Raw genomic sequence first — 121,896 nt, 5'->3', positions numbered from 1 at the left:
CTCTCTTCTAATCAAAGAAAGGACAGTTGTGGGGGACACTGGCATTCTCAGTGGAAACTATTATGTCTCGGGAGGAAAAAAAAATATCCATTTATTTTAATCAGCTGAGAAATATGTCTATAAATCCTTCTGCCTTGGAGAGGCCCTGACAGAGCAATGCTAGCTGGACTCTTTGTGTGACACCAGTGTCACCACCTCTACAGAGGAGAGGACTTTGCTAACAAACTCAGGTTAAAAAGGGGGACTAGGAGAAGGAGGAAAAAAAGAATAATCTCTGTGGCCTAATTGTGCCTCCACAGAAGCTAATGTTGGTCTAGAAAATCCCGGTGGCAGAGTGGTTTCCCAGCGTGAAGTGAGGTGCCCAGCAGATCTCAGGTGGACCCTGTGCCATTCGACATAGTCAGAAGTTCTTCCAGAGCATGAAAAGTAGGTGGACAGGCATTTACAGGGAATATTTTTTTTCTGGGGGGGGGGAGGAGGGGGTAGATGAATGCAAAGAGCAACAGAGGGCTCATGGTGTGGAGTGAGCAGGCCACAGGATGGCAGAGGAAACTCAGGGTTGGTAGACGACAAGCGCTGAATGTGGAAAATGATGGCACCGCAGTGATTTGGGTGGTACGGACGGAGTCTGACAGGTAACGCCAAACGTCGACAGTGGCTGAAAACAGATATTCAGGACTTGGATTTTGGATGTGGACACCTAAAATGGGATTCAGCTGCCTGATTTGGCAGCGGCTCATCCAAGAGCTACCCTAGTTGCCCTAAGCGTGGCCCCTGTAATGCCAGCTCGGTAACTCAGGCCCCTGCATCTGTTGGTGCATGTTGCCCTTGCCCTGGTCAAGCCTGAACTACATCCTGAAGCCCACCAAGGTTCCTGCTTGCAATACTTTTAAAGTAAAAGCTTGCAGGTCTTGCTTTCCTTCCTTGGAGAAGCAAGGAAAGCACAAGCCTGTTCCCCCTCCTTGCCTGTCCTGCCTCCAATTTGCAGGTCAGCATTCACCCAGCAGTTGAATTTTCAGCTGTCACAGAGGCAGAGAGGAGGGAAAAGAAGTCTTGATAACTAAAAAGCCACCTGTGGATCATTCGCAACCAGACAGCCAGAGAGGGAGGCTGCTGGGTGAGTAATTTTCACTGGCAGAAGTGACCAAACAGTAGGCAGCCTTTTCCCTTGCCTGGTGTTGAGAGTTGTCAGACAGGCAGTGAGCTGGTCTCTAGGTTGTGCTGGAAACTTCTGGGACGGGAGAGAGAATTTGTCTTCAGCTTCTCTTGTTGTCTTGGCTTTGGCCTTGAAACTCATCTTCTGTGGATGGGAAGACTTAAAACACCCGGACAGTGGCTCCTGTCCTGGTGAAGCAGGCAAAGGTTTAGCATGTGTCAGGGCCTGAACACCAAACTCTTCTAACTGTGCCTCTCCCAGATCTGCTAACCCCATGCTTGCCGTTCATCTTCCCTTCTCCTTCCCTGCCTTCAGTGTTTTTAAATCCTAGAATCATGGAATTGCCTAGGTTAGAAGGGACCTTTCAGATCATCAAGTCCAACCTAACACTGACAAAAACCAGCACTAGATCATGTCTCTCAGCACCACGTCTACCCGTCTTTTAAATACCTCCAGGGATGGGGACTCCACCATTTCCCTGGGCAGCCTGTTCCAACGCTTAATAACCCTTCCAGTGTAAAATATTTTTCCTAATATCCAGTCTAAACCTCCCCTGGTGCAACTTGAGGCCATTTCCTCTTGTCCTACCTCCTGTTACTTGGGCGAAGAGACCGACCTCACCTCTCTACGTCCTCCTTTCAGGAGTAAATCCCATTTACTCTAGCTTTAAAACCCAATAATTACCCTCTCCTTGGCTACAAGAACAGACAAAACTGGGTTATGTTGGTTAGAAAATGGTAGATCACAACTTTTTGAGCAGGCTGGGAGATGTGGAAACCTGAGGTAGGTCTGGGCAGCAGCGTTTGACGTAACCACGCTCCCGTAGGCTCCAGGCTAGCGCTGGAGCCAGGCAGCAAGGTCTGCACCCTGCCTGCAGCCAGGGAGGGATCAGGTTGGAGAGCATGGGAAGGTATGGATCATGGTAGGCAAAAAGGTGGTGGGGGAAAAAAAAAATAAAAAAAATCTCTGTTTGCCTTGTCTCAGCAGACTGTGGTTTACACGGAAGCTTCAGGCTAGCGGTAGGATGAGCGTGCCAGCCAGCCATGAGATTAGCCTTTTGGTGCAGGGGGGACATTCCCCGGGAGGGGTTGGCCATAAGAGGCATCACACCACATGCACACCTCTTGAGTCACCACTCCCTGGGGTTATGTCTTTTTTTTTTTTCTTCCCCAAGCCTGAAATAATTTACTAGTCCTGTTCTGGCACATGCGACTCGGACTCATGTGCTCCTTAGCAAAGCTTAAACCAGTTTCTCCCCCATCGCTGCCTCTTTCTGCCCGCTCAGCCATGGAGTAGGTCCACAAAGGCTTCCGCTTGCTCGCATCCATCTGAAGATTTCCAAGCTCATGTAGGGGAGAGGGTAAGGGCTGAGCCCACCCGTGCTGTAGGACTGCACTGGGTGAGGGGCGCAGAGCTGCAGTCCCCGCCACCAATGGCCAACAAGGTGGCCGCATCACGCTGCACGACATCTTCTCTGGCAGGCTGCAATAAAACCCTAAAGTTATTGCAGGCACTGAGAGAAACAAACAAACAAAAAAATATTATGAGTTACAATTTTGCTGTATGGCAACAGGAACTTCATATTTACTCACAGCCAAGTGTGTAATTTTGGTTCAGCCATTTTCCACAGCTTGGACTCAGGGTCAAAAAAAAAAAAAAATGGTCCAAGTCCAGCCAGGTCATATGAACTTTGGGTCCATTTTAAGATATGCCTTGATTCCTCTCTTCCTGCTGACTCCAGAACTGAGTCTAAACTTGCACCCAAGCATAAGCAAGCTCAGTCTTGTTCTTAACCTCTAGCAGAGCATCTCCGAGCTCTTATCATGTTGTGTTGGTCCTCAGCTGGATTTCCCATGTGCTTCCTCACTACAACTGCTTTAACAGTGTCTCTGGAGTAAGCATTAGAACAGACTTTGGGGTGTCCATCAGAAAGGTGGCTGAGTAGAGCCTCTACCACAAGCCATCCGTGGCCGTCTGCTTCAATACTGAGTGCCCACCTGGAACTCTCTGGAGTAACCAAGATGCTAAATTCACAAGCCAAGGTCTGGTATGGAAGCAGTTGGGGTTACAGTAGCACCAGGCTGAACAGTTGGTTGTTTGTTTCTTTCCCAACACTGAAAACTAAAAAGAGAGACCAAGTTTGTTTTCGATCAACCAAGAGAAGCGATATTTAAAATTCAATGGTCAAAATCATTGCAATTTAAAGTAATGCTCCAATGAAAGTTAATGAAAGATAAACCTCTTCTGAATGACACAAAGGAAAAAAGGGAGTAATTACTTAGTTCAGCTATAATTTCATTCATTGTTATTAGGTGGATTTAGATTACTTGCTTACTCGAGATTAGAGATTTGAGGTACACAGCTGAAATCCTCTTTCTAATCCAGAATTGCTAAATCCTTGGTTATTTCTCCATTATCGTGCTTTGATTTGCATCTCTGCTCATGTTCAGGACATAATTCCAGTTCTCTGCCAAATATTTGTTCCTTTCTTCTCCCTTAAAAACAGCCCCCTATTTTCCTGATAGCAAACGCCGTAGACAAACCAACAGCACCGATTCCACCCAGGTTCCCCACGGCTTCCAACACTTCGTACCTCAGCAGGGTGCTGTAATTATAAACTTCAAAGCAAACGATAATTAATTTCAATGAAACAAAAGACATCAACAACATGAAACCACTTGAAAAAGAGGATTTTTTTTTTTTAAAATCCTTTTTAAACTTTAACAACCTTGTACTTGACCCTCCTTGTTTGGGTTGCTGCTAATAGAAGTGAAATCGAACCCCTGTGCCCTGTTGCTCGGTCCCTTTGGACGTGCCTGGCCAAGAGCTGTTGCAGGGTGTGTGGATGTGGCAAAGGAAGGAGGGAGCAGACGGCCCTGGTGCTCCAAGAAATAGGAGCTAAGCCTCAGCTGGTCAACTGGAGTGGCCCTGAGGGCGTCAGCAGAGTTATGGTAGGGCAGGACTTGGTCCTTCACGTTTTGGAAGAGGATTTCCTACCAGTTCTCAAATAAACCCCTTTCCCTTGGTGGTACGGGCACTTGGGGAACTCCATGAGGTGCTGCTTGGCTGTCCTCACCCTCGTTAGGGGAAGATGTGAATTATCTCTGGGTAAGCACTAGAGAAGATGGAGTAGCTGGTGACTTCAGTTTGCACAGTCAAGGGACAAGCATCACGTCCGCCAATTCTGCTCAGTGCCCTTCAACCCACAGACTACTTTGAGATGGCAAGATGTCATTTCGTGTTTGTTGCTACATCTTAGCAACCGAATCTCACATCAAGAAAGGGAGCAAGGAGCTAACGAAGTCTTGCGCTCAGAGACCAGCTGTGGGGGGACGCTATTTAGGCAGCTCTTGAACTGTGGCACTTACTAACCCCCCCCGTCGGTGTTGCTGGAAAAGGCATCCGTGTTTTCCTACGTAAAGGAAAAAGAAAATCAAGAATTGTATGGAAAACATCCTATGTTTCATCTGCCACAACAACAAAAAGTCCAGTGGAGGTTTAGCTCCAGCCCTTTTGTTTTTTCATCTCTTTGAACGGTTGGGGTGCAAAGGGAGTGGTTGGGTGCTGCCCGGAGTCGTAACCACACTGGTTAATGTTTCAGTGCTCAGTCACGTCTGGTTTCTAGCTGTTACCTGCTCTCACTCAACTGATTTTTAACTCGCTTGGCGTTTTCCGTGCGTGCGAGATGTTTGGTTAGATCCCTTATGCTGTGTGTGTGGAAATAAAAGGCCAGCTAAGAACAGACAAGCGATTAGGCATTAGGTGAGGTATAATCCTCCCTAATCACATTTCTAAACCTGGTAGTTGGAGGTAGGATTAGAGTTATTACCATGCGGACACTAAAGCATATAATTTATTGAACAATTACTGGCTCTTTGTGAAGGGGGGGGTATCCACAAGCTGCAACCGCACGCCGGCTCCTCCATCTCGTGCAGGATGAAGCTGCTGGCGGTGACAAAGCTCGCAGATACGGCTTGCTGGCCGCTGGCGCAAATGGCAGCAAAACACGGGTTACCTTGGGTATGAGCAGAAGCAAATCTGAAATCCCCTCGCAGAACCCCTGTACAGTCCTGCAGGAGCCTACCCGACACGTAGATATCAAGCTGCATAAATATAAACAAATAAAATACCATAGGGTGAAAAAATGTGGCCAGTGTTTCTTGTCTTCCTCAACGCACTGTCATAAAAACGTTCAACAGGTTAAAAAGCTGGAGCTTGTAGGATGAAGAGCAGGAGGCCAAGGCAACAACTGGCAAGCAGTGATGTTGTGCAAGAGCAGCGGGGAAAGGAATTCCAGAGCTCCTGGACCAAACCCTGTCCCGAGCATGCCACACAGTTTTCCCAGCTCAGTTGGGCACTACAGTGTTACACCAGAGATTTACGTGCCAGATAGACATCCCGGTAGTCAACAGATTTGTATTTTAATTCTTCAGCCTATCATATCCCTGTACCTGTCTGCTTTTGGAGAATTGAGGTTTGACCTTGTGATTCTGCTGAGGACGTTTGGAACAGCGAGGGTTTTTGTGGGGTTTTTTTTTCCCCACCCAATTTGTAAAAGAAAAATTAAAAATAAAAATCTGTGTCCCAGCCCCTTGCCTGGTACGCATCAACCTACTGAAAGATAGTTCCTGGTTGCTCTCAGCAGGATGTGAGGAGGCAAAGGCAACAACTGGCAAGCAGTGATGTTGCGCAGAAGACGAGGATGCCGAAGGCTGGGGGCAGCTCCGTCCGATCCCAGGACCACGCAGGTGGCAAGTCCCAGGGAAAGCCCAACACACAGCTCCCTTTTCTGTGCTCTTTGGCTGCCGCAGTCGCTGGCAAAGGCTTGGCCCTGGGCCAGTTGTACTCTTCCAGACAAGTCTTGGGCATGGTTGAGGATTTAGGTCAGGCCAGGGACCATTTGCAACAACATTTTTCATGTGCCCGCCCTGTTTTGAAAGCCGAAAGTCTAGTACTCTGGGCGTTGCTCATTCCACGCCAGTTGGTGTCTCTGGCTGCGGCCAGTTGGCGTGGTACGTACACCGTGCACTGCTCCACACTCCAGATGCGCTCAGGATGCTGAACGAAAGAGAAAACCACGCCGCTATGGTCAGGTTTAGACCCTGCATGCTCTGCTGGGTGCCTACGGCCCGGCTTGCAGATCTGAAGCATCCTGGGATATCTGAAAATTAAGAGCCTCCCTTTATAGGCGCTGCAGAATAGGAACTTCAGGGGGTTATTCATCTCTAAAACATCTATTCGTACCCTAAAACAAGCTCGAAAATAGGCCAGATGAACTGCCCTCTAGAGACACCTCTTTTCCTGATGACTGTAGAAAGTTTAGGGTGACTGACTGAGGCTTTGACATCTAACATCTGGTGAAGTGCATCCAAACATCTATCTGCAGGGATAAGGGGATGGTGTTGGAGGTAGCCTCAAGGCACCCCTCAAAAGGCACTACGGATCTAGCCTGGAAATCCCACATGTTCTTCTGTACATTAGAGAGCAAAATCACATTCCAAATATCATTTTTTGGGACTGTAAGCGCGACGGCATGGCCAGAGAGGTTGGCCCTGTTTCTTTGATCTCGCTCCTCTAGGCTTTGTTCTTGCCCCAGACAGTGGCCATGCGATGGAGCTCCTGGCTCAGAGCACGGAGATCTTTGAGGTAATGCCTTTTACGAGCAACCTGACGGCCTCGCCAACGTTTCCAGCTGAGACTGTAATCGGGCCAGGTCAGGGATTTGAGTCATATCAGCCACTGTTAGGTCATCGTGCTCAAAAAAGGCCAAAAAGTCAGGAGAGGTGAATGGCAGGATCCCTTCATGGCGACAACCTTATCTGTCTGGAATTGTAAACGGTGCTGGGCTGGTTCTCTTGCTCCTCTCCACTCCTCACTCTTTTGCCAAGAAGCAACTTAAGAAGAGAAACTGATGATCTGTTTCAAAATAGCTGTTTTTTCCAAGCCACTAGCCCTCATTTTTAAATTTATGCCAAGCGTAAAATGTCATGGCTTTTCTTCTGGCTTTATCTGGCAGCAGGAGACCATTATCTACTGACATTACCTGTTAAATAAGCGCAAACTACCTGTAACTGCAGCATTGCTTGTGCCTGGGGAATTTAAGTAAAGCCTGAACTGATATGGGGGATGGACTTCGGGGGAAAAAAAAAAAACCTAGGACATCTTAAAGAGGCAGAGTTGATTAATCAACTCATGTCTTCGTCTGAAAACGTCGTACCTGCCACCGACACAAATAACCTCCGAGAGGATGACTGAAAGAGGATTCACGGGGGAAATATTCTCCCCTATCATTTTGTTAACTTTGTGCGTTTGACAGCGCGTCACTGCGTCTAGACAGTTTCACGGGTAGGCTGACAATCAGCTGTCTGGCGCTGACGCGTGGTAGGTGAGACGCTACGTAGGCTTTTCCTCCGGATCAACTAGAGGAGAAATAACAGGAACGTCAGCTGAAGGATGAGAAGATAGCAGCCAGGAACGGATAATCAGGAAGAAGCCCAAGCACACTGGCTGTCATTTCTCCAAGCGTTTCCAGGAGAGGACATGGAGCACCGTAGCTGCCAGTGCCCATCAGCAGAGTCATTGGGGTTTGTGCTGGGCACTTTTCTTGGGCAGAATGTCTCCTGGACTCAAAGGCTGCTCGAGGCATGTCTCCGCTGTGTTTCTTCAGGGTGGACAGAGTTCAGACCGACATTCCCCGACTCTCTTCCCTCCCCAGACAGCGTAGTCACCTGTAAGGCCAAGTTTGGCGCGTTGCAAAATCCACCCAGGTCCTGGGTAAGCAGCCAGCCCTGAACTCGGTGTTGCTCTGGTTACAGCACTCGCAAACCCTGAGCTATTGAGTTCAATCAAGAGGTTTTCAACTCTGATTAAATGACAGACACGTCCTGGAAAGGGCTTTCCAGATGATTCTTCTGTTTCCTTTAACTTCAACAGGGCTTTTCTCTCCCTGGTGGGCCAGTAAGGCAAGCTGGGCTTCATACACAAAATTTAACAGTAATAATTGCACCCAATTCAAGGTCCTTCAAGGCTTTGCGTTATGACGAAGTCGGCCATCAGGACCACCTGGGGCTTCACAGGGTGAAAACTGACAGTCTCTGTTCTGCAAAACCACAAGCATCTATCACCTGTGTTAGCTAAGGAGAAGCCTATGGTTACACTCAACACAGTTAAGGTCAAAAGTACACACAGAGGGCAGCTGGGTCCTTGAGTCCAAAAATAACTGCCAAAACTTGCCTTAAATCCTTACCATTAGATTTAGCTTTTAAGTTGGTGCAAGATACTTGCATTAAATCTACAAATGAAGACACAACGTCCTTGGAGCTTCTCTAATATCATCTCTTGCCAGTGCTTGAGGTGCAAATGCCTTCTTTTTTTTTTTTGCTTTGATCTTCAGGCCAGTGGATGGGGAACAAGACACTGCTTCTGAGGGATGTTACTGTTTGTCTTCAGTCGCTGTAGATTACAAATTGCTGCAGATTACTGTTTGTATAGACTTGGAAAGTGATTTATCTTGGAATGAACGCATACAACACTATTATTGGACATGGAGTGCTGCCTCCAGCTCTGGGGCACCAACAGCAGAAGGACACGGAGCTGTTGGAGCGGGGCCAGAGGAGGCCCCGGAGATGCTGGGAGGGCTGGAGCCCCTCTGCTGGGAGGACAGGCTGAGAGAGCTGGGGGGGTTCAGACTGGAGAAGGCTCCGGGGAGACCTTGGAGCCCCTTCCAGTCCCTAAAGGGGCTCCAGGAAAGCTGGGGAGGGACTCTGGATCAGGGAGGGGACCCAAACCATTCTAGGATTCTATGAGCCTCTTTCATTTGTTTCTTGCTCTTTGCAGAACACTGCTTCTATTTCATCTGCTGCTTCTATTTATTTGTGCATGGTGTGCATCTTCCAGGCTTTCTAAGGCTTTCTTGCCCTGTTCCTTGCTGCGACATCTATCAACAGGCTGATTAAGTTCTGAATCTGACTTTTGCAGCCCACGTGCTCTGCTTTCCTTATCTCTGCTGCTTAAAACTATATGATCTGTAATATGTTTGCCTGCAGTTGTGTCAAACTCGCATGAAGAAGCTAACTCAGATAGACTGCCGTTTCAGATTTTGTTTGGTTGCATCTATCAGGAGACATACCTCTCTATTCCCATTTTCACTGACAGTATTACTCTAAAGCATTTAAGATCTCATTGTTGTCTGACCTTTCTTCACCTGTAAATGCGAAGGTCTGAAAAAACAGAAGCCGTCCTGGCCCTGTGGCTGTAAGCTGGGAGTCTTTTCCTACTGCCATGTTTCATAAATATTGACAAATGACTTTTATGGAGGGATCCACACAGTGCAGTAAAATGCAGTCACTCAGATTGGTGGTTTTAAGACAGCTGTCTCAAGGAATCAAGGCTGCACATCTCAACTTTAAGAGCGGGGATTGCATTTTGGAAAGCAGTGACTTTAAAAAGGATTGAGAGACCACTGTTGAAAACAGTGTGAGCATATATTCCCCGTTTTACATAGCAGAGCCTTTGACTCCATAAGCAGAAGACAACTAAATAAAGGCAGAGAAGTGTTATAACACTGTAAATGTATTAAAGGACTGCTCAAGGTTTCAGTAAAGGGAATTTGTAAAGGCAAAGAGGATTTGGGATAAACATGGAAGTCTGGAAACCCTCCTTGCAGTGAAAGACCAAAGAAACCCAGTTTAGTTTTTTTCTTTAAGAAAAACACTGAGGTGCAACTCACTCCCCGTCACCAAATACTTATATGCAATAAAGATTTCTATGTAAAGACATCAGTCTAGCAAAACAAAACCAACAAAGAGGTGTAATGAGATGTAATGGCATGAAGTTGAAGATAAAAGATCCCTTGCAGATAAAAGAGAAAGGCTCTCATTTGTAGGACACCGATTTATCAGGCAGTTGGTGGATCCCTCCCACCACAGGTCCGTAATCGGAGTTGAGCTGCCTTTTCCATGGCTGATACGCAATAGAGGCAAAGGTTATGGACTCAAAAAAGGGTTCTGGGGGGAGAAATTATTTGGCCTTTAAGAGCAGATGGTTGCAATGGTCCATCTTAGTCATAAATTTGGAGACTTCTGGTAAAATGTTGATTTTGAACCACTTGGTGACTCAAATCCTGCAGCCAGAACATGGCATCAGGACAATATCCTCCCACATATTGGTGAGAAGCTGCTCTGTGTTGCCAGAAGGGCATTTCCAAAATACAACAAGGCAAAACTTAACTTTTGCAGAGAGTAGATTTCGCTGTGCTGAGAGAAGACATATGTCCAGCACCAGCTCGATCCCAAGCTGGGGGAGGACAAAACCAGCTGACTCTTAACACCAAACGGCAGAGACAGGGATGACTCCTTGAGTTCTCCCCAACGTCCTCTCTAAGTCGGATGGCTGTCACGGTGTCATGCCAGGGCTATCCAAAGAGCTCCTTCTTCTGTCACCCCAGTCGAAGAAATCAGCCGGCCTCCCTGGTAACGCGGAGTGCCAGGGATGGAGGCTCTAACACAGCCTTCCCTGCGGATTACACAGAAAAAGTTATCGGTTGGCTTCAAGCATTGTTCGAAGGATAGAGATTTTTTCTTTTTTTTCCTTGCATCCGTTATTCATCGTGATAAATGCCAGGAGCTGAATGAAACAACGTGATAAAGTCCCAGTATATTTTTAAGGCCAAATTTTTTATCATGGCAACATTTCTATTTGGTGATAGCTTCACCTGCGTAACGGTAATACATGTTTTATATCTCTAAATAAAACTAAGCAAGAAAGGATTTTTCAGGTTCTTTGAATTCCTGCTTGATCTATTCTGCCCATCAGAATAACAGTAACTTTTAAAACGATACTGTCGTAAATCACCGGTTTTTTGACAGCAGAAGGAGAATGTTCAAAATCGGTAACTAAAGCTTTGCAAGGCCGATAATAACATAAAGAAAACTTCTACCTCCGAGGATTCTAAACATTTCATCAACTAATATAGACAATATATACAGAGATCACTTCCAACTCGGCTACCAATCTTGCACAGATGGTGTAGAAAACTGGGGTAAATCTCATTGAGACTAATCTATACAAACATATGCTTAATTAGCATAGTGCACCTTACACAGGGTAAAACAGAAACAGACTGTATTGCAATAACTGATCACAGCATAAATTGGTTTATTTTGATCCTTCCTAGGGAGGGACCAACTATTTTTTTTTTTTTTTTTTTTTTTTTTTTTATTTTGCAGATTTCACCGTAATGAATTAATTTCAGCTTGCTGGGAAAAGCAAACAGAAACAGGAAATAAGGACGATGATAGAAAAATTAATCACAGCAAGGTTTGCATTTATGCTGAATTTTGTTCCTGTGACTGATCCCACCGCTTTCAGCCGGCTTATTTGCTGCATAGATTTAAATATGTACAAAAATCCTTGCTGGACCAGGGCCTACCATTAATTCAGAAACAAAGCTATTGTCCCCCAGGCCTACTCACAAATTACACTTGTTTATTTAAGTCAATAAAGATAAACTTGTGTAAATCTCTCTGTAAACAAGGCGATTTCACTTTAATGATGGCTTATTTGGGGTTCGCATAAATGTGTTTCTAATCAACTTCAACTAATCCAAAATAAAGGATGGAGGCAGATGAAAGGTGCAGGATTTGGAATAATAAGAAAGGACGGAGGCATAAGCCGAGAAAAAACAGAAATGTTGACAACATGAAGCATTTCTAATCTATAAAAACCAGGAAAACAGAGGAAAGAAAAGCCAGTTTCAGGGGCTATTGGTGACTGAGAGTGGACATCCCCTAGCTGGCAGTCAGTGGAGGGTGTAGGTCCAGATCGTTCCTCAGGGAGGTCGCGGGGGGAGCCCCCGCCCCTCCTTATCTTGGGAGGGAGCAGTGACGCGCTGCCAGACCTGAGGAAGGTCATAGAATCATGGAATGGTTTGGGTTGGAAGGGGCCTTAAAGACCATCTAGTTCCAACCCCCTGCCCTGGGCAGGGACACCTCCCACCAGCCCAGGTTGCTCCAAGCCCCGGCCAACCTGGCCTTGAACCCCTCCAGGGATGGGGCAGCCACAGCTTCTCTGGGCAACCTGGGCCAGGGGCTCACCACCCTCACAGCAAAGAATTTCTTCCTCAGATCCCATCTAAATCTCCCCTCTTCCAGTTTAAAGCCGTTCCCCCTCGTCCCATGGCTCCCCTCCCTGATCCAGAGTCCCTCCCCAGCTTTCCTGCAGCCCCTTGAGGGACTGGAAGGGGCTGGAAGGTCTCCGCGGAGCCTTCTCTTCTCCAGGCTGAACCCCCCCAGCTCTCTCAGCCTGTCCTCCCAGCAAAGGGGCTCCAGCCCTCCCAGCATCTCCGGGGCCTCCTCTGGCCCCGCTCCAACAGGTCCATGTCCTTCCTGTGCTGCTCCTGCGAAACCATCTCGGAGGCTCCGCAGTCTGCTTAACTGCAACCTCCCCTGCCAGCCAAGCATAATTAAAAACTGTTTTGAGTTCAAGCAGTGTAGGACGTTACCGTTCCTTGGCGGGGGCTGACCACACCTAATGTTAGGCGTAAAACCGGGGCTTTGAAGCCCGGAGGCTGGTACGACATTGAGTTCACCGAGCTTACGTATAACATCCGTGATTGCATCTTGAGCTACCAAGCTCCCTAGATGGATCCGGGCCTCTGCCCGACTGCATGACAGTTTCCGATCCATTTCAGCACGAAGTCAAGGCAGCAAAAGAATTCAAAATTCAAGTGTTTGACTACGCCAAAGTTGTCCCTCTCTCTCAACTCACTCTGCTTTCGGTTCCTCAGAGCGACTGGGTTTACGTGCAAACAGGCGATGGGAATTAAGGTAGGTTAAGGCAGTTAAATCATTTACTCATCAGAATTATACAGCGTAAATGAGGAATGTGAGCAGATATATAGATCTTCGCATTGCACTGTGAATTTGTTACAGGAGATGTCACTTCTAAGGATTACTGCCTCTCTCCATTCCATCTGATAAATGGAAAGTACTTTGTAACGTAAATACCAACCAGTTTGTGCTATGATGGGTCAGAAAGGCACATCTTTGCTTTTAAGCACGTTATTTTGAATACTAGTTATTTCTTAAGTCCACTTTGACAAGGGTATAAGACAGACACAGCAGGCTTACATCAGGGACTGTCTTTTTTTTTTGCACTGTGGGACTGTTTCCTTATTTTATTTTTTTTTTTTTGCTTTGCTTTGAAATCTCCAAACAGCCCGGTCTTGAAAGGACAGTGATTTATGTAATATTGGAAACACACTTCTGCATTTCAGAAGAGGTAGGGAACAGATTTGAGTTTCAACATTTCAGAGCAATTTCATTACCGAAAAGATAAACAGAAGAGCAGAAACATGAAATGCCTTTTTATGTATTTCACTGTTAACTCCCAGCCTTAAGTCGCGGCTTTTTTTTTTTTTTTTTTTTTTTAAAGTTTGAGGAGTGCTTGGCCCTTTGCACGTATTTAATCTACTATATGCCGGTGTGACTGAGTAGAAGTTCCTATTAATTTTGGAGATTTTTATGCCTCGTGCCATAGCTTCCTTTTCGTTGACGATGTCAAAGCTCTTCTCTGGTCACTTTAATGTAATGCCTGTTGGGCCAGTAGTTAGTTGTCTTGAAAATCAACAGGCTCTTCGTTATCTGATGGGAACAGCATAGTGTGGTGTCCTCTTTAACCCTCTTCCTGCCGCCACAAGAAGCGATAGAGTGTCAAGCTGCTTACAAACTCCATGTCATATAACGAGAAGCGGTTTAAGCCCGTATTTAACCTTCTGAGGCCGAGGGAGACACAATCTCGATCCTAGAGGAGTTGTTTCATGCTGTTACCTCCACGGGGGAAGTTTTTGCACGTGCTGCGGCGTTCCCCCCTGCAGCAGGCAGTCCTGCAATGCCAGGGAAAGGCTGCTTCCCTGCCATTTGGCTGTGAAGTAACGCGGCATGAAAGGGAATCTGTCCCCTCTCACAGTTTCCAGACCCGGCTCCTCTACGCGCCATTCTCTCTTTCATCATCTTTCGCAGATTTGTGGAAGATGAAAGCTACCTTCCTGTAAGTTTAGGGAGAAAATAACATGCTCAAATGGTATTTACAGTAAGCAGGGAAGCAGGACCGATGCAAGAGAAAGCACTTATGGAAGTATATGCTACTGCTTCAATAGAATGAGCTAAGAAATCTGGCAGCATTTAGCAGTGGGTCTCCATGGATTTATGGTCATTTTTGTCATATATTTTTTCCTGTCTTGAAGATGGTTGCTGATCTTTTTGTATCTCAACTCTGTTCAAAGCTCTTCCTTTTTTTTTTTTCTTTTTTTTTCGGTTTAACAGATCATTTTGACATACTGGCAATAATGACCTCAACACAAAAGCTATCTGCTCTGCCTCCAAGCCCTGCCTTCCTGGCATCGCACTTCACACTGGTCTCCACCTTCACACAGTGATATCTGATAGTGACGGGTCATTTAGAAATCCTGGGTGTCTTTGAAGTTATCTGATATTGGCGTTTATTTCTTTTACCTCCTAGGGGATTTGGTCACAGCCTTTGGGAAGTCAACACGTATTCTCTGTAGCGTAGTGCAGCCAGCTACCGTTTGTTTCATCATGTTTTCTTTAGATCTTAGATTATTTCCCCTGTTCTTTCTAGCAGACAGGTGACTCTGAAATACCACTGGGCTGTTTCTGTCTGTACCAGAACACCATTTGTGAGGATGTTGATTGCTCTGCCACACGTTAACGTACCTTGCGAGAGATGCTGATGCTCTTCCACTGCAGGTTCAAATCCAAATGGGACCGTCAACCATCTGTACCTCACCGCTAATGTCCAAAATATGCTGAGCTACACGGTTCAGTTAACAGTATCCAGCGTCGGAATCAGGGATTGAGTTTTGCTGTTCCTTTGTTTTTACCAAGCCAGGTACTATTTCTGCAGTTGCAGGTTTGTGGCTGGGAGCCCTTTCTGGAGCGGCGTTTAAGTTGCAGAAGCACATCTCGCCTGGTTTCTCCACGGTAACCACGCTTCTCAGGTAACTTCTGGGCTCTGTGATTTCCAGCCCCGATGCCACCTTCTTCCATTTGCTTTATTTCTCCTGCCGCTTGCCATTTCCTCTCCTAAACAAAGGAGGTTTATGCAAATATTAGGGTTTTTTGTCAGAGTCCGCCAGTATCAGCTTGTAGACCTTCTGACCTATTTCAACCAAACCTAACAGAGACGCAGAGCTTTTGGAAATCCAAGGTCTGTCAAGTTTCACGGCAAACAACGGCTGTATTAGAAAAGAAAAACCTTGTTAGTGCTCCGCCGAGGAGAAAGGCAGCGAAAGCTCAGCCCTTATCAGCACTGTTTGGCTTCCTTGGCAGCAGAGCATCGGTGGGCAGCTGGCCAGCCAGCACACGCATAGCCCTGAACCAGCCATAGCATGTGCTGCTCCGTGCCCAGACGGCAAGCCAATAAAAGTAGACTGGGGACATAGAAGGGAGCTTTGGATATATCAGGAGTCAGCCTCGGGGATAGAAGAGGAGAGGGGGCTGTGGATTTATTGCAGGTGAAGGTGAGGGGAATGTCTGACACCAATCCATAGAAGAACTGAGCTTAATTAACTCGCTGTTCATAGAAAAAAATAAAAATCTCCCTGAATGCGGTGAAACCTCCATAAAGCAAGTGCTGCGCTGGCTGAATAGCCTGTGTCTGTTTCCAGGTACAACATGCCTGGAACACCTCCTTATCTTTCAAAAACATGATGGTAATCTGTTAGCAGCTCTGCATTGTCTGCAGCGGGTATCTTCTCCGTTTTGCATTAGTGTTTATTTTGTGACCGGCTTCAATCTCAAATTGACGGAATTGGGGGAAAAAAAATATAAAAAAATAACCGAATAAGCTGCATGTCTGCTTCAAGCTGGGAAAATCCAAGGACAGACGAGGCAAGAGGGAGATTTCTGCGAGTCCACATCTATCATTCCGTCAGAAGGGCGAAATGATGGGAGAGGTGCCTCACCTGGCTCCTGAGAATACCGAGCCTGTTGAGATGGGATACGTGCCCAAGCCGCTGAATCACAACACCGACGTCACTGAGCGCAGAAACCGGCGTTTCAGTCTGGAAGAGGAGTGTGTCTCCGGAAAGCAAGCTGTCACGCTGGGGAGATGGGACCTCGGGTATAAGAGAAGTGGCCCGCGGTTGAGATATACGGGGATGGAATAAGGAAAAGTATCAAAAAGTGGAAGCAAAAAATGCCATAGCACCTCCGACAGACTTCCAGCAAAGCGGGAACAGACCTTTTCACCCCAAAAAAACCCAACCCATTAAACTCCCATCTTGTGGCTTCCCACTCGTGCTTCGGGGAACCTGCCGGGTTATCACCTCGAGGATCTCCACAGACAAAGTAGCGATGGGTTTCGCACGCTGATGGTTCCCCAGTCACACAGTGGCAGGCAACAGGCTCTAATTTACCTGTGGTGAGCCCAGGCATTTGCTTAAGCGCAGGAATTCAGTTATATTACATCATTACCACACCACAGGTGGTTAAAGCTGTGAAGAGTCTACCGAAGGCAGTGGCTAAAAGAAACAAAACCAAAAAACAAACCAAAAAACAACATGAGGGGAAAACCACTCTTTTAAGAGGCAGTGACGATAAGGGGGGGGGCCACTCTGGTGCCTTGAGGGGCCACCGGCAGCCCCAAGGCTGTTGCGGGCTTCAGGGAGGCTTTGTCTCGGAGTCACACCTGAGGGGACGGTGGGATGGCAGCCAGTCCCACGGCCTGAAGCTGTACGTGATGGCAGGAGACGAGGCCTCAGGCAGTTTAAATCTGTTTGGGGATGAGCAGAGGGGCCAGTGAGCAGGGCTGTGCCACCCCCGTGCCGTGACTATGGGGATCGAGGGGCGTCGTGCCCCTGAAGGGCCGCTATGGCTCCCCCTTCACACCACCCCTCTAAGAGGAGAGGTTTCACCCTCCCGTGTCCAAACAGCATTTAAACTTCCATTGAATTACGGCTTTGCTGGCCGTTTGAGGGCAGCCGGTTCCTGAGGGAATTTCTGGCGGGAAGGAGCGCACTACTTTTTCTCAGCTCCCACCCGCACCCGGCGCGGAAGGTTACGGGACGCCGGTCTCGGTGCGCGCCCACGCCGCCAGTGCGGCTGCGCGCCTACGGCTCACCCAAACCCCCGCTCCAATTCGCCCTCCCCGATCAACCGCCCCCAGCGGGCGCCTGGGGCGAGGAGTGACAGCCGACGCTGCCAATGAGCGGCGCCTCCCCGCCCCCGCCGCGCGCGGCACGCAGCCCCGCCCACCCTCCGCCGCGCGTCCCTCGCCTTATTTTTTATTTTTTTTTTCCGCCGCCGGCATCCGATTGGCGGCTCGATCCGCCAATCGGCGGCTGGGGCCGGGCCGCAGCGCCCACCGCCCAATCCTCGCTCGATCTTTCTCAACTGACGGGCGGCGCAGCCAATGAGATGCCCCCCTCCTCCCACCGGCGGGGGCGGGGGGCGGCGGCAGCCAATGGGTGCGGGGAGGGCGGGCGCGCAGGGGGGAAGGCAGCGCTGAGGGAGGAGGGCGGCCGCGCAGCTCGCCGAGGAAGAGGTTGGTCCCGGGGCGGTTTCGGCGGGCGGCCCGGCCGCGCCGCGGGGCAGCGGGGCCGGGGGAGGGGGGAACCGGGCGGCCGCTCGGCGGGAAGGGGGTGCCCCGCCGGGCCGTGTGCGGGGGGACACGGGGCCGGGCCTGGTGGCGGGGGCGCCTCCCCACGCCCTCCTCCCCCTTTGTTGTGGTGGGACGCTGCCGGCGATGAGGGCCCCGGCGGCGGGCCGGGGGTTGGGAAGGCCGCTCGCCCGGTCCCCGTGAGGGGAAGGTGAGGGGGGGGAAAGGTCGCTGTCACCCCTCCGTCGCCCACACGTCGGAATAGCCCCCCCCCAGGCGGGGCGGTGGAGTGTGGGAAGGGCTGGCTTGTGCCTCCCTGTGTGTGTCTGAGGTGGGGGGTGTGAGGGAAGGGGGAATAAAGTTCTGCTTCTCCTTCCTCGGCCCCATCCCTCTCTGCCCGGTCTTCTTTTCTTGCAGAGATCAGGTGTGCGAAACTCTGTGCCGGGGTGGTGGAGAAAGTTAGGAGCAAGTTGCAAAGCAGTTCCCCATCCCTGGAGGTGTTCAAGGCCAGGCTGGATGGGGCTTTGAGCAACCTGGTCTAGCGCGAGGTGTCCCTCCCGTCGCAGGGGGCTGGAACTGGGTGGTCTTGAAAGTCCCTTCCAACCCAGACCATTCTATGAAGCATTTAGGTTTGCAGACTTCACTTCAGCCAGTGCCCTTTTTTCTGTTCCTCTCCTAATCCAGAGCCTTGGATGTGAAATACACATTGGCTCCATGAGACACGTACATGTGAGATGAGTGTTTTTGTTCACATCATTTCTTTTAATGCTGTAGCTGTCTAGGCATTGTAAGATGTAAGATATAAACAAGCATAGTCTTTTAAGTGTTTCGTCTACCTAGGTAAGCACATCGGAGAAATTGTGTTGTGATAAATGGCAGTAGCTGGTGTTACTGCAGAGTTGTAGAGTTCCTATTTGTAATTTTTTGTGGGGAGTGGAGGGGAAGAGAAAAAGTGTGACACAGTATGGTCTTTTAGTCTTCACTCTGGGGAAATAAAAGAAGGAAAAAAAAAAAAAAGTGGGTGGGTAAAGAGCCCTTGTGATAGTCTTGGAGAGCTGTTGAATTGAACAGCTGGGATTCAGGCTGCAGCCTAGTCTCATGTCTTTTTGGTTGTCCGTTACAGTTTTTGACTACCAAAACAAACAATGCCTGTGTGTTGTGCTCTTTTCAAATACTTTACAAACAAGCGGATAGCATTAAGAAAAAGTTTTGCTCATTGTGTTTACCAAACAACTGTTTCTGAAAATGCTGCTAGTGAATTCTGCAACCTGTGTATGTTGTGTGTAGAGCTCCTGTTATCACCGTTCCTGGTTATAAACGAGTCAGATTCCATCTGTAGCAAGAAGTTTATAATGACAGCTTATTAGGAGACCGCACATAACAGCAGGTTTGTCTGTTCTTAAGTGTTCCTCTCTTAGCCTGGAGAGCTGTACTTTCAAACTGATTCATGACATTATTTCTGTGGGGGCTGGACTCTGTAGTGAGAGACTGATTAGTCTTTGCTCTGTTCTCCAGCCTGGAAAAAAAAAAAACAACTCTCCTGTTGTTAAGGCTTCTATTAGCAGAACGAGGTTGCTGTTTAGACTTTCTTATGCTTTATCGCAATGTTGGAGCTTGCATGGTGCATGAATAGATTTTTTTTTTTGGGATGTGTGTGTGTTTGTTCTGAGGCGTAGCTTTAAAACTTTAGCGTTTACAAACTGTAGTGAATTAGAGGGAAATGACGATATAAATAGAAGGGGGGTTTTTGAAGTCCCTTCCCCCCCCCATTTGTTTAGCACTATCATGATGAAAGATAGCAGTAGTTACAAATGCCTTTAAAAAGAGGAAGGGGAGGATCTCACTTAAGTTTAAACTTAACTCAAAGATGGATCTAAGCACATATTTAACAATATATTGGGCTGTTTAGTAGAGTAAGCTGGTATTTGATTGTTGTTCTACAGTTGTGTGGGGTAGACTCAGACTACACTGACAGTCACAGAAACAAAATTGTTTGAAGATCCATTTTTCTTTGTGGAAGAAGCTGTGTGTGTGTGTGTGTAATACAATTTTGGACAATAATTTGTCAACTTTCCTGAGGTTCTGTTTGGTGTTAAAAAGGAGAACACAATTCAAAAAATGAAGTTAAAAAAATTGGTTTCTTAACTGATCTCCTTTTCCTCCACCCAGAAGCTAGATTCACGAACGAAATCAAATCAGCTTGAATTACACAGTGAATCTCCAAATGAAAGGCCCTCCTGGGTCCTCCTCCATCTTCCTGTTCCACTTGATCTTTCAGAAGTGTTGAGCACCAGTTGATATAATTGAGTTTATTGGAGCTCAAAAAAAAAAAATCTCTGCTACTGAGAGCAGCTTTAAAAAACAGAACTTGTTTCCATCTCTCTAATCCCTTTCCCACAAAAGTACTGGGAGAACAGGCTTTGTAGTAGGTTCTGGATAACAATGAGTGTGAGCTCTGCTTGAGACTGAAGAGAATTCCTAAGTTTTGTTTGTATAAAGAACAGTACGCAAAGTTTTAATTATTATAAAAAGTATTCTAGAGTTTTCAAATGTATTCAACGCTGCCTTAATGATTGTGCATGTAAATGCCCTGTAATTGAAAGCATCCATTTATGGGCCTGACTTGCTAAGTGAGCTGTAAATTCTGCTTTTCAGATTGGATTTAATGACTTTTATCATAAAGCCACAAACTGGTTGTGAACTGTGCCGAGAGGCAAACAATGCCTAAGCTTACTTTGCCAAAATATTTGTAATTGTTGATTTGTTAAACTGAATTGCTGCAGGTCATGCGATGGGATTAGTTTTTTTGTAATGGAATGGAGAGTACAGGCAGCCCTGTGTTCAATACTCTCTGGGCTAGAAGAAATTGGCTACTGCAGAAAACCTTCCTAAACATTGCTCTCCACTTCCACTAGAGAAACTGTGTTGCAAACTGTAAGGCTTCATTCCAGATGACATTTTATTATGATTATATGTGTTTGACAGCCATAGTGTGAAGTAAGACCAAGAAGAGACTGTGAGAGAGCAGCTCCTGGGTCTCCTATCAGTTTAGTCTGGGCTGAAGCTTGATTTAATTACGCTGGAACAACACGAGCTTAACCTAAGACGCTCTTTGGTGCAGAGTGAACTCTGCTTATCAAGGGGGTGGACGGCTGGCCTGTTCGAAGAACACTTGCATTAGGGCTGTTTTGAAAGCGAACTTGCATTAGCTATTTGTTAAATGCAACTATTTATGGTTTAACAAAGTGGAGAAGCTGCTAAGTTATACAGTTAAAAAGTGAAACAGGTACTTGGGTAACTGATAATCAGTTCTGTGAATATTCTCGTCCGGTTCAGCCCAGGAGTATTTATTTTCTGAAATAATGAAACACTTGCCTGTTACACCTGGAAAATTGTTAGTCAAAACAAATGAGGTGAGAAGAGTTTAAACTGCTTTGGTTTGGAGTGCTTATTCTGTGCTTTTGCAGGGCTATTAAGGCCTTTTAGTTTTAAGGAGAAATACTGTGAGGTTGTTAATAATACTAAGTAGTAGAAGTTTGCAGCTCTTCAGAGACAGGTGGATTGGCTGACTGCAGGTTGTGGTAATTTTCCTCTCTTGTAATTTTAGGAGAGTTGCTAAAATACATCAGTCCTATTAGTAGTTTAATCAGAGGTCAGTAAAATTAACCTCTCCTCTTTCTCGTGTCTCCAGTTGCGTGCAGTTTTAGCATACTATGAATGCATGTGTTAATACAGTGTGCTAATTTTCTAATAGCAATATAGCTTTTCATTATTACATTTGTCTGTAATTTGCAGTAATCCTTAGTAACAGAAGAAGCATTGAGCTTCTGAAGCTTTCATAGCATCATGATCGTGCTTAGTTTAGCTCAGTGTATGAGAAACATGAGTTTTCTCATTTGATTCATAATCAAACTTCACGAAATGAGTGAGAGGAAGAAAGTCTACTTTCAAAGTAGGTGGGTAATTCTGTTTTCAATGAGCTATATAAAGATAATACAGTTATGCAGAGTTTCAAGATGCATTGCAATACTGGCATAATAAATATTAATGTGTAAATTGATTCTGTATATAGGCAGGTTACAAAATCCTCATTCTAAAGCTGACTCGGAGGAAGAATTTTCTCTGCTCCAGCCCTCCCAGATCAGAAGTAGCCTGCCTTGAACTTCATCGGCCTTCATCGGCTGGTATCAAAGCTGAACCGGGACCTTGGCTTTACTTCTCGGAGCTTTGGCCTGCGATCTGGCCAGATGGAGCCCCCTGGGAGGGAGCTCTTCAGAGCCACTCCCCACTGCTGGCCTAATTGGCTGGAAAGCTGAACTGGGGGGTGGATCTGAGGATGTTGCTCAGCAGGGCTGGATTCCCCTTCCCCCAGCTCTCCACCCCCACCTTCCCCAAAACAAAAAAAATCCAGGCACCCCAAAAACAGTGAGGGAGTACTCAAAGCTGTCCTACTCTGACCTGAATGTGAGGAAAGAAGGGTGGGCGCCATCTGAATTTCTCGTGTTCTTCAGAAAAGTATGTATGTGGCAGTAGGTTTGAGCCTCGCCAGTTATGTCAAAACTGGGCATCTTTAATACGTGTTTGTAGGGGAAGAAGAATGAATTGGTCCTTCTGGAATCTGAAATGGCAGTTTTTGGAGGGGTTGTGGGTGCAATAGAAGAAGTGAAATGTCTTGTCTTGTCTGTTCCACTGAGTGCGTTGACTAGAGCTTATTCTATCTGAAAGGGAAAAGACTGGCTTTGATTTTAGTTTGAACTTCATACGCAATTCAGGCTTCCTGCGAGTTGAGCTCATTAATACAGGGGAGAACTTTCTCAGATTCCGCTGAGAATAAACTGTCTCCTTGCTGTTTGCAATAACACAGCCTAAAGGATCCAGAAGCAGATCATAAATTAGTTTTGTTTTGCTTCTGTTCAATGAAAGATGAAATACTTGTTTTATCATTTCTGTGAGTCTTAATGACTTTGGGTAAATATGGGAGACATATGCGGTACTGCATAAGCTATGCCTTTTTAAACTTCAAGTCTCAATATTGTTTAGCCTAACAGTCTTGATACTGCCTTAAATAGACTGTGCTTCAATTAATGTTACTTTATTCTGAAGCCACTAATATTACAGGGATGCATGCAGAGGGAGAGGGTGGATATTCCCTCCTCTTCTAAAAGATGTGAAACATTGCGCCCTTGGTGAAATTGATACAGAATCTTGTCCAAATTCCGGGATTAATGGAAAAAAAAGCACCTTTTAAAAAAAAAAGATAATCACAAAAATGGGACTTAAAATATAGGGAGGAAATGAACTTGTAGATTGTCTCTCAAATGCCACAAATTATTTTCCTCGATCTTCTTTCCTCGGGAGCTTAACTTCTGTCCTCTTTATTCCAGAAGAGCTCTTGCAAATGAAATTCCTCTAAGCCAGAATACTTCTAGTAAAAGCAGGAGAGATCAGATTTCTTTATTTCAAGTTTAAGATGAATAAGCAGACTGATATGAAATATGTTGCATAAGGCTTTAGAATAAATTAGCCAGAAATCACTTGATATTTTTGGTAGCACCAGTGTGTTTATAGTATGTTCCAGACACTCAGGAAAGGAAAATTTCCCTTGAAGATTTTAGTCTGCTAGCATGATGCCCTTAAGGTTTTCTTCATCTTTTATGCTTAGTTATTGCTGGGATCATGGGCTTAATATTTAATACTTGTTCCAGAGAACCACAGTAGAATGGAATAATAGCAGACATGACTCAAACTGTGACTTCAAAAGTTGCCAACTATGACACTGTTTGACCAACTATAGAAACATGTGTGCATCAGGAGGCAGAGATACACTATGGGGGCAGAGATGAAACAAATACCACCAAAATTAGGCAATTTGTAAATTTTCCAGTATTAATCTGTTGGGAATAACAACACGTGCTCACTATGTTCCAGCAATCCAAAGCAACACTTGTACCTCTCTGGTAAAAAGAGTGAGTATACTCCTTGAGTGTTCAAAGCTGCAGTTTTAAGGCACAATCCAGGGAACGTGGAAAGGGATAAAACAGCGGAAGTTTTCAGCTCTGTATCTCACTGCTGCCTTGATGCCAGTAGTTCAACTATAGTTGAGCTCAGAAAGGGGTCTCGAAAATCTCCCTGTGGTTACTCACAGAGTCCCAAGATGTTGGTGTGTTGTAGTGGGAATGGTACACAGGAAGGTAAATGATCAGACTTGATGTTCTTGAGGTTGTGACGTTGGGCCTCAGTAGAAGACAGTGATCCGAGGAGAGGCAGCGCAAAGAGTAAGCGATGGCAAAGCACATTTAAAGTCCTGAAAAGCAAAGGCCGTAAATGAATACTTAGTTTTTAGAGGTGGTTGGCTGTAAGCTACAAGGAAATCACAAAAACTATATCGCAAGGAAGAAGGGATGTTACATATTTAACGTATTTGATCTGCAGCCATTTTAAGCTGTGTGGAAATGTTTCTTGCAGCGTTGGTGAAGACTGTGCGTTTGGGGAAAAAGCATTTTATGTGTTTTTATAGATGAAGAAAGTGAACAAGGAAAAAGACCAGAGGAATGTTTTTAGCAAGAGGCTGCTGTCAACAGTGACAGTGTATGAGAGGATGGTTCTCGAGGAACAAAGATCAAAACTCCTTATATTACTGTATCAGTTTGAAGGCAAAAGTTACAGCTGATGAATTGAAATGGGATTTGCTGGTGAAAAATGAGCTGCAGCACTGACTCCTAAACCCATTAGTATAAACATGGTGTCTGAGACTGTCTAGGTGGATACAGTTAGAACACAACACAAATTAGGGCTCCTCATTTTTATTTGAGCTTCTGCTAGATGTTCAGCTGCAGACATGTGCTGTTTGCCTCCTATCTCCAAATTCCTCCGGTGTAGATTTCTGGGTTTGTACTTTTAATGAAGATGTTGAGAGCTTTAGGATAGTATGACCAAAGAGATAAGTGAAAAGATAACCATAGACTGATACAATTTTTCTGTGGTCTCTAGATCAGTCCTTATGTAGTGTCTTCGAGTACTTGTAATTTAATTGAAGGAGTAAAGCTCTTTTAGGGCTTGGCATCTGTCCAAAGGAACTTCCCAAACCGTATGAGCTGTGTTCAGATACTTTGTTTGTGATAAAAGGCTGATAGGCTCTATTTGAGGGAGGGACGGGATTCAAGTGTACAGAATCATGAGGCTTGTGGACGAGATGAATGCAAACAGTTCTTAAGTGGAGCTTGCAGTGGTAGAACAAGGGCTGCTTTCTGATGGTAAGAAGAGATCAAATTAAAACAGCTAAAAGTACTTCTTTAGGCAGTGGGCAGTTAAACTCTGGTGCTGTCTGCCACAAGAGGTTGTGGAGGCAGGTTCAAAAAGTGGTTAGATGAGTTTTGTGGACAACAGGTCCATAAACGGCTCCTAAAAGGGAACAGGTAGGAATGTAGCCTTTAATTTCCTGCTGTAACAGTTTAAGATGCTGAAGGATTACGAGGAAAATGGGCTACATAAAACAGCCAGGCTCATGTGCTTTCCTTGAGTAGCGTATCCTTTTGCTACCTTTGGAGACAGAGCGCTAGCCTAGATGCACTGACCCAGTAGGGTATTTCGTATTAATTTCTCTATTGCTTTTTCCTTGCCTAGTTTGCGTTTATCAAAATTGCTCAGAATTCAGCTTTGCACTTTGCAGTGCCTCCTCTAGGCTTGGAGCAGAGTGCCACTTTTGCATAAATTAAACTGGCTGAAATATCCTCCTATGAGTACTCCTCGCAATCAGCTGAAACATTAAGCTGAATGAAGTCCTGTCCTACTTGTGTCACATTGTCTCTGCTCAGCCTTTGAAAGATCCGGGGCCGCTACTGGAATAACTTAATGAAATTCTTATTGATACTCCTGGCAAATCCCTGACATGGCAAAACAATGGGTAGAAGGAAGAAGTTTAAGCCTCCCAGACTCTTAGTCTGCAGCTGGGGTGCACGTTGTGTGGTTTTTTTAAATAGCTGCTAAGCTGTAATAATCGTTGTAATAAAGGGCTCTTTAAGCATGTTCCTTTGTGTGGTTTGGGTTTGTTTTTTGTTTTTTTACAGCTAATTTTCACAGGGGTAGCAGATCAACCTGTGCTACAGAAACTGTATGGGCAAACATCTTTAAGGGAACTGGTTAAAACGAAGTATAATATCTGGAAACTTCTCATTAGTTAGGTCTGAGCTGACAGTCTTTTGGAAATGGGAAAAGAAAGATTTATTTTTTTTTTTTTTGTTCTTGAGTATGTCAAAATAGTATGAGAGTTCAAATAAAAGGAATAACTGAAATGAATGGGGTTTCTAAATTCTTCCCTGCTGCAAGACTTAAATCGCTCAATGTGCATTTGAAGCAGAAAGGCAAATCTTAGTTTAAAAAAAACCCAAACAAACAACAAAGTACCAGAGCATACAGAAAATGATATATAGATCAGTGTTATGTCTTAAGGGAGAGAATAGTGCAAAATTGGACACCTCATCACGAGGGGTATTGTAAAGCTGAAAAATAAGATAAAAGCATGGAGAATGTTTAGAGGGCCTGGAAGAATAGGCAATTTACCTTCATGGTAAATGAGACCCTGCTGAAGTGTGTGTGTCTTATAAGGCTGACAATCAAAGGAGTATTCTGGGGCATAGAAAGGTGTCAAAATTGAAGCTAAAGAACAGGAAATACGTATATTATGTGTCAGTGAGCTCAGTAAACGGGAGAATTATTGGTGTGTGGATAAGCAACAATACTGGTACTTGGTTGCCTAAGTCTGTCAACGTTGAATTTAGTGTTCAGATATTACACCATCAATTGCTGGTGTTTAAAATGGGATCTTTGCAGCAAAATTGGCTATCTTTTTTGGTTGGTGAGTCTTTCTGAATTTTTTGCGTATGCCTCTGAAGCATCTAATGTTGGCCTTGCTCAAAACTTGAAGTCTTTTTTTTATAAAGCTCTGAGTGACTGCCATTCTCTGTTTCAGAAACCTAGTGTGAGCATTTCTTAAAACAGCAGAGGCTATGGAAGCCTCCTGTTTTATCCCTGGAGCTACTCACTCTACTGCATAAGGGGTCTAATGTTTTCACTCCTGAAATAAATTAACTAAATTGAAGTATGTGCCCGGGTATGTACTTTTGTATGATGTTGACATCAAGTACTTACAGTTCTGTGTGTGAGCCACTGCAACTGGTTAACCTGAAAGAGAACTAACTCGGCAAAGAAAAACCGTTGATCAGTTTTTATTTGGTTATCCAAATAAAGGATTGCTTTCTCTAAAGAATAATGCTCTGTGGAAAGGTATTAGTGGTGGTGCCACAGGAAAGAAAGGAAGGAGACCTGGGCTTCCTGTGGCAGGAAGCTGTTACATTGGCTTGGTTCCCTCTGAAACCGTACCCCAAGTGTCCTATTCAGTGTTTAATTTGAAAAAATGTTGGATATTGAGTTTATTTTTCTTGTGTTCACTGCAGCCAGTGTGCCAGTGCAATGCTTTTGCAGCCTGCAGAACCTGCAGCCTGAAATAGTGGGGACAATTCTGTAATAATTTAATATTACTGAAAGAATGAAAGTTCTTTTCACATTATAGTCTTGTGTGAAAATGAATGCTTTGACTTTTTACCGAGGCTTCTACTGACAGGACAAGGGGCAGTGGTTTTAAATTGAAAGATAGTAGATTTAGATTGGATATAAGGAAGAAATTTTATATGATGAGGGTGGTGAGACACTGGCACAGGTTGCCCAGAGAACTTGTAGATGGCCCATTGTTGGAAGTGTTGAAAGTCAGGTTGGATGGGGCTTTGAGCAACCTGGTCTAGTGGAAGGTGTCCCTGCCCATCGCCGGGGAACTGAAATTCGATGATCTTTAAGGTCCTTTCCAACGCAAACCATCCTATGATTCTCTGATTTAGGATACGTTATTTTGAATCACTTGCATAAAGTTACCAATGTTAAACTTGAGTCCTTGTTAATTGGAACTTCTGCCTCCTTGACCCCAGAAAACTACAATTCTTGTCATATTTTTAGGTGCTCGCAGAAGCTGCTTCATGGAGGTATAATTTAGTTGAAACTCAAATGTCATTCCTACTGAATGTTGTGTTTTGTGGAAGTTGAAAAGCTATGATTTAAAGTTACCTGTAGAATATAATTTAGTGTTTGTTGACTTGTTGGTCCTCACTGAAACCGCAAAGACATGACAAGGCATAAATTAGCCATGAATAGTGTAGCCTGAAGTATCCCAAATCAACCATGCTGTTTTGCAGATGGGAAATTTCAGTAAGATGAAGTTGATATATTTTGGATAGAAGTGAGGAGTGCGCCTGTACGGAATGGAGAGGCGTCTAAGCTGTCTTTGAAAGCTCAAATTGAGTAGCCTGAAGGTAATGTTAGCTCTTAGCTAAAACCAGGTATTTTCCATTGATTGAGCTAACTTGTACAGCTTGGAAATAAGGTGACTTTCTGCAGTTCAAATACCCATTTGCTGCCTGGAAATAAGGTGTGTTTTGACTTCAGTGCCACGCTTCTAGCCATAGGACCATTATGTCCTCAAGCAATTTCTAACAGCTGTCTGCCTGAAAAAACATGGTTGATTTGGGGCTTACGCTTTAATACCTAAAACTAGCCTAATAGAACTTGCAAAAACAAGGTGTTTTGTTTTTTTTTTTTCCTAAATGGCTATAATTTCTCTTTTAAATGATTTGAAGTGCAAATTGCAGTGAATGCTAAACATAGCCTAAGTTTCAGCATCACTTCTAATCTTTCATTTTTATATAAACATCCTGATCAGGTAGTTGACACTGAATGAAAGACTATCAAAATTGAAAGCAGACAGTTCTACTACTCAGGTGCCTGCAAACTAAGATTTTAATTATCCTTCCATGAAGTTTGAAAGACTTGATGATTTTAAGTACTGCCAGTTGAGAAGATTCCTTATCTGTAGGCCATTGAACTAGAAAGACGGGAATAAGCTTATTACCAAACTTATGACTGAATTTCAAATCTGTGCCCCCAGAGGAACAAAATTGGTAGTTATTAAAAACATGACAAACAAAATGAGAAAAGGCTTGTGAAATGGCTGGCTGTTGGAAGACTTCTGTCAAGCTGTAATGACTAAATGACATTCCAAACACAATTTTGCTTGCTAAATTAATTTGGAGACGGGCAGAATGTGTGTATATGTGTATGCAATTTGTCAATCACTTGTGGAAAATTTTAATAAATGACTAAAACCAGCCAGCCTAGGTGCAAAGCTAGGCTCGAGTTAACTTCTGTGTTTTCTGGAGTTGACTTGAGGAAAATTAAATGTCTGATCCAACAGTAACCTTAGTGCGTGCTATCTGTTGAAGGCTCTGCAGCAAACTTGCTTTTTAACTTTATGGATGAAGTAGCTAACCGTAATGGAGACTACTTCTGAACTATTATCTCTCTTATTTTGGGATGCGATGTCCTATGGCATTTGGTAATGAGAGATCCTAAGCAAAATTTTTGTTTCATGTGAAACCTCAGTGCTAATGTGTCTGTTTTGGTTTGTGTTTTTAGGGATCAGACGGGAATCTCTAATTTATTACTTGCTGAGTGTTCTGTCTGGTGAAAGTCATGTCATCCATATTGCCATTCACTCCACCAGTTGTGAAGAGACTTCTGGGGTGGAAAAAATCTGCTGGTGGCTCTGGAGGGGCTGGTGGTGGTGAGCAGAATGGTCAGGAGGAAAAGTGGTGTGAAAAAGCAGTGAAAAGCTTGGTCAAGAAGCTAAAGAAAACAGGACAGCTGGATGAGCTTGAGAAGGCAATTACCACTCAGAATTGCAATACAAAATGTGTGACGATACCAAGGTAAGTGCTGTTGTGTTTGAAATCGTTGCAACCACTTAAGAAATGACTAAATGGATGTTTAGGCTGTCCTGTGAACAAGTGACTAAAAAATATCAGTTGCATGCTTTTGATTCTTTAAAAATTCTTTAAAACCTGTTTTGGTTTTGTATGGTGCTTGCCTACAACTGAATCACATGCTTTAAGTCACAATTGCTAATAATAACTTCACATTTCAATTTTCATTACTACGTGGATTCCAATTTGTACATATTCCGGTGGTGCCTAGAGCAGCTCTTAGTTTGTAGCACTGCCTTATGCTTTTATTTAATAACCCTGTCTATAATTGGAGGGGCATACTTGAACCTACATTTCCACTTAAAAAACCAAAAAAGACTAGTTTTTCCTTGGTCAACACTTCAGTCATCTATTTGCAATTGTATACGGTAGTTTCATTTAAGTTGTGCAAGCTGCATCCAGTCTCCCTTTCAAAGGGGAATTTTATCTTTGGAGACAGGGTGTCTGAAGACCAGTTTATTTACTGTAATTATTATTTGTTAATGAAAGTGCTTTTTGTTTGATAAACTGGAGTACTTCTAGAACTGCTCTTCCGCTCCTGATGCGTATATACATTTAGGTGAACGACTTGCATTCTACCCCTTTGACTTTCTCAACTTAATTCATAGCAACTGCTGTGCGAGAGGCAAGGGTTATGTTTGTAAGTATAATGCAGTATGCTCTCAATTCGTGTCGTACGGAGTTCCCATTAAGGTGCATGTCTAAGCTCATTATGTGAGACATAAGTATCAAAATCAGTTCACAGGTGTGTTTTTTCTATGAAAAAGGTAGAGAATCTGATGGCACGGGAATATTCTGGGCACTTAGCCCCTCGTACTTAAAATAACTTCTAGGGGAGAGAAACCGCATCTGGTTTATGACCTTCATTTCTGTATTAGAGCGTTCATCCCAGCTACTTTTAAGCTTTGTATTAATCATAGCACAAACTAGTTTTGACTGGTGTCAGTAATGATTTCCACATATCAAATGTGTTATAGTTGTTATCTGATAATGGTTTTAGTATTCTCTTTTAGATTTGACACAGCTTTTTGGGAAAAGCATGAGTATGCTCTGAAAGAATGACTACTCTAATTCTGTTTTTTCTATTCACACTTTATTTCTAATGCTGCCCTCTGCTTGTGTTTTCTTCCCCAGAGCAGTCCCCAAATTCTCTGGGTTTCCCTTCTGCTTTCTCCCTTTTGCCAGATGGAAAACAATAAGAAATAAAATACTAGTACTTTCTTGTCTTTGTGTATTTTGGTAGACTAAGACTGGAACCTGCAGGGATAAGTATTTCTTGACTTGACGTGAGATGACTGTATGTGTTTAGGAAGCCTTCACCATGACAAAGACAAAATGCTTAATTGGAAGGCGTTTCATATGACAAAAGCGAAATATGCCACACACAGAGATTCACTTGGTATAAAACGAGTATCTAACTTTTAGAGCTCTTAGAGAGACTTTCTAAAGCTGTCCTGACAGGTTAAACATTGGTACTTCAGAAGAATAGCTGTTCAAATTTAATTTTGAAGATGATGTTAGAAGATACAAACAGTATGCGCGTTTATCATTGTTATCCTAGTCTACTAGTCATCTGTATTTGAGTATCTCCTCCTGCATGGGTGACCTTTTATGTTCAAGTAGGCATAGTAAATAACTCTTTACAACAGAATACGAAGCTCTGTCAGACTCTGTATAGCCTTTGTGTTGTGACCAGAGGTTCTTGCTGGGCTGTGATGTGCTGTTCTCATCCATCCTTCAGTCAGCTGTAAAAAGGATGGGACGCAGGTTTCACTGAACTACCTTAGGAGTAAGCTTGTAGCTAGAGAGCTCTTCGAGTAGCGTTGTCTATTACACAAGGTTTAAAATTAAACTAAGAAATGGCTTGCTGTTAAGGGGTGAGATGATATCAGGGTTGCCGGCAGTGCTACACAGAATTCTTGAGTTTCATAGTTGGCTTTTGGACTGTTGATATTATTTCACTTTGACAGCAGTAGTCTGGGTTCCCAAGAAAGAACAAATGTCAACTCAGTACTGTAATGACTTCTGGAGATTCTTGTTCTTGGATTTAGTAAGTTAATGAAAGCGCTGCTTGAGACCCACTTTAGTGAATGTCTTAAAGATCTGCAAATCAGCAGGGTTAAATAATAAAATGCTGAATTTGAAACTTTCTTTTTTCTTCGGAGTCAGCAGGAAGTTTGAGGTGCCAAGCTGCTGAGATGCAGTTCTGATGTGACAGCTGGGCCAACTTTCCAAATGTTCTTTTGTGTGCAGGGAGGGGTTTTGTGTTTGGGTTTCTGTAGTGTATTTTTCTTTTTTTTTTTTTAAACTATCTTTGGATTTAAATTCTTTTTAACTCGGTGTAGATATTTACGCGTGTTGTGGGATGCTTCTGTTGACAACTGTGGCCATTATTCCTTCAACAGAAGTTTCAGTCATGGCTCCACAAGTTTCTGGTCCCCTTGGAGATTTCCAGAGAGTTTGCTACTACTCCAGAGAGTGTATTTTTCACCGAAGCAACTAAACACCTACAAACTTTTCTCAAATCTGAGAGCAGCTTGGACAAAAGTCGAATTCAGTTGCCTCTTCAGAAATCTGCGTGTACTTCATGTCATTGATAATCCTGCCGCGATTAGGATTGCTCTGTTTCTGTGCTGTTTGTCAAGGTGACTACATACTGAGTGAGGCCGATACTGCGTGTGCTATGCAAAAGCTGCTCATGTGGTAATTAACAGAACTTCTTACGCAGACTTATAGAGGTTCCGAGAAAGCAGAAGCAAACAGATGGAGTGGGTGTTGGCATCGCACAGCAGGGATGCTTAGCTCTTCATAAGTGGGTCAGTAATCTAGAGCAGAGGCTAAATAAGTACAGAGGTCCTTTTGACACTAGCCCGCTAAGTAATTTGTAGTTATCTTGCTGAATCCTCCCAGCAAGCCAGTGGGATTCTAATCGCATAATCCCTGTGTATCCTGAAACTACATGTTGGCACGTGAGTTCACTTTTCTAAAATACGGACTGAATTCGGTAGAATTAAAGATCCTGTCTTTATGCTTTCCCTTGCAGTTCTGACGCAAAGGGAGCACAAGAAGCAGTCAGTGAAGAAAGAGAGCACGAGCATCCGTTTATATAAGTCATCTTCTAATGGAGCAGTTTCTTTCTTACTAGCATGGATCCTTCTGTTGAAATGAATACTTCATAACTAGTGATAGCTGAAACCCAAGCCTTTAACAAACCAAACCATGCCATGTAATGAATAGTCAACTGGCAAATTCATAGTCTCTCTTCATTATTTAAAAAAAAATCACTCTGGTGGTGACAGTACAGAATATTGGAATCCAAAGTAGGGAAACACAAATCAGTAGTTTCAGTGTTGCTCTGTTTGGTGTGATCAGCTGTGTGGTTTTTCTGTCTTAAAAGGCGTATAGATATGCTTCATGCTTTCCTCTTGCTTCTTTTAAATAAGACTCGCCAAAATGCATCTGCTTTTCTAAAATCCCTGATAATGTACAACTAATAACAGAGTTTAGTTGTGGCAGGTTTGGGATAATGTTGACCTGGACTGTTGTAGCTCCTATATTTTTAAAATTTAAAAAAAAAAAAAGGAGCATTGAGTTTAGACCTCGTCATGATATCTTATGTTCCTCTAGAGCATACATGTCTGAAAACCAATGCAGAACCATGTCCTTCATGAGCTGTAACTGGGTACATCTGTATCACGTGTGGAATTCTGCTTCCATGCCAACGCTTGGGTGACGTGACAACTGTAATAGGGTCTGGCCTTATATGAAGGATGAGTAGTATTGGAGATGACCTGCCTATAAGGAGTGCTCCCCAGGTACAGCTGTAGTCCTCATTTGTTGCATGTTGTAACCCATTTGCTCTTCCCCAGGAGATTCCATCTTGCAGCATGCCTGTTGCTGAACCCGCAGAGCACTGCTGTATCTCATCACCTTGCTGGCAGCTTCCCTGTTCCACTGCTGCCACAGTCTGCACAACGCAGTGCTGAGCTGAGCCATATCGCACAATGGTCAGGGTTGGAAGGGACCTCTGGAGATCATCTCGCCCAACTCCCTGCCAAAGCAGGGTCACCCAGAGCAGGCTGGACAGGAATGCATCCAGGAGGGTTTTCAATATAATATCTCTCGAGAAGAAGACTCCACAATCTCTCTGGGCAGCCTCTTCCAGGGCTCTGGCACTCTCAAAGGAAATAAATTTTTCCTCATGTTCAGATGGAATTTCCCGTGTTCCAGTTTGTGCCTGTTGCCCCTTGTCCTGTCCCTGGGCACCACTGAGAAGAGCCTGGCCCCAGCTTCTTGATGCCCACCCTTTAGATACTGATAAGCATTGGTGAGGTCCCCTCTCAGTCTTCTCTCAGCCTTTCCTCATCAGAGAGGTGCTCCAGTCCCTGGATCATCTTCGCAGCCCTCTGCTGGACTCTCTCCAGCAGTTCCCTGTCCTCCTTGAACTGGGGAGCCCAGAACTGGACCCAGTGCTCCAGCTGTGGCCTCCCCAGAGCAGAGGGGGAGGATGACCTCCCTCGACCTGCTGGCCATGCTCTTTTTAATGCCTCCCAGGAGACCGTTGGCCTTCTTGGCCACAAGGGCCATTGCTGGCTCCTGGGCAACTTCTTGTCCACCAGGACTCCCAGGTCCCTTTCTGCAGAGCTGCTTTCCAGCAGGTCAGCCTCTAGCTCAATGTATAGGTGCGTCTATTTTTTTCTTCCCCTAGATGCAGGAGGATAAAGAAGAGACAGGTGGCTCCCATCAGTCTCAGCATCTCTAGTTTGTGTTCATTTTATGTTTGCATAGCGAATATAGTTTTCGTGAGTGCCCTGACAAAGGCTATTCATAGCTGGGAGGAAGGGGGCAACTAAAAGATGCGTCCGTAACAGTATACCTCTATTGTCTCTTTCCAGTTGTTTGTGTACTCATCTTGGTACTGTAAAAGGGTTTGATACAGTGTCAAACAACTTCCTGATTGATAACTTAAACCTTTCATCTCGAACAGATAAAACTTTTCTTGACGTTAACAGTAGTGGTTATATTACAGTTATTACGTAAATTTGCATTTGATACTATGCGTGGAACAGTACTTAACGCTTGAGCCTTAGCTTTCATAGGTGTTCCTGAGTTTCTGCAGAGGAGGTAAATTTTATCACCGCTTTATAGCGGAGGAAACTACAGCGCAAAAGCAAAGCGGTGTTGCATGTTGATGAAAGGTGATCTGGCAGATTACTGGCTGAAGTAAGGTATTAAGACCAACTTCCTTAAATCCCAATTCAGAGATTCTTTGCGGGGTTGCTAGTACCGTGCAAGTGCTTTTGAGTCTTAAACGAAATGCAGCAGTTGCTTCCAGAGAGAGAAGGGTAATATTGCGGTCGAACCCTTCCTTTCCAGCCTGCTGTGCTGTTTGAGTTTCAGAAGGTACTATCTGAAAAATGGCTTTTCTTACTAAACAGTTCGATATGTATGTAGAAAATGTAGTCTTATTTGTGCCCTCTGCCCTTCTTGCTTAACACGAGCGTAGCATCCCCCTGCTGTGTTTCCTGGTTTCCAGAAGCTTATTTCTGCTTTGTTTTCGGCAGCCTCCAACTTCTGACTTAAGCAAGAGGGGCTCAAATCCTGCTGTTGTTTGATGAAGAGTGTAGCTGATTGGTGGAATTCGCAGTCAATAATTAGGCTTCTGAATCACCTGGCTTCTGCTTCAAATATGAGATGAATTCTGCATTTTTATTTTTATTTTTTTACCATCCAGAGGCAAAGCAGAAACCCTACAATGGGTTCCAGGGTTTGGGGAATACGGAGGATTGTGGGAGTGCTGGGAATGCAAAGCAGATAACTGTAAGTGAAGTAGTTGATTAACATTGAAATTAGGAGCGAGTTACTTACCAACTTCACGAACACTGGTGTCTCTTTGAGCTTATTAGGGTGCAACAGTAGTATTTTAAAGCCATACCTGTTGCATATCTTTCACATCAGCCAATAGTGAAGGTTGGAACCTGTTTAAACTGCTGTCATGGAACCAATCACACCTTCATTCTCCCAAGGAAATAGCACGGTGGTGATATTTAATCATTGCATTCAGAATACCTTTTTAATATTTTTTTTCCCCCCTTAAGAGCGTAAAAATGTAATAGTATTTATTGACTGCTTCTGAAGGCTGTACTGTTTTGGGAATTTTTTTCTGTATAGCAAAAATCTACATATCCCTGAGTTTGATGTTAAGGCTGCTTTTGATGTTAAAGTGACTAATGCTATTGACACTTGATTTATCGTCTTTTACGTGCTTAACAATGTACAGGAAATAAATCCAGCACATCTTAATTTTGTTGTCTTTCCCGCGTATTCTGCAAGGATTCAGATACTTAAAACTGCAGAATCTGGTGAAAGTTCGTCAAACAGGTGAAGGCGAGGCCATTCGACAAGGTTAAAATTCTCTAAAGAAACTCTGAATTTCTCTGTTATGCTGATGTTATTCCTTCTCTTCCTTTCCTGCAGCTCTTCATTCCCTGCAGTGAGTTAGCACTACAGATAAGATAAGCAGCCTAGGCATAGCTTATGGCACACTTTAAAATTGCGTTCTGAAGGCTGTCTCTCTTTATTAGTTAATACGTGCTTCCGTACTTGGAATTTATTAGTGCTGCTAGGAGTTAACAGCAGAAGTAAACTGGGCAAAGACAAGACCTGTATAAAGATGGGACAGCTGGCTTGGAACCGGTGTTTGAGAGGAAACAAATCTTTTAAAACGATGACATCTTCACGCCTCTTTCTTCATATAACTGAGTAAAAAGTGATTTCTAATTTAGGTGTAAAGGACACAGTTGTTCTTGAGTATAACCTGTGCTATGTTAGCATGTCTTTTTGAATTCTTTGGGAATATTTGTCAGAAAAGTGATTACATAGCTGCATGCAGTAACCTAGTTTTAGGGATGCTTTTGATCACCCCTAGAGCAGAGTTGTCAAGCTAATGTGGCTTCTGGAATAGATTGTTTTCAAGCTTTAAGATCTATCCCCAAAATAGGTTACTTACCAGAGGATGGTAATACAGAAATCCCTTTGTTCCTTCTCCGGTTAGAGCCATACGAGAAGGGTGACTTCAACAGTTACGCTGCAGGTGGAAGGTTCCTCTGGACACTGGTTTAGGAGAGTTCCCAACGTCTGCTGCTAAGCTACGAGTGAGGTAGCTCAGAGGATCACAGCAGGCAGTTGGATTGGCACACTAGGTCCTAAAATAACATTGTTATCCGGACAGAGGTGAAGTCTGTTTTCCCAGAAACGGAACTTGGCACTGTCTGTATAATTCACTATATAAGATAGGGATGGACATCGATTCTTAATCGTAGCTCACAAGTTGAGAACTGCTATGTATAAAGAACATCCTCAGACCATATACCATGTGTTTCAATCTGGATGTGTTCACTTAGATGTAAATTGGTTCTATAAATGTTTCAAGACTATCACTGAACGTCTTAAGCTTTCTAAAATAAGTATAGATATTTAAGACAGTACATCAGAATACACTAAAGCACTGTTTTTATTGCTGAGATTACAGGAAAAGCGTGCTTGTAAATTGTTTGTTGATAAGCTGAATCCTTTTCCTCATGACAGGATTATTGAGGATGAAGCAGAGCCCCCTCTGCTTTTCTCTTGTTGGAATTTCAATAAAAATAATGCTTTAGAACACAGCCAAAGAGATCTTTCCTGGAAGTATGGCAAGAGACGGCTGAGACTTTGGGGAGTATTGGCCAAGATTTGCTTCAAAATCCCCCTGATCTTCCTTGTGATAGCTGTGTGCTGTGAAGACTTTGGATGTGTTCACTGGAAAGGTGTAGCAGGAGCATCAAATTGCCCTTGCTCTTCTCAGGCCCGTAATTATGGTGGGACTTGAATGTTTCGTCTCTACATTCTCTGTAAAAGACTACAGGAAGTTTTTTGGCGCTTTCTAAAGCGTGTGGCACCAGGCTCTGGCGTCTGCGGGGCAGCGAGGGCAGAATGCTGCTGTGCTTTGCGGTGGCTTGCTGTCGTGTGTGCGACATCTCTTCATCTCAGAACTGGTCCCGTGCGTACGTGCTGCGTAGCTTCCTGGCTTCCTCTTAGTTAATGGTGGTGTGCAGTCTGAATATCAGGCACCTGTTTGCCAGGCGAATGGAGTCCACCTGCATAGCCTGAGCACAAAATGTGAAAGCGTGATCCTACAAGAGAAACAGCCTGGTTTTGCTGAAAGTGGCGAGTTCAAAGCAGTCGACTTTTGGGGTGTGTTTTCTAACACTTTGCACTGTCTTCTAATCTGCGTTGAGAGTTTCTTTCAATTTTATGATGACAGATATCAACTGGTCCCCATTCTGTGGTGCTGTATTGTACACAGAGAGAACGAGAGTCTTCTGAGAGATTGCACTAACTTCCTTGGGGTCTTTCTCAGAGCTGGGGTGGCAGAAACTGGCACCTGGTTTTCCAAGACCATCTCCTGCCCAAAAATAAACGGGTCCAGCCCTTCTTAGTTTCCAAATGTTGAGGACGGTGTCATTGTAGACAGAAGGATGCTGGCCCTAATTACATGTATGTAAAGTGACATGCTTAAATGCTAGGTTGCAGAACACTTGTAGATGCTGCGTGAACTTATAATGGGAAATAAAAATTTGTGTCAAGTTTGGCTTCAAGTCTCTATAGTTAGAAATTTAATTTCTAAACTTGAGGTAAGCAATCAGTAAGATAGTGTTGGTGACACTGCCTTCGTCCGTTTGAAACGTACTCTTACGCATTTCTGATCTGGTTGAAGGTGTCCCTGCTCATTGCAGGAGGGTTGGACTAGATGGACCTTTAAAAGTCCCTTCCAACCCAAATGATTCTATGATTTCCTTTAACTACAAAACTATCTTAAATTATAGCCTCCAGTTACATTTTGCTTGCTTTCTCCTGTTCGATTCATAGCATCAGTGTATTTGATATATAGGGTAGGATTCAGGATTAATATGAACCTAAGAGAGGGCTTTTTTTTTTTTCCTAACAGCATATTTTTCCTCTACCAGTACTCCTACTTGAGTGGCCACTTAGCAGCAAGACCTTATTCTTAATATCTGTATGCAGAAGAATATATATGCGTCAGTAGGGCACTCTGTATTACAGCAATCAGGGCCTTGCTGTAGCGTAGGTAAGTTATTCTTTAGAAGATTCATTTGAAAACTCAAGTTTTCAAGCCTTTTAACACAGTGTTAACTGAAAGTGGAGTAGTGTCTGCATTCAAGTAGAATTGAGTGAGGTTTTATTTAAAATACTGAAATGTAACTTGGTTCGTTGCACAGCTGTGGCTGATGTTGAGGACTGAATTGCTATAACTAAGATTAAGCTTTAGTGTAGCCATATAGTTCAGGTTGCAGCATCTTACAATATTGATGTCATCCCGAAGAAGGAAGTCTGAGAGTATTAAACAAAGAAACTTCGGGCTGCCAGTTTTAAGCTCGTGCAATTCAGGAAGCCACGTGACTTACCCACAGAACTTGTTACAGAGTTGGTATGCCAAGCAGAAAGTATTGGCATGTCATTTGAGGTAGGTCAACATGTAAAAATATAAGTGTGGAAGACGCTTAGCCAGAGCAAAGTGCTGTGTAGGTCAAAGGAGCTTGCCTCTTGAGTCAGGAGAAAAAACTGTTGAATTTTGGGGACTGTATTGTATACTAACTGGAACACTGGGAAAAAAGGCTTGGGGGATGTGGATTCTGGCCTTGGTTTTGCTGCATTTGCCAGGTAACCTTTAAGTTTTTAACTTGCTGTGATTTTTCAGTCTATAAACTGAGATGAATTTTGGTAAGATGTATGATAACGCCACCTCTTCACCTCTCTGGTGTAAGCTGAATTATTTGTTTAGGGAGTGGAAGTTTAAGGCATTGCTCCCATTGGAGCGTCAGTGATACGCAAAGCAAATTTAGGGGTGAATAGTTGTTGGAATTTGTGGAGGTTCTTTAGTTTCCAGATACTGTTGCTTCTCATTAGGATTGCCTTAATGGTAAGAAGCAGGAAGAGTCTGAATCAAAACTAAGGGTTACAGCTTGTTTGATTGTTATATGCCATTAATGGTTTGGCAGGTTAACAACTGATGCTGGGGCTGTTGAATTTTAAGGACATGAAAAATAGCTACTTGTGATTACTTTAGCGACATACCTGCCCTGGATCATGGTACGAAGCTCTAATTAGGAAGGAGAATATCTACATCTGACACATCATGCTATTGTTAAGACGCCATGTTAGTCACTCAAGAAAAATATGTTGACTGTGCTTTATTGTTGATATTGAGCCCCAAGTTATCTCATAGATAGTACTTATATTTCCCCAATAAAGGAATTGGGGCTTTACTCAGCCCAAGTCAATGCTAAACTACTCTCTGGTTTACTGTGGTAATTAGTGTCTTTAAATCAAGCCAGCTATTCAGTGTGGCAAAGATTCCTCTCGTTATATTCTTCTTTTTGTAGAAGTCAGCCAATTTAGTTTTCTTGGTACTGTAACAAAACACCCGAGCGCTGTTTTTACTAATGTGAATGTTTTATGACAACCAGAGCAATTTTACAGGGGGGAAAAAAAACTTCCCAATTGTGGAGCTCGGGCCGTTAGTCTAGGAAGAATTTATAGAGTAAACAACATACTGCTGTTCTTTTATTGCTGCACCTTTCAACGCAAATAGCTAGTTAACGGGTTCCCAACTGATTTAATCCTGCTTGTAATCTACACCTGCTAATTTAATAAAAGGAGTATCCCGTGTCTTGTTTACTACTTGTTTCTGTTCACTTACTCTGACTTGGTTGCAGTGCTGATTGGTGGAAAACTTCTAAAATTTACTATATACAATGCTGTAGTCTCATCACGACCAGCTTTCGTTGGCTTCTGTCATGCTGCATTGTTTGAAGCAGACCGGCAGGATAGCAGAGAACAATCGGGAGCTGGAGAAAATTCGCATCTCGCTGCATATGCTTCAAAATTGGCAGAAGAACAATGAGTTTGGGGAAATCCCCTTGGACAAGTGCTGCGCAGTAATCTGACTTCAGCCTTTGTTCAGAAAAGATCCCCCAAATTGCGGCTTTTTGTATTCCAGAACGTACAAGCAAGTTTCAGTAGGGCAAGAATTGAAAGTTTTCGTTTAGTCTTTGCCTATAGTTGTAGGTAAACTGACCATTTCTTCAGATGCTTGGGGTTTTTTTTCTTAAGTATTGGATAGAGAAAAACCTAATGGAAAAGAAGCAAACTCTGTGTTTTGCTTAAATACAGAATTTCAAAGTTACTGCTTAGTTGAATTGGTGAGTTACATCCCAGAACTGGTCTTCACTTCCTCTTAGTTTTGTGGGAGGCTTCGGGTCAAGTTCCTCTGCTGATACTTGAAATAATTTCGACTCGTGCTGTAGTTCTGAAATTTTGAGCGAAGGACGTGGAATCTTTCGGCTTCGTGGCATGGAAAATGGTGTTTGAAGTGATGTTTGACTCTCAGGTGCTTGGTTGAAAGTCTTTTTTTTTTCTTCAGTAGGTAACTCAAATGTTGATTTCATGGACTCCAACTGCAATTCCCAGAAACACCTTCTGAACTTTGCAGTGTTTGTGTAAGCCTACAGCAGTGCACCAGAGCTTATTGACAGGTCTTTACATCTTTTTTGTAATAAATCTCCTCTTCTGTTATGGTGGTGGTGGTGGGGGAACTCAGGAGTGTCCATTCGGATGAGTTCTGCAAAGCTAATAATGAAAATAGCTTTCTGGTTCATTTGTATCTAAATTTTGAGTGTCTGATGTTTTGCATATGTCCCATGTGCCTGTCTTGCAGACTGGTGCCTTGACTAAGCACAGTAAGGAACTAAAAATCAGTGTTTTTGCTGTCCCCTGTGCATTTCGATGAGATGAATGTAGTTGGAAGACAGCAGTGTTTGTGCCTGTTGCAAGCTGCATTGGTGGAGCTGTTTTAAAAATGCTGTAATAGTCTGCTCAATGACGGGAAGACGCTTTTACTGGAGTTCCATGTCGGTGTGTGCGTTCATCATTTCCATGTTTTGACCACAGACATTCCAAGGAGGATTTAAGTAGTTCTTCTTGCAGCGAGAAGCCACATAACTGTTTACTTGAATGCTGACTTTTCTTAAACTGAAAGAGGGTAGATTTAGATATTAGGAAGAAATTCTTGGCTGTGAGGGTGGTGAGCCCCTGGCCCGGGTTGTCCAGAGAAGCTGTGGCTGCCCCATCCCTGGTGGGGTTCAAGGCCAGGTTGGCCGGGGCTTGGAGCAACCTGGGCTGGTGGGAGGTGTCCCTGCCCAGGGCAGGGGGGTGGAACTGCATGATTTTGAGGTCCCTTCCAACCCAAACCATTCTATGATTCTGGTATTCTTCAAGCAATTGAAACTCTCATCTTTTTGGCTGCAGTAGGACGAAGAGAGCAGGGCAACTGCCACCTCACCAGAGGGCAGAAGGTGGTAGATCAGGGTTAGGTGGAGTGAGGAAAAGAAACTGTTGGGTGTCCTGGGAAAGTGCTTTAACTGTGAAGCAATTGCATGTGAGGCAAGAGCGGTTGTGGGCATCGGCTTCAGATGCGTGTTCTGGGTGTGGGTCGTGAGCAAGATGCCGAAGAGTTCAGGACTTGTCTGTGATCTTAATGCTTACTTTCTGTCTAGCTCTAGGCAGCAAAGCTCAGGAAATAGATTGTGATTCTTGTCGTAAGGGTGTCCCCTGCATACTCAGGTTTTTCTGTCAATAGTATGTAATATGGGGTCCCATATTGAGTTCTGGGCCTGAGGAGAGCAGAGGCTTGTAGTTAGGCTCCTCGGCTATTAAGTCGCTTTCTTGATTTTTGCCTTTGCTAGGCACGTAAGGCAATATAATATCTCAGCAAACACGCAAAGTTCATCTTAAAAATGAAATACTGGGTTTTTTTTTTTTTTGTATCTGAACACTGAAACTCTTCAAACTTTTCTATGGCTTCCTTGCTAATTGTGGGTTTTCTTCAGTGTTTCTCATAAAATGTGGGCATTGGTGTGATGGCAACGTCGTTGTCTGACTTAATTTTTGTATTTAATGATGTAACAGTCACAGCACAAGTACTACTCGCTCTCTTTCCCTATATGTTGTTTGGGGAAACTTCCTCTGTGGCTCAAACCTTAACTTGAAATATCTTTATAGGAAACACTGCATACCTTAGATATCCAATACTTGCTGCTGTTTCTTTGAATTTTCATATCCCTCATTTTTAGAGATAGTCTCTTGTTAGGATATAGATCAATTGTATTCTCCGTTTCACCGATATTTTTTTTTTTTTTTGCTAGGTATACGTGGCTTGGGCTGCAACGGGGGTCGTTCTAGGTGTAGTGGCATCCCTGCATTGAGCTCTTTACTTTATGTATCTTGTGTTCGTTTGTCTTCCTGCGTTTCTCGAGATTGGCGTGTAATTCATAGGGGAAGCTGCCCAGTTTGAAATGAGGTATTAAAAGATCCTGTAACTGTTGTTCTAAGAGTAATCTTTTTGCCAAGTTATCATATTTTTTCAAGGAACACGGACAAGATAAATGTCTTGCAGAGCTAATCCCTCCCCCTCACTACCCCAAATACCCACTAGTTTGAGAAGGTTAATCAAAATGTCACATCTCTTTTTCAGCTGTCCATCAGTTGCAAAACAGCCCACTCATGCGGTGGCATCAGCCGCTCACCCACTTGGAGGATGACAGACTACTTGAGAAAAAATTATTTGACTTAGCCCCTGGTAGCTGTACCTGTTAGCTTGTGGGAAAAGCTTTCACTGCACCTACTATGACTAATCGTGGTTACAGAACTGGAGATAAAGGTCATTTTTTAATGTCTGTCTGGTGCTAGTCCTGAAATGTGTATGGCGAGCTCTGTTTATGTCTATTTGAGAGTATGATCTTCTCTGAGATTACTATCTTCTGTTAACAAACCAATTTGTTGTGGATAGATCAGCCAGTATTGTGATGGATATGCCTTTATAGAAAGATACTTTGTCCTTTGATGCTCCTCATTCTGTTTAGGTCTGTCAGGGATGATACAGCATGTTAATCTGCGAAACTGCACTGGGCGTCATCTTAACCCACTGCATGGCATTACTTACTCATACAAAAAAGAAAAAAAGTAACCGCATGTGGTGTGAAATGAAATTAAGATGAATCCGTTATTCATTCCTTATGTAACTGGTAAGTAAGAGGAAGGTATTTAACAGCTTGACACTGCTCCCGGTCTGGAAGACCGTGCTAGTCATCTGTCTCTAGTTGCAGCATTTCAGTGGTAATTTAAATATTAGAAAGGAATTGCTTTGATCAACTGTTTTCATAGGCATGGCATAATGAGTGTGGAGGACAGACAGCGATTTCTCGGCTAGACGGAGTTGCTGAACATACTTGCTTCATAGCTGCACGCTACATGATGTGGTGCAACATCTCACTACCCAGAGCTCTGCTTCTTTCCCTAAATGGACGTTTTTGGAGTCTGCCTTCCTGGTTAGGCTTCCTTTCCTCTGATAATAGAGTTTTGATTCTTTATCAGAAGGTGGTGGTTTTGTGTTCTCTGGAAAGCTTTTGTCAGAAAGTCTGAAGATGTTTTCAGGCGTGGTGTTCTCAGATGAAATGCAGATAACTTATCTTTAATGTGAGTTCACTCAGACACGTAATGAACATGGTACTCTCGGCTATGGGAATGTCAAACTTGCAAATTTTTATCCCCGTTGAAGTGCTCTATTTATGTTTCTGAAGGTACTGTGATATAGTGCAAGATAATATAGCAATCAGAAAACCTTTATTGGGTATAATAGCTTAACAAATGAAAGCAGTGTAGGAATTCCAAGTTATCATTTCAAGAATGTCATGTTAAAGTACAAACACCCACGTCCTCCGAGCCTGTGGGTCCACATGGTACTCTCTTTTTTGTTTTTAATTTGTTGGGGTTTTTTGTGGTTTGTTTTATTTTTGCATTCTGCCTCGTTAGTCTCTGAGGAGCTGCTGTTGTGAATGCTGTTGAATACTTGTCGCCCTCACTGGATGCAGGGGCGTCTAGAAGTCACTGATTTTGATGGCTTTTTTTTGAGGGGAGTAAATCTGTGTTGTGGTTCATTTTATCTCCCGTAAGATTGCTTCAGAGTTTGTGAGATACAAACTGCAGCTGCTGAAAGCTGTGGTGTTATGTCGAGAGCGGGGAACTTCTAGGGCAAGTTTCCCAGCAAAAGCTGTTAGCTCATGATTTCCATAGGCTGCTTTTGCACGCTCCCTGTCTTCAGTCTCTTTAGCGTAAGACTTGTGGCCAACTCCCTGCTGACTCTTGAGTGAGGCCGAGCTTTATTTCGTGCCTTTTATTTCTCTGTCCTGAACACCATCTCGTCGCTGCTTGACCTTGCCATTTAGAAGCTTACAAGTTTGCAAGCTGCTCCCCCCCGACTTTGAACAGGGCGTAAAGACTCCTTGATAGGATCTGCATCTGAACAGACCATATGGACAACAAGAAAAGAAATAAATATTTTACTTCTGCTTGGTTTCCATGGCATCCCGGAAAAATTGCTCTTGAACTTTGAGGTGCTATCCTTCTGGCATCTCCTAGCATCGAGAGAAAAATAAAGGTAACGCTGATTGTTGTTGGCTGCTTTATTTTGTCTGACAGCACTGGGCTGGCATGTCAGGATTTGGGAGAAGGGAGGAGGGTGAAGTGCTTTGAAGAGGCCTGCCTTATATCTGTATTTTTGCCTTTGTAGGCAGTTTGTTGCACATGTGACCGGGAAGAAGTGTGCCTTTAGAAAAGGCAACAGAAGCATATACTGTTCATCACGATGACTTGCTGGCCTGGCACGCTGCAAAACTGGAAGAAACTAGCTACTGGCCCTGAAATGAGCAATGGGCAGCTCAGATGTTAGGCTATAACAGAGTATCTTTTGTACCTCACGTTCCACTTGTGCGTCCCCTGTGGACATCCTTAAAGTTTAAGCTGAAGTAAATAGGAGTTGTTCAATGACTTTTTTTTTTTTTTCTTTTCCCACAGTGTTAGAGAGGTTAATTGTATCCTGTGCCTCCTGCTTTTCTGGCTATTTTGATGGGTTAATTTTTTAGCATACATCCATTTATAAGGAAGGTTACTTAAGTAATTTTCTTCAGTTCAGATGCTGCATTTAGTATTTGATGTAATGATTCTGCATGTGTTGTATAAAATTCTATGTAAACTTTATTCGTAAAAGGGTTCTGATTATGAGAAGTTGTGTAATGGTTCCTGGTTTATATTCCACTAAATACGTACATACATAAACATTTCTTTCTTGGATGCAGTGTGGCCTGAATATGGTGGGGGGGCAGGGAGGGAGGGAGAGAAGGTAGAGCTACTGTTTTGAGCAAGTAATCTTCCTGTGTTGCATATGCTTGAAGGAAAAAAAGAAAAAGAAAAAAAAGCTTTTGGATTCTGGGGGAGAGGGAAAACCAAGCTCTCTCTGCTGTGTATATAAGACCGATTGCTTAAAGAAAAGTAGATTTAAGGGGTTGGAGATACTTGTGGAAGAACTGTGAGAGCTGAGTGCCCCACTTGCCGGTTTTACTGTTCTTTTGTTGAGTTTGTAAGGAGAGATAAACCTGTGCTTTCAGTTCTGTAAGAGCTTTCTTTTCTGGAGCCCAGGGCTCCTTTTAGACATGACTTAATATCTTTTTCTTAGACTTAACAGGTTCCGTTTCTCCTTTGAAGCATGGGAGAATCTGTTAGCAAACTAACTGCCCACCTGTACTTAATACTGTGCGAATATCCATTTATTCTGGTTGCTGATACTGCCCTTTAACAGGACTTTCCTAGGGGTCTGCTTTTCTACCCAAACGGTCTCCATGGAAGCCTCCTCCTAAGGATGAGTGCCACTGCGATCTGTGTAAATTGTTCTTTAAGAATTCACTCTTGTGCTTCGTATTTGGCATTGGTCAAGGTATTAGCTCATCCCTCTAGCAGGTGCCTAGGAGAAAAATCATTATTTCGTACTGAATTACTGAATCTTTACACTTCCTGATGCAAGAAAATGAGATCGGGACCTCTGTGTTGCTTCACATCACTCACAAGCAGGAATGAACTGCTGTAGCTTTGAGTCGTGCCATTTGATGAATGTGGATGCCTGGTTATATACATTTAAGCGAGTAGATGACATCTTGTCACCGTAATACGGGATGATGGAGGTGCAAGTAAAAAGATTGGTCAATTCTGCAGGGATGCAAAATGATGTAAGATTCAAAGAGGAGTAGGGTAGATAACTCATGAGAGTAACTTAACATTTGCATTGTTATTGCAGATCTCTCTAAAGTTTTCGAAGTGAGCAGAGGGCAAATAACCTTTTCCCTGCCACCCCCAGCATGGGGAAAAGAAACCACAAGCAGCGTTCATTTCAGTAGTTGAGACAACGAAGGCTGGCCAAACTACATTTTACAGTAAGCTTTTGTTCAGACAGCTGGCTATGCAGCTAGTTTGCAAAGACAGGCAATATAATTAGCATTGCTACTGCCTGGTACATAGACATTTTGGGCTGTAATAGGGAGAAATGCTAATTGCCTGTATATAGAAAGGACTGTCAGGTCAGAGCATAAAAGCAGCTGCACAGATTTTCATTTGAGACCCAGAATTGAGGAAATCACGACCAGGTAGACTTGGTAGCAACTGTTGTCTGTGCTGAATACCGTACTGTATGTAAGCCAATGAACTCTCTTAATTGCTGATTTTGATCCATCTATATTATCCCTACGCCTTTCAAATCAGTCTTTCCTGTGACTGTTGTCTTTGAGACCCTCTCTGAGCTAGTTCCAAAGATTTGGTAGATCTCCATCCCAGCTTTATGGCTTCTTGAACCCCAGTTGCATCAGGAAGAAGATAACTGGTATGAGAGGAAGGATTCTACTCTTTCATCCATCAGTTGATCCTTTTCTCAAAGCCACTATCAGTGGAGTGTAAGGGGCAGTGTCTTCATACGAGTGCAAGTTCAATCCAGCTACACCAGTGATGAACCAGAGCCTAAGTCGATGTAGCGGTGTTCCTGCCTTAGTTTCCTGCTCGGTATGTTGCTGCATAAAGTGTAGGATCTGAGAGCTTGCATAGCAAGATCTTAAAAATCAAAACAAAAAAAAAAATGCCCAAAAAGTTAATATGCAAGGTACAGATCTTCAGTCTCTATAGACTGTAACCTGTTTTCTCAGGCAGATTTTTACGAAAGCAGCCATGAGCAAAGTTAAAGCAATGGCGTTTGTCCGTTTGTTATGAGAAAATGAGATTCCATAAATCTAGTGACCACTTCTTACTGCTGTAACTCCATTTTGGATAGCCTGGTGTAGCTCTTCAAGCAAATTCTGCACCCTTTTCTGCCCCCTTGACAAAATATCTGTTGAGGTAGTAAGTCCTGTCAATTTTGGGCTCGTATAAAGCTGTGTGCCTGTGCTAAGTGACTTCTCTGGTTCTGATCTTTTCTCTTATTCCATTTTTCTTATTTAGTCTTTGAGTGAAAACGTGCTTGAGTGAAAGGCTTGTGATTATAAGATGCAGGAGCAAAACAAATGGAGAAGATTGCCTTGAACATGGACTTGCAAACTTGTTAGTGACTGGGGATTCTGAAAGATGTGAAAGATTCAAGAAAAAGGTCGGGGGTTCGGTGTAATACTTCACAAAGAAGCAAGTTTAAGTGGCCAAGGCCATTCTGTAATGATTCCTGTATAATATGGGCTTTGACTAGTGAGATGCAATTTGCATTTCAGGTTTCATTTGCCATCTTTCTAGTGCTACCACTTCAGGTAAAGAGGAGGCTGTCAGCTGAACTCTGTGCCCTTTTAGAGCTGTTCTACTTCTTTGCAAGACTTTGAAGAAGAAAGTGGAATTGTAGTTATGTATGAATTGTGACAGTATTTAACAGCTTCTGTATAGAGTTTCTGGTACTTTGTATGTAAATATTTTTGAAGTGGTTCTGCCTACTTTCGTCTGATGTCGTACTTTGTTGCAAGCACTTCATTTAGTACAAAAAGTACCTCGAGCGTGCAGCATTGCCAACACAGTAAATAGTGTTAGTGGTAGGAAAGTTGCTTTGTTCATTCTGTCTCTCTAAAAGTTGGTAATAAATTCATAGTAGCAGCAACCTGCAATATACAGACACCAGCCTAAGCATGCGTGTAACAGTTCTGGTGCATATAGGGTACTGCTTAAAACTCTGCTACCCTCAGGTTCTTTCAGCTATAGCCTCAAATAAAACAGCATCTCTATAAAGCAGAGTATTATTGATGAGACCTACCACCTTTATTCCTAGTTGTATCTTCTGTTTTGCAAATGCACTTGGGGGAAAAAATAGAGAGACATCCTGGAGTGTGTGCAGTGCCATGTGTAGGTAGCAGCTTGTTTGATGCTGTGGTCATGACTGCTTGGACAGTAATTGCACACGCTTGCGTGGATCTGTAAATCTGTGCTTCGTATTTGGCATTTTTGCTTTTAACTGTACATCTGGCTTTTAACTGGGCTGAGAAACTGAACCTAATTAAGCGGCCTGGGTTGAGTACCAACCTGAGGTGGCGTTATTAGTTGGCATCTGGATATCAGTGAGGGGGCTGCGGGTTGTTCTGTGTAGCTGCATCTCCAACTACTGAAGTTTCTAGTTCAGAATTACTGCCACCACAAGCCAGTATGTGAATGGCTTTCTGTGCTCACTAAGAAGAGACCTTACTGGTTGGCAATGATCATCTTCTCCTGTTCAGCCTTATCTTGTTCCTTTTTTCACCTAGATGGGTCAACATCCTTTGCTGCCTAGCCATATTGCAAAGTGAAGAATCTGGTTTTGGGCAGTGTGTTCTAGTTGAGATGATGTCCATCTATATTTTTTGGACTCTTGAATGTCGCTATAGTGTTTTACTTTAGACTGTTTCATCCCAGGCAATTTATATCTGGTTATTACGGATTTTGATACAGACTTCGATTCCTTCAATAGGGATATAATATATTAAAGCAAGCCATCATATTGCTTATGTGCATGGCACAAATCACGTCCATGTTCACCCTTCATGGCAGATCAATAATTCATCTGGATTTGAACTGGGACTTGATAGTCCACTTTTGTAGTAGACTTGCAGGTACTATTGTTCCACTAAGATAGTTTGCACTGTTGATGCTGATTGGGAACATCATCTGTGATATGGAGACTGGGCAATACAAATACTTTTTGATTATCTTTGATGCTTCGGTTTTTCCTGCGTCCACATTTTTCTTGTCTGTGTCAGTATTTTCTGTCTTGCTAAAGCAAGGCAGTTTTGGCACTTTGTCTCAAAATTGCGAAGCATTGCTACAGCTCTTTGCTGTTTAGGTAATTTCTTGCCCAGAGTAGGGTTTTTTTGGAACTCAGATTTTCCTGTTAAAGGAAATGATGAAATGGAAGAAGTGAAGGCATACTGTGTGCTGTTGCATGCTGATAGCCACATTAAAGATTCTTCTTGCCAGAATTGTACAATATCATCTGAGATGCTGTTCCTTATAAGCAGATGAAAAGACAGGTTCAAATGCCAACTCTTGCAACCCTTTGCACTTGGGGAGAGGCACCGACGGAGGTAGCTTTAATTCCATCCAGTAGTAACTTGTCTCCCCCTTTTTTCACCACATCAGTCCTCTGGCCAGTCCTGAGATAAGAATTGCGAGACTGAGTTGTCGCAGGTTTTGTGTGTAGCAGCTTAACCAGATGTCTGCAAGACTTTGACTTTTCCCTAAAAAATCCGTGGGTCTCAGATTAGTTGTTATTCCTTGCAAGTATCCTCTGAGCGTTTCTCCTTTCTCTAGGAAATGGTTTTCTTTTGTTAGAACTTCAGAACACCTGGGAATCTGAGCCCGTGTGATGCTTTATGTCCCTAAAGTCCCTTATAACAAATTCACTTATTTTGTGGGGTCTGCAAAAGCAGCAAAGCAGTACGCAAGCAAGCTTGCCCTGGGAGTACTAGAGGCCACGGAACATGGTGATTTGCTAATCTAAGCTAGCGTTGAAAAGATAAAAATATTAGCTTTTGTGTAGTTGACCTCGTTTCTGTCAACAGACAAATTGTTTTGAGAACAGCAGTGAAAATGCTCCTTGGAATGAAAGTGTCTGGTCTGGTGGGAGGAAGTATATTAGCTTTAAGCTTGTATTCTGGAGTGTATTTAAGTGCTGTCTACACAGGAAAGATTGAAGTACAGCTTGGATGCAGGAGCCAAATTATATTTGGGAAACAGTGATGGCTTACCAGCGCCGCAGTGTACAGCGAGTTCAAAACCAAAACCCCCTGTTTGGTAAAACATGAAGCTTCAAGCGTGCTTCTGGACTTCAGTTTGAGGGCAGTCTGCTTTCTAAAGGTGAAATGGTGATATGTCTTGGCTGCCTCCCTCCTAATAAATTAAACGTGCCTGGGAATGTTCCCAGGCACCGCGGCCAACTGGCTCAGGACTGCATTGTCCATACTCTTAAACTCTTAGCTACCAGGGCAGGGTGGCTACATCTGAGCTGCCCAGTACGAGTGGTCCCCGTGGTGTGACGACTCACAAACCTGGGAATTGTGTGGGAGATCGCTAACTGGCACGGCCCAGTGCTGGGGAATGTCCTAGCCGCTTTCTAGCGTACATGATCGTGTTCCAGGGCCTGGGAATGTTTCCAGACAAGACTTAATTTATGAGTACAGATGTTAGTTCTTGACTCTTGCAAATTCTTTATGGACTAAGGCATAGAAGGTCTCTTCACATCACAAGGGGTTTAGGATGCTTTGGAAAGGTAGGTTTAGGAGAGAATGCCTCCTATTTATTTTGGGGTAATAATTCTGTACTGCTAAAAAGTCTGTGCCTCCTCTCTCCCTTTTAGATGGTTTTACTGGTTGTTTAACTATCTTTTAGAACGCGGACACCTTCTTTCCAGCCACTACCACTGGTAGAGTAGACGTGTCTGCCCTCCGTCAGGCTTTCGCTTGTGTATGAATGAACATACTGTGGCCTTTCATGGAAGCGCTGTGTATGAATTATGCTCTTTATGGTTGTGAGGAGTTTCATTCTGATTTGGTGTGCGTGTGTGTGAATATTAAGAGCCGTAGTTTTTCTGTCTGGGTGAAGTGGCGGGGGGCCGGTCTTGCATCTTCTAGGCAGCGGGTCTTTTATGTGAGCAGGAGAGTGGGGAGACCGTTTTATTTCCTCAGATGTTTCTTCTCGTGAACAATAAAAGCTGTGTTGGGCTGACTTTATTGATCGTACAGGATGACTTCCTGCAGGCTCTTCAGTGCTTGATTGTGGATTATTGGAATTGGAGTATAGTCCTAGTGTAGATGAGCCAGTAAAATGTGGATATTAATCGTAACTCTAAGCAGACATCCATCCTGGAAGACAGCATATCATGTAAGCCGCTGAATATTGAAGCGCTTCTGCTCTAACTGAGGACTTTTTCTGTACCCCCTGGCCTGCCCTCCCTCCATGGTGTTTCATTGCAAACTGTGGCTCAGTCATACAGTCGCTTCAGGATGCTGTTTGTCTTTCTGTAGGTTATGGAATATGCTATCAGCTTTGGTAGTTTGAATATTTATAGAGAGAAGAGGTTAGCAATATAAAAGACCGTTCCTGTTCATTGGGCTTTGTCAAGGGCTATGAAATTTTACTTTTGCATGTGTTGTCTTAAAAGTCTTGTGAAGCAAATGCGTGGCGTGTCATGCTTACACCAGTGACGCGCCCCGCAATTTTGGGAACGTGTAATCTGTGTGACAGCATCGGCTTTGGAGCGCTGCTTTGTATGAAGGATCCATTGCTCAAAGGTAGTAAGCTGTCAGAGCTGACTCTGTCAATTAATATGCAGCAGGCTTTGTGTCTGTTGATTGTTCTTCTAATTTAATGTGCGTGATGATCTGTCTTACCAGCAGTAGTGGCGCATATTTAAGGACACAGTGCAGTGCAGGGAAGCTCCCTGGTGTCCCGCAGGCTGCCTGTGTGTCTTCAGGGCAGCTATTTCAGTCCTCACACAGCTTCTTGCAGCCCACCATCCAGAAGGCATCTTAGGAATATGAAAAAGAGAAGTTGCAGGCTCTACTGATGCAGTGATGGTCAGTATCCCTCTTTTGCCCACTCTGTTTCTGCGATGCTGCCTGTGTCCGAGACGGATGTAACTGGATGGACGGATGTTCAGGACAGTTGGCTTTTTTTGAAGAGCTGGGTATGTCAGAGGAGGGACCTTCACGTGTGGCTCCGCTGCTCCCTCCTAGACAAAAAGACATCTAGTACAAAGTTTTACTTGTGTCCATAATCAGTAAAATGTCAAAGGCTGTACTTTATTTAACGTTTTCGTTCGTGATAAATGCAGGCTGCTGCCAAAAATTGCGCTCTCCGTCCTCCTTTGTGTAGTGCTTGGGTGGCTCCACAGTGAATAGAAGAACTGATCTGGCTGAAAAGTAACTCTGAAAACATTAATTTTCATCCACGTGTTCTATGGTCAGATGGCCAGTTCATTGATTGGGGCTGTTGCTCAATCGCATGGACTTTTCAACCTCCCTGGGATGGCGTTAGAAATGAGGCATGTGGGACAGGCAAGAAGGGGACGAGGACTTTTCCTTCCTATTGCCAGTAGCCCACACTTACGTTTTCTTAAAATCACCGTGCAATTTAGGTGGTTGTCAGGCCTGAAAGTGGTTTTAAGTACGGTGCTGTGCTGTCTCCTCTCTTGTTTCATAACACTAATGACTTGTCTCTGTGTAGGGGCGAGAAATTAAAAATACCTGCCTCACTTTCCTTCCCTTGAACGCTTAAGCCAAACTTGTGAGTGTATCGGCTAAGTTTGGGAGCGTAAATTTATATAGCAAAGCCTATATTTAAAACCAGGAGTCTGGTGAGCTTGGATTCTTTTCTTTTTGTTACAACTGTTCAGAGGCTATTAACTTTAAAGGGGATATAGCAGCCAGTCAATCTTCAGGCTTCGTAATTAGGGGGTGGAGTTGTAAGTTGCTCACCAGCCACATTATCTTGATTTCTGAGGTGTGATGTCTGGTTGTGTGTTTCTTATGTAAAATAAACTGTCTTCAGTGGTGACCGAGCAAGTCTGCGATAGAGCTTGATTTATGCTTCTGAAAACGTGCTGCTCTTTTCTTGCTTTACTTAAATCTGCCGCTGCTTTTAGTTCGTGTCTACCACCGGACGGTCTTTTTTTCTTTACTGTTGCGCTCTTGTCATTGACCCAGTTTGGTAAAGAATTAGTTCTCTTTCCTTTCCTCCTGCTTCATTTAGCAATTAAAGTTTTGTTGTTCTATAGTTAAGTCTTAAAATACAATACTGTAAAACTGCATTTAACGTTCTGTGTTTTGTATATGGTGGAAAAGAGTATGTAGCGCTCTATTCAAGGAGAGTACAGAGAACAGTGAGAAGTGTCAGCTACAATGTGCTTTTTTTCGGAGTCTGAATTTTACCGGTTTGGGAAAAGCAGCAAATTAGTACGTGCGTGGAAAAGGAGATTAATGCTAAAGTGGTGGTACCTGAAAGTTAGATTGTGATGTTCGGTTTTAGATACACATGGGCTTTGTTTGAAGTCATAGGGAAGCTCATGTTTACAAGCAAACAAAAACAAAAAACCCAACCCAGAAACTACCCTGGAAAACTGAATTTTGTTAAGAGCTAGGCTGAGGAAGTTTTGCCTGTTTTAAGGAACATTGCAACTGTATTGACTACTTAAAACCAGAGAACTTGTTCACCTTTTAAGAACATTATCATTTACCTTGAATCACGTGTTCCATTTTGATAGCCTCCTTCATATAGAAAATATAGCATGAGATGTCAGTTTAAGTGCAAGTCTAACGGTGCTCTATCTTCTATGTGAAAGGAAGTATTCTGTACATTTTTCCATGTTTGACATCATGGTGTTTTGAATAACCATGTTCCATATTCATATCAATTTTTTGTTTTTGTTTTCAATTTATGCACAGCACTTGCTCTGAAATTTGGGGACTGAGTACACCAAACACGATAGATCAGTGGGATACAACAGGCCTTTACAGCTTCTCTGAACAAACCAGGTGAATATTCTGCCCTCTCTCGCATCATAGAAGTCTTGTGGGAGGGATTGGCTTTGGAGGGTCTGTAATGGGATGCTTTAGCTGTGAAATAGACTAAAATGCTTCCTAGGCCTCTCATGGTACAGCATTTTAAAAATATTTGCTTGCCAGTGTAGAAATCCGAGTGTTCTCAGCTGATGTTTTGACCAATGAAACTCTAATTCTGGAATATTCCTTTTTCACGCCAGTGCCACTGAAAGAATGGGAAGACTTGTTAAAAGCAAGCTCTAATGTGATCTGGTATTTATATTAACAAAGTTGGGATACTTAATTCTTTAGACCTAATCTTACAAAGTGTTTAACCTGCTTTGTATGCCACAAGCTTTCAGTTAAATCTTGCTAATTGGCTCGGGTAGGAGCTACTAAAGAATTGTTTGTAAATTCTTCAGTAGTTAACGGTGGGCAAATTCTAAACCAGGGTCTTTATTTTTTTTTTCATGTCACATTACTTGATTTGTGTATTGAGGTTTGTCTCCCATCCCATAACAATCACAAACATCTGCATTTGTGTAAGCATATGCAGTCTGTCTTAAAACTAGCAAAACGTTTTCAGCTGGTAGCGAGGCAGATGAAGGCGAGAAGATAAACTGTGCAGCCCTTACAAGATGTGCATTCATGCTTTTTTGCATTACAGTTATACTGCCATGTGGATCACTTGGGCAGCTGACTGCTTATAGGCTTATTTGCAGTCCTGTGGGAATTCTTATGCTTAAAGCCATAAAGCATCCATGCCACAGCAAAGCCTTGAGGTTTAGCAGCGGAAGGGACTATTAAGTGTGTGATTATTTTTTTTTCTCTTTATTTTTTTTTAACAACTGTCTTCTGCATTTAAAAAAAAAAGTGTATGAAGCAATCATCCTAAATACTTGGTTGGAGGTAAAGTGGCTTTTAATGAACTCTAAATTCACTGGCAATAATTTGAGCAGCTCAAAACTAAGTTAAGACACTGCTTGATACCATCCTTTTTATCACATTTGAAGCCTTTTAACAAGAGTATAAATGTCACTAACAGTGTCAGTCCACTGAATTCTGAGAATAAATACTCATCCCATGTGTGTACACTGTTGCTTGAGTGATTACGAGACAGTATTCAGTCTGTAAATACTTCTCAACGTCTTTCCCGTATAGATCTCTCGATGGCCGTCTACAGGTATCTCATCGTAAAGGATTACCGCATGTTATTTACTGTCGTTTGTGGCGCTGGCCAGATCTTCACAGTCACCATGAACTTAAAGCAATTGAAAACTGTGAATATGCTTTTAATCTTAAAAAGGATGAAGTATGTGTAAACCCTTACCACTACCAGAGAGTGGAGACACCAGGTAGGAAGACTGCTTCTGACTTTCTCTAGCAGCGTCTGTACGTACTTGTTCAGCATAATGTTTTAAGTGGAAAAATAAAAGAAAGATGATGCTTTGTCTTGCCAGGAGCACAAGATTTCTTAGAGATACAGCTTTTGAGAATAGCATCCCCTGGAAGTTTTTAATAATAAAGATACTGAAAAATCTTTACAAACGCGTTAAATACCCCCGATGAACACTTCCAGTACCGCTAGCAGTTTCCAGCTGGCTAAGTACGGTCCGGACTGAAAAGGAGAATAGGGATGATTTAACTTTGCTAATACGGAATAGTTTTACTCAAAAGATACCTCAGGAATCTGATTCCTCTAGTAACTAGTAGTACGATTGAATTGCAGTATTACCAGTAGTGAAGAGTCAGAAAACTTCAAAACACATTAAGAAATTGTTAGATGGTTTTGAGGCTCTTACTGATGCTTTGAATTTTGCTCTTCCAGTCTTGCCTCCTGTACTAGTGCCGCGGCACACCGAGATTCTAACGGAGCTTCCGCCTCTCGATGACTATACCCATTCCATTCCTGAAAACACTAACTTTCCAGCTGGAATTGAACCACAGAGCAATTACATACCAGGTATTTCCTTAACTCCCTCTGTAAACACTTAACGTTGTGCCACTGGAACAAAGATGGGAATTTCGTCCTGCTGAGGGATCGAATTAATTGAAAGATGCACCAATGAATTAAATCTAGTTGGTGTTGTGTATTAATTCCAGTGGAAATACCTGAACGCTGTTGTTTGCAGAACGCGGTCCTGTGTGAAACCACATTGCTGTGGTTTCACAGTAGCTTACTTGATTTTAATAACTTATTTAAGACTCATAATGCTAATGAGTACAAAGTAGACCTTTGCCTTATGCTTTGACTGTTTTACCGACACACAGATGTTGCCAAATGCTGTTTATTGGAGATCGAGTAGTAAACTGCGTCTCAGTCTCACCATGTGTAGTATGTGGAGAAAATTTTAAGTTGCGAAACAGTGACTTGAAAAGTATCTTGATTTGTAGTTTATAATTGATCAGGGTCTGCTTTGTGTATTTGTTAACTATTGTGTGCACACAGTTTTGCCTTTCTAGTGTGAAAGAAGAACCTAACGATACGGAGCGCTTCAAGAATTCCTCCTCCCCCTCTTTGCCTCTTCCCCACCCCAAAACAAATACCAAGACTAATCTGCTAGAGTGCACCCGAAAGCCGGTACCCTTATTGAAACATAAAATCGGTGACCTTTGTTTCCTGCCCCAGCTTCCTGTTTCCTGTCTCTTCAGGAAGTTGCCTGGAGTGTAAAACCAAGCAAAACTGAAGTTTTCTCATAAATGTTTAACGCGGCTATGTTACGAACAGGCTGAAAATTCAGAGCTGGGTTCTCCTGAAGAACAAGCTGCCTTGAAACTCAAATGTGTGCAACGTACAAATTGTATCTGCGTGCCTTAAACAGGATGTTACTTGTGTTTTCTTCAAATATATTTTAAGAACTGAAATGGCACCAAAAAAATTTCAGTGAATTCGATCTCATCTGTTTAATTTGTGCCACTTTTGTTGCCACCTAGGGACAACAGATCTTTAAAGAGCAATTTTAAGGTGCTAGAAGTTGGTGTTGCTTTCTTAACTTAATGTATACTTTTTTTGACTCAATCTGAGGGCTTTTGATAGCATTTGCAAAGAACTTGCTGGAAAAGCCACAATTTGAAAATCCAGTGCTAGGGAAAGGAGCTAAAGCGACTCTAGGTACTTATTTGCAGGAAGTCTTGTTCAAGGTGATTGTGGGTATTCACGTGATACTCAAATGTTTATACAGCTCACCAAACCTTGCCTCCTTGTCACTGCCACCCTTCTGTTGTCTTCATATCATGGCGTCTTACTTCACTTGACTTTGCCAACTTTATCTGGAATACTTAGCAAGGTCATAAGTCTTGTCTGTCTTGAGAACCTGCTTCAGAGAACAGTTTTGTTTAGCGGTAAACCAGACTAATAACCATGGTGGTTTTGCATCGCAGTGGTGTCTTGGTACTTGGTCTACAGAGAGCTTGGCTTCACCTACGGCTGGGAATCATAAAATCATAGAATTGTCTAGGTTGGAAGAGACCTTTCAGATCATTGAGTCCAACCATCAACCTGACACTGACAAAAACCATGTCCCTCAGCACCACGTCTGCCCGGCTTTTAAATACCTCCAAGGATGGTGACTTCACCACTGCCCTGGGCAGCCTCTTCCAATACTTGATAACGCTTTCAGTGAAGAAATTTTTCCTAATATCTAGTCTAAACTTCCCCTGGTGCAACTTGAGGCCCTTTCCTCTTGTCCTATCGCCTGTTCCTTGGGAGCAGAGACCAACCCCCCCTGGCTACCCCTTCCTTTCAGGGAGCTGCAGAGAGCGAGAAGGTCTCCCCTCAGCCTCCTTTTCTCCAGGCTGAACACCCCCAGCTCCCTCAGCCGCTCCTCACCAGACTTGTGCTCCAGACCCCTCACCAGCTCCGTTGCCCTTCTCTGGACACACTCCAGCACCTCAAGGTCTTTTTTTGTGGTGAGGGGCCCAAAACTGGACACAGCACTTGAGGGAAGAAGGTGATCATGAAGGTGCAGGTTGGCCTTTGGGGCTGTATCTTCCCTTTCAGGTTACGGATGCCCTGAGCTGCGTTGTCCAAACTTCTGGCCGCGTTCAAGCTCTGTTAAGAATTTTTAGTGCCACACTTGAGTATTTATTTCCAGCTGTGGTGGTGCTCAACCTCTGACCCTAAATCAGTATTAATAGTACTAGGTGGAGGAAATCTTCTCTCTTCAGAGACTAGATATGGAAAGTAATCTCTGCCAAAGAGCCCAGATTAGCAACTGGAAACAGGTGGTGTGTGTCGGATTTGAAGTGGTTACTGACCTTTTACCGTGGCTGTGGGTTTAGCTATAACAAATGATATTGGAGATGGGTGGAGTCCACTTTATGACAATGAATTCTATAAAAATGTTCAAAACAAGTATGACTTTTGTCGTCTTTACTTTGCTACTAAAGATTTCCCTGAACCTTGCTGTTAAATTCTCTCTTGAATTTTGTCCCGTCTATGTTTAACACACTAATTTTACAGAATGAACCAAAGATATAATTCTTTTTGGTTCATTTTTATTTAATCAGCTGACTCCAGTTTCCTCTCGCTGACGTCCTTCTGATCTTAGTATTTCGCTGTAAATCTCAGATGTGATATTGGATATAATTTGACTTTAATTCTTAAGCAAAAGGCTTTATCTTTAAATTTCTGCTGTTTGGTAATAATGTAATTAAATAAGTTTAATCTCTCAGATGTCTCGGAGACAATTCTAAGGCGATTGTAGAGATAGTTAGCTTCAAACACTTTCACTAAACAAATCCAGGTTTTGCCTTTAATATATAGGAAAAGACACTTGCCCAGTTCAAAGAAAAATTATTTCCTGAAAGGCAGTTGGTTAACTCATTATCTGGATTACAAAGTACGTTTTGAATGGAGGAAAGGAACAACCCTACTCTCCTGGGTTTTGAAGATATTTCTGTGGAATTAGACACAGTTTCTATTATCGGAATGCTTCAAACTTGTTACTTTGAGATGACTTCGGTCTGTGAAACTCCATCTTTAAAGAAAGCGAGTTACAAGAATAGCCGATTGTTTTAACAGGGCTTGGAGGTAATAATTATAATAGAGCTTGTGCAGTATAACTCGTTAGATAATATAGTTGTTGCATTAATGAGTAAAATCAACTGTTGGGTATTGGATTTGGGGACTGAACTGAAAAATAACCTTTAAATCTAGCAACTTCTGTAAGGCGTGGGAGGGCATCTGATCTGATGGTTATGCTACATAAAGACAGCTCACTTTTTTTTTAATCACCAGATGGTTTTTTTTATTTGTAATTCTACTAAACGTGAAAGCTGTTGATCACAATTGCAAAATTGTTACTCATTGTAGTGAAAGTATCTTGTATAAAATGGAACAAACAAGGATTATCTGTTAAATATGCAACGTATTTGAGCAATTGACCGCCGTACAAGAGATGATACGTTTTCACATAGACAATAAGGCAGGTAATGCCTTTGAAGTCCTACTGGAAGGAAAAAGGGACAGCAAAATGAAATTCCAATGCAGTATTGAGGTATCATTTGGAGCTTGTGAAGACTTGAGGACAAAAACCCCAAAATGCTAAATCTTATAAATTTCCCTAGTCATTGAATCCATTGAGGTGGATTTTTTTAATATTTTTTTTTGACAGAAACACCACCTCCGGGATATATTAGCGAAGATGGAGAAACGAGTGACCAGCAGTTGAACCAAAGCATGGATACAGGTAACGCTTATTTTTTTTTTTTTCCACTACTTTCAAGGACTTGGGATGACTAGTCATGATCCCTCTGCGTAGTGGCATCAATTCAGCCTGAACGACGATGGCAGGAACGCTCTGTACAACCTGGAGTTTTCTATTTAACATATCACGTGCAGTCTCTTGTGAAGAAAATAATTTTTTGCTAGAGGAATGCTTTTAAAACATTACAATAAGTACATTTCATTTGTTTTGTAACAAAAGCATACAGGTCTAATTAAGCCTTCATCAGAAAGCCTTAAAATACATCTTAATAGTTGGCTGGTTTCAACTTACCCCTAACTTTACCTTCTGGAAACAGGTTCATTAAAGCAAAATGTCTGTTGGCCTAAACAAGTTATAGAAACGCTGCTTTTTTTGAGAACCTGTCTCTTAACTCCGACAGCCTTATCACTTCTGCCACGTTTCAAATTAATTCTTGTATGGAAGGCTCTATTGAAAGAGTAGAAGAAACATTAAGCGTTTGTGCCTTCGTAGGAAAGGGTTTCTAGATAATCTGGTTGGCCTTAGGCTTGGACAAAGCACAGTGATTGCGCTGGATAAGAGCCTCCTGCTACGTGCTGGTGGACTTGAGTGTGTTTGGTTGGCTAACGATAGCAACCTTTTGCAGTTAAGTGGAATCGACTGCACTAGTTTCTGGAAGAACTGCAATATTTTTCTGCTGTGTGACAATAGGTACCTTTAATTAAAAAAGCCCGACATCGGTAGTCATTGTAGGAACGTTTCTGTGTAAAGCCTCTCTGTATTTTGGCCCTACCAGCGCACAAATTGTGTTGGAGAGGTCATGGTTTTCTCAGTTTTTGCCTTCCTCCTTCCGGGAAAGAATAATTTCCTCAAATGAGGAAATCCAGCTTGTTCTTTTCTAGAGATAAACCCTCTCCTTTGAGAATAGAGGGGTAATATCTTGATTATCTCATCCGCTTTTTCCTAGATTTTTTTTTCCACTGAATCTGAGAAGAAGTCACGTTCTCACTGGAGAAATGCGTAAATAAAGTTATGTTCGCAGAGCGTGCATGAAGTGAGAGCTCTGCCAAACGCAACGCTAAGATGTTAATCGAGTCTTTACGAGGAGGGGTAGGCTCCCAGGAGTCCGGAAAATTAAATGTAATCTTAATTCAGAATAAGCATGTGACATGCTGGAAAACCGGTTGTAGGATTTCTGAGCTTTCTTATTCCAAAGGATTTTAATGTAAAACTGTGTCTAGGTAATAGATACATCTGAAATGACAAGAATCGTTTGCAATGAAACAATCTGTGTTGCTTCCACAGGATCTCCAGCAGAGCTGTCTCCTAGTACTCTCTCCCCGGTTAATCATAGCCTGGGTAAGCTGGAAATACTTTTAATTGTTGCTCCGTGTGTGATGACTCTTCTTTATATATATATATATATATAATCACATTAAAAATGATGATGTAATTTAAGAAAATAAGAGCCGGTATTAGGAGGAGACTGTTGGGTTGGCTTCCTGATGATAAACATAATAGGGCTGGGTTAATAACTTGTTAATGACTACTCTGTTTCTGTATACTGTTGAGCTTCTAGCAAAGAGAAGGAACAATATGGCGGTGTGTGCAAGAATAGCATTTATAAAATAAATAGTTTAAAGGACGTTAGCGTATCCGTAGTGCTGCCCAGACTGGCTGTCTCCCGTGTGTGTGTGCGTGTGTGTTCTGCCGCTCTTCTCATGGACTCTGTCGCCTGTGACCGCAATTGTTGTTGCCGCATGAGTTGCCCACCTGCTTTGACGAGGTGCCGTCACTGTGTGTCTGTGTAAACGCCTCGGGAAGATCAGATTCCCTTGGGTTGGTTTGAGGCATGGTGACAGGATGTGACAGGAAAATGCTGTTCGGAACGCTGAGTAAGTAATTAGGGTAGGTAAAAAGGGGAAGCGGCGCAGGAAAAGCTGAAGATGCACAGGAAAGATCCTGAGCTCTAGTAGGGGAGAGTAAAAGGAGCTTAGAACTGCTTTTAGATGAAGAGACAGTAAAAGCTATAGTGTAATACAAGGGAACATCGTTTTCCTATTCTTTTTCTTTTGTGTGGTTCAGTGTTTGATAGTTTAATCTTTTCTTTAACGTTGCCAAAACGTCGGCAAGTTATAGAAAGGCAACAGAAATGTCTCAGCGTCTGGTACTCGCAGCAGCGTTACCTTAATCGTTTTACCGAGCGAAATGCAAGTACCAAACTACATGAGCTGTGGTCAGATTAGATCACCCCTTCTTCCACTCCTCCTTCCCTTGCGTGGAATATTGAATTCCATTCTGTTTACTGGGGTAGGTAAAAATGACAGTAAGCAAAATAAAATTTGAGTAGTTTGAGGAGACTACCGCTGTCGTTTCTGGAAGAGACGAATAGCAGGGCAGATAGATTTCTTTTCAGCCAAATTCTATCTTAAGCTTATTTTTTGACTTTTTTTTTTTTTTAGACTTGCAACCAGTTACTTACTCGGAGCCTGCGTTTTGGTGTTCAATAGCGTATTATGAATTGAATCAAAGAGTGGGAGAAACCTTCCATGCATCACAGCCTTCCCTGACCGTAGATGGCTTCACAGATCCATCAAATTCAGAACGATTTTGTCTAGGTCTGCTTTCCAATGTAAACAGAAATGCTACAGTGGAAATGACAAGGCGACACATAGGTAAAAATCTCCGATTTCTTTTTTTTTTTAAACTATTTAATTTCATTTTAGTCATTAAATTCTCTGGAATGATCCGGGTAGGCTGGGCAGATCTGTGTTGGGATCCTTCCATCCTTGTGCAGCCAGCCGTTGAACTTGTTATATTCAGAGTTGCTTACGACTGAAATTTAAGCTTTAATTACAGAATATTAATGTGTTGCTTAGTTTACCCTAATTTATAAAATGCAGAATGGACATTGGTAGTACTTCTTGAATTCTTTTCTGAGATGGGAAAAGCTACCATTGAGATAACACGCTGTTTCGACATGATCAAGATTTTTTTTTTTTAACGGTTAGTGAAGAATATTGTTTTCCACGATGCTGCATCTTGGATTTAAGTTTTTCATTAAACTACTTTTTTTTCCTTTTTTTCTGGATTCTTTTATTTAGCAACACTCGCAAGATTTTTTTTTTTTGGTTTTACTTTTATTAAAAAAGTTCCACCTCTTTAGTAGAACCTTCTGACTCCCTCTACTCCAAATCCAAATGTTTGTCTAATAAAATTGTAGATGTGCAGAAACCCAGGCAATGCCTGTGCTGACTGATCAAAATGGTCAATGATGAGGAAAAGCAAAAATGTAAGGATCTCTCCCCTTTTTTTTTTTTTTTTTGGAGAGCAGCTCGCTTTTTTTTTTTGAAAAATAATTTTAAGGAAAAAGGGGAAGAGAAACTATGTCCTTTAAAGGACCTGTTAATTATAAATAGTTTTCTTTGGGAGATCAGTTGTACATTATTTCTCTTGTGCTAGAAATAACCCAAACAGGTTGGGTTTTTTTCCTCACTCAGAGAATACAATCGTAATTTCAAAGTGAACAATAGGATTTCTTACGGGTATTTTTTTTTAATAGGGCTAAACAAAAGTCTCGTTGGTTTTGTCCGGATAGTACAGAGAAGGGGCATGCAGTGGGTTGTAAAATAGTGTGGGTGCATGTAAACAGATAGTGTTGAAGTTGTGTACTTGTGCTCTTTTTTTTTTTTTCCGCCATAGTGACCTATGCCACTTCACATACAACCCTTTAATATTAGCCCAAGTTTTAATTCTGTCGCATTTAATCTTTTTATTTCGATTTTGGTATTCCTTGAAGTGAAAACGTTATTTGGTAATGAACACAGCTGCCTTCCTTGGATTTGGTTACAAGCCGTTAACATGGCTAGAAAATTCTATCTCGCTCTTGACCAAAACTTATTCTGCTTCTCCATCGAATATTGTGTGTTCGTGGGAGAAAAATGCAAGTTAATTGTGTTCTGCTCCTGCCACAGCTGTCAGCTCAGCAGTGTGGTCCTGTAGATAATTGATTTCTGTTTTGTTGTAAAGAAAAACCTTGGCCTTTTCTAAAACAAAATACTCTCTTGTTTGTTAATCGGCTTGCATCATATCATAACTAGAGTTCCTTTGAATTTTGCTGCAGGAAGGGGAGTACGTCTCTATTACATCGGTGGAGAAGTTTTTGCTGAGTGCCTAAGCGATAGCGCGATTTTTGTTCAGAGCCCCAACTGTAATCAAAGATATGGCTGGCATCCTGCAACTGTGTGCAAAATTCCACCAGGTTAGTAGCTGACCAAAGGTCTCGTGCAAAAAATATCCAGTGAATGTATTCACTGGGTGACATTTGCGTTCCTTTTGAGAGTTTCTTCATAGTTTTGGGCTTTTGTGTAGCAAACACAACTATTCATTGTTTGTACCCTTTGGACTTTTTTTTTTTCTTTATAGGATGCAATCTAAAAATCTTTAATAACCAAGAATTTGCTGCTCTGCTGGCTCAATCTGTGAATCAGGGTTTTGAAGCAGTTTATCAGCTTACTAGAATGTGTACCATAAGAATGAGTTTTGTTAAAGGATGGGGAGCTGAATACAGGTAAGAAAAAAAAAAAAACAAACCCAAACAACTTTGCTTTTAAACTTAAAGGTTTATCATCTTCCACTAATACACTACTTGTGGCTTGAAAGCCATATGCACAGGCTTCTTACTGCTAGTGTCGATAATGCTGTCTGCAAGTTAAACCCATATTTTTTCCTTTTTCTCCCCCCCCCATCCCTCAGCTATGGAGCTCCTGTCCTAAAGAACAGTAAACCGATTTTAGTATCGCATTGAAGTCGGCTATTGAGCAAGGAACGTCCTCAAAGTTCCGTTTCCTCGCTCGGTCCTGCTTGCTTATTGTGGTGAAATCACTGACAGCATCTAGAAGCATCTCCGTTTGTGCTATGGGATTATTTGCTGCTTGTTCGACTTTCAGTCATTTTGGTCTCTGTCCCGTTCTATGCGGAATATGATGAGTTTGTTAGGTTGTGGTGCGGGATGCAGTTGATAGGACCCAACGGAAAGAATTGGAGTCACTTGGAGTGCATTCCGCAGACTAGAACAGCTGGAGAACACGCATTTAAGGGATGGCAAATATTTTTGGAACTTGTAGTGGAAAAAACTTTGCAGGAGTAAGATGACTGTGTTTATGTAGTGAAACTGCTAAAAACAGGTTTTTTTGAGTGGAAAAACCAGTCTTTTATCTGCTTTTGAATAGATGCCAATTGTATTTTGTATTCTCTATTAGCACAAACTACGAGCTATGGTTGAGGACAGTGCCTGTTTTTAATGTAGTATGGGAATTCTGGAAGAAAAGGAATTGACTTCTAACTGAGCGGTATTAAAGATTTAATTATTTTGGAGGGCTAGAGGTGTGGTTTAAAACAAACCCCTTAAATCTCTCTAGAAACGGTCCGCTGAAAGAGTGAAGTCTGACATATCAGTACCCTCTTGCAATACATAATGATTTTATGTTTTTTTTTTTTTTAAATCCATATCATTTCTAAAGTTGAGTAATCGCATGCAGGTTCCACTTTGAATCATGGGCTTTTGGTTCTTTTATCTGGTCTTGAAATATATACATGTAAATAGCAGTGCCAGTACGTGGGGGAGGCTTCTCGGCTAAATGAAGCCAATTTTGTGAAGGCCTAATTAGGTGAAATGAGAAATTTGAGTAATGGAATAAATTGGTGCCTCTTTGTTAGCAAGAGGTACACAAGAAAGAATCTGGCTCAAGTTTAAAGAACTGCTGGATTTCGCTCAAAAGGAATATGTATACACTTAAGCGTAATTAAACACAACATTCAAATCAGAACAGAAGAAAGGCTTAATCAGTCAGATTATATGGAGACAACTTGAAGTGAATGGAGTGGAAGCGCTGGGTTGGAGCAGTGGGGAGGCTTTTGGTAAAGTTATTTTTAAAGAGGGAGAATGTTGGTTGTTAGTAGTCTATAAACCCGTCAGAGATCATAGGGTTGAAAAAGCTCCGCTGGAAACGCTGCCAGAACAGCGCAGAAACTGATTCCTGACATAATGCTGAACTAGTTTCTTTGCGTCTCTCTCTAAGATGGTGCTAATAAATTACTGATGCACAAAACTTGTAAGTTATGCTGCAGTTGTGATTAGATCAAGAGGATGTTGCTCCTGCAAACACCATCTTGAATTTAAATGCGTAGTCTGAATTGTCAAAGTAGACCGGGAAGCACTGGAAAATCCATCATTCTTGTTAAAACTTCTGTGCTTCGTTATTATGTCAAAAACGTTTCTCATAGAACAGGCTTTGGCAAAGCCAAAGCATTACTTAATTTTAGGCATATGTGCATAAACGTGCCGAATACGGCAAGGTGGTAGATTTTAGAAGCTCGGTGGACAAAATAGCTTGTAGCTTTTTGCTCGATACGTGTTGGCTGGAATTGAGGATGGTGGTAGAAGGTCAGATCGGCGGTCGAGTGTTCGTGCTAGCACAGGAACTACCCAGGCCTAGGATTATCTTCGGAAGAAAGTTAAGTAGAGGTAATTACAGCAAAGAGACTTAGCGATATGTGAACTGGAAATCCATGGGTAGAAGAAGCTGAGTTTTTGCTTCGAGGTGGCTGCTAAGTCACTATTTTATCGACTTTTGCCAGTGGAGTGCAAAGCCAGGGCTGTCGAACAAAACCAGTTATAAAATTTTGAGGAAGCGTGTTGTGGAACACGTTGTAAGGGAGTTGACAGCGGTGGAATAATGAACTTCCTTCTTTGGGAGAGGATTGGAGACTAAATGGAATTATATTTCCTGTGGTTTAGATTGTTCTTTTATTGGATCACTTTGTTTTGGCATAGGCATTTGGGGCTGAGATAACGATGTTTTTTAGAGCGCTGAGAGAGCGCAGACCCCGCTGCTTTCTTCTCCTAGAAAATGCGAAACCACAGACAACTTTTGAAATCCATCCTCTGCCTGCCTTAATCTTCCTGCCTTTTCAGTTCCTCTGTTTATATAAACAGATTTCCTTTACAGCGAAGGGTTGCAGGGCCGGCAGTGAAAACGAAGGGGCTGGGTCTGTGTCTGACTAATCTGCTGCCTTTGAATCTTAATGCCTCCTTGCTTTGACTTTGGGATAGCTGGAATTACTAGGGAAAAACTGGCTTAGCAACGGTAGTCTTGCCAGTCTAGCTTGGGAAGACTCCCATGCCTGGAGTGGGTACAACGAAATAACAGGATTTCTCAGGCAGAGTGTGTCCAAGGCTGGCTTCTCTGCTTTGGAGATGAGAAGGAAGATTTTTGAATAACAGGTCTCTAAAACAAGGATATATGGGAGAGTAAATGAAGCTTCTATGGTTGTCAACCTTTCAGCTTTACCGAGTCTTTCTGTATGGTGTTTGAGGGCTTCCGTTGTGGAAAATTATAGGCAAGTTTATACAGAAGACAAGGGAAATGCAATTTTTACTTAAATAGTTTGTCTGAGGATGTTATAGTACAAATCACATGTAGAAGTGAAAGATTACAGGAAATCGGAGATAAAGTTCGGTGTTCCTTTGAGATAGCATCAGTTAGCACAGTACGAACACGCGCTGTATTTTGACGTAGTGTTTCTGACAACATCTAGCAATTTCCTTATACGCTTATCTTCTCGGTTGCTCCAAAAAGCCAGACTTTATGATCATTGTGGTACTGTGCTTTTGGCCATGCTGAGGGTGCAGGGCTGAGCGTTTCCATTCTGTATTTCTCAGTAGTTGTCTACAAAATTCAAACCCAGTTATGCAGGTGGACCCTCTGAAGGTTGAGATACAGCTGCACACAACTGTCTGTGAGGTGAACGTCACCTGGGTCGGACAATCTTCAGTTTTGAATTTCTTTTTAGAAGTAAGGCTCTTGGTGCAGCACTTGAAGTCAGTGCTGCAGCTCTTATCTCTCCAGAGCAGAATATTCTCAATGTGTTAGGGGCAAGCGTGTAATTATTGATGTGTCTTATAGATGTGAGGTGGTTTGGGTGGTTTTTCTTCAAAGACTGTCTGAAAAACCTTAGTAAAAGTTATGGTAATGGTTACAGATTTTTATTTTTTTTTTATGGAAACACATTTGATGGTACGATGGAGAATTTTATGTCAGCCCAATCTGCTTTCTGACTTCCTTTATCCTTTATTTTCTAGGCGGCAAACAGTAACAAGCACTCCTTGCTGGATTGAACTTCATCTGAACGGACCTCTACAATGGTTGGACAAAGTATTGACGCAGATGGGCTCCCCTTCAGTACGCTGCTCCAGCATGTCGTAAAACTCCTTCCTCCGTTACCAGTGGGCTAAATATCGAGTCCAATCAACAGACTTAATATAACAGCTCGTCTGTCGTAGTATTTGTGTGTGGTCCCCATGAACTGTTTACTATCCAAAAAGGTTTTTAAAAAAAAAAAAAAAAAAAAGAAAAACAGCACTTGAGGTCTCATCAATTAAAGCACCTTGTGGATTCTGTTTCCTATACTCTGATACTAGATGAAAATTTAGTGTATAGAAATACCTTCTTCAGAAAGAAGAAGGGACAGTTCTAAAGACTCTTAATGGTGTTTTTATTGGGTATATAATTGAGTGTCCTAATGGTTTATCAATAACATGAATAGCTAAGTATATGTACAGGTAACGTATCATGATCTCAAATATCACAGTATTGTGCTGTTCTCCATTTTAGTTCCCATAAACAATCGTTTGGTTTTTTGATTGGGGCAAATCTCTCATAAAATTCCAAGACTCTACTCCTTTATTCTTTTATATTTTTTTATATAAGCAGGTTTTCGAGTTGTCCTAAACATAAAAAGCAGACTTTCCTTGTAGAAAAGCTTAACTTTTTTGCTGCCTTCTTAAAGAAAAAGAAAATCCCTCCGTTGGAAGGGAAAGAAATGTCTTGAGATTCATCTGTGAAATCTTAAGACACTTTATATGCTTAATGGGGCCTAAAATGAATTCATATTATAAATTCCGAGTCTCCATCACACTAGGAGTCTACTTTTCCCTACCCATCTGAGTTGATGCATCTGTTGCCAGCAATATTGCTGGCACTGATGTAATTTGGGCCTTTTTTTGTACCTTGAATCCTTGAAATCAGTGGTTGTTTTGGTTTTTTGTTTTTTCTCATGGAATGAGAATTTACCGTAGCATTGGATACTGGATTAAGTACGCAGGGTTATTGGCTTATCCCTTATATCTGCGGGTTTTTGTTTTTTGTTTTTTGTTTTTTTTTTTTCGTTGAACAGATGTCACTAAAAATCATGGTTTTTAGTTTTTGGAGCCAAATACCTTGAAAAAGCTTTTTCCCAGGGTAAACTAGACTCTTTCGTATAGGTTTTAAATAGATGCAGCTTCTTAACATATTTCAGTAACAGAATTTAAATTTCTGATCTGAGTGGCTTTGTATAGCTTACTTACATACCAGATCATACGCGTTCATTATGTCATAACGGGCCTTGTTATTAAAAGTAGTTGCTTCTGCAAAACCTCTAGGATAGTGGTTGCTGAGGTATGACCAGCGAAGGAGGACTTCTAGGTTCTTCGTGACAGTGCATGTTATTGTGAACCCTTGGACACTACAGCTGCACCATATTAAAAACAAAAACAAAACAAAAAAAAAAAATAAAAAAAATATTCTGAAATATATTCTACAAATAAGTCTGGGTTGGGGAAGGGTTGGGAAACTGTATAGAAGGGTTATTCTGACTTGAAAAAATATACATCTTACTAACAATCTTGTGATCTTAGCTGTCTGTCATTCTTTTGTTATTGTGGCAGTAGCAGGATTGCCTTTTGTCTGTTTGGTTTGTTTTCCGCCCCCACCACCCCCCCCCCCACCCCCCGCATTGTTTCATCCATTTACACTAGTTACTGTACTTTGTAAGTACAGCTAGTGAGAACTTAGCTTTGAGAACAAAAATGTGGCCAGTGTTACAGCTTTTAATCAGTTGACCGAATTGATGATAGCGATGGATATTTTTTATGCCGTAATGACTAGGGCATAGAAGCAATACCAAAAATCAAGCCTTGAAAAAGCGGGCCAGACACCTTTTAAAAAAAAAAAAAAAAAAATTAAAAATAAAATAAAAAAAAAAATAATTGGCAAAGCAGTTACCAGTTTGTGATAGTTTTACCAGTAGACTAATGTATTGGTAGAACTTGTGAACCTAAGAAATAAGCTTCATGCGTGTTGCATTTGCCTAATATGTGAATACACTAATAAAAGTTTTAATTCTCATGATGGTGGCTTTATTTTTTCTTTATTAATCGCTGTGTATGTTTTCTGTTGAAGGCTAGGAATCATTCTAACCCTCCCCAAATAAACGGCACAAGCGTCCTGCATGTTGTGGCTGGAAAGGTACCGTTTAGATGTTGAAATCGCTGCTTCTACCGCCGTCGTAGAGGTTCTGGATCTGTGTGTGTTTAACGATAGAGACTTCTGCTCCAGATCAAGTTTATGAAAGCAGTCGCTTTTTCCCCGCCCACCCCCCCCACCCCTGTCACAATCAAATTACATCCTGCTAGCTCAGATGTTTACTTTCACCCCTGAAACAGTTAGATAAGAGCCGCTCGTCTGGGTGAAAGACTCCGTTGCATTTGTGAGCAGGTTGCGACTTGAATGGGTTGGGTGACCTCATTCTGTAGTCTCCTTACTCTGGATGTCGGTTCTTTCAGTTATGGCGATATTTCTCGCTTTGCCTTGAACACTGTAATAACCTTGAGTGTACCCTTTTTGTTTTTTGGTTTTTTTTTTTTTTTGTTTTGATGTGCACTTCCAACTTGGGTGCAAGGACACTGCAGCCCTTATCTGTTGGCCTGCGGTGCTGCTTGTGTGCAAGGCCATCTCATTCTGCGTAGAAGTCACTTTTTTTGCCTTCTGCTAGTACCACTTAAAATATTCTCTCCTGCCATTGCTGTTTCAGCCACAGCTGAGTGGAACGAGGGAAACTTATCTGCATTCAAAATATTTGCTTGCCTGTATTTCATTTAAATCCCTTTTTGGCAGTTCTTGAGTAACTTTAACCTACTCGTGTTTCTTAATCCAGTGCCTTTCTGACTTATCCCACTGCTGTTCTGCTCTTCCTCAAAGCCTGACCGGTGCCTGCTCAAGCATCTTAACGCGGAATGCCTGTGGTACGTAAGGAATGTGACTTCATCCCTCTTCTGCCAGTCAAAGTACTGATGTCCAAAGTACAACTGAAAAGTGAATTATTATTATTTTTTTTTTTCCATGAGGCCGTTCTGGTAAATAAATACTGGCCAAGCAGGGAGTAATCAACTGGAGATACTTTAATTATGGGCAGCCAGCTGCTTATCTGTATCGGGAATCTGGAAAAACTCTGTGTGTAACTGTTGCCTTAAGTTTGGAGTGGGATTCCGTGTGCCTGGGTTCTGATCTCTCTCTTGTCACTAGCCCTGCGTGGGCATGATTTTCGTAGTCCTGCCAAAGCCAAGCAATCAATCAAAAATCAGGTAGCCGGTGTAAAAACCCGAGCCTAAAAATTACTTTTGAGTTGCCTTTTAGCGGCTTGGATGCGCCGAGCTGTATTTCAAAACCCTCCCCGCTCCGAAGAAAAACCCCAGTTGCGTGTAGAAGTTCTTCCAGTTCCAGGGCTGGGGTTTGAGGATGATGTCGAATACTTGGGAGTCTTGCACCTTCGATCTGTGAAAATTGATAGTAGAGCATCATCTCTGTGTATTTCCCCCTTCCTTTTGTGCATGTTTCCCATCCAGGTGGGCAAGCTCTCTGCAACAGGAATTCTCCGCTGTTACTCGAGCGTCTTGCACGGACTCCTTTGGCTTCCAGGTGCTGTTATACAAATCTAGAACGTGGTGAGAGCTGTGGGGTGTGTGGTTTGTTTTTTTTTTTCTTGGTCTTATTCAGGATGTTGTGCTTAATCGGAACTTAATCTCCTTGAGAGTGATTGCAGGCAAACAGCATACGTGGTTTAGCTTCAGACTCTCCGGATAATCAGCAGGGAGAGGTAAAGTCTTGAATTGGAGGCTCTGAATTGCTCTCGGGTAGAGATCCTAGGCTGTTGGCTGAGCTGCCTGATATAAATGCATAAATTAAAGATGACTGTCTGCCTTAAAGTTCTTGGGTGCTATCAAAGAAGTCAGATGTTTAGGAATCATGGCTTTACGCTCATTTACACCGTAAAAACTAGAAATCGCAACCGCTCGACTTTACTGAGCTTTCCGTTTTCGTGTGTCCAACTTGACGTTTCGTGTTGAAGAAGGAGGGTGTGACGTTTTGGAGGGGGGATTGATAATCATCTGCAGCTCTGAATTGTTGGCACGGTGAAGTGTAAGTGTTTTTGTTCTAACCTTCAAACTTGTCACGCTTCGTTGTGGTTACGGCTTTTTTTAGCGTTGCAAAGTGAAATTTTCCTGCAGCTGGGTTTTGAGTTAAAATATTGTGAAATCCTGTATTTCACTAGACTCCACCCACACAGTGTTTTACTTGAGTATGAAGCAGTGTTCCTTTTCCCAAAACAAATTTGACTATAACCTGATTTTTGGGGATGCTGAAGCTTCAATCCTAGCTGTGAGCAGTCCAGGGAGGTACTGTCTTCGTTCGAAGAATTACACATATTGCAAGTAATGTGCTGGCTGTATTAGAAAGTGCTTCTAGAAGGATCCGCGTGGGGAATTGAATCGCAGCTGGTCTGAAAGTTTATTACTACTAAGAAAATATTAATGAAATGTGTGTTTTCCTGAGCGCTTAAGCTCGGCTGGTAAATAGCCATCATAAACTGGATTAAAGGAGGCCATTTAAAAATAGCCTTCAGTCATGTAGGATCCTCTTTTCCTTATCTCTTCTGTAAAAGGTTGCCGTTTCTTCTTTGGGAAAGCGCCGTTTGTGGGGTAAGTTTCTAGCACCAGATTGTCACAACTATGAAAACTAGAATCAAGGCTTCAAAGCCGAGAACGGCCTTTGATCTTACATTAGCTGTTGTTTCATTAATCAGGATTACATCTACTTGGCAGGAGAAAAAAAAAAAAATGGATGACAAATAATGGATATGTAAAGATGTCTCGATTCCGCCATGTAGAAAATCGAGTCAGAATGGATTCAGTAAAGCTGCTCCCCTGCCTTTTGGACTAGGATCCAAGGTGGCAATGGTCATACATGCTCCCGTCTTAATTTTCTTTTAATTGCCAACACTGAAGGTTGAAACAAAGCTGCTGTCACTCTTGAGTTTTCCGTTGACAGCATCTAGCTATTCGCTCATCTAAAGTGGTAGTAAGGTACTGTAAAAAAAAAAAAAATTATGTATGCCTCATGAATTAATTGAGCTTACGAGCAATGTGTCCCTGAGGCTGCAGATTGTGTTTGATTTTTTTTTTTTAAAACCTATCTTTGCTTTAAAGTCTTCCTTGCTCGCCTTTTCATTTTGAAGGAAAACTCCAAGAGCAACTGTTGTGGCACCAAGCATAGAAGATAATTAAAATGAGGTTGCCAGCAGTTGCAGTTTGTCTTTGGGTGAAGAGGTGGGTGCTTGGCCATTAGTTTCTCATTAATCTTGGAAAGGAGTTGCCTAGGAGGTTGGTCACCTTTGGAGGAGAAGTAAGAAGAGAGGGAGGCTGGAGCCTCAAGCACGCAGCCAGTTTACTGGGAAGCTGGAGTTGGAAGCAGGTCAAGCTGTAGAACCATAATCTGGACCAGGGAATTGCAGATTCCCAAGGGTTAATTGTCAGATGCTCCAATCGCTGCAGAGATACAAAACAGCTGGGCAGGGAATAGTACACAGATAAGCTTAGGTTGTCTAGATCCATGAATTACTTTGAAATAAAACTAATGCCTAATGAGTTTAGAAACACTTTAGAAGCCCCGTCTCTTCTGTCGGCATTGCATGTCCTTGAAGAGTTGATGTGTAGGGTTCACAAAGCGAAGCTGAGGAAAAAAGATGCGCTTAAGCTGTTGAGATTTGGGTGGGGGTTATTCAGCATGGACTCCCCAGGGCTTTTGCATCTGGGTGTTGGTGTTTTGGTTTGGGGTTTTTTTTCCTGTGGAATCGCTGGCGGAGCCCGTGGTTAAAAAAAGAGCCTCAGGCGGGAGAGGCAGGATCCTCAGGAGAGGAGCAAGGTTTGATCCTACTGAAGCTCTGAGAAGAGCAAGACTTACCTTGCCACGGAACAGCGGCAGGCAGTGCTGAGATTTGTGAGCTGGTGGAGATCCAAGTAATGCCATGTGTGGAGAAGGACTGTGTGATATCTGAGGGGATGTTAGCTCGGGTACGAGTCCTAGTGAAGCTTCTTATGGACCTGAGCCAAGCGGTGCTGTGTGTCTGTACTGTGTTTCTTCACATGCTTGGTTCCAAAGGCTGATGAAGCTTGGGCTTGTCTCCGCTGCCAGCATGGATGGGTAAAAGCTCAACAGAGTCACAGAATGGCAGGGGTTGGAAGGGACCTCTGGAGATCTAGTCCATTCCCCCTGCCAAAGCAGGGTGACCCAGAGCAGGTCGGACAGGAAAGCATCCAGGTGGGTCTTGGATGTCTGCAGAGAAGGAGACTCCACCGCCTCTCTGGGAAGCCTGTTCCAGTGCTTTGGCACCCTGAAAGGAAAGAAGTTGTTCCACATGTTCAGATGGAATTTTCCATGTTCCAGTTTGTGCCCGTTGCCCCTTCTGTTGCCAGGCACCACTGAGAAGAGCCTGGCCCCATCCTCTTGCCACCCACCCTTTAGGTATTGATGAGAATTGATGAGGTCCCCTCTCAGTCTGCTCTTCTCCAGGCTGAACAGCCCCAGGGCTCTCAGCCTTTCCTCATCAGAGAGGTGATCCAGTCCATTGATCAGCTTTGTAGCCTCCACTGGACTCTCTCCAGCAGTTCCCTGTCCTTCTTGAACTGGGGAGCCCAGAACCGGACCCAGTGCTCCAGCTGTGGCCTCCCCAGGGCAGAGCAGAGGGGGACGATGACCTCCCTCCACCTGCTGGCCACGCTCTTCTTAATGCCCCCCAGGAGACCATTAGCCTTCTTGGCCACAAGGGCAACAAGTAGTTGTCAAGGCCACAACAGGGTTCACTTGAGGGTTGAATGAATGGTCACTACCCGGACTCTAGTGTCGAATGGTGGAGAAAGGACTTCAGAATTAGTTGCCATGTAAGCAGTCTGCTGAATAGCAGAGAGCATTGAGTTTGGCAGAGAAGGATCTGGAAATAACAAATGAAATTGTCTTTCTGATGGGGACTGTCATGCCTCTGAGGAGCTAAGCAGTCTCAGGAGTATGGGAGGACTGTTGGGAAGGACTGCGGTTGCTCTGGAGAGCATCCGCCCTCCAGGCTGGCCATACCTAACAGGATCCTGCTTTGCGGAAGATGTGCACGTTCGTACACCAACATAAATCTTCTCTCCTCTTTTTTGTAGTTAAAGCCTTGGAAATGATAACGTTAATTTAGGAACAATAATCCCCTCCTAGACAAGGACGTTATCTTCTTCTTTTACAGCTTCAGAAGTCTTGAGGGCCCAATGGGAGGAAAAACCACAGCTATTAGCAACGCTGATGTTAGTACTGATGCGAGGGGGAAATATCTGCATAATGTACCCAGACTTTGAGGTTTGCGCGGCGTATGAAATTAAAATGGGCAAAGAGCCAGGGCTGAGAAACTCTGAGGTTTAGTAGAACAGGAAAAACGGTGGGGCTGGGGGGGAAAAAAAGAAAAAAAGGAACGAGCGGCTGATGCTGAGCTTTAGCCGCGATACGCAGTCACAAAAGCGCCCTTACCAGTTATCTGGACGCTCTGGGTACGTATCTGCTAGTTGAAGATCTTTGAAACCAGCTTGCCTTTTGTTGCGGCGCTGAGAGAGTTGTTGGAGCGCAGGAGAAAGTGGGAATTGGACTTGGGAGCACGGAGCTAGTTTTGTGTCTCGGTAGTTGACAAAGCTGAAGCTCGAAGTTGTCCCTTGAGAAGCAGCTTGAGGCTGGAGACTGAAGAACTGACCCAACTTGTCCTGCAGCCTGGCGCTGGATGGAAGAGACTGTTACCTGACCCACAAGGAGAAGCAGTTTGACAAATAAATAGTAATAAAAAGCCCACAGCCTCTGGGGGAAGAGGTTTTGCCGTAATAGCGACATGAATTTTGATATTTTTGGAGGCGAGAGTTTTGCTTTAGTGAAGACGACGCTCGGGAAAATCCTTGGGAGTGTTCAAGTGCTCCTCAGCAAATAGTACATCCCATCCTGTGGAGCGAAGGTGATTTGGGGTTTTTTTTTTTGGTGGCGTGCGTCTGGTGTTTTTTTTTTTTTAGGCACCGACTAGTGCGTCTGGCTTAATGAAGCTCTGCAAGACTTCGTTGTTTCCTGACTTCATTCGAAATCCAAAGTTAGTGCAAAGTTAGTGGTTTGTCGCATGACAAACAGCAGCCGTGCTTGTTAAATGTGGAGAAAACGCTGCGTTCGTCTGAGGCCCTGAGGAAGAGCGTTGAAGAGGATTTTTTTTTTTTTTCTCACCCCGAAATGCTTATTTGCCAACAGCAGGAAGTCACATTAGAAGGGAGGAGGGGAAAAAAAACCAGCTTCAAAGTTATCCACGTAAAAAAGGGGTGGAGGTTGGAAAGGAATTGGTGTGCAAATAACAGTCTGAATATTTTAATGGCGTTTGGTTTGAGAGCGCTGGGTTGAAACTGGCTGAGGGACCGAAGCCTAGTTGAAGTTAAGCTTGAAGAGGTTTAATTTCAAGTGTGGGACGCTTGATCACAAACGTGTATTATATTTTTAGTTTGCCGGGTCAACGGCCGCCGTTGTTGCGTGCCGTTTGGTTTGGCTGACAAACAGCATGGCAAAGGGGTTCTGTCCCCAGTGAAGACGCTTGAAAACGGGTCAACCATCAGTTGAATTTTTAATTTTGTGTGGTATAAGAATGAAATTGGTGTGTCTGGGCCAGGCAGTTCTGATCTTGGTGCCATCCCAAGGGCGCAAACTAAAGCTCAGTAGCCCCGTTTCTCATACCTTTCATAAGGTACCTTCTCAGGACCTTTTTTCTGGGGTAATGGCTTAAAACTGCAAGACGGGAGATTTAGATGAGATATTGGGAAGAAGTTCTTTGGCTGTGAGGGTGGTGAGCCCCTGGCCCAGGTTGCCCAGAGAAGCTGTGGCTGCCCCATCCCTGGAGGGGTTCAAGGCCAGGTTGGATGGGGCTTGGAGCAACCTGGGCTGGTGGGAGGTGTCCCTGCCCAGGGCAGGGGGTTGGAACGAGGTGGTCTTTAAGGTCCCTTCCAACCCGAACCATTCTATGGTTCTATTCTGATTCTGGTCATCCAGTTGAAATGAAGGAGGACTAACAGGAGGCTTTGCTGCTGCTGTAGCAATACCATAATAACATGATAACTACCATAATCTGTGTGTTCTCTCTGAGCTCTACCTGCTGTCAGTGGAGCTGTGGCCAGTTTACACATGAGCGGACACTACTTGGAGTCAAAACCCTTGAGTGTCGCCTTTGTTAGGGAACCAAAAGGCGACTGTGAAGTCATGGGGACCCGTTTGTACCCAGTCCTTCCCCTGGACGTGCTCTGAGAGCTGAGACACTTAAGTGAGCAGAAATAAGGATTTATCATGACATTGGGAGGATGAGCAGGACTTTGGGAAGTTGAATCTCTGACCTAGGGTTAGCAAACCCCCTGCCTTCCCTCAGTCCCCCATGTCCGGTGCTGTCAAAAGATCTGGAGAAGTTTAGAAGAACTAAGGGGCAGTAGGTAGCGCTGGCCACACAAGTTGCTAACGTTGGGACTGTTGCGGCCAACTGGTTGGCTAACAAAAATGAGACAGATGGCAATGGATTAACTGATTTATTTTGACTGTGATTCAGAGGCTGGCTTGAGGAGCTCCAGTCTGCTTCCAGAGGTTGCTGGCTAAATTGTCTAGGACCCTGTCAAAAGCCAGCTTAATGAGCTAGCTAGGTGTTGAAATGCATTTGTATTTCTTTAATATTGGACCAAATCATTGGAAGATATCTAGTTAAGATGGATTAAAACGACTGGGGGAGCAGGGAGGAATCGGTGGACTTCTTCCCATGTCATGGGATCTTTTAAGCGGTGGTTCCAGTTCAATTCCTCTATCAGATGCCAACATCGGTGTGTCTGCAGCCGTGGAGCTCTGGCTATGAGACTTTTCCCCTGCCATGACTGAGTTAATTCTGAAACTAATGATTCCTACGATGTGCCTTTTGAGGTGTACGGGAGCTGTTCCTCCTCTTTTGATGTTCCTGAGTGTCCTGTGCTCTAGCTGGCGTTGATGAAACCCAGCTTTCACTGAGCGGTCCGGGATCTTTTTTCTTTTTTTTTTTTTTTGTGTATCTTGTATTCTTGTTATCCACGTGGACAAGGCAGTGTCAGCTCTGTCACCAGCCAGAGAGCCTCTTCCCGACAGAAAAGAACTAATTAAGTGTGAAGATTGAAACGGGATGAAATACCGCTATCGTATTCAGTATCAGTAACACGGCCGTAATTTCAGAAGTTAAAAAATAAATAGTAGCAGGCCTCTTTCTCAGCCACGCTCCCTTAAAAGGTGCTCGCATGGGTGGTTTTATGCAGCAGAGGCATCAGGTTCTCTCGACGTGGGCGTCGAACCTCCACAACTATGGAGGAGCAGGGGGGAAGATGATCCGTTAAAAGTTTTGTGTGGAGGAGTGCCAAGGGCGGCAGAGGTAGAGCATGGTGAAGGGTATGTACGTAAAGATGGAAAGCCGATGGCTACGCTCCGTGGGTAGCGTTTCATCCCCTTGTTTCGGGCAGTCCTTGTGCGCGTCAACCTTTACGTACTTTCAAATAAGTTTAAACTCCTGGGGAATTCCTTGTTTGCTGCCGATGCAGCGGCAGAGCCAGCATCAAACCCCATGTTTTCCTGCCTTCCAGCCTCCGGCTGATTTTGCGAAGCCGCAGTATTTTTTTTTTTTTTGACAGGGCACCACCGTTGGCGCCCCATAGCTCTGAGTCATGGAAACTTTGAAGTGATTTGGTTTTTTGACGACAGAGATGTGTTTTGCTTTGTGTCCCCCTTCCTCTGGCTTGTGGAATTGGTCTGGTTTCCACCCAGTGAAGACCCATCAGGGTGGCTCTCTTGTCCTTAGTTAATGAGATGGTGGTGGAAGTACTGTCTCCAGACTGTAACTCAAGATGGGGTTGGCCTTCTGACCTGCTGAAATAGGAAAGTATCTTCTTCAAAGAGGCAAAATAATGAGAAACAGGTGTTGATATTTACGAAACTAGTTGTACATCAGTTGAGCGACTATTTTTGTTCTTAGTAGTCTTGGAATCTGCAGATGTGACACCACTACAAGCCGCCCTTGTTCATGGTAAGGGTAAAGCAGCTTTGGACAAGGCCTGAGGACCCTCATTGACCTTGATTCTTTACGTAAGACGGGCTCCTTTGACCGTAGGCATCAACCCAATGGCTGTTTCCAACGCCATCTGATAAACCATCTGTGCACTTCTCACCTCACCGAGAAGGTGGGTGAGAATGACCGGTGACACATGCTCTTTCACTGCTAGCAGGGGTTTAAATATAACCTGGTGCTTGGGAGAGTGAAGAAGTTTGAAAGAACAAAAGCAAATTAGCACCTTGGCTTTAGGGTTGCATGGAGAATAACCCAATCCTTTGATATGCTTTTTACTTTTTTTTTTTAAAAAGAAGAGAGGTACCTTTGTTGATTACAATGTTTTAAGGAACTTAAAATATCAAGAAAGCCTTTGTTGCACAGTGTTAGGGGGTGGTTTTCATCCCGTGTAAATAGGAGGTGACCAAATTTTGTTAGCTTTGGATTTTTTATTTATTTATTTTTTTAAAAAAGAGACAGGCGCTTTTGACAGAGTTGAAATCTTATGTGGAAAAGTTGCGATTACATGGGACTGTTGGGTAAAAGCAGACAAGTTCGTCCCCTGGTCAACTTTCCAGCCATTCAACCTCCCCAATCCTATGTCACCCCCTGTGTCTCCAGCTAATTAAAAATTAAATTTTTCTGACAAGTCTTCTACTGAATATTTCTCACTTTGAGTTTTCTGTTCCTGAATAATATGAAAATCATCTGACTCCCTTCACATAGGGTAGGCATTCAGGTCTAAAGTTCCTCCAGCCGTTGTCGTGTACAGCACAATAACTGCTGTTTGGATGTGAGCGTTTCTCTTTCTCAAAGCAGTTGTATGAATTCCAGCCACTTCTAAACCCTTTCATGATTTTTAATCTTCTCCCTACCTCCTAACAACAGAACTCCTGTCTTAGAATCACAGAATCATAGAATGGTTTGAGTTGGAAGGGACCTTAAAGACCATCTAGTTCCAGCCCCCTGCCCTGGGCAGGGACACCTCCCACCACACCAGGTTGCTCCAAGCCCCGGCCAACCTGGCCTTCAACCCCTCCAGGGATGGGGCAGCCACAGCTTCTCTGGGCAACCTGGGCCAGGGGCTCACCACCCTCACACCAAAGAGTTTCTTCCTCAGATCTCATCTCAATCTCCCCTCTTGCAGTTTAAAACCATTCCCCCTCGTCCCATGGCTCCCCTCCCTGATCCAGAGTCCCTCCCCAGCTTTCCTGGAGCCCCTTGAGGGACTGGAAGGGGCTGGAAGGTCTCCCCGGAGCCTTCTCTTCTCCAGGCTGAAGTCCCCCAGCTCTCTCAGCCTGTCCTCCCAGCAGAGGGGCTACAGCCCTCCCAGCATCTCCGGGGCATCCTCTGGCCCCGCTCCAACAGCTCCGTGTCCTTCTGCTGTTGGTGCCCCAGAGCTGGAGGCAGCGCTGCAGGGGGGTCTCCCCCGAGCGGAGCAGAGGGGCAGAATCCCCCCCCCTTGCCCTGCTGCCCACACTGCTGGGGATGCAGCCCAGGCTGCGGGGGGTTTCTGGGCTGCCAGCGCACATTGCTGGGGTGTGTTGAGCTTCTCATCCACCAGCACCCCCAAGTCTCTCCTCAGGGCTGCTCTCCACCCAATCTCCACCCAGCCTGGATTTGTGCTTGGGATTGTCATGACCCAGGTGCAGGACCTTGCACTTGGCCTGATTTAACTTCATGAGGTTCACATGGATCCACCTCTCAGCTTGTCCAGATCTCTCTGGATGGCACCCCTCCCCTCCAGCTTGTCGACCCGGCCACACAGCTTGGTGTCGTCAGCAAACTTGCTTCCTCGTCTTCCAAAAATTGTCTGTGCTATGCTGTTATTTAACTCTCCAGACTCATTATTTGACAACCTGGGGAAGCAATCTCTTGAGCTGTGTCACTGAGAAGTGTCATTTTCCCCTCTCAAGATGGTTTGTGCAAAACCTTGGGCCTCACAAAGGCTAGGACAGTTGGTATCTGGAAAAAGGCCACAAAACCGTGTTTCGAAGACACCCTACTGTGGTGGCAGGTAAGACCTTGTGGTCTCTGGTAGGTGCCCAGCTTGATTCGAATTGTGAGCGTGGAGTTTGTTTGAACATCTTGTGACTCCCTAGCAAGGCAACCTTGACTTCCGATGGGCAAGGTTTCCACTACGCTAAACTTGATTCTGCAGTTGACATCCCAGCCAACCACCGTGGTCAGATGGTGTCTGTCGCTCTTGGGCACACGGTCTTTGTTCTTCGCATGAGGTTTCATATATAAGCTTCGCTTCAGGTGTTCCCAGATGGAGCTGCACCCTCTTTACTCTCCTGCCAGGCTTTCCCACAACAACCTGGTCACCGTTCGTGCTGGCAAGACTCGTTCGGTGGTTGGGAACGAAAGCCCGTCTCTCCCCAGGTTAGTGTTGGCAAACACCATCTTTTCTGGTTGGAGTGGCTCATACAGGCAACTTCAGTAGTCTTAGGTAGACACAGAAATTTCACATTCATGCCCTAAAGCCCTGGGCTGTTTGAAAAAACGTTCATGCAAAGCTTTCTGGTCTGTCAACCGCCGTTCGCTATATCAAAAAGATTACCTTTTCCTCTGTCAGGCGTCCCGATTTCCCTCTGGGTTTGGTGTGAAGACAACAGGATTTGCTTGTCTCAGCAGCTCCCCTCCTGCTTGTCCTTGAACGCTCTAGGAGATGAATTGAATGGAGTTTTGCTTTTTTTTTTTTCTCCCCCCTCCACCCCCCCAGTAGGAGATCTATTTTGAAATTATTTCAAGGGCATGTGATGTGGGGTTAGCCCAATGTAAATAAACCCAGCCTTGCTTATTTCCCATGTGACCGGGAAACGCTGATGCTTCTGCTTTTGAGTAGGTCCACGCCCAGGGTCTTTTCTGAGATGTTACAGATTGTGTGGCTGAACTGTCCTGGGGTCGATCTATTTTTCTGTGAAGCTCTGAAGAAGCCAGGATGACGCTCTGATCATCACGGTCGGTGAAGGAGGTTGGGGGCGGTCTTCATATCGCAGTCTGGTAAAGACAGTTGAAGTCCCTGAAATCCATCTGGGATACTCCCTGACCTCCTGAGCCAACGATTTGCCCACTTGATTCATTCCAAACCTAAAACATGGTTCCTCACAGCTGGGATGTCCTACAAGTCTTCGTGCTTGCTAACTCCTCTTCCCCTGTAGTACTAGAGGTCAGAGATAGGGAAGGGAGGTCTCGTAGGAGCAGCTTTCTCCTTCCTCTGTTACAGTTTCAGACTGTTTGGGGGATGGAGCCGCTATTTTTTCGGTGGAGCCAGCAGCCTGGGTTTTCCCCCTTGGCTCTGTTAAGATGGAACTTGTCCCCGTTGCCTGGTTGTGGGTTGGGCGCCTGTTTTCCTTCATCTGCTTTCTTAGCCTGTGGTGGGAGGACAGGGGAAACCTGACTCCTCGTGGCTGACACAGCTTAGCGCTCAAGGGAAGAGCGTTCCTTCAGCGTCTACGCACATTTTTCTCTAAGACTGTATCTAATTCAGCCAAGAGAGAAATCTTGTTTCCTTCCCCAAGCCTTACACCTCTAAGGCGCTCTCTTCCACACCCTTCATGTCAGGGAAATTCTCCCATTTGAAGGTCTTTCTGGTGGGTCATTGGCAACTGTTGCCACAAAGTAAGAATTTGGCAATTCCAAGCAAAGGCAAGGAGAGCGCGTTGAGGCTTGCTGCCGTATTGCCAAGGTGCCTTCACCACCAGGCTCAGCTGGCAGGTCCTCGGGTTCAAGTTGAAGGAGGTGAGGGTGCTCCTTCAGGCATCATTTTTAGGATGAGGGGGAATGGTTTTAAACTGCAAGAAGGGAGATTTAGATGAGATCTGAGGAAGAAATTCTTTGCTGTGAGGGTGGTGAGCCCCTGGCCCAGGTTGCCCAGAGAAGCTGTGGCTGCCCCATCCCTGGAGGGGTTCAAGGCCAGGTTGGCCGGGGCTTGGGGCAACCTGGTCTGGTGGGAGGTGTCCCTGCCCAGGGCAGGGGGTTGGAACTAGGTTGTCTTTAAGGTCCCTTCCAACCTGAACCATTCTATGATTCTACGATCATGGGTCATCTTCCATATCTTCTCCAAGCAGCATCCCATCTCTGAAGCCTTGAGGGCAGATGCAACGTTGGGCTTTGGCGTTTGGGCAACCCTCTGCCCTTTGAATTAACGGTGTAAGGAAATGGCTGGGATTAGGTGGGGATTGTCCCTTGAAGACAAGATCCAGTGTGGGTGAAACAAGCGTACGCAGGGAACGTGCGTGCTGGTTAGCCTCTTCCCACCTGCTTGCACGGAGCCTTCTGGTGTATTTCTGTACAAGAGAGGAAAAGGAGAGGTGCGATGGGCCTTCATCCATCCACGCGTTGAGTCGGGGGTAGCTCTGGTGCTGGTCCAGGCTCTGCAGAAGTCACCGCACCATTTCCATATCGCCAGGGCTGTTGCAAGGAGGCGACGCAGAGCTTGTGGTGCAAACCCTCTGCACGGCCCATGAATGGATCTATAAAATATTGCCAAGCGTAACGGTACGAGGCGATTCAGCTCAACGATAACAAAGGGGGGGGAAACCCCAGGAAATAGTTTGTGAAAACACTTTCAAATTACAAAGTACTAAAGGCCACCACACACACCAGGAATTTATGGAAATGATGCACACCAAAAAAAAAAACCAACCCTCTATAAAAGGGATCTGGGTCACGTTTGGTTATTTTATTATGATTACGGCCAACAGTTCTTGATATTTAAATGGTATTTAATAGGGAGAAAAATTTGTGGTAGCCCCAAGCCATGACAATTCAGATTTTATTTCACTTTTAAAAAAAAAAAAAAAAAAAAAAAGCACACAGCAAAACTTGAAATGCAAAAGCTAATGCAACCCATATCCCGCGGAGCCCTTGCACTGAAACTTTATAAAACATGCAAGAAAATATTCCGAAGTAAGCTAATAAATACTCAGCGAGTGAGAAGGACCTTCTCTCATCCGCTCTGGTAGGGTTTGCACCACGCTGGATTTCAGGCAGTCGGGAAGTTAATGAGATTTTATTTATTTATTTATTTATTTATTTTATGTCAACCTATATTTTTCATGTGTGTTACTTAAAGCAATTCATTCCAGACGTGGAAAGGCCAGCTTCTTGGTCGGTGTTACGCTAGCTGTGGGGATCTGGCCTCCAAAATTTCTAGGTTTTGACGTTGTTTTGTTGTTTTTTGTTTTTTTTTTTTTTTTTTTTCCCCCACGGATAAATGTTAATCTAACAGGCAGGGCTTTCATTGCAAGAGGAAGGGTAAATATGTGAAGGTTTCCCGGGAAATTTACTACACCGGGGCGGGGGGGGGGAAAGATGAAACCTTGAAATGCGCAGGCATTATCGGCGTAATGTTATAGATGGGAGAAGCCATCAAACATTGGCTAAATGCTAGTTAGGAGAAGTAATTTTTAAAATTCTTGTCAGCTGGGACAAAGTTATGCCTGAGCTCCCCGTGGCCTTGACAAAGCCGTAACAGCCCGCGGAGAGACGTACGTGTGGCGGAGCGCATCAAAACGCCCCGGCTCCGATGGCAGGGGAAGTAAATTAAAGGAACAGGTTTGATCATAAACCTCCTGGAAAATATGAGGGTATTAAAGCCGGCTGGATAATTAGCATAATTACATCATAGCGAATGCAAAGGAGATCATCTGAAGGCATATTGTATTGTGGGAGCTCGGCTTCGACTGGTAGTGCGTGTTGAACGACAGACTAATAGACTGCTCCAGGGAACGGCGCAGTAAAATCTTGTTATGAATTTGTTTATCAAAAACGCAGAGATAGGAAGGAACAGCGATGGCAGTTAGCTGGCTGAATTATTGCTTTTTTAACCTTGCTTTCTGCTGATAGTCTTTTGTCAACGCCTGAGCATCCGATTTACTTTCGGGGCAGAAGAAAAAATAGGAGCCGACAGAGGACTTTGAGGCCACGAGCACTTTGTGTACCAGTAGTAGGAGCCGGTTGCTGTGGCTGCTTCTCTCTTTCTCCGTCCCGTTGCCTTTGCCGAGCTCTGCTTGTGGTTCAACGGACGCTGGTGCTTCAAGAAGTGGTGCTGGCTCCTGCACTTTGCTTTCCTAGCTCCTCTTTCCACCAAGATGGGCAGAGAAGTGCTTCACGACTTCCCCAGGGATCGTCAAAATCTACTGGGAAGAGTTAAGATACCTTCTTCAATGTCCTGATTTTCCGCTTTGCGCTCTTTCTGCCTAACTTGAAAATGTCTCCTGTGATATTTATTTATTTATTGATTGATTGATTTTCAGTTTGCACAGTTGTACCTGTGCTGTTGTCAGTCCACGCTCTCCCCTCCCATAGAATCATAGACCGGTTTGGGTTGGAAGGGACCTTAAAGATCACCTTGTTCCAACCCCCATGGCCTCTTGAACCTACTCACCAGTTTAGGTTACATTTAACAGAGGATGCTCGGTCTCGTAGGATCTTCTAGGGCCACCTAGAAGGAAGATGTGTAGATGCAGTGCTGAGGGACCTGGTTTAGTAGTAACTTGGCAGTGCTAAGACTGATTGGATGGTTGGCCTTGATGATCCTAAAGGTCTCTTCCAACCAAAACGATTCTATGAAGATCCACACCACTATCCTGCTGCAAAGTGAGCTTGATATATCTCTTCTGTTTGGTCCACCGCTGGTGAACCAGTATCTGCTGGCCAGCCGTGGAGTGAGCATGCAGCCTGGCAAGAGGAGATGCGATCGGTGGGAAAACTCTCCTTGGGGACTTCCTCTGCGGCGGAAGGGATTGAAATGCAAGGGAAGATCCAGGAATAAAGTACCAGAGGTGGGTGCTCGGTGGTGGTGGGGAAGCGGCACATCTAGCGCTTGTTTTGTATAGTGAGGCATCGTTGTCACTAATTACTGTACAAAAATGAGACATCGGACAAGGTTCTAGGTGACACTTCGCGTCACACTGCATCGGCACAGGACATCTTGTCAGCATCCTGGGGCTCAGCAGGATCAGGTTGGCCGACTCCTCCACCGAAGCACCAAAGATTTTCTGCGCAAGCGTGCCATCTGTCCAAATTTCAGTACCGGGATAATAACCTGGGCTTTCTGCGCTGCTGCTGTGGCACGGAAAACAGCAATTTACACCTTTTAAAGTGGCTACTGATTTCCACGGTAAGTGCAAAACAATACCCTAGCCCTCTACAAACGCTGCAGTTTGAAGGAAGAAGTGGCGTGGCATGTCGTGAAGAAGATGCATTTGTGGGTATTAGATAGGAGAGGACCTTGTCTGGGGCAGGTTTTGGCTGCTGCTGGATGATTATCTCAGCGAAGCTGACTGGGAAATTGAGATGTGCGTTGCTTTTCTTTCTCTGCCAGCAGCTTCACTTCCAGTTCTTCCAGAAGATCTCCAAAAGGCTGTGGTGCCCCGCTCGACACGAACCCTGCCCTGCGTTGTCTTGGGCATCCCATGTCAGAGACCGCTGATTCCTGAACAAGCAGGTTGCAGGAAAGCGTCTGGGTCATTCCAAGGTGGGTGCTAGTGCTAAATCCTGCTGCTCCTTAGAATCTTGCCTCTCTTGGGGTGGGATTCGCGAGGGAGATGCTGACGGCATGGCTAAGGGGAGCAATGAATAACGCCAGTCAACCAGGTGGAGTTGGATCCAGATCACTGACTTAGAGACAAGACCCAATAATGCTGCTTGTTGGGTCTTGCCGTCTTTCTGTGGTGCCCAAAATCAGCTTGTAGCTGGGAAGGGGGAAAATACCAGGGATATTTCCACGTCTCCAGACTCCCATGGCTTTGCCTGCATGACCAAAGGCCGTGAAATCTACTGCCCGTGGCAAAGATGGGAAAACACGCCGGGATTTTTCAGCTTTATCCTGAATAAAATCAAACATCCACCTGATGGCAGCAGAGAACGGGGAATGGCTGAGTGGTGGCCAGCCTGGCTGTCCATCCCGTGCTAAACGTTGCACCGGGGACTTCTGAAATACGGAGCGTGGTTCAGTGATGTGGCCTTCCCATGGTGAAAGCCGACGTCCCCTGTCCTGGGGAGAGCTCACCAACAGCATCTCCGTGCCCTTCTGGAGAGGAAAAAGCCATGCAGGGTTTGGGTACCACTTCTGGGGATGCCACGATGTGGTGAGCAGTGTGAAGTGCCCAGTGCACTTGGAGGATAACTTCTGCCATCCACGAGCATCTCTGAAAACCAGGCGGCGAGGGCTGTGGTGGTATGGCTACAGGCTGGGTGTCCATGGTTGCCCCTGTGAACGATGCTGGGTCTGGCCATGGTCCCTTCAGCCACAGGCACTACTTCTGGTGGTGGCTGGAGGTGGCAGGTGAGTTTGGGACATGGATGGATGTAATGGGGGAATTTGGGAGCTCACCGTGGGGTGTTCAAGTGGGAGACCTCCTGAAGCAAAACCGGGGAGCTGTTTTACAAGGGACAGAAGTACTCGGTAGCAGGAGAAGGCTTGGTACCAAAGCACATCTTGGGGAAAGGGGTGAGAGCCACCAGTGACAACAATTCGGAGCAAGAACCTTTCTGCAGAGCGCAAACGGCATCTTCTGCCCGTACCACCAGCACCTTCCCCGGGCTTGCTGGAACAGGCAAGGAAACGGGTCTTCCCATGCGCCATGGAGTCGTGGCCAACCATGGCACGTTTCATCAAAGGAAACCTGGGGGGCAACTTTCTTAACTGAAACTCTTGTTGATGAATAACCCAAATTCTTTGATTTTTAGCATCTGTTCTGCCAAACTGCTTGGGTCACAGGAGGGGGATTTAAGAAGAACTTTAGGGAGTATCTCAAAGGAACGCTCTTAAAGCAAAAGAACTCTTTCTATTGAAAAAAATGTTCTATTTTGAATTTAATTCTATTGGGGAAAAATATACCTTTAAATGCTGCAGTAGAAAAAAGGGTTTGAGCCCCAATTTAACTCATAAACTTATTAATATGTTTTTTGTTGTTATATCCCAATCTTTTTTAATTGCTGGCAAATGGAAGAGTCTGCTGTGCAGCTGCCGTGATCGGTGCTGTTGCTGGGACCTCGTGGCATATTTGACACTAAGAAAATAGGTACCGTTGGCAAGAAGTGAGATGAAGCTACATGAAAAAGGAGGGCAAGGGGACCACAGAATGATTTTATTTTTTTTTTCCTTTTTCTTCTTCTTTCTTCTTTCTTTTTCTCGTCTTCTTCTAGATTAACTTCTCTCTCCTCTTACCCTGTGCAGCTCCCATGTGAAGGAATGGCATCAAGGCAGCAATGGGGAGGTTGGAGCTTTTTCTAGCACGGGAAAGGTCTCTGGGGCAGGGGCTGCCCCCCAAGCCTGCTCTGCTCTGCCCGGCTCCTTCCCGCCCGACTTCTCCCACAACGTCCTGTGACGACCGCAGGAGGTCTCGAATGGGAATTGTCGGCATCTCCACCAACCTCCTATATACGATGCTCATCTGTAAGTGCCTTAAATAACCTCTTCAGTGACTGTGCAGAGACATAAAGAAGGTAAAAAGAACCCACTGGGTGCCATGCTGCTCAGCGTGAAGTCCCTCCTGCCCCTTCCCTCCCCAAATCCCCTTCGGATGTCCCCACTGTTGCTGTCAGCTCAGGTCCACCAGCCAGGAGAGAGGATACTTTGGGCTAGTGCCATGAAAACGTGTACCACTTCCACCCAAAGCCCCTTCCAAAGCCAACCATGGGGTGGAGATTTGTTGTTATCCCAAAGGCAGGTGCTGTGTCCCCATCCCAATGTCTGGGCTTTCCTTTCGGTGCCTTTCAAAGGATCAAAGAGGCGGGAGGGGGGGGAAAATAGAAGGAAAAAAACCCAACATAATATTTTGAAAAGTCTTGGGTGCTGGCAGAGTAACAGGGGTGTTGTAGGAACTTGAAAAACTAAATTTGGACGGGGATCACTGCTGCCGTTAGCGGTTAAGAGCTGGCTGGTCTTCGCATGATTACTGGCCCATTTATCCGAATAATTGGAAAACAGCCGCATGACCTTTCAGTGACCAAGTAATCAGAGCAACAGCAGGTCAATGATTTGGTGTCAGGTGAAGAGCCGCTGACACCAATAGGCCTAAGCTCAGGGAACGCGGCAGCGACGGGCTGGAGAGCAGCCTTGTTTGAAGACCAAGGAAAACCGAACAAGTTGATTTCAAAGACAACCTCATTCTGCATTCAAAGCAAACCTTTAGCTAATAATATTAAATGCTAACAAAAGAGACTATGGTCAGTTACGGGTAATAAACTATTAATTAGAGCTTTGTCATAAATGACTCTCGACCTTTGAGCCAAAACAATAAGCAATTGGGGACCCTTTGTTTCCGTGCTCTTGATTCCAGCAGTGTCAAATGTTGGATACAGGTGAGTTATGTTGTTCTCCCCCTTTGGGAAAGGTGATGCCCGGTAATCTGAGGATATTCGGCAACTTAGAAACTAATTAGTTTAAAATTAAATTTTCCACTCTGCCAGACTAAGTACAATAAGGCAGGTCTTAAGACACAAGAGACGACGTTGGAAAGGAGTAAAGGGTGAATGGGCACATGAAAGAGCCGGCACGCGTTTCAGGCGGATCCAGCCACTCTAATTAGGTGGAACACAAAACCATCCTGCAGATGCTGCCAGCGTTCATGGGGTCTTACAGCCCCGAATGCTGCCAGGGAGACCCTGTGGTCTTCCTGATGTGCCCAGATCCTCCTTTTCCCCCCTCCTTGCCATGGGATGGTCTCTGCCTATCTCCACCTTCTGGTTCCTTTTCAGCGTTCTCCCTTGTGCTGGGGCTCACCTAATACATGCAGTAAACTGGAAGGGTAAAATAAGCTCAACTGTCCAACTGAAGACGGTTTAAAATTAAAAAATACATATATATATTCAGTTAATAGTGGGCAGAAGCGATGGTCTTGCAAAGCACTACCATGCCCTTTACATCTCGTTGCTGATCTACCCGAAATGTGCCTTGGAAGGGCGGTGGCCCAAATCCCGTCTCTTCCCTTTCACTGGGATTTCCTTCCTTGTGCCTCTTGCCTGCAAAGACCCTCTTTGGGTAAACCTGTTGCTCCCCATTCCCAAGGTCCCGGTGCAGCTCCGGTTTTCCGGGAGGGCATTTGTGGGCTCCTTCCACACCCCATGGTCATCCCAGGGCTGAGGATAGCTGAGAAAAGGGTTACTTGCCACAGGGGCCAGGGCTGTGTCTCCTCTTCTTGGCCAAACACATGGTCATCGTGGGACGTGCTTCAATATGGACGGCTGGATGTGCAGTGTCTGCAGTGAGGAAGGTGAGGTTGTCTCATGGGATGTTCTTCACTGCCTGGAGCCTGTCCACAGCACCAAAACTCTGGAAGCATTTGCAGGATTGGGCTCCAGCTGAATAAATCCAACCAGGTAGGAATCCCCTCTTGAGCGCAATCAGGTTGTAGTTCATTTGGGTTCCTATAAAAAGTAGTTCTTCTTAAAACGAAAAACAACAAAAAAGCCTTCTGAACGTCCTTGGAAATTTATTTTTTTTTTTAAATACACAAAACTAGAAAAAGCTACCCTAATATTGATAAAAGCCCTTCCCCAGACCCTCAAAAGACCCAAGTCCCTACTCCAAGCCAGCTCTGCGCCGCAGTCCTCTTCCTTGTGGTTAGCGCCGCTGAACGCTGGAGAAACTGTAATTGTTCATAAGCAAAGGAGCGCTTCCCGAAGTACAGTATTTGTTTAATGGATCATTAAACCAATATAAGTAACGCTGAAGCATGCATGGAAGCAACGAGGATTTAAACCTAATTACACAGGGAAACTTGGAGCGTGACTGTCCGCTTTCCGAGGCTGCGGTGCATGAGTAGCACCGCTGAAGTGAGGGGATTAAACCGAGCTCAGGAGGGGTTGGACCCTCCACGGCCCTGCTTTAGGTTTCTGCATTTCTCTTCTGCTTAGAGGGAAAATTTGGAGACAGGCTCTAACCATCTTTGTTCCTGGAATAATTTTCTCTGCAATGATTCCATCAAGATCAGTGAAATTAAATAATAATAATAAAAAAAACCAAACAACCAAACCATCTCTTCTACCGCCATGGGAGCTGCTGGAAGTGAAGTGAATCAAGGTATCACACCACTTGGGGCCCGTTTTGGAGAACATTTTGGAGTTGTCCTCCTGTGTCTGCGATCTGTTGATTCAAGCTCTGAAGGGGACCTCAACGACCATTTTAGCCAACCTGCCCAGGGCTTCGCTGCAGTGGGAGGTGTCCCTGCCCATGGCAGGGGGGTTGGAACAAGATGAGCTTTAAGCTCCCTTCCAACCCAACCCATTCGATGATTCTATGATCCCTGCCACCAGCCTGGAAAACCCTAGCCCCGAGGACATCCACCCACCTTTCTATTGCTCGAGGACTTTGCATCACGCAGAGCTGATGCAGATTTCTTTAGGAAAGCTGCTCCAACCATAATGTAATGCAGTGTTAAAAAAAAAATTAACTCTATACAACCAAAGCCAAATTCTGTTGGCAGGAAGGGCTTGTGGCTGCCCCATCCCTGGAGGTGTTGAAGGCCAGGTTGGACGGGGCTTGGAGCAACCTGGTCTGGTGGGAGGCGTTGCAACTAGATCTTCTTTAAGGTCCCTTCCAACCCGGACCATTCTATGACGCAATATGAGCAAAGCATGCATGGAAGCACAGCACGATGTGTGGGCTTTGCAGTGCAACATGCGTATTTGGACCACAACTGGTAGAGAATAAATTGTTGGGGCTGTTTTCCCAGGTGCTGCCCAGCCTGGCATCCCTGAGCGTGGATTCGGCGTTGGGCTGGTCTTGGCTCACCCTACTTGGAAGCTGGGCCGTGGTCACCCTGGGATGGGGTATCCTGATTTTTACAGTCACTGACCTGTTGGCACCAAGAAAGGCAAAGCTCCCAGGTGAAGAACTTCAACCACTCAAAGAAAGAGGTGAATATTCCTATTTTATCAGCGAACAGTTGCATGTTGCTGGGTTACAGTTGGATTATTGTTGTTGTTGGATTAAATTAGCCTGTGCTGTTAAAGCAGGTGAGACCAGGGAGGAGGCACCATAGGATGCTGATGGGATTATTTGTCTTCAAAGCACCTACGTAGGGATGGTTTTGACTTGTGCAGGTGCGTATGTTGGTAACTAATTGCAGGGCTGCTTGGTCTGCAGATAATTTAGCTTTTTTTTTGGTGAAGGAAGAGCTCAGCTTTGCAGCTGGGGGAAACAGGTGAGCTTGGGCCGAAGACCCAGGTGTATGTTGCCCTTCTCTGGTCATTCTGAGCTTATCCTTTAACTTCTTACTGCATGGGGAGGTAACTTACTGCTCTGAAAATGCTAGTTATTGGCCCTAGTGCAACCTCGCTGGCTGGTACAGACACGCAGTCAATGAAAGTTTGTTATTCTGTTGATTAATTAGCAGAAACAAATTTGCCGATAATAAAAAAACACCGCACAAGAGAGCGTCGTTGCACTAATAATTTCAGTACTCTGGGTACAGCACAAGGGAGCATTTGGGGGCTCCTAATGTCCAAAATCTAACTGTAATCTGACCCGTGAAAAACACAGTCTTCAGTGTCCTCATATTCCTAACCATGAGTTTTAAAATAAAACCCCGGGAATCCCTTGGAGAAGGACTGGTTCAGTTCTCACACGCCTGTTGAGTGCACCACGAGAGCATGAGGTCTTCATGTACCTCTGCTCCAGCCCCGCCCCGTGCATTGGAGAGGATTCAATATTCCCATTTTTACATCGAGAGATGAGCTGTGGGCTCTCCGCTGTGTTTTGGTATGAAACCTATGGGTTTCATCCCTTCTACGCTTCTGAGTGTCCACAGGTCCCCTTGTTGAGGTGTGGGGAGAGGGCCACATGCCCCAAGGAGCAATGCTGCTCTCCAACTCTTGCTCCAAGGCCTCGGACTGTTTTGACGTGTGGATTTACAAGGCTATAAACAACATCTATGCAACTGTCTAATTGTTCAAATCACTAAGCTCTATTATTTCTATTTGGGCAGATAAATAAGCAGCTGGATGTGCAGCGGGACCTACCAACCCTCCTCGCATCTCCTCAACCTTCCTCTTCCTGGAGAAGAGAAGGCTCTGGGGAGACCTTATAGCAGCCTCTGGTACCTAAAGGGGGCTTACAGGAAGGATGGGGAAGGACTCTGGATCAGGGAGGGGAGCCATGGGACATGGGGTAATGGTTTCAAACTGAAAGAGGGTGGATTTAGATGAGATCTGAGGAAGAAATTCTCTGCTGTGAGGGTGGTGAGCCCCTGGCCCAGGTTGCCCAGAGAAGCTGTGGCTGCCCCATCCCTGGAGGGGTTCAAGGCCAGGTTGGCCGGGGCTTGGAGCAACCTGGGCTGGTGGGAGGTGTCCCTGCCCAGGGCAGGGTGGCTGGAACTAGATTGTCTTTAAGGTCCCTTCCAACCTGAACCATTCTATGATTCAACCACCCCATTCCCAGCTCTGGAGGCCCATGCAGCGTTTTCCAGAGCCAACGGCAACCGGGTGATGCTACCAGGGATCCCAGGCTGAGCCCAGGCAGGTTGGGATACCCAAGGGTGCCCGGGGTGCGGGATTTCCCCCCTGCCTTTCCCTGGCATGTGGGAGGTGATGGCTCTTCCACCTCGCTGGACCTGGAGAGGGCAGCAGAGAAAAAGCGGAGCATCCCCGGCTGTGAGCGCCTGGATGGAGCAGGAGCAGCTGCGCTTCGGTATCCAAACACACTGCTCTGTGAGGAGGGTAATTTAGAGCAATTACACCGATTATTATTGCTTTTCTAATTAGTGCTTTTCCTACAGAATTAGCTGAGTGTTTATTAGGAGCCGCTTGTTGCCAATAGCTTAACCGCTTCAGTACCAGTTTTTATCAAACATTAGAGGGGCTACATTTTATGTATTTATTTATTTTTTTTTTCCTTGTGTGTAACTGGTTTTGTTATCTGGTTTCACATAAAAGCCCCAATTAAATATTCATTTCGCTTTGTTACATACGGCATTAAATTTTCATGAGCCGCGCGTTCTCCTTGAAATTTGGGCGGGGGGGAGAGGGGCGAAGAAACCGGGCGCTCTCTTAAAGGCAGGGGGTGCGCCCACGGGGGTTTGCTTTAGTGATAGGGCTGGAACAGAAAAAAGGGGGGGGGGGGGGAAAATCAACCAAATAAGCGCCTTTTTCTCACGTCCTGTGGAGATCCAGCCCCCAACCCACCGGTGGAGGGGAAAATAATTGCGAGGCAGGTGGAGTTTCGGTCCCTGCCCTCTCGCGTCGCTGCACAAGGCTGCGGCATCAAGGCTGATCCTGAGGAAAACAGGTTTCCTTTGGGGCCCAGATGATGATTTTTTTCACTCTCAGCCCCTTTTTCCTCCCCCCCATCCCTTTCTAAGTGCCTTTGAGCCAGTTTTGTGGGTCCACGAAGCCCGTGCAATCCTTCCTCGGTGCTGTCGGGGTGTAAACTTGTATTCCTGGGAAGAGTTTACCTTTTAGTGAGGCTGACGTAAAGTGTTGGGATCGACGATCCAGGAGATTAAAAAAAAAAAAAAAAAAAAAAAAATTAATAACTAAATAAAAAGCCAGCCTAGGAACAAAATCAGCAACAATTCAATCCTCACCCTCCTCTCTGGCGCGGGGTAAGGATTTAAAGAGCTTGCGTTTACCTTCCCCGGTGCGTGGCGTTTGAATTTACCGGTGGTTGATTTCTACCCCGTAGCTGTAGGGCTGGCTCGCCCGCGGCCGTCCCCACGTATAAATTCGGGGGTCTTTTTTCACCCAGGTTTAGCTGACCCGCGGCGAGAGCGCGGCTTCGGGTTTGTATCGAGAAGAAGATCCAGTGAAGCAAGAGGCCGTGTCTCCCTGGGGTATCCCGGCAGGCAGCCGCCGGAAAGGCTCGAGACACCCCTTTTCCCCGCCCCCCCCCCCCGCCCCCAGCTCGATCCTGGCGACCCCCAGAATATGTTTCATGGAGGAATAGCAAAAAAGTTTATACTTGAAAGTACAAATTCCTAAAAATTACATTGCACTTCAAAGCGAAAAAGGGAGAGAAAATGCAAAATTGTGACCTTTTCTTTTTTATTGCTATTATTTTTTAAGCGAGGAAATTTAAATTCTAACAGCAAAGACAAAAAACTGCATTTGAAACAAATGTCTTCCAATATATCCTACAAAAATCCAATTAAATACTTTCCCTGAAAATACAACTTGTTCTTAAGACACCTTAGAGGGGTATTTCTTATTTGTTTGGGTTTGTTTGGTTTGGTGTGTTGTTTTTGTTTTTTTTTTTTTGTCAAGGAGAAAATATTGTTTTGTTTTAGTTTTTTGATCAATTCTCTTCGGTCAGTTCTGACGTAATGTCATGACTTCGATAGAAATTGAGCGCCTTCCTCTTTATCCGCGGAAAACAGCCACACTTTCCACCTGCGTTTGGAATTAAAAAGGTAAACAAAATTTGAAAAATGAGGGAAAAGTTTTGATTTTCAATTTTTCTTCCCCATCCCTTACTTTCAGAGGGCAGATGGAGGCGGTGGGACATGAAGACCCAGGAAAGAGCTGTCACATTTTTCCATCCTCCTCCCCTCAAAACTACATAAAATTAATCCAGTTGTTTTCAAAAAGCTTATAGTAAGACTATTTCTGAGGACTTTTAGTAGTAATATATTGGGTTTTAGCACAGGATCCAGAAGAATTCCTGCGTCCCACCAGCCGCAGCAGGTGACGGGATGAGCGTGCGGGCTCCAACTCTCCGATAGAGGGCTAGAAATTATTATCCGTAATAAAAAAGTTTCTAAATGGCAGCATTTCTGCCAGTTCTGGGTGGCACAGTTGTGCCTGGCGCGAGCTCGAAGAGCTGCCTCGAACAAGGGAACGGGTTTGTGCCTATTTTAGAGTAAAATAGGCTCAAAGTGCTTGTCCAGCATAAATAGACAAACCAAGTGTCCCGTGTGTTTCTGGATGTTTGTGTTCTGTACGGTTCTGACTTTACATCTACGTAAGTAAAATTTTCTATATACAGATACTATTATTTTTTTTAATCTAAAAATAATTTTTTTTTAAAAAAAGACATTTTTTTCTCCACAATATCAGAACTTGCGGAATAACGACTTGACAAAACATTGACCAGAACATCAAATCCTACGAATTACGTCCTACTTATGGGTTTCCAAAAGCGAGCTTTAGAATAAATTCCCGGGGATAAGTAGGATGGGAAACACACAGGCTAATATGTGTAGGCGCATCGCGAGTGACGCTGTTGCAACTGCTGAAACCGAGGAAGGTGGTAAGATAAATGAAATTCATAGTCAATAGATCATTTCTTATCCCCCTCTTGGGGCAAGGGGTTCAGGTTTTGTTTGGTTTGGATTTTTATTTTTTTTTTTTCTTTTTTTTTGGCCTGTGTGCAGCGGTGACTTCTCTGCAGCCATCCCTGAACGTAACAGTAGGACTGGGAGGACTTTGGGGTACCCAGTGGGACCATCCCAACCTTCCTGGGGTCTCTGGGCACGTCCGCACCACTTGGAGATGGGCTCCTCCTCCAACCAAAATTCCTATTTTCAGATAACGTCATACATTTCAATTTTTTGGGGTTTTTTTTGTTTTTTTTTGTTGACAACGCAAATGACTCTTTCCTCTCTTTGGTTTAAACAGCAAATTTTAAAACGAGCTTAACTGAAAGGAAACTACGGAGCGTATTAGAGACAAATGAAAGCTGGAGGCGGGGGGAGAAGACAAACGTCACCATGTCAAAAAGCGGACTTTCGGGGTGAACAAAACAATTCACAAAATGGCATCAAATGAAACGCGTTTTGTCGGTGGGGGGTAGGGGGGGGAAGTGGCCCAAAAACGGACAGGTAAAGCGTCATTATACATTAATCTAAATGGGATATTTATATTTTTAAAAAGTATTCTGAAACTATCCAAAATTAATTGGAAAATGTGAGGCCCTTACCCGCACGGCTGTCTTGGGAAAAAATGAACTTGAGTAAAACAGTTAGGGTCAAATTAAACACTCCTTTAATCTAAAATAAACATTCTTAGTTTTCAGAGGAAAAAATGAAAGAACTTTGCTTATGGCTTGTACAAACTGGTTTTTCTCCAAAATTTTGCAGGGGGTAGAAAATAAGGGAGAATGGTTCAGTTTGATCCATGGGACAGTGGATGGTTGGTGGGGACAACGCGGGGTGCCCTGGGCAGGACGGGTACCGGGATGGCTCTGCTCTGCGCCAGCATCCACGGAAAAGGGGTTTTGCTGCTCCGATTTTCTCTCCCTGATGGTTTAAATACGTTTGTTGTTTTTTTCTGGGACATGAGCACAGATGCACTGAGCTTGGAGGGTTCATCCGGTTTTGGCATTTACATTTTTCTCTTCTATCGTGTGCATCCCACTGTTAGCTTAATTCTTGGTAAACTATCTTAAAGTCATCCTCACCCTTCCAGGCTTTTTCCCATTAAAAGGTGAGATGTCTTGGCTGGCCAAGCCGTTTTCCAGGGCAATTTGTGCAACCTTGCTGGGTTTTCCTCCAGAAGGCGAGACACATTGGACTGTAGCACTACACAAAAAAGCCCATGAGGTGGCTGGGATTCCCTGAAACAAAGGGATTTTCATTGAAAAGTGTAATTTTTTTTGAGCATGGAAAAGCTAGCTGCCAATTCTTCGCCTCTTCTCAGTATTACGTAGGTGTCGTCAGAGTTTTGTTCGGGACAGGGGAAAACACAAACCCAATTTGTGGACAAGTGCATCGCTCCGAAAAGCCGGTCGGGGCCATTTGTGATAAGGGTTTGCATTCAATTAGGTGAGTAACCATTTGAAAAGTAATTCCGGACACTTCATGATGAAAAATGGATTCGGTTTTCCAACTGCTGTTGCAAATATGGGGACCAGGGTCTGCTCGGCCAGAAAGAGCTGCCTTTGTGCCAGCCCGTGGTGCTGCCCAGCCCGCTTCGCCCCCAGCACCTTTTGGAGCTGCCCAAAGAGTCAAGGCTTTGAATTTTGTGTTTTCCCCATTGATTTTCATTCCCTCAAAGTCCTTCTTCTCACATCTTATCTGCCGGTGAGTCTAAAGATGGTTGTGTGGGGAGAGGAAGGGACAGAAAAAAGACCTTCAGCCTGGGAAACACAAAAACAACCCTCCCAGGTCCGTTTCATCCATTAAAAAGTGGAGGGAGTTTAAACCTGAAAAAAATTGAAATATCGTCGACTGAAGAAGGAAAAAAAAAAAAAATTGAAATACCGTCGACTGAAGAAGGAAAAAAAAAAAATTGAAATACCGTCGACTGAAGAAGGAAAAAAAAAAAATTGAAATACCGTCGACTGAAGAAGGAAAAAAAAAAAATTGAAATACCGTCGACTGAAGAAGGAAAAAAAAAAATTGAAATACCGTCGACTGAAGAAGGAAAAAAAAAAAATTGAAATACCGTCGACTGAAGAAGGAAAAAAAAAAATTGAAATACCGTCGACTGAAGAAGGAAAAAAAAAAATTGAAATACCGTCGACTGAAGAAGGAAAAAAAAAAAATTGAAATACCGTCGACTGAAGAAGGAAAAAAAAAAAATTGAAATACCGTCGACTGAAGAAGGAAAAAAAAAAAATTGAAATACCGTCGACTGAAGAAGGAAAAAAAAAAAATTGAAATACCGTCGACTGAAGAAGGAAAAAAAAAAAATTGAAATACCGTCGACTGAAGAAGGAAAAAAAAAAAATTGAAATACCGTCGACTGAAGAAGGAAAAAAAAAAAATTGAAATACCGTCGACTGAAGAAGGAAAAAAAAAAAAATTGAAATACCGTCGACTGAAGAAGGAAAAAAAAAAAAATTGAAATACCGTCGACTGAAGAAGGAAAAAAAAAAAAATTGAAATACCGTCGACTGAAGAAGGAAAAAAAAAAAAATTGAAATACCGTCGACTGAAGAAGGAAAAAAAAAAAAATTGAAATACCGTCGACTGAAGAAGGAAAAAAAAAAAAATTGAAATACCGTCGACTGAAGAAGGAAAAAAAAAAAAATTGAAATACCGTCGACTGAAGAAGGAAAAAAAAAAAAATTGAAATATGAAGGAAATTTGAAATCAACCAAATATTGCAATGAAAATTTTTCAAAGTTACAAATTCAAGGAAAGGCTTCGGTTTAGACTGAAGGCCACCTAGGTCTGCGCCCTGCATCCCCAGTAGTTCGTCTCTTTCCTAAGCACTGAGGGGAGCAGCACTCGCTGCCTCTGGTCAGGCCGTGTGGTGCGGGAGCCGGCGTCGCTGAATGGCAAAGAGTGTCCGTGCAGCTGCATCGTACGTAGGGGTCTCCAAAAGCCAGCTTTAGAGGAAATTCCCGGGGACGAGTGGGATCGAAAAATACGCAGGCTAATATGTGAACACGCATGCGGAGCGAAGCCGTTCTCCTAAGGGTTTAAAGAGCGCAAAGAGGTCGGAGGTGAGTTTTGATCGTTGCAGTTCATCTTCATCCATGATGCTCCGGTGCCATGGACGAGTCACCACTGCTGCCAGGAGGACCAAGCCCAGGGTGCGTTCGGTGGCCAAACAGGTACGAGGAGGGGTTTGCTACTGGGTTGGCGGGAAACATCAGCCCGGCAAGGCAGTGCTGGGACAGCTAACGAGGGCTGTGCCTCATGTGGAAAATGAAAAGGTAGAAACTTTTTGGAGAAGGCGCCCAATTTGTGATGGATATCACTGGTTTCCCAGTCACAAGCCAGTTCTCGGTGGTGGTGAGATAATAACTTGCAAATAGCTCCCTGCACTCAGGACTCAACTTCCCGGGCCCAATTTGGTTGGGGAGCAATTAACTGCAAATCCAGGTCAGCCCCCTCTACTTGCAAGAGTCGATGAGGGCTGTCTGCTGGATCTCCTTTTCTTGCTTTACCCAAAATGGCTTTCCCTGACATGGAAATGCATCCCTCACTCAGGAGGAGCCATGACACCTTCTTTCCCTCTGGTGACAGCCACCTTGCAGGGATGCCAGGCATGAGGAGCACCTTGGCCCCTGGAAAACTCCATTTTTGGAGGCTGGTGTGCAATTACCCAAGCTGGAAAGCAGCCAGGGTCGGTGAGGGATCCCTAAAAAGCAGCGTGGGCCACCTCTAGACTGTACCAGCCGCACCAGGAAGAGACAACCCCAGCAAGGCAAGGTCACGAGGTCTCGATCCTCGGGCGTGAAGATCAGACCGGTTCCCTGGAGGGTTTGGGCTTGAGGTTGGCAATCGAGCTGAGTTTCCTGGCCTGTGGCTCGATGGCATGGAAACAGAAACGCCCCAGCAGGTTAAGGACAGGCTCTTCCACCTAAAGGATGAAAAGAAGGGGGGGAAAAAAAAAAAGAGAGAGAAAGAGCCGCTGCCATTGAATAATTGATGAGTTTCAGACCAATCAATGCGACAGCAGAGCAGGGCTAATTAAAGGTTTCTAAGGAATCCCTGTAGTAATTTACTTGAATGTAAGAAGTTCATTCTCTCTCTCCCTTTCTTTCCCCTCCCTGTTCCCAGGAATTCCAGTTTTAGGCTTCGGCGGTCTCTAACCACCGCTCACTTCTCCCCTCCAGGGGGGTGTTTGCTATGGAAATATGCAATTAATATTGCAGCGATCATAATTGCTAATTATTAAAACAATGCTACCCCCTTTTTCATGGCCTACTTTCTTGCTCAAAATCATTTAAATAACAGGGAAAAGGAAAAAAAAAAAAAAAAGCCGGGGGGGGGGAAGAGCAGAGACAAGGTGGCTGGGGCTCTGCTGAGCCAGGATTAAGCGCTGAGCGTGGCTGGGTTTGGCTGCGATTCGGTGCGTTCCCACCACGTCTGCCTGAAAACTCAGGGCGAGGTGCTGCCGTGTGGGGCTGCCGCTTGCTGTAACCTTGAGCCAGGCCGAAAAAAAAGCCCCGTGACGCCGGAGTGACCCTAACCCATTTAGTGATGCGGTTATCTGGATGGTCCGCCCGCGTTTCTGAAGCAGCCGTCGCGGTGGTGTCCTGGTGCTGGCTGCTGCTATGAAATATTAATAGTCGGTGATGAGGAATTAACTGGCGGAGGTGTAGGCTGTCAAGGGAAAGGCGAATCAGGCAGGGGAGAGGCGCTCAGCCCCAGGGACCTGGCTCAGGGAGGGGATGCATTTCCCTCCCACGCCCCCTCAGGACCTCCCATCCCACCAAAGAAATCTGGGGCTTTTGGGTAGCCCAGATGTTGGGGTCCTGGGGGAGCGGAGGAGAGCACGGTCACCTCGTGGTGCTGCCCGCGGGAGTTAAAACCCCAAGGTCGTACTCTGAGGGACAAGAGCTGAAATGCCTTGGGTTTGAGCGAAGAGAGGAACATTGGCGTTGGCTTTGGTTGCTCCCCATGCTCTGCATCCCAACCCCTTCCTGAGCCGTTGTTTGACTCGTGTCATGGGGGACCTGGATGAGGATGGGATGGGGTGGAAGGGAACAGGCATATGGCATCATACAAAGTCGTGTGGATTTGGGGAGGAGCGAGACGCCATGGTAAGAGCTACCAATGCGGGGAGCTCTAGTGGAGCTCCTTGGAGGACCTCCTCCATGCCTTGGTAGCTGCTGCAGTCACAAAGGTAGGGGACTTTAATAGACCGCGTTTAAAAATAGCACAACCAAAAATGTGAAGAGCACTGATGTGGTTTTATCACCCACGTGAACACGGGCCAAGACAAGACGAAAAACCTGCCCCCGAGGGTGCTGCCGGTGTGTCGCACGCGGCCGTCGGTGCGCCGAGCATCAGACTGCAGGAATCCGGAGGGGATCTGCTGGGGGTTTCTGGAAGCAACGTGCATGGAAATAAGACTGAAAAAAGTCCCCTTGTGTGTTGAGGCTAGCAAAGCAGCCATTTTTTCTCCCCCCCTCCCCGCACGTAAATGAAAGCAAAAATCGGTAGGGTTATAATAAAACATGAAAGGCTTATGTGTAAGCTAGGAAGCGAGGCTTTGAATGGGTTCCTGGTGGTCTCAGGTGGTTGAAGGTGTAGCTATAATACAGCAAGCAATTAGAAACAGGTTTTCTATTAACTGGCTTACTTTGCTGGCTGCTTTGATGGAGCTGACCTTTCCCTCCCAGCCTGTCCTAGAGCAGGCGACAGGTTGGAGACTGCCTGGCCCTCACCCCTCCGTGTTAAGCCCAGGTTTTGGTCCCACATATCTCTTTTTTTTTTTTTTTTTTTCTTTTTTTTTTTTTTTTTTTTCCTGCCGGAGGGGAGAGATTTGGTGTCTGTAGAGTTGATGATGTGATGGCTGAGTCCTGGCTCTATTCGCGGCACGTGGGCGGTAGAAAACCTGTGATCGGGAAGGCGAAAGGAATGGACTGGGCTCCCCTTCGCTCCTGTAAGAGCAAAAATACCCTGGTGGGCCTGGGATGATTTTAAGGAACTTTTTTTTTCTTTCTCTCAATAAAGTGGATGCTTCGTCTCTAAAAATCCCTATTTATTTTCTAACTCTGTCAAAGCTTCATTACAGACGTTGCCAGCTGATTTGCCTGGAATTGCTCCCGTTTATCCCAGGAGTGAACAGGCGGCTCTGTTAAGAGACAGAAATTTTCCTGATTTGCTGAGATTTCATTTTCAAAGGACTCGAACTAAGCCATCTTTTCCTGCAGCTCATGAAACTGTCTGGAACTTACCTGATCCAGTTTCAAACCCACCACTGATCCTGCTGGGATTTGAACCAGTAATTTGAAGAAAAACTCTCTGCTGCTCTTCTTAGGAGCTTTCCACCACCATCTTTCCATCTTGTTGGGTCACCCATGATGAACAGGCAGAGTGGTCAGGTGGTGGTTGACTTCAGCAGAGGGAGAAAGAGAACTTCTCCCAGCTCCAGTTTGTAGGGGCAAATTGGTTTTGGACTGGGCATGGTGGAGGTGGAAGAGCTGCTTAAGTTACAGCACCAGCCAGGTGGCTCCTGTCTCCATGTTGATGTTCACCATACCTGAAGCTGCACCTTTTTGGACTGAATAAATGCAAAATACAGATGCAGAAGCAACTGGCAGGAGTCACTCGAGGCTGCTGAGAAGCCAGGCAGGTAACCGGGTCTGCTTCAGATCTTTTTGACTTCATGCTAGTCAGAGCTTTGACCAACACATCTTCCAAATCTGTTCCCCTTGCTTGGTGCCTTCCTCACCTCCATCACACTGACAACACCTCGGTTGTAGCTCTCTCCATCTGCAGACTTGGGGAAGGTCTAGAGGTAATTAATTGAAATAATTCCCACTGCTGGTGCTTGTAGGCTCGAACAGCCCTCCGGAAATGGTGTCAAGAAGGTCCACACCAGGCTTCAAGTGCTGTGTCCAACGCGTCTCCTTCCCAAGCCAAACCATTGTGACTTCACATGGAGTTGGTAGGTGAGGAGCTCAGACCTGCCCCTGACTTCTGAGGGTCTTGGGGCCCATTGCTGGTTTTTGGGAGGAAACTGAAGCATGGCCGAGGCCATCCCCACCTGGGTGCAGGCTGGCGGGCTGATGGGACCATGTGTGCCAGGAGCCAACTCTTGCTCTTGGAGAGCAGCAGATGGTCGAACAAACTAGACCGTTAATCCAGCCAAATTATGGAAACAGATGTTTTGAAGGTGTTTGCTTTCAAATTCAAACTGTTTGCCCTCTTGGATGAACTAGGCGGGATGAGGGTGTTTGTTAATTAAAAGGTGGGGAGAAGGAAAACCAAAATAGAGCCAAACAAAAAGGTGGCTGTGCCAAAATGCCAGGAGGTTTTCTTCACCACCTGTAATCAGGTGTAAAGGGAGGAGAGATGGACCTTACGTTATAAAAGAGCAGCCCCTCCGCTCCTCCTGCAACCCTCCTGGGATGGATGGAGCCTCCCCGAAGGAGAGGAACTGGTTAAAAACCACAGCTCCTGGGTAGCAGCAGGATCTGCCGCGCGAGCGGTGAAAGATTGGTGGGCTGTAATGATGCGCGCGGGCTGTATGGAAATGCCCACCAGCTCTCGGCAGCGGCCGCGGCGCAGACGGGGGGACGCGACACCGAGAGGCAGAGGGAGCGTTATTGATGCGCTCGCCTCGGGGAGGGAAGCGGATAATGGATGTGGGATGTTGGCCGTGCTTTGTCATCAAACGAGGGGCCTGAAAGATGGTGCGCTGGAATATTATCAGTCATTCCTTGATCAAGATGTAATGCTCTCGGTGTCCTTCTCTTTTTCTCTTTCTCCCCCACCGCACTGGTGAACGCTTTTATTTCTCACTCTTTGACCTTTTTGCTCCGGCATTGGGGATGCTCGGATCCGCTCCCCTTTTAACGAAGAGCACGCCGCCCTCCCCTGTCCTCTTCTCTCCCTTCCCCCAAGCCTGAAGATACTGGTGTGAACTCGAGGAAATCACGTTTCCTGATCTGCGTGGCCTCATCTTGAAAAGACCTCTTGCTTTTTTATTCCTCCCCCCCGCTCCCTGCCATACCGTGAATAGATCGTGTGTATGCATACACATACTTAAGTTTTATTTCTATGGCACTATAGGTAAGAATAGCGCTTCATAGACAAATAAAAAGGTCAGTCCCTGCTTTGAGATTGCCATAACGCAGCAAGGGATGGAAAATAAGGGGGTTTATTACACCTCACCTGTATTTAGACAAATCAAACAATTGCATTTTTTACAGCCCTGTGTAATGGCCTGATGCAACCAAATGAGACCTCTCTCCCGGGGAGTTTAAGCAGCATATTAGCTTTATCACTTGATGACCCATAAAATGGTTGTGCACCCCTTAGTGATTACCTGACTTACTCAGCACAGCTCTGCAGGGAGGATATTTAAACATTTTTTGCATTATCAATTTCATAATGTCATAGCTCTAAGTTGTCGGGCGGTGGCTTTCCTTTTCGTCTTTGTACAGGGTAGTAAACCAAGGAAGATGGGAATGGAAAGATAAAAATAAGGTTTCTCCGTATCTTGGAGGTGGGACTAGAATTCAGGGCATCTTCGCTTCCATCTGGTCTCCTCTGATGACGTTTCATTGCATGAGAAACTTGAGAGTCGTGAACTTTTCGGTGATGACGGACAAGGCAAATGGAGGAATCTTCCCTCCCGTGGGATGTGGCAGAGCATTGGCGCGCGTTGCAGAGCGGCGTTAAGATGCAGAAGAGAAAAGCAGTGAGGGTAAATCCTGTGCGTCATCTCTGCAGGCTGCACATGGCAGGAGAGCCCCAGCTCATGGGCCTGTCTTCTGGGCTGTGGAGCGTTTCATCCACCTTTGCGCTCTGTGTCCAATTTTTGTGGATTTATCATCATCTCCTCACGAATTATCTGTAAGCACAAGGTGCCACACCGCCCTGTTCGTGTGTCTCCATAGCTTGGCCAGGGTTTGTTGGCAGAAATGCCAGCTGAGGGGCTGCTCCCAGGAGAAGGCTGTCCACAACCGGAGCGGAGACTGAGTGAACCATCACCAGCATCCCGTTGAAATCACCTCTCATAAATGACAAGCGTTGCTTTTCTGTGGCTGACAGAGAAATTTGTAATTAGAGAAACTCCCTGGGTTGGCCTTAGAAGGAGCATTTCAAAACACTTATGGCCAAATATTTCCTTGACTCCATTTGGGGCTCATTTCTCCTTTCTTGTGAATAACTTGCACTCTGAATGTTCCCAAATTAAGTGTGCAAGTGATGAGAGCACCAGCATTTGTCTGTAGTTGAATTCCCCTAAACTACTGGAAACACAGGGAAAAGTGTTGCAAAAGGAATGTGCTTCAGAGCAGCTTTTGAGAGAGCAGCAATAAATGGGGAGGAACCAGTTCCGAAAGCAGGGTCTTGGGACAAGAATTTCTAATGACGATGTTTTTGAACATCTCAGTTCTGGGGAGCCACTTTACGTGTAAAGCAGGTTGGAGAAAAGGTTTGTTTGTTTGTTTGTTTGTTTTTCATTTTATTAAAAACTTCAAGGTTCCAGAATTACCATTCTACCAAATTTGGATGAGCCACCAAAATTTTAGTACCTTTTTTAAATTAGATTTTGGGGGAAAGTCAGTCTGACAACTATATCATTGAAAAAACCCTAAATTTAAATTAGTGGTTTTTTTTCCCCTACTGAAAAGATGACATGAAATCAAATATGAAATGAAAATATTTGGGGAATTATTGAAATGAGACACTTCAGTATTCTAAAAAGTGTTTCCTTTTCTTTATAAAAAATCTTGTTGCAATCGGTATAGACATGAGAAGCTGCTGGAGAGGGGACAGCAAAGGGCTACCAAGATGATTAGGGGACTGGAGCACCGCTCTTATGAAGAAAGGCTGACGGATTTGGGTCTCTTCAGTCTGGAAAAAAGATGGCTGAGGGGGGACCTTATCAATACTTATAAATACTTATAGGGTGGGTGTCAGGAGGATGGGGCCAGGCTCTTTTTGGTGGTGCCCAGCGACAGGACAAGAGGTAATGGGCACAAACCTGAGCATAGGAAGTTCCACCTAAACATGAGGAGGAACTTCTTTCCTGTGACGGTGGCAGAGCCCTGGCACAGGCTGCCCAGAGAGGTGGTGGAGTCTCTGTCTCTGGAGACATTCAAAACCTGCCTGGACGCGTTCCTGTGCCACCTGCTCTGGGTGACCCTGCTCTGGCAGGGGGTTGGACTGGATGATCTCCAGAGGTCCCTTCCGACCCCTGCCAGTCTGGGATTCGATATTGACAGAAGTGCATTGCTTCTGGGAAATGTCTTTTAACGATAAACTTACAGACCACTCTGCTTTTTGGTGGGCACCGTAGACCCTGCTGCCCCCTGGGAGTTATTTCTTCTGTCGTGGGCTTCTCAAAGGTAAACCCCACCCATTCTGAGGTTCAGGAATCTGCCCAGTTTGTCCCAGTCACCACACTTGTGTGGGCAATGACTGGACTACAATCTGCAGGACCTGGAGTTGAATTCAGGTGAAACCACAGGTGTTTGCTCGCATCTGAGATGCCTCAACGCACCCAACATGATCCCCCCAGCTGCTGTGCAAGACGTGACCTGGAGGTTATGACTTCAATCTGCCATTCCCGGAGAGATGTTTCGGATAGTCTTAAGGCATCCGGCACCGGATATCTGTGTTTGGGAACTTCACACCCACCTCCTCTGCAGTTTGGCCAAGAGAGGTTGTCTCTCTTGGCTGGAGGCACATTAAGACTCATTGAGACTCCATCCAGCTGACCTACATCATTGTGGGGTGAATAAGATGTCTGAGCATCAAGGCTACCTAGAGCTCCTGCACCATGTTGCCAATGGGACCAAATGTCACCAAACTTGAAGTTGAGCCCAAAATCACAGCACCTTTGGGCTGCAGAGGAGGTTAGTAGTGAAGGTTCTCCTGTTGGCCTCTCACCATGGCGTCACCCTCTGCCCATGGTTTGAGAAGCATCAAATACCAGGTATGAAGGGTAATCTTCCAGGCTTTGTGGAAAGTTTTGCGGGGATGGGGTGACCTACCTTTTCTGAAATAATTCTGAAACTGCACAGGCCTCCCTGTTTTTACCGATTCTCTTTCATCAATCACACTGAAACTTCATCAGTCTCTGTGGGAATTCGCTAAGTAGATATCACAAAGGGTTTGCATGGCACGGTGATAGATCATCTACCCTGAAGTATGCACACTGAGCATATCAGTAGTAAGATTTACTCCCAAGAGCAGCCCCCAGAGATAGATCTCAGGCCTTAGTTAAAGACCACTGTCTGTATTCATTACCTTGTCACTGGTTCCAGCATCGGTTTGCTCTAGAGATGGTTGTATAGAGAGCAGAGCTTAATAACCAGAGAAGGAGAGCGCTCTGAGGTTCTGTCGCTGACTAGGTGGAGCCACCTTGGGCAAGTCACTTGCTCCTACATCAGCAAAAATACATTAGCGCTTCAAACTTGTTGATGTGGATGGAGATCATGAGGTGGTTTTTTTGAGAATCTGGACCCTTTGCTTGTGTCGCATTAGAGTCAGGGTGTACTTCCCTTTCAGCTCCTAAGGTTCAGTCCACTGGAGATGGAGAAGGTGGACAGGCTACAGAAGTGGTAAGAGAAGGCACCACTTGGTGATATCTAGAGCAACTTTAGAATTCTGCTGTCCACTGAAGCAGCATGCCTTGGGGCAGCTGTTGGGAAGGGACTTGTAGGGAAAGGGGGTTGGGAAACATGTGCTGGAGCCCCATTTTACTTGGAGCTTTCCTGCAGGTGAAGAAGAGGGGAGGTGTTAGCTACTACTTCCATTTTTAATGAGTGTTTTCTCAAAATCTTCTCTAATGCACGAAGCGGTCATCTTTGCTGTCCTGACTTGATTTGGTATGGAGTAGGACGAGATGATCATTGTAGGTCCCTTCCAACTGAACTATTTTATTATTTTTAGACTTGACCCTATCCATTGTTTTCGTATCTGTTAAATTCTGGGTAAGCAAACAACCCATCCAGCCATCCTAGTTTTTCTTTCCCCGGACAAAATTCAAAGTCCTGGCTGTAAGTCACCAACTGGAAAATACTCAGGTGAGTAAGGGGAAAACTGAGGTAGGTGGCACCGACCCATTTCTAATATGCTCACAATATCACATATTCTTTTTCCATATGTACCAAAGACTGAAGCTTTCTTGCCTTTTTCCATTTATTGCTGCTCCACCAAAACTGCCTACCACCTTAGAAATTATTCACATAAATTTTCAGCTCGCTTTTGCATGTCAAACCAAACAAAAAGCCAGACTCCTGAGATAAACGTGTCTTTTTAAGCAATTCTTTTGTTAGTCTTTATAATACAACTTCACCCAAATACTTCCTAAATCGGGACTCTGCCTGGGCTTTGACGATTCTTTGGTCATTTCTGAGACTTATAGCGAATAATGCAGCTGCCTGGTAGGGGGTCCGCTGTGGGTGTTAGCTTGTGGAAACAAATTCCTAACTATTCTGGTCTATAAATCCTGAGCCTAAAGCCATGAGACTTGCATCAGTGAGTTCACTCCCAGCGTATTGGCGTCTTACGTTTTGACAATCCCATTTAGCCATCTATATTGATTGCAGATTTGGGTACATACAAAGGAACCTTTTCAGGGGGAATTTGAATTCCATTGGAGTAGAAGGAAAGCCCCAGATCACTTCAACGTGCTTTGATATTTAATTGGCAATCCTGAGATAGTGTAACTTCAATTAAAGTGAAGTCATCCCACGTACCTGTCTACTGACCTGAGTTCCTGCATGAACATGACAATGTTTGACAATGAGCACGGAGACCACACGGTAAAACAAGCCCAAGGTATCAAGTCTCCTTAAGGCACCCTTTCCTTTCTTCCTTTTTTTTTTTTTTTACTATTATTTTTTCCCCTGTAGTGGCTTTACCCACCTGTAATTGCAGTAGAAAGAAGGAGCCGGGAGATATTTCTTTGCCGACGAGACAGTGGTTGTGTTATTATGGTGTATTATGTTACTTTCCATTAGACCAAAAACTTTTCATCTCTAACCCTAGGAGGTGACCTACAGTAAATACAGTGTCGTATTTAGCTTTTGTAAATAGCTTAGCTCTCATGAATGTTTTATACTGGGGTAAATATCACGTTCTCTCCACTTATTTACATCCGCACAGCATCACAGCAGACTTGTTGGTATTAAATATTCATTGTAAGCTTCAGTGAATCTATGCTTTTGCCAAGAGTGCGCTGGGCCACACATCTTTTTTGGCCTCACACTTTGAGAAACCGCATGGTCTTCCGAAGAAAGAACTGGAAGTGCATTACCAGTGTTTTTAACCAAACTGCCCCTCAGCTTGATGGCTGCAGCTTCCATTGCTTTCACTCAGCTGGGAGGAGGGAAAGAAGTCTTGGACAAAGATGTACGTGGCTGACCCAACGCTTTGCCCTTAGTCTATGTACCTTTTGCATCCCGGGACAAGTCCCTGTGGAAGGATTTCAGAGATTTATGAAGGCCAGAATGGATCAGCCAGTCTGGCTTGCTCTGTATCTCGGTCCAGTGACCCTCTCGATTGAGCCAAGAACTCATGTCTGCCTGAAGTGTATCTTCCAGGGAAGCAACCACGCTTTTGGCTGGACGACATCAATCAATGGGGAATCCACCATATCCCTCTGCTGTTACTTGATGCATGGTTAATTAATTTTAGAATTACCAAGGATTTCTAATGCCATGCTACGAGTTTCCTGGCTTTCACTTTCAGGTGTGGGGTTTTGTTGTGCCTGTCCTAGTAGATTTGCGGATTTTGCCTCATACCTTGTACTTTCTCCCTAGGAAGGGCAGGTTCTTGGTCTCGTGATGGACGGTAATAGTTCATCTCTTTCTTTTGATGTGCTAAATGCATGGAGCTCTTGCTCTCCATCTGTAGTTTTCTCCACTCACCAATTGTCCGTATGGCACTTCTTTGTATCTCGCTCAATTTTTGCATCTCATCTATTTTAGAGCTGGGGGATGTACTCAGTCTCTCCAGACCAGTCTCTCCTTGGGGCACAAAACACATTTCTCCAAGACGCTCAAGGCTGCTTTTTTAGTATTGAGTCTTTCTCCAGAGTGACCATGAATCGTTACAAGTTTTTGTTGCATAGGATTATCTTTATTTTATCAAATCCATATTTCTTTCATAGAGAAATTCTTGAGAAACTACTTTGAAGTGACACCCAACTTTGGACGTGAATGGGACTCGGAGAAGTGCTATTAGTATTGTCTATGAGCACAGCTTAGGTTTCCCCCCAGATTTCAGAATAACTTTTCTCAGGCAATGAGTATGCATTATTGAGGATCCACATGCTCTATATACCCAAATAAATTTGCACCAAGGTGTCATTTCGGACATGTAAGTAGGCATGCAGAGAGCTGCATTGTGGTGTTGATTGACTTTGGTGGCTTCTCACTGACCCAAAGTTCAACAATTTCATGTTCCCCCATATCGGTGCATCTCTGTTGCCTTCCCTCAAGTCTCTGCTGAATTATACAAATGTGGGAGAGTAAAAACATAGGCAAATTGGGCTAAGGAGCTTAAAGAGCACCTCCTAGTGGAGGAGACAAAGACCTTATGTCTTTGAGGTATTCATTTTTAAATAATCCTCCAAGAATGCTTCATCTGAAAGATGACTTCTCTCTTTTCCCGGCTGTTGCTGGAGCCCGTTGGGGCCACTGTTTATGCTCTGGTGGGTATCGAAAAGGTGGTTACTTAGGCATGGACGAAAGCTAGTGTAATGGAGTTTAACAGCATTGATTTTACACGGAAAGCTCATTCTGCACTTAAACCCCTCCTTTCCCCATGAATACCTTATTTAAATGGTTGGTATATAATTTTTTAATGAGATGTTCCCTAATCCATCCGACCAAAGACTAGGAAGACTACGACTATACAAGAGGGACAAAAAGCTTCTGGTTTTGTTAGCTGTCTGATTTTCTGATTCATTGACACTGGTGGCCTTTATTAGGCAAGAAATGCCTTTTCTGCCCCGCCTGACCCCAACGCATTAAAATGATTGCAGAAACCAGAGCAGTTGCTGGTACACGCTGGAGTTTGTCAAGTGACTCGTAGCCCAGAGTAGCAGCCTAGTTATTTTTAATCAATGCAAATCAAGTTTTGAAGCATCCATTATGTCCCGGTCCAGGGGCAAACTAAACTACATTACAAAACACTTAAGCCCCGTAAAATTTCCTGACCTCTGAAATCTCTTATGACCTAGTTGCAGCTTCACAACGTCTAGCGCTAATCTCTCCATTAAAGCCTTTCCACCTATTTCCTAAACTGCTGCGCGATGTATGTATTTAGACAAAAGCGGCAGCTTTCAGAACCATTAAAAGCTCAGGCCAAAAGTAAAGATGATTTCTTATGGCTGAGGATGTCTGACAGCCACGGGGGGTTGGGCAACACTATGTTCTTCAGCTGACCCTTATTTAAGATAACCTGTGAGTGTCAGGATTATGATGCTAAGATTACTGTGGTATTTAAATATTATGTTATTAGTCGAATACTGGCATGTATAAACCCAAGATAATTTGGAGGGGGATTGGGAAGGGGGGAATTCACTGTCAAGGCTCAGATTTAAGCTGTTGGATTCAGCTCGCAACTGAGTCTTTAAAAATATGCTCTTCCCCTCTTATAAACCGCTATTTATATTTACGGCACCAAATTAAAACTTTCAGCTTTGGTGACCCCGACATGCTTTCTTTTAATTTACTAATCAGCAAACGACCTTTCTAATTAAATCAAGTGTGTTCCGTTTGGCGGAGGGTGTGTTAAATCCACCTCTTCATTTGGAGGGAAGGAAAACCTGAAATCTGTGTTATTCTCCCCAGGTTTTTGAATTCCTGAAACTCCCAGGACTCTTACAAAGGACAGTCAAGAAAATGCAAAGACTTCTGTCTCCCACGGAGGAGCCCAGCTGAGCAGAGGGTTCGCTTTGAGAAGAGGTGGGAAGAATAAACCAAATTGAGGGTCTCTTCCAGACTCACCCTGATCCTTCAGCCTTTCCATGGGAAGAGTGAGGACTGGTATGAGGTCAGAAGTCACCCCTGTGAATCTGGTTTTCTCCACCAAATGGGCAGTGCAATCGGTCCAGCTCTCAGCAGCTCAGTCATCCGTGTCTGAAGGCAGGTGGGACGATTCCCACCTCGGCCCACACAGATCAGCTGCTTTGCAAAATACCTTTGCAAGAGCCATGGGCGCGTGGGGTCTGCTGGGTTTGCACCACCTTCCCCTGTGGGGAAGTAGGGCCTTCCCGACCCCTGAGAATTTTGCAGACGTCGAGGCATGTCTTCTTTTAGCTTTGAGACCATCCTTCGGGCACCCCCCGTTTAGGTGCCTCATCTGTAGGAGTCTTGGGTTCCTCCTCTGTAAAAGGGGGATGGTTGCAAGGCCCCTCAAGACCTACTCGTGCAAAACACAAGGACCAGAGCAAGTTATTTTGGAGCAGCAGACACAGGGAGGCACGGCAGAGGGAAGGGAGTTTCCCACGGGAAGTCTCTGGCGTTGCCTGCACAGCCTGAGGTTGCGCCGTTCGCCTTCCCTTAATCTCCCGCTTTTTATTGGAGTTTTTTTAGTCATCATTCTTCACAGCGCTGTGGTCTCAGGATCCAGTTAAGCAAACCCCGCATTATCCACACTACCTAACAGTGTGACATCTGTGAATGGCTTTCTAATTACTCAAATAAATCAGCATGATTGGAAATTCTTGAGATTTTATTGGGAAGGAAATTTATAGTAATTAAACCCAATTAATTTTGGATTTCTGTTAATCCAAAGGAGGTTTCGGAAGCTTTGGGTTAGACCTGCATTGTCTGCAGGAAGTGATGTGGGTGAAAGAATGAGAAATTAATTGATTTTGGACAATATGATGATAATAGGAGAATTTTTCAAATGAGTTTGTTACTCATCTCGCATCAATTGCAGTGTCTCTTTTCTGGCATCTAAAAATATCGTTCAGGGCTTTTACTAAAGATTCAAACAGACTGAAAGGAATCTTTTTTAATCAAAATAAAGAACCCTTTTTAATTACTCAGACTCCTTCACAGTTGGAGGTAATAATTGTCTTACGTTCTTAAGTAGTGCTGTTATTAGCCTGCCCTGGGGCTCTTCTATTTTCCAGAAGTTCGCATCACTCTCTCTTGAACGCCAGGATAGAGCACACGTCAGCTTAAATATTTCTGTGTCTTCGACGGTGGGAATGACGCGGGTTGAACCCAGGCTCTTCTTTTGGTGCTGCCGTTCCCAAAACGTCCGTACACGCCCACAGGAACCTGGCAGCAGTGGTACACACCAAGGGGTGGTAAGACCATGTTTTGCAGAAACGCCTGTTTCCAGGTACACCCGTGAGACCGTTGTCTTATGTTTTTTTTCTTAAGCACTTTTTTTTGACTTTGGATTAAGGGTTTTTTTGGCAAATAAGTGCACCAGTCAGGCGAGGAAATATTTTTCGCTCTCTCTTTTTCTCTATATGTTTTAAACCTTCCCTCCAACACTGATGGAGAGGGAAGGAGAACATCTAGGCAGCGTTGTGGTCCTCCTCTGCAGCAGCACAAGTGGACGTTTACCTGCAGGATTAGCAAGACGGGAGTCTTGATTTTTATGGGGAAAAAAAATGGAATTTACGGAACCAGGGATTGCTGCTGTTCATGAAAACCTGCTCGATGCCCACTAGAAATCTGGGCTGTTAATAAGTCACATCAAATTAACAGCTCCTGATGGAGGGGGGAGTATTGCAGAGCCTGAGAAAGGCTTTTGAGTATTTATGCGGATGTTTCTCTTCTTCATGTTCTTGGCATTGGATATTGCTCCTGTGTCCATCTATTTTTTGGCAAAACACTTGTCAGTTGTGCCTGTTGTTTTACGTGGCTTCTTCCAATGCTGAGCAGCATGAAGGTGCTCTTGATTGCAAATGAAGTCAGTGAAATCAGAACTAGCTAGCAAGCCTTTATACCTACCGTGCACTGAAACACATAAAATAGGTATAATACAGGTAGATTTGGATTCTGACACTTCAGCAGCTGTGATCTTTTTATACACCGGTATTCCTAACCGAGCATTCTTTCCTCTTCTTCTGCAGGTGAGGAAATGAGGTGAAATAAAATGAGGCTCACCCCAAACTGCTCAGACAAGAGGCTGGATGCAGAACCAAGACATCCTGACCCCCACGTTACTGCTGTGAACTGATCAGCTGTCCAACTCAGCGCCTCCTGCATCATGCAGTCTGTCTCCCATAGACTGCCTTAATATTACAAGATAATTTTGGTTGGAAGGAACCAAATGTGTTTCATTGCTATGAAAAAGGAAGCACCCAAGGCAGTCAAGGAAAATAAGTACCGTCATGTAGAGCAAGACCCATAGACTATACGAAGGTCTCCTGAGAGAGGGAAAGAAAGAAAGAAGAAAGCAAGAAAAAGAAAAAAGGGTTTGGTGGAGGGCCAATGTCTCTGAATTAATATTTTCCAACCATCTTCGTTTGGGAGCTAGTTGCGCTGGCCGACTGCAGTGATGGGCTGAAACGGCAGTGTTTCCACATTTCTCACCAAAAGCCGAGAAAAGCCTCGTGCCATATTACTGGAAAGAAGGAACTGGTTTGGAAGACATCCCAGACTTCACACGCAGCAGCAACTGGTGTAACCAGCGCATTGCAAACCCTCAGTGTAGCCAAGCAAAGACCTTCCACTGAGGCAACTTCATAGGGCTTGAAATATCGCTTTTCTGTGATACCTCTGGCTATAACCAAGGCAAGTTCTGGGTGAAGACCCAGGAGGCAAAGAGTTAAGCTGCTTTCATGTTCCAGGTACTTTCCTCTAAAGAAGACCCATATCGGAGGGCTGTATCTTTCTGAATGTGAGTTTAGACTGCTTTTGTGCTAATGCATTTATATTGTGATTGTGAAAAGCTTTTTTTAAAGCGGAAGATAAATCTTACCCAAATCTGATAATCATTTTTAAAAATCTCTGCTCTGAGATTTATGTTGCTTTTTTCTTTCCCCTCCCCGTGAAAAAAAAAAAAAGGAGGGGAAAAAAAAAAAAAAATAAAAACAACAACCCTACTGCATCAAAGACTGAAATAATGGCTTGTAAGTACTTAAAAGCTTTATGGATAGGAAACTTAAAAAACTGGTCGGATTCAAACCAAATCCTATCAGATTTTCTTGGTTCTCATAAACCTTTAATCAGCTCCCATGGGGCATTTTTGCTAACCATAAAACATGTGATTAGAAGACACATGAACTACTGGAATTATGACAGCGAGATGGGTTTTGACTTTAGTCCGACTTAAGAATTGGAATTTAAGAGGCCGTTGTAGTGGTAGGCGGCCGCCCTGGGAGGGGCAGAGCACATCGCTGTCTCTGTCGTGAGAAGCCAAACTGGTGACGAGACCCCCACTCACCACGTCTCAGCCCTACGAGGGGTTTTCAGAGTCAAAACATCCTCCTCGGTGAAACCCCGGTGCTTTCAGTGTGGGATGCGTGTTGCAAGGCACTGGTCCCTGATAGCCTACTGCTGTTACTGCGGTATGGGAACGGCACAACTCAGATGGGAAAACAGCACAGTATTTTCAGCAGAGGACTGGCATGATCCCTGTGTTTAATTTTGGGCCCCTCACCACAGGAAGGACCTTGAGGTGCTGGAGCGTGTCCAGAGAAGGGCAACGGAGCCGGTGAGGGGTCTGGAGCACAAGTCTGGTGAGGAGCGGCTGAGGGAGCTGGGGGTGTTCAGCCTGGAGAAAAGGAGGCTGAGGGGAGACCTTCTCGCTCTCTGCAGCTCCCTGAAAGGAGGGGGTAGCCGGGGGGGTCGGTCTCTTCTCCCAAGAAACAAGAGATAGGACAAGAGGAAACAGCCTCAGGTTGCGCCAGGGGAGGTTTAGGATGGATATTAGGAAAAATTTCTTCACCAAAAGGGTTGTCAAACATCGGAACAGGCTGCCCAGGGCAGTGGTGGAGTCGCCATCCCTGGAGGTATTTAAAAGCCGGGCAGACGTGGTGCTGAGGGACATGGTTTAGGTGGTGGTTTTGGCAGCATTAGGTCAATGGTTGGACTAGATGATCTGAAAGGTCTTTCCAGCTGAGACAATTCGGTGATTCTAATTGCAGAGGCAACGTGGCGCTTTTCACCAACCCCTTCTACAAGATGATGTCTGGCTGACAAGGGTAGGGTATAGCCCAGGGTATCTGGTAGTGTCCAGCCCTGTCCAGGTCCCGGTGCTTGCTCTAATGCCAGCCCATGAGCTTGGCTCAGCTGCTTTCCATCTCAGGGCTTTGTTGGTTTAAAACACCAGTTTTCTAGAGCATGAATTCCCTCTTATGAGTCAGGATTTCAGAGTTGAATGCAATTCAGTCAGGATCACCAGGTGCTTTTGTCATATAAATAACGTCTGTTGGGGCAGTCACTGAGTCACAAGAAGAGATTCTGAATTAGGTTGGAAGTGGCTCCTTGGTCCCTTTATGGGAGAAGCTGAATATTTTATAATCTTTGTGTAAAGGTCCCAGACGTCAGCAGGACAGAAATATGCGGTAAGTAGCACAGAAATTACCAGGACGCTAGACACAGGCTGGCATTTCTCTGTGGAAGGTGTCAGTGACAAACATGGGTGATTGACGTGAGAATTTGTATTTCTGTTATTCAAAAGACGCTTTATTTGGAAAAAGCAGTGGCTAGATAGAGATGGATGGGTCTTTGTGGGACACTGCAGGTTTGACATGAGGCCCATGAGATTGGGTGACCGTTTCATAGGATCATAGAATGGTTTGAGTTGGAAAGGACCTTAAAGATCACCCAGTTCCAGCCCCCTGCCATGGGCAGGACGCTCGAGGGTCTTTACTGTTTAACAACTTGTTGTGAAGTCTCCATGAGGTGTCCACAACTGGAGCGGGAGCAGTTTTGGGTTACAGTAGCCTGAGGTCCCACAGGTATATCACCAAGCTTCCCATTGAGCCTTCCCTGAAAGGACCCACATCGCATTAGAAGATGCATTATTCACTCTTGAAGGCCATTATGTTCCTGGTTTGTCAGCCAGGAAAACCCTAGTTTGTGGTCCCCACCTAATGATCTAGGATGATGCCATGTGGACACTCTGCCACAAGGAAAAGTTTGTGGTCCCCACCTAATGATCTGGGATGATGCCACGTGGACACTCGACCGCAAGGAAATATATATTCCTTGCAGGCATCAAGGGTCTGCAAGTTTGGGGACAGGGAGCAGCTCTTGAGCATCCCTCAGTGCTTCTCACTGGTGTCCCATGGCAGTCACTGCAGGCAGCTGTATGACTTGCACAGAAAAACGGGGCTTTATCCTGGGTCCTACTGCTTCGACATGAACCTACAGAGCCCTCAGGCACCTGACCAGGCATCAGAAAGCGTGGGGCAACATCGCAACCTCAGATACGAGAAATGGAAGGTGGTAACCAGCCTGAACTGATCGCACAGGGCAGATGCTGGAAAAGGAGCTGCTGGCAGATTTTTCCATGAAGGATATTTTATTTTGTCATTCCCTTTAGCTCTGAAATGACATCATTTCTCCCAGTATTTAGGAAATGTTGCACGTCCTGTCTTTTTGGCTGGGTGAATACTCAAGGCTGATATTTTAAAGGACAAATGGGTTTAGTACATACAGACCTGTACATCTGGGTGGGTAATTTCAGATTAGGGAAAACTGCCGATCTTTTAACTGATACTATTGCAATTTAAAAATTACCTCACGAAGCACGTTTGTTCTTTGTACGTGGATATGATAAAAATTCTACTTAAATAAAAAGAGCCAACGCAATATCTCTGCTAGGATCCCAGCAAACAACTTGAGCCTATTACCAAAACCTAATTTAACATAATCGTTTTAGCGCACCACGCTAAAATAATTTTAGATAATTCTGTATATATGGCACTACTTTACCCAGCTGCTAGGACACTGCGCAAATAACTTAGTTCATCGATTCTGGTCTTTCCCAAATTCTGCAGGAACTTTCCTAAAGTGTATCTGGGAGGATTACATAGGTTTATGTTACACAAGCTACTGCAACGCTGTTTACTAAAAGATAAATTTGTAATTCCTAATGCTGGAATGTCTGCAGGAGGATTAGTGTGAGTTAATGTGATTGGACTGTATACTGGCTGGAACAATACAGAAATGATGGAAAAGCCTGATACTGTGAGTTAGAAAATACGGAATTACTGGTACAAGTGAACTCCTGAAAAATTACCAAACTCTCCAAGCATTACTTAGAGCAAAGGTAAAACTGGAAGTACAAGGTTCATATCCAGACCAAAGTCCAGCTCAAAGGCTTCCCTGTATCGGGTACTTGTCCTTAGGAGTTTGGTTTGGATGAGCAGAAGAGGCACTGTGGCCATCAGCTGGTTGTAGTTGCCCAGAGAGATGGTAGATGCTCCGTCTCTGAAAACGTTCCAGGTCAGGTTGGACGGGGCTCTGAGTAACCTGATCTAGCTGAAGATGTCCCTGCTCATGGCAGGGGGGTTGGACTAGATGGCCTCTAAGGTTCCCTTCCAACCAAATCTATTCTGGGATTCTGGGGGACGGACAAAGTTTGGGAGCTGCTGGGACATTTCCTTCCCATGGTGGGACCCTTTGAGGTGCCAAGATGAGGTCTTCAGCCTTCTTGAGTCAAAAGTGGGACTGCACTTTAAAGAACAGCCCTCTGCACTGTGCCACCCATTTTGCATGTGAAAGGGACAGCGGGTTGCTCCTCGCCAGCCCTTCGCCTCCCATGGCTCTGTTTTCACCACGGGGGACAGGGGACGTCAACCTGAGCTGCTCTGCAAGACCTGGTGTCAATTCTCAGCCTCCCTCTTTTATTTTATTTTATTTTATTTTATTTTATTTTATTTTATTTTATTTTATTTTATTTTATTATTTATTTTATTTATTTTTTTCCCCAGGGTTTGCAGACATTTCTTTGATTTAACAAGCAGTGCCCATCTTTTATTACTGGATAGGAACCGGCTAAGAAGACCACAGCAGTGACCACCAGTTCACCATACGGGTCACCAGAGCACGTGCCATTCTCCGTTCAGGGTGAACGATTGATTCCCTTCCAGCCCAGGATCGCTTTGGAGAGCCACGGTCGGTGGCCCGAGCCAGACGAGCTACTCGGACATGGTCCTTCTACTCCAGGCAGGTGGGTAAGAGTGGAGCACCATCACCAGCATCCTCCATGGGCGTGCTGGGGCCAGGCTGGAGCATCACCATCCAGGCAACCTCAAGGGGTGTTTCAGGAAAGGTGACGCATGAGCGTGCCCTGTTATTCCCAACACATTTTAGATAACTGGGACATTTGGGGGTTGCTCAGAAAATGCAGTCCAGTTGTGCGGGAACGTCCCAAGTAAGAAAGAGGTCCTCCGTCGGGAGCCCAAAATGAAGGTGCGCGCACATTTTTTCTGGTAAAACACAGGAAAAAAAAAAAACAAACAAACCCCATCTCATTGTATTTTCACGCAGCCACGCGGCGGTCGCTCACATGGAAATACTTGGGTCACTTGGACTGGAGTCTTCAACTCGCAATGACTTTTAACAGGCAACATCTGACAGTACCAAAGCCCTTTGCAGCCCTGGGTGAAATTATGATAACAAGAGAAAAAAGCTATTACTGCCACCATGCTTTCATTATGCAAATGATATTAAGATAGGCTGTGCAGATCGCCTGTGGCTATGCTATAATCTCCATGCAGTGATTATAATGTGTCAAACTTAGTCATTTTGATTATGACATGTTAATTACATGCCATCCTCATGCAGACATGAATATTACTCGCAGTCAAACAAAACACAAATTGGGGGCATTGTTGTTTTTTTGTTGTTGTTGTTTCATTCTTTCTTTTCTTTTTTTTTTTTTTTGAAATGTTGTTGATTAAATGGATTAAAAGATAAAGAGATATGTAACATTGTAAACTCATTAAACATTGGCCAAGTCATCCCTGGCTGCCTGGGTGGAGAGGGGGCTTCTGTCACAAAACCATTCTGCAGCGTTATTGTTATTTTTTTTTATTTTATTTTTTTTTTTTTGTCCCAGCAGGGGCGGTGTTTTAAAAAAATATATATTTTATAAACTGGAGAGCTGCATGGGGTTGAAGCACGTTTGGTCTTTTAACTCCTTCTGGGGTTTATCAGAAGAGGGTGCGGACGGCCGGGGTGTCCCCAACTCCAACCGGGTGCAGCACCAGGGGGGTCACCCTGCTGTGGAGGCTTCCCATCATCATCTCCATCCTCAGGTACCTTAATTTCAGAAGCCGGGTGGTTTTTTGTTTGTTTTTATTTTTAAAAAATTGAATAACGTTCCAAAGTTTTCTGAGGACAAGCCCTTTTTCCCGCTGCCCCGTCCTCTCCCTATGGCAGATCCTGCTTAATCCTCCTGGAAGAGGAGGAGAATTTTTTTCCCTTTCCAGCAAAACCCGTGTTTTAAAATATTGTTATTTTGAATGTAGCTCACTGTAAAAAAAAAAAACAACCCACCCAAAGAACCCCAAAAAACCAAACAAAAAACGAAAAACCACCACCACAATTTCAGATGGTTCAATAAAATGTTCCCCCCATGTTGAAATTTGCCATTAAATATAGAAACAGAGCAGATACCAGATCTTCCCACCGAGGCTCCCCTGGATGAGATATCTAGGTAAGAGTCTGAATTACTGAGATACCACAATAAGTATGGGAGGGGCGGGGGGGGGAAAAAAGACACCTCGCAAGGGTGCAACACTTAACTAGACTTATAAATAGCTGGGGCTGCAACTTGCCTGATTAATTTGGGGAAATACGGCTCAGTGAAAATGTTTTGCAAAATCATCAGATTGCCTTACTTCTTTAGCCCGCGCTCATGTTTAAAAATAAAATATTAGCATCAAAGCTAAGGCTTTGTTTTAGGTAATTAAACGCTTTGCGTTCATTAACAGGGATCTCTCCTAGCGTTTTCTCCTCTGAGTTTCAAAAAAAAAAAAAAAAAAAAAAAAAAGAAAGAAAAAGAAAAAAATGATGATGGCGATGAAATAAAGATGTGCATGATAAACCA

General features: G+C 44.3%; 1 protein-coding gene across 3 annotated transcripts; it reads left to right on the top strand.

Annotated features, from left to right (window-relative positions):
* The first annotated feature begins 17,647 nt into the window (after positions 1–17,647).
* On the top strand, positions 17,648–70,524 carry LOC128902618 (mothers against decapentaplegic homolog 2). 3 transcript variants are annotated; one of them, XM_054185913.1, is made up of 11 exons: positions 17,648–17,719; positions 29,291–29,583; positions 54,510–54,599; positions 55,767–55,960; positions 56,434–56,568; positions 60,221–60,295; positions 61,598–61,651; positions 62,755–62,967; positions 64,416–64,553; positions 64,718–64,862; positions 68,436–70,524. In XM_054185913.1, exons 2-11 carry the CDS (start codon positions 29,348–29,350, stop codon positions 68,557–68,559), a joined length of 1,404 nt encoding a protein of 467 aa, XP_054041888.1. In that variant the 5' UTR covers positions 17,648–17,719; positions 29,291–29,347; the 3' UTR covers positions 68,560–70,524. The 3 variants fall into 3 exon arrangements, with proteins under 3 accessions (XP_054041888.1, XP_054041889.1, XP_054041887.1); XM_054185912.1 differs by lacking the exon at positions 17,648–17,719 and adding an exon at positions 26,531–26,882; XM_054185914.1 differs by lacking the exons at positions 17,648–17,719; positions 54,510–54,599 and adding an exon at positions 26,083–26,882.
* The last annotated feature ends 51,372 nt before the right edge of the window (positions 70,525–121,896 follow it).

Source organism: Rissa tridactyla, chromosome Z (assembly GCF_028500815.1).
Source record: "Rissa tridactyla isolate bRisTri1 chromosome Z, bRisTri1.patW.cur.20221130, whole genome shotgun sequence".
Lineage (NCBI taxonomy): Eukaryota > Metazoa > Chordata > Aves > Charadriiformes > Laridae > Rissa > Rissa tridactyla.
Note: the sequence above shows the minus strand (reverse complement) of the source record. Positions and strands in the feature narration are given on the sequence as shown.

Excerpts from the sequence above, each read along its gene's own strand:
- LOC128902618 (XM_054185913.1), top strand. The coding sequence starts at position 29,348 with ATGTCATCCATATTGCCATTCACTCCACCAGTTGTGAAGAGACTTCTG. Across the intron at positions 54,600-55,766 it reads AGCTTCTCTGAACAAACCAG|ATCTCTCGATGGCCGTCTAC; the intron begins GTGAATATTCTG and ends TTTCCCGTATAG. Across the intron at positions 56,569-60,220 it reads ACAGAGCAATTACATACCAG|AAACACCACCTCCGGGATAT; the intron begins GTATTTCCTTAA and ends TTTTTTTGACAG.